The sequence below is a fragment of the Leopardus geoffroyi genome, chromosome B3 (genome assembly GCF_018350155.1).
Source record: "Leopardus geoffroyi isolate Oge1 chromosome B3, O.geoffroyi_Oge1_pat1.0, whole genome shotgun sequence".
NCBI lineage: Eukaryota > Metazoa > Chordata > Mammalia > Carnivora > Felidae > Leopardus > Leopardus geoffroyi.
In genome coordinates, this window is record NC_059337.1 from 110,767,068 (window position 1) to 110,903,620 (window position 136,553).

The 136,553-nt window shown below is 42.4% G+C and overlaps 3 protein-coding genes, 1 non-coding gene and 1 pseudogene across 10 annotated transcripts; 2 read left to right on the top strand and 3 right to left on the bottom strand.

Annotated features, from left to right (window-relative positions):
• Positions 1-5,362: 5,362 nt before the first annotated feature.
• LOC123583983 (coiled-coil domain-containing protein 170-like) lies at positions 5,363-55,687 on the bottom strand. 6 transcript variants are annotated; one of them, XM_045451221.1, is made up of 9 exons: positions 49,423-49,871; positions 46,592-46,722; positions 38,727-38,909; positions 31,297-31,553; positions 19,932-20,067; positions 16,512-16,712; positions 9,986-10,213; positions 8,480-8,695; positions 5,363-5,642 (listed from the first exon to the last, which is right to left on the bottom strand). In XM_045451221.1, exons 3-9 carry the CDS (start codon positions 38,862-38,864, stop codon positions 5,481-5,483), a joined length of 1,338 nt encoding a protein of 445 aa, XP_045307177.1. In that variant the 5' UTR covers positions 38,865-38,909; positions 46,592-46,722; positions 49,423-49,871; the 3' UTR covers positions 5,363-5,480. The 6 variants fall into 6 exon arrangements, with proteins under 6 accessions (XP_045307177.1, XP_045307174.1, XP_045307176.1 ...); XM_045451218.1 differs by lacking the exons at positions 46,592-46,722; positions 49,423-49,871 and adding an exon at positions 55,526-55,687; XM_045451220.1 differs by lacking the exon at positions 46,592-46,722.
• On the bottom strand, positions 49,953-50,159 carry LOC123584759. Its single transcript, XR_006705684.1, has one exon. It is a non-coding gene; the product is annotated as a small nucleolar RNA U3 (small nucleolar RNA).
• Positions 55,688-55,714: 27 nt separating the features above from the next.
• MTHFD1 (methylenetetrahydrofolate dehydrogenase, cyclohydrolase and formyltetrahydrofolate synthetase 1) lies at positions 55,715-118,392 on the top strand. 2 transcript variants are annotated; one of them, XM_045451209.1, is made up of 28 exons: positions 55,715-55,821; positions 71,053-71,137; positions 78,718-78,777; positions 79,461-79,514; positions 80,864-81,000; positions 81,140-81,240; positions 83,292-83,428; positions 84,274-84,385; positions 88,977-89,104; positions 89,671-89,768; positions 90,634-90,807; positions 91,444-91,580; positions 93,105-93,151; positions 93,792-93,899; positions 94,042-94,116; positions 97,374-97,476; positions 101,172-101,248; positions 101,869-102,009; positions 103,902-103,970; positions 104,244-104,355; positions 104,454-104,593; positions 107,095-107,136; positions 109,451-109,551; positions 110,627-110,804; positions 113,106-113,213; positions 114,230-114,382; positions 116,731-116,824; positions 118,139-118,392. In XM_045451209.1, the coding sequence occupies exons 1-27, from the start codon at positions 55,781-55,783 to the stop codon at positions 116,818-116,820; spliced, it is 2,808 nt and encodes a 935-aa protein (XP_045307165.1). In that variant the 5' UTR covers positions 55,715-55,780; the 3' UTR covers positions 116,821-116,824; positions 118,139-118,392. The 2 variants fall into 2 exon arrangements, with proteins under 2 accessions (XP_045307165.1, XP_045307166.1); XM_045451210.1 differs by lacking the exons at positions 55,715-55,821; positions 71,053-71,137; positions 78,718-78,777; ... (3 more) ...; positions 83,292-83,428; positions 84,274-84,385 and adding an exon at positions 88,220-88,333.
• Positions 72,667-72,832, bottom strand: LOC123584749 (annotated as a pseudogene).
• A 4,443-nt stretch (positions 118,393-122,835) lies between the features above and the next one.
• Positions 122,836-131,794, top strand: AKAP5 (A-kinase anchoring protein 5). The gene is made up of 2 exons (XM_045451230.1): positions 122,836-123,435; positions 125,918-131,794. The coding sequence occupies exon 2, from the start codon at positions 126,178-126,180 to the stop codon at positions 127,465-127,467; it is 1,290 nt and encodes a 429-aa protein (XP_045307186.1). The 5' UTR covers positions 122,836-123,435; positions 125,918-126,177; the 3' UTR covers positions 127,468-131,794.
• The last annotated feature ends 4,759 nt before the right edge of the window (positions 131,795-136,553 follow it).

The following is a 136,553-nucleotide window of genomic DNA, read 5'->3' on the forward strand; positions in this document are numbered from 1 at the left end:
GGCCGCTGCTTTCCCCACTGTTAAGAGTTTTACTGCATGCTAAGTGGAGGCCCATCAATTTACCATTTCTCCTCAAATTCATGCTGTCTTCCATTTGCCACATCCCCAGTCTTAGACCTAGAGTCACTTTCTAGTTTGGCCCCTAAGAAAATTCATCAATCCAGTTGACTCCCCCCCACCCCCCCAATCCCACAAACGAAGGAGATCTGATTGCTTAGCTAGTGGATCTGGTTGTCATCGTTAACTCTACTTTTGGTCATTTGGGCAGTTTCTAGTTTGGGGCGATTATCAACAATGCTGCCATAATCTGTAAATGTCTTTTTGTGGAATCTATTACGCATTTCTACTAGGTAGGTATATATGTAGGAGTAGAATTGCCTGTTTAAAGCCATGCATGTATTCAGTTTGGGTACATGTGAACTATGGTAGGCAGAATAATGGCTCCCCCAAAATGTCTATGTCCTGATCCCTGGAATCTGTATTTTGGGCTACCTGGCAAAAGGAAATTAAGGTTGCTCATCAGCTGACTTTAAAATAATTATTTTGGATTGTCCAGGTGTGGCCAGTGTAATCACAAGAGTACTTAAAAGGGGAGGAGGGAAACAGGACGGAGAGAACTAGAGAAATGGTAGTGTGAGGAAGGCTGGGAGGGCCTGATGTCCCTGGTTTTGAAGGTGAAAAGTGGCGGCAATGAGCCAAGAGGGTGTGCATCTTCTAGAACTTGGGGAAGGCAAGGAAATATATTTTCTCCTCTCCAGAAGTGACATGTAGCCCTGCCAACACCTGATGAGACTTCCAGAAATGTAGGATAATAAATATTGTTCCAGCCACAAAGTTTGGACAATTTGTTACAGCAGCAACAGGAAACAAATACACTGCCACAACTGCTTCCCAAAGTAGTTTTGTCAATTCGTAGACTTAGGGCTCTTTGAAAAAATATCCAGCCTTCAGCCCTATACCTCTCTAACCAAACTGGTATCTCATGATGGTCGGGGGTGGGGGTGTGGGGAGGTGGGCGGGGGCGGCGCAGTGGTAATTAAATTCATTAGATGATTCTGATACATTCTGAAGTTGAGAACTACTTATCTGAAGCCTTAAAGCTAAACCCAGTTCTCATCATTGAAGAATGTGGTAGTGATTTGACCACAGGATTGAAAGCAGTTCTCATAAAGACAGTTCCGGATGCTAGAAGGGTCCTTCTCCCTTGTCTACTCAAGAATTAGCATAGCTAGGGGCGCCTGGGTGGCGCAGTCGGTTGAGCGTCCGACTTCAGCCAGGTCACGATCTCGCGGTCCGTGAGTTCGAGCCCCGCGTCAGGCTCTGGGCTGATGGCTCAGAGCCTGGAGCCTGTTTCCGATTCTGTGTCTCCCTCTCTCTCTGCCCCTCCCCCGTTCATGCTCTGTCTCTTTCTGTCCCCAAAAAAATAAATAAACGTTGAAAAAAAAAATTAAAAGAAAAAAAAAAAAGAATTAGCATAGCTAAAAAGAAAAAAAAAAAAAAGAATTAGCATAGCCAGGGGCCACAGGGGGCCACTGGAGTCCATGGCTGATGCACAGAAGCCCAGCGGGTCTACTAAAGGGAAGCCTTTTAAGCTCCTAGGAATGTTAGATGTCAAAAACATTTCCTGTGCACAGGATCTGATTATCACCAAGTTCATTGGGATCTCTTGTGGCTGGACATTTCTTGTTAACTACTAGAATTAGAAGATCATGTGATGTTGGAGTAGGACTCATCTTCATGCCTTTCGGATGCTGGTTCCATTGTAGGTATAATTATGTAAAGCTAAGGATCCAGGAAAGAATTGCCAGAGAAGGAATTAAAAATATGATTTTTCCTGAAAGTACCCACCATGTTCCTGAAATGAAACAAACCAATGACAACAGCAGCAAGTAAGCGATGTTAAGCACAGAAAGCCCTAATGCAGCTCACTGAAGTCAGTGTGAACAAAGCTGAGGTCAACCAGGGGCATGTGGGTGGCTCAGTTGATTGTCTGACTTCATGCTCAAGGGGTGATCTCACGGTTTGTGAGTGTGAGTTCGAGCCCCACGTCAAGTTTGCTGCTGTCAGCCCAGAGTCCGCCTTGGACCCTCTGTCCCCCCCTCTCTCTGCCCCTCCTCCACTTGCTCGCTGTCTCTCTCTCAAAAATAAGTAATAAACCTTAAAAAAAAAAAAGCTGAGGTCAACTATATCAAACATCATATGTACCATATAGGCTTTCAATCAAGTATGTGTAAGTTAAAAAAAAGATTAATATAGCTAACCTTTTACACTGCTCCATGGCTGAACAATCAGTTACTACTGACACAATTCATAAAGCAGCATTAAGGCTAAGGCCTCTTTGTATTTACAGAAGATCTTTCTTTAATGTGTTTATAAAGTGGCTCTTTCAGAAACTGCCACACCTTGGCACCTTTATTTTCATGGAAATCGTGACCTTAGGCACTGGTAGTATTCACAATTCCTCAGAAAAGGGGAGCTCTGGGCAGCAGGGGATACAGTCCCCCCAGCCCTGTTTGCTGAAGCTGCAGCAGGTGCTGACCTTGGGCCATGGCCCTGGGGGGATCCTGAACAAGAAGGTGGTTCTTACAGCTTCAGCAGGTTGGGCTGCGGGTGGAAGCTCTGGACAGAGCATCCCCGCCTTTCCTGTTTTGCCAGGGCCCAAGGTAATCTTGAGAGGAAAGCTAAGTGAGCTGCTTGTATTGCAGTCAGAAGCCTGGAGTCAACTTCCCAGGCAGTGATTCCACCAACTACTGGCCCCTGCTTGGCATCAAATTTATGTGTCCTGAGAAGCCTCGGGCAGTTTCCATCACAACGATATGATATCAAAAGGAATGAAGAGTGATCCAATATTGAAACTATGAAACTACTTGGAGCTGATAGTTCAAGTATTTTCCTGGCAAATGTCATGTATCACTGTTTTCCCTTAAAATTTGAAGTATTCTGGGGTGCCTGGGTGGTTCAGTTGGTTGAGTGTCCAACTCTTTTTTTTTTTATTAACTGTTTCAAATGTTTCATTTATTTTTGAGAGAGACAGAGCATGATGGGGGGAAGGGGGGCAGAGAGAGAGGGAGACAGAATCCGAAACAGGCTCCAGGCTCTGAGCTGTCAGCACAGAGCCCGACGTGGCGCTCAAACTCGTGAACCATGAGATCATGACCTGAACTGAAGACGGACGCTTAACCGACTGAGCCACCCAGGTGCCCCTGAGTGTCCAACTCTTGATTTGGGCTCAAGTCATGATCCCAGGATCATGGGATCAAGTGGAGCCTGCTTAAGATTCTCCGTCCTTCTCTCTCTCTCTCTTCTTCTGCCCCTTCTCCTGCTTGCAGACTCTTTCTCTCTCTAAAATAAAAAAAAAAAAAATTAAAAAAACATTCTTTTTAATGTTTATTCATTTTTTGAAAGACAGAGAGAAACAGAGCACAAGCAGGGGTGGGGCGAAGAGAGAGGGGGACACAGAATCCGAAGCAGACCCCAGGCTCTGAGCTGTCAGCACAGAGCCCGATGCAGGGCTCGAACTCACGAACCCCAAGGTGATGACCAGAGCTGAAGTTGGATGCTCAGCCGAATGAGCCACCCAGGCGCCCCTTAAAAAAATTTTTTTTTAATTGAAATATGCTATGGCATGCTATGATCCCTGCAGTACACCAGAGTGTCCTGTCACACAACGTGAGAACCACAGCCATGACCATTTAGAAACTGAGCAATTCTCATTTTGTCCTGAAAGGGTGGGCCTACCAACTCCATCTTGTTCTGTGTCCTTCACCTTGACCACGCCTCCTCCCCTTGAGTAACCTCCTGCTCACCCTTTCAAACTTCCCGATCAAAACACGCCTCCCGGCGACCTGCGTAACAGGACCCCGACCCTTCCCCAGCCAATTGGCTGAGGCCACAGCCATTACCTCACCAACTGCCCCTAGGCCCCAATAAAACCTTTGTCCTTTTGAAACTCTCTCTCCGGCTTCTCACCGCTGCGTCGGTGCAGGTAGGGGATAGAGCTCGAGCTAGCTCGAATAAAGGCTCTTTTGCTTTTGCATCGGACTGGGCTCCCTAGTTGTCTTTGGGGATCACAAATTCTGGGCATAACAGTCCTTGATTGAGTATTCAAGATAATCATTTTCTCCAAAGAACAACCTCTCTAAGCTCCAGTATAACCTGACTCCTTCCACCTTGAAGATTCTTCTAAAACTAAGCTCCACAGGAGATATTTTTAGATGACCACAGCAGATACTGAGGGTCCAGATTCTGACTTGTTCCTATGGAGGACATTTTGGATAAGTCTAAAACTACCTTGGAAGAGGAACAGTTTCCTATTTTAAATGAAATAAATAATAAATTATAATAACTGTTTGTTTATTTATTTATTTTGAGAGAGAGAGAGAGAGAGAGAGGGTGTAAGTAAGCAAGGGGCAGAGACAGAGAGGGAGAGAGATTGAGATTGAGAAGCAGCCTCACCCAATTTGGGGCTCCTGCTCACCCAGTGTGGGACTCGAATTCACAAAGCATGAGATCATGACCTGAGCCAAGTCAGATGCTGAACACTGAGCCATCAAGGCACCCTCATTTTATTTCCGGGATAGCCCACACGCATGTGTGTGCATGAGCAGGGGAGGTACAGAGAGAGGAAGAGAGAGAACCCAAGCAGGCTCCATGCTCAGAGCAGAGCCCAACATGGGGCCTGATGCCATGACCCTGGGATCATGACCTGAGCTGAAATCAAGAGTTAGATATTCAACTGACTGAGCCACTCAGCACCCCAAGAAATTATAATTGTTTAAAATGTAGCCATTAACTTCAGGGTGCCTGGGTGGCTCAGTCAGTTATGTGTCTGGCTCGAATTCGATTTCGGCTCAGGTCATGATCTCAGTTTGTGACGTCAAGCTCTGCATGGGGCTCCACAGTGGCAGTGCGGAGCCTTCTTGGGATTCTCACTCTCCCTCCCTCTCTGCCCCTCCCCTACTTGATCTCTCTCTCTCTCTCTCTCTCAAAATAAATTAACTTTTTAAAAAGCCTTTAAAAAGTAAGTATTCTTAATTACTTTTTTGCCACTCAACGTTTCGTATCTGGTTTTCACACTCTCAGTTAATCAAATAGATAAGACAGATTCAAAGTATAGAACACAACTGTACCTGGATTTGTAGGCAGGTATACCCAGGAAATTGTTCACTCTAGAAATAAATAGGCTGTTAACTATAAATATAAATATTACAACTAAGAACACAAGTCCTGATTAATACCCTGCTTAAAATACAATTAATAATAAATATAATTAGATATTGTATATTGCAAGTAACAATCTAGACTAGACCATAAATAAATGTGTAGAACATGACAATGACAAAGAAAAGTTAAATGCCAAATATCAAAGGTGAGAAATTCCCAGTGCATTTTATTCATAACATAGCTGCATTCAAGATGCTACAGGAGATGCCCGTATCTACTGAGTTCTTGTCGGGAGTAATGAAAAAGACAGAACTTTTTTATTCATTATCCTGTCCAGTCTCAGAATGAGAAGCAACCTTTGATTTGTCAGATGCTTTATAATCTTGTATAATAAGCCTTAGGTGATTGATGATTTCCTTGTCTGCTGTTCTCATGTTAAATCCCAACATCTTCATAATAGTTTCTCGAAAATCAGTCAGCTACAAAAAACCACCAAAAACATCAAGTCATACCATTAGTTTCAGTCACCTACATATTATGTACAATAAAATCGGTATCAAAGGGGCGCCTGGGTGGCGCAGTCGGTTAAGCGTCCGACTTCAGCCAGGTCACGATCTCGCGGTCCGTGAGTTCGAGCCCCGCGTCGGGCTCTGGGCTGATGGCTCAGAGCCTGGAGCCTGTTTCCGACTCTGTGTCTCCCTCTCTCTGCCCCTCCCCCGTTCATGCTCTGTCTCTCTCTGTCCCAAAAATAAATAAACGTTGAAAAAAAAAAATTAAAAAAAAAAATCGGTATCAGAAATGTAGTCTTATTAAACATTTCTCTATGAAATGTAACATTCTACATTCAAATTGTATTTTTAAGATAGAAAAATGGTCTCCTTTGTAGTGCCTGGGTGGCTCAGTGCGTTAAGCGTCCAACTTTGGCACAGGTCATGATCTTATGGTTTATGAGTTCAAGCCCCACATGGGGCTCTCCCACTCTCAGCACGGAGCCCACTTTGGATCCTCTGTCTCCTTCTCTCTCTGCTCCTCTTCTGCTCTCTCTCTCTCAAAAATAAATAAAAACATTTAAAAAAGAAAGAAAGAAAAGTGGTCTCTTCTATTACAAGAACTCTTTATTTAAAATGTCCTTTTCATTTTAAGATTTTTCTTTTTAAGTCTTTTTCACCCCCAGCACAGAGCCCAACATGGGCCTTGAACTCATGACTCTGAGATCAAGAGTTGGATGCTTTACCGACTAAGCCACCCAAGCGCTCCTAAGGTTTTATTTTTACACTTTATAGACTAAACCTAATTTTATTGCTGCTTTTCATCTCTAAGGTAATTCCTTTTTTGATTTCAGACTTGTTGTATGGTAATAGCAGTCCCCGAAATCCATCTGTCTCCACCCCTCCTCCCTTATAAGGAAAGCAGCTCTAATCACCCATAAATCATGAGCCCAGGCTGAAGGATGCAGCTGGCCTCCAGGGGCGGCCCAGAAATAGGACAATGCATAAATGAGGAAATACTGAGAAGTCCAAGACCTAGTGGGTCAGAACCCTGGCAAGTGAGAGGGAAAAGAGAGGGCCTTGGAAACACATTAGCCGAAATGGGCAGTTGTAAAGGACAAGGTTTCTGAGGGGAGAAAGAGATACTTGGAAGGGTAAGGTGTTCCTTGGAGGTTTAGAGATAAAGGAAAAGAGAAAAGCAAACAGTGGGAAATGAGTGATTTCTATAAACAAGAGTGTACTGCAGAATCAGACATCACATAAACCCCCCCCCCCCACCTCAACGTAAAAGACTTGAGGTGGTAAACTTTAGAAACTGCACTTACTGTACCAACACAAGAGGGTAGTATTGAGTTAAGAAACTAAGTAAGTAAACCCTGCCCTGTAACTACGTAAAGTAGAAACACCTAAAATTGAGGGGGCAGGACAATTAAAAGGATTTTAAAGCGAATAGATAAATGGCAAATAATATCCATCCAAATTTCTTTTTGTATTGAAAAATTTTTAACGTTTATTTATTTTTGAGAGACAGAGTGCCAGTGGGGTAGGGACAGAGAGAGAGGGAAACACAGAATCTGAAGCAGGCTCCAGGCTCCAAGTTGTCAGCACAGAGCCCGATGCGGGGCTCAAACCCACGAATCCGTGAGATCATGACCTGAGCCCAAGTCGGACGCTTAACCGACTGAGCCACCCAGGTGCCCCCATCCAAATTTCCTTAAGAAGAAAATAGCCTCCTCCAAACTAGTCAGGTGAATGAAAATCTGCCCTGACAACCCCCCACCCCCCCCCCACCCCCCCCCACCCCCCCCCCGTCAAAGAACTCCCATGAAGCAAAAGAAACATGTTTGACACAATACCCGGTATGGATTAAATATCAAACAAGGATTTGCAGACATGGGGTGGGGGGGGGGGGGGGTGGGGAACCTTTGTTTTGAATCAGAAATACAGTATTCAGAATACAAATGGACAAAAAAAGATATCCAAGATGTCTCATGGATAAGATGTGAGGTCAGGTTGAAGTCAGGCAAGAACAAGACAAAGTCATCTCAGAGATAAGGAGTAAGCTACAGAGTACCCAAAGTAGAAGAGATCTGACTGAAAATATAATAAGGAACATCGAGAAGAATAAAAACAAGAATATACATAAACAGAAGTTTAAAAAGAGAAAAAGCCAAATAATATCATGATTTTGTGTTTTAAGAATTTCTTAAGGTAATCTCTAAAGTTACATGTTTTGTAAGAACTAATAATGGACAGGCGGCATATGACCTCACAATAGCCCAAAATTACCAGTTAGCCTTTAAAAAATTCTCCGAAAACATGTGCTCTGTAAATGCAGTGGAAATCTAAGCAAATTTAGAAGCACGACCCTCTTTTCCTAAAAGTGACTCAGCCCCAGACACGTGGGTTCCCCTGAACTCCCAATCTCTCACATCGTTTTCCTCCTTGTCACCGGTTAATCGGAGGATGTGTATGCAAACCTAATGTAAGATAATCATATATCCCCTCCTTTGCCACGGAGGATTTACCAGGAATAGGCATTTGATCTAAGCTGGGCTTATAAGACACTTTCTTGGGATTCTCTCTCCTGTCACAGAATCTCTAAATATCAAGCAAGCTGACATACATGGCGAAGCCAAGCAGAGATGGTGAAAAGAGCTGTATGAGGCTCCAGGCGCTGATCCTGGGGCCCTCTCAGAGGTCTGGCTGTTTAACTCACCTTTGATTCCATAAGCCAACAACGTCCTTTTTGTCTGGCTTAGAGTCTAAGTTGAGATGGGTGTTGATCACTTCCACTTAAAGAATCTTAATAAAGTAATAAAACAAACCTCTTGTTGTCCTGATACTTTATCAAGCGTGCTCTTTGCTGTGTAGCGCTCAGGACTGACGGCTTCTAACGTCTGATGGACTTTCTCTTTGTCTCCTCTTTCCTCTGTCTTGGCAGAGTCTGATGTAGTTTTCAAGTTGTCTGTTTTCATAACTGTCTTCCCTTGCATTAGTTCAGCTTTTGTTAAAGATTGCCTGAGCTTTTCAATTGTTTTGTCCTGTGAGGGTATAAGGTTGGGGGAAGGGAGATGGCTGTGATTAGATCTTTTCTAAATAATAGACAAGATGCATGGTATAACCCATGCTTCTTTTCCTTCTTCTTCTTCTTGTTTTTTTTTTTTTTTGACCTGATATACGGAAAAGAAAGAAAATTCCATAATTTATGAATTAAGAGAACATTTCTTCACCATTAAACTCATCAATAACCAACAGTCACTGAGCACCTGTATCAATTAGACACTTGGGATTTAAAGACGTTTAACGAGTATTCCATGCCTTCAAAAGTCTTACAGCCTCTGCTAGCCAAATTCAGAAATACAGACAATAACTGGCTTTGCAGTAAGATAAATATTGTGATAGAATGGGGAAAAAAAACACATTGATCCATAAGTATTTAGTGCACCTTTGGTTTAAGGAATCAAATGTATGCTTGAAATAGTACAGCAAAGCTTGGTATGGAGAAGATCCAAAGAGGAGCCCCCAAAATGAGTAAAACTTTTAACTATTACCCCAATAAGAAAGACCAAAATAAAACTTAAAAAGCAAGGGTTCTGGGGCACCTGGGTGGCTCAGTCAGTTAAGCGGCCGACTTCGGCTCAGGTCATGATCTCTCGGTCCGTGAGTTCAAGTCCCGCATCGGGCTCTGTGCTGACAGCTCAGAGCCTGGAGCCTGCTTCAGATTCTGTGTCTCCCTCTCTCTGACCCTTCCCTGTTCATGCTGTGTCTCTCCCTTTCTCAAAAATAAATAAACGTTAAAAAAATAATAATAAAAATAAATAAATAAAAAAAAAGCAAGGGTTCTAGAATCCCAACATTTAGAATACCAGTTACCTTTGAGAAGTAGGGAAGAGAATACATGATGGCTTCAGTGGAGTTGATAATGCTCTTGTTCTTTAAATTTTTTTTAATGTTTATTCATTTTTGAAAGACAGAGAGAGAGAGAGCACCAGCAGGGGTGGGCAGAGAGAGAGGGAGACACAAAATCTGAAACAGGCTCCAGGCTCTGAGCTGTCAGCACAGAGCCTGATGCAGGGCTCGAACTCACCAACCGCGAGATCATGACCTGAGCTGAAGTTGGATGCTCAACCGACTGAGCCACCCAGGCTCCCCGATAATGCTCTCGTTCTTAAGATAAATGGTAGATTTGCATGCATCTAATTTTATTATCCAATATATATTCTTATGTGTGTATATAAGAATGCTTTTTAATTCAATGAGAAACATGCAGCTAAAATAGTAACAAGACCAAAGCTTAAGTGAATCTTTGAAAGCTCACTTCCTTTACTTACCTTAAGGACGTTTACTCTTGTCAGTTGAGTTTTCATACTTTTATTTGACAATTTCAAATCACTCAGCTGTTTCTGAAGTTTCTGAATTTTCTCTTCTAATCTTTGAGTTGTAGCATTCTGCAAATTCTGCTGAATATTCAATAGTGTTTGTTGCTCATTGTCTTTCTCTAGCTGTTTGGATATCTTGCCATGTTCTGCTATCCATGAATTCTTAATCCCAGAGTTTTCCTTTGCAAAAATCAACAGTATTGAAATAAAGAAGTTGTGCTTTAAGGTGGTGTTCCACACTAGCATACCACATCTACTCTAGTCTAATAAACTGCAGACAGTAATACTTATATAAGTAAATTTTTTTCACCATAAATATGCATTATTAAAATAATCTGGAAAATAAAGTATGACAATAAAAGGGGTGGCTCAGTGCTAACAAGGGCACAGGTAAGTTGACAATTTCATAAACATCGGAGGGTAACAGAAGAGATCAGCTTTCAAGGAATGTATTATAAGGAAATATTTAGTAAAGATTCATACGCAAATATATTCTTTACATTGTTTATAACACAAAAAAGTAGTAACAGTGCAAATGCCAAAAAATTACATATTATTGATTATACATTCCCTAGAAGTCAAGCTTCAAAAATATTTACTAAAAGAAAATATTAATGTTACAACTAAATGAAGGAAGGAGGATTAAGAAAAACTCTGCCTACCAATTATGTTAACATAGGTATACAAAAATATTCTTTTTAAGTATTTATTTGTTTATTTTGAGAGAGACAGACAGAGCATGAGTGGGGAAGGGGCAGCGAGCAAGAGAGAGAGAGAGAATCCCAGGTAGGCTCCATGCTGTCAGCTCAGAACCAGACCTGGGGCTCAATCTCATGAATTGCAAGATCATGACCTGAGCCAAAACCAAGAACCAGATGCTTAACCGACTGAACCACTCAGGTGCCCCTCTATGGAAAAATATTAGAATTATACCTATATTTTAACACTTTATCTTACAGTGCTAGGATTACTGTGATTTTAATTATATTCTTTCTAATAATCTATACTTTATAAAATTAGTACCAGAAAAAAAGAGAGGATAAAAATTGAATAAAAATACCATATATTTTCACTACATATAAATCAAAAGATAATAACGTTTGTATTAAAAAAAAAAACCTGACTGTTCTTTGGAAGAATAAAATAGATGCCCCAAGCAAGCCTGGTTAAAGAGAAAAGAGAGAAAGTAAAAAATACATAATATTAGGAAGGAAAAACATACAGAATGCATAGATACAGAAAATATGAAAATAATTCTACACTTGATCTTAGCCAAAAGGCTGAGAGGCGATTATATGAAAATAATTCTAAAAGAATATTTTATAATTCAGTGGCAAAAAGTTGAAAATCTAAAAGAAATACATTATTTTCTAGAAAACAATAATATGCAATCATGACCAGAAAACAAAAAACCCTAGTAAAGGGGCACCTGGGTGGCTCAGTCAGTTAAGTATCCGACTCTTGGTTTCAACTCAGGTCATGATCTCATGGTTCATGGGTTTGAGCCCTGTGTCAGTCTCCACGTTGAAAGTGCAGAGCCTGCCTGGAATTCTCTCTCTCCCTCTCTCTGCCCCTGCCCCTCAGAATAAATAAGTAAATAAGCAAATAAATAAATAAAATGAATTATACTTGGAGAATTTGGCACACTTTTTCAGAATCAAGGAAAAAAAATCAAAGATACTGACAATTTGAACCATATGAATTATATGAGCATTAACTATCTATGGAACTTTATGTCCAACAAACAGAGAACACATTCCTTACAAGCACGCGTGGAACAGTTACCAAAATCAATCCAGTATTAAGCCATGTAAGAAGTCTCAATAAATTCTCAAGGATCAGGTACTTCCAGCATGTTGTAATAAAAGACAAAAATCTTAAATCCCATGCATCTGGAAACCTAAAAATGTATTACTATGTTTAAAATGAAAAATAAGGAAAACAGTCCATGTCAATATTTGTGGCACAAAGCTAAAGTACCTCTTGACAGGAAAATTATAGTTTAAGCACATTTATCAGGATGTTTGAAAGGTTAAACATAAAGCAGGTGCTCTTATTCCTTCTCTTCTTATTCTTCCTTTCCTTTCTTTTCCTCTCTGGACAATACAGTCCTCATGCTGGTAGATGGGCAGGACAAGGTAGGCGCCAGAATGAGAAGAGAAAAGCTGCGACCCAAGCGGGCTGACAGAAGTGGACACAGAGATGGGCTGCCCTGCAGAGGGGCTCAGAGCCTGACCAGGGTGAAAGGAGAGCCCGGGTGGAGAGGTGACCTGCCGTGGAGGGTAACAGCCCGAGCAGGGTGAGGAAGGCATGCACACGGTTTTGGAAATTAACAAGAAGAGACAGGAACCCAAATAGGCAAATGGGTGAAGGAAACATCCAGGCCAAGACTAAAAAGCCAAAAGACTAAAAAAGATAAAAGAAATGCTCCAACTCACTAATTAGAGAAATGCAAATTAAATTAACAACACTTTATACCCCCCCCCCCAAAATAGGAAAATTTAGAAAGCTGGTTAATGCCACGAAATGACAAGAATGTGGAGATTCAAGAGCCCTCGTGTATCTCTGGTGGGACTATTGTTCTGTGAAAGTCGACTGGCAGTACTTAATCAAATTAAGTGTCCATCTACCCAATGAACCACCAATTCCAATCTTGAGCAAACACCCCTAAGAAACTCTCTCACAGATCCTTAAGGCGACTTGTACAAGGACGTTGGTAGCAGTATTTGTGGTGGCAGAAAGACAGAGGTAACTGGGGTACTCATCACTGAGGAGTGGACAGGCAAATCATGGCCCATGTGCACACTGTAGAATTCCATGCAGTAGACACAAGCAATGAACTATGTGGATCTTAAAAATATAAAGCTGAGGGCACCTGGGTAGCTCAGTCATTTAAGCATCCAACTCTTGATTTCGGCTCAGGTCATGATCTCATGGTTTGTGAGATCGAGCCCTGGGTCACCCTCTGTATTGAAAGCACAGAGCCTGTTTGGGATTCTCTCTCTCTCTCTCTCTCTCTCTCTCTCTCAATATAAATATTTAAAAAAAATATATAATGCTGAGTAATAGAATGAGATTTTACCACAGTACTATTTATGCAGTTAAAATACACATATAAGGGGCACCTGGGTGGCGCAGTCGGTTAAGCGTCCGACTTCAGCCAGGTCACGATCTCGCGGCCCGTGAGTTCGAGCCCCACGTCGGGCTCTGGGCTGACGGCTCAGAGCCTGGAGTCTGTTTCCGATTCTGTGTCTCCCTCTCTCTCTGCCCCTCCCCCGTTCATGCTCTGTCTCTCTCTGTCCCAAAAATAAATAAACGTTGAAAAAAAAAAAAACTTAAAAAAAAAATACACATATAAAAGTATAATTTAATGGGAATGCAAGCTGGTGTAGCCACTCTGGAAAACAGTATGAAGGTTCCTCAAAAAACTAAAAATACAACTATCCTACGACCCAGCAATTGCACTACTAGGTATTTATCCAAGGGATACAGGTGTACTATATATATATTGGAGTATTATATATTGGAGTATATATATTGGGGTATATATATATATTGGAGAATATATATATATATATATATATATATATATATATATTGGAGTATTGGAGTATATATATATTGGAGTATTGGAGTATACAGGTATGCTATATATATATATATATATATATATATATATAGGAGTATTACTCAGCAATCAAAAAGAATGAAATCTTGCCATTTGCAACTACGTGGATGGAACTGGAGGGTATTATGCTAAGTAAAATTAGTCAGTCAGAGAAAGACAAATATCATACGACTTCACTTATATGAGGACTTTAAGAGACAAAACAGATGAACATAAGGGAAGGGAAACAAAAATAATATAAAAACAGGGAGGTGGGACAAAGCATAAGAGACTCATAAATACGGAGAACAAACAGAGGGTTACTGGAGGGGGTGTGGGAGGGGGAATGGGCTAAATGGGTAAGGGGCACTAAGGAATCTAGTCCTGAAATCATTGTTGCACTATATACTAACTAATTTGGATATAAATTTTAAAAAATAAAATTAAATAAGTAAGTAAATAAATAAATTAAACAAATAATAAAATAAAAGTTTATTTAAAAGAACATATACAGGGGCGCCTGGGTGGCGCAGTCGGTTAAGCGTCCGACTTCAGCCAGGTCACGATCTCGCGGTCCGTGAGTTCGAGCCCCGCGTCGGGCTCTGGGCTGATGGCTCAGAGCCTGGAGCCTGCTTCCGATTCTGTGTCTCCCTCTCTCTCTGCCCCTACCCCGTTCATGCTCTGTCTCTCTCTGTCCCAAAAATAAATAAACATTGGAAAAAAAAAATTTAAAAGAACATATACAAATGACCCTTGAACAACATGGGTTTGAACTGTGTGAGTCTACTTACATGCAAATTTTTTATCAACAGTACTCTCTCATGGTACGATGTATTCTCTCTTATGACTTTTTTTTAACATTTTCTTTTCTCTAGCTTACTTTATCATAAGAATACCATATACATAAATATGGCATACAAAATATGTGTTAATTGACTCTTTATGTAATCAGCAAGGCTTCTGGTCAACAGTAGGCTATTAGTAGTTAAGTTCTGAGGTAATCAAAAATTATACATGGGACCTTTCAACTACATGGGGAAGGTGTCAGCACCCCTAACCCCCACATTGTATAGACAAAAAGATACACATTAAACACATTAGATTGATCTCTTTTGGAAGAGGGAATGGGAAAATAGACTTAAAAGGAGTAAATAAATAAGAGAAAGCTCTTCCATGGCCCAAGATAGTGTGTTATGAACCATAGAGTTTGATTAACTCAACCTTCTGCATATGAGGTCCAAACTGTGAGGAGTAGGGAAGCAAAGGAATACAAGAAGCCAACAAACAAACAAACAAACAAAAAACAAGGTGCTCAGCCTTACTAGTAATCAGGTAAATGTTATAACTATACTATTTTAACCCAACTCTCTCTCTCTCAAAGAATGACATCATCCAATGCTGGTTAGGCTGTGAAGAAGAAGCAGGCACTCAGGCATTTCTATTTGGAAAGTGAAACTCTTGCTTTTTGGAAGGTAGTATTTTGGCAGTGGCTATTAAAATTTTAAATACTCATACACTGTGATCCTATAATTTCATATCTAGAACTCAATCGCCTAGGGGGAGAAAGCACCAATGTGGAAAGACATATGTATAAATATATTTATTGCTACATTATTTGTAATGGCATAAAAGGTGGAAATAATTTAGTAGTCCATCAGTAGGGAACTAATCAAATAAATAAGTTATATATACTCTGTGGAATACTATGCAGCTATTAAAGGAATGAGTTAAATCCATTCTTTTAACCTAAGGAAAAACCATGAGGTACTTACTTTTTACTGTGTAAGAACAGTATTTCACTAGCATAGTCCCAGTTTTTTTTTTTCCAGTTTATTTATTTTGAAAGAGAGAGAGGGTGCAAGCAGGGGAAGGACAGAGAGAGGGAGAGAATCCCACGTATTGTCAGCACAGAGCCCGACGCAGGGCTTGAGATGGTGACCTGAGTCGCAACCAAGAATCAGATGCTTAACCTACTGAGCCACCCAGGTGCCCCCACACAGTCCCAGTTTGATAAAAAGTACCTACATACATGTACTTGACTATTTCCATAACCATGGCAATAGTTGTAGAAGATATATATACTGCTGTTTACTGGGGTAAAATAGGCAGAAAGAAGGTTGGGGGAAATTATTATTGTTTTCTTAAAAACTTTTCACTTGGTTTCAAGAGTTATAGAAAGCATGTGTTAATTGAATATTCTTAAAATTTAATATAGCATTTTACGGGTGCCTGGGTGGCTCAGTCAGTTGAACATCTGACTCCTGATTTTGGCTCAGATCATGATCTCACAGTTTGTGTCGGGACACTGACAGTTCGTGTCTTGACATTCTGGGGAACACAGTGCCTGATGCTCCACTTGTCCCGTCATTCCTTTGAGCTCCTTTCCTTCGAATCGGCTTTTTAAAGCACATTAAGAAATACATTAACAAATGCCCTCATAATAAATACCAAATGTGTGCATCTTAGAGAAATGAGAGATATGGAAAGAGGAGAGGATTTTTTTTAATGTTTATTTATTTTTGAGAGAGAGAGAGAGAGAGAGAGGGCGCAAGCAAGAGAGGGCCAGAGAGAGAGAGGGAGACCCAGAATCTGAAGCAGGCTCCAGGCTCTGAGCTGTCAGCACAGAGCCCGACACGAGGCTGGAACCCACGAACCACAAGACCATGACCTGAACTGAAGTCAGATGCCCAATCGATTAAGCTGCCCAGGCTTTCCAAGGAGAGGATTTTTGATAAAAACAGAAGGTTTAAAGGTTTGTAGCAAATTTTCCTCCCTTTTCTACTATTATCAACAGCTTTAAACGTTAGATGATACCATAAAATACGATCATTTTCATTGTCAAAGAAGTGCTTTATATATAGAAATTCTTACTTTTTTCCTGTTCAATTCTAATCTCTCTTGAAAAAAGTCATTAATAGCAGTGTTTCCTTCCATACGTTTCAAGGGTCTTTTTTGTTCCCTCTGCCTTTCTTCCATTTGGGAGAATTCTCCAGCGGCTTCTTCAGAGTGGCCACATAGCTGCTCCAGCCGTTTGGTGAGCATCTGGATTTCCTGCTGCCGACCTGCTGTCCTCTGTAGGGAGAAAAGGGTAGACAAAGCTCCCGACGGTCTGTGACCTCTATTTCAATTCAAAACTATGTGTGAGGTCTACTGACACTGACATTGTGCTGATATTACATTACAAAATAGGTGAATGGGGAAGACTTCTAAGATTTGACATGTAGGAGCTGGTTTTATTTTTTTTTTTAATTTTTTTTTTCAACGTTTATTTATTTTTTTGGGACAGAGAGAGACAGAGCATGAACGGGGGAGGGGCAGAGAGAGAGGGAGACAGAATCAGAAACAGGCTCCAGGCTCTGAGCCATCAGCCCAGAGCCTGACGAGGGGCTCGATCTCACGGACTGCGAGATTGTGACCTGGCTGAAGTCGGACGCTTAACCGACTGCACCACCCAGGTGCCCTAGAAGCTGGTTTTAGAAAAAGAAATTGAAAGGTGTGATATACAAAATCAGACATTTTAGTTAGCATTAAGAAATAAAATTGTGTAATGAATTTTAAGCAAAAAGTAAAAGAAAAAATTGGAATTCTCCAACAAACAGACTGAGGAGATTTTATTGACACACTGAATTTAAGCAGTATCTAACTTTGAATTTTAGGGCAAAAAGGCATGAAATTTTACTAAAATCATGTGGACGTGACAAGGAGATATATAGCCACTTAAACTTGCCGGTTCAATCTTTTGATAGACTCGGCCAGTATATTCAAACAAATGACTGACTTGACAATGTATTTTACCCCATTGACTGAACTGACCAGTATTTAGTCATGATGGACACATATATATCTTCACCATACCACTATTTTTTTTTTTAATTTTTATTTATTTTTGAGAGAGAGAGAGCAGGTGAGGGGCAGAGAAAGAGGGAGACACAAAATCCGAAGCAGGCTCCAGGCTCCGAGCTGTCAGCACAGAGCCTGACACAGGGCTTGAACCCACGAACTGCGAGATCATGACCTGAGAGGAAGTGGGACATTTGACCGACTGAGCCACCCAGGCACCCCACCATACCACTATCTTTAAGCTAGCATTCATTGACCTTCCACTGAACTGTAGTAAGCATTTATCATTTATTAATCCATTTAATCCTTACCACTCTGTGAGACAGGAACTGTGCCCTCCCAGCCCCCACCCCACCCCCCTCCACCAAATTTTACAAATGAAACCGAGGTACAGAGAGGATAAGGAACCGGCCCAAGAGCACACAGCTGGCAATGGCTGAGCTGGGATTCATACTGGGGCCCTCTACTTTTCACAAATACACTATACTACCTCTGCTGTAATAATGGACATCCTCTTCCCTTTTATATTGTAGTAATAAAAATGAAATCAAAATTAAAATTCAGAGCCACGGAATTTACTAAATCGGCTAATATAAAAAAAAAAAATCCACATGTTAAAGAAACAAATCTGAAAGGGTGGCTTGTCTGTCAATACACTTAACAGACTTCCAAGATTGCTCATTTGCACCAACTTCCTGAACCCTCTCTTTCACAGCTTCCTCCGTGGCTATAGGTGTGGGGACAGCACTGTTGCTCAGAAGAGTAGCCAACCGACTGAGGAATTTCTGACAGTAACATTGCGCAGTTTTTGTTTCCCAGCCGGAAGGATACAAAGGTCTGTCCAACTCATGTTTTTGTTTTTCCTTATGGATTGAATCTTGCTGACATTTATCTCAAATTTTCTTCCCATCTTTTGGTCCTTCAGAGTGAAAAATGTTGTCTGTCTCCAAGTGCTTGGTCAGGATAGCTTCCCCTATATCCTAAACGTGCCAACACACGTGAAACTTCCCATTTGGAATTTAATATGGAGACATTGACTTCCTTTTGTTTTCTTGAAATATATATATAGTCATAAGACAAGACTTCAGGAGAAAGGTCCTCCAAAGAAATAAAGAGTTATGGAGTCATAAGACAGACGAGGGCATGCTCAAAAGAGCAAACTGGAGTATCAAGAGGTATTAAAATGACTGTACAAAGAAATTGTTTTGAGAACACACGAAATTTAGCTTAGAGAAGCAGCTAACCAAATAGCCTCAGTTATGAAGTTAAACTCTTAATAGAAAATTCTGGGGGTACCTGGGTGGCTCAGTTGGTTAAGCATCTGACTCTTGGTTTCAGCTCAGGTCATGATCTCACAGTTTGTGGGTTCGAGCCCCGCAGTGGGCTCTGTGCTGACAGCTCAGAGCCTGGAGCTGCTTCAGATTCTGTGTCTCCCTCTTTCTCTGTCCCTACCCCACTCGTGCTCTGCCTCTCTCTCTCTCAAAAATAAATAATAAACATTAAAAATGTAAAACAAAAAAAAAGAGAAAATTCTGAGCTAATAAATGTAGAAGGAATGATAGAAATTTAAAAATCAGCATTTTCTATCTAATGAAATAACTGATTCAGGCAAGGACCGTCAATGAATGCTAAGACACTTAATGAAAAGTTGGGAGGGCAACAGATATTTCTACAAAGACTTCATCATGGTTCTATAACATCACTTAGTAACAACAACTTTGACTATGTAGATGTATAGATGTATAAATGAAAGAAGTCACACCTCTTTCCCCCAACCTTTCCCTCGATCTCCTGTAATCATCCTGCTTCCATTATAAATAGTCAGGGCTAAAAAAAAAAAAAAAATGCTTGTATTTCTTCCCTGGCTCCCATCCTCCAACATTCTTCTATAAAACCTCTACTCATCCGGTGAATTGCTTTCTACTAGTGACCAGGCTCATCTCTTCCTTCTAAACCCAACTCATGCCATAATTCTAGATTTCAAGGTCAAATGTAGATGATCTGCCAGTTTAGCTTTGTGATTTCTGTGCCTCGGTTTCAATGACTTTTGCTTACACCGCCCTTCAACACACATTCAGAGCCCAAAATCCAGCTGCTGGCAGCAGCAGGAGGTAACCCACACCAGAAATGGACAACACCGACATTTCATTCTCTTATCACCACCGCTTCCTCCCAGGTCTCGCTCAGCTCCAATCCCTTTTAGGGTTCTATCACAGAGGCCTTAGATCCACCTTGTGATTACTCTCTGTACCTCGGAAAGGCTTTCGGTCAACCATACTGCACAGCTTCCTTTGATTCCCCCCCCCCCCCACATCCCCACGCCCCCCCCATTTCCCATCCCCCCAGGATCAGAAGCAGACCAACAACCTACTAAACATTTGCCAATTATCTCTCAGAGTAACACGAGGTCTTGCAAATCCTGTTTCTTGAAAAATCAATATTTATTCTCACCTTCATCATGAAACTATCCAAGGAATCTTCTTGTCCTTTCATATTCATATGATGGGCGAATCCATTAGCACCTGCTAACTTTTCCTCCAAAAGGCCTGCTTTCCGCTCTGCCTTTTCTCTTTCAAACAGATGGACTCTGTGTAAAATATTGGTGGGTAACAATATCATGAAACCAACTCAGTTTTCAAACTTCAATTAAAAATAATTAAAGTTGGGGTGCCTGGGTGGCTCAGTGGGTTAAGCATCTGACTTTGGCTCAGGTCATGATCTCATGGCTTGTAGGTTCGAGCCCCTTGTCGGGCGCTGTGCTCACAGCTCAGAGCCTGGAGCCTGCTTCAGATTCTGTGTCTCCCTCTCTCTCTCAGCCGGCCCCCATCTCAAAAATAAATAAACATTAAAAAAAAATAATGAAAGAGAGCACCTGGGTGGTTCAGTCGGTTGAGCGTCCAACTCTTGATTTCAGCTCAGGTCATGATCTTGTGGTTTGTGATTTCAAGCCCCACGTGGGATTGGGATTCTCTCTTTTTCTCCCTCTCTCTGACCCTCCCCTGCTCTCTCTCAAAATAAACTTCCAAAAAATAATAATCATTAAAGAAGCAATCCCCACTTAAAATATATTAAATATATGTATCAAGTTAGAAATGTACTTTTGCAAAGAGCTGTGCAGTTACCCAACTATTTCTAGGGAGAAACTAGAAATGGCAGAGAAATAGAGATGAAAACAATCCAGTGCTAGGTCCTCTAGTTGTTCCGCTGGGGAAGGTTAATTTTTAAACCATCTTTTTCACGGGGAAATTTGAGCATGAATATCTGCCTGCCACTATTAGTAACATTGTGATGGCCAGGAGGTTCCACAGAGATATGAGGACTCCTGTTTTAATAACATCTGATGGCTCTTCCACTGGGATTTAACGAGAGGAAAGGGAATTCGAATAATGATGCAGCAATAGAGAAGAACATATATAAAAACTTGTTTTATTATCAAATATACAAATAGCTAATTATTTGGGGTGTGTGTGTGTGTGTGTTTGTGTTTGGTTCTTCTTTTGATTACCTATCAATTGCTAGGTATTGTTAATATTTTCTACCCTGTACCCATAGCTAGGTCAAAGTTTCAGCCGATCTTCCATATTTTTTTTGTTGCTGTTTGTGCATTTTTGATCCTCTCCTGTCTAAGAATTGCAGCTTACAGAATTAGTGAATTTGAGTCAGGTTAAAAGAAATTACCTGTATTATTCAAACAGAAATTTTTAATCGAAAAGATTATATTAGAGGGGCGCCTGGGTTGCTCAGTCAGTTAAGCGTCTGACTTTGTCTCAGGCCATGATCTCATGGTTTGCAGGTTCAAGGCCCACGTTGGATTCTGTGCTGACAGCTCGGAGCCTGGAGCCTGCTTCAGAGTCTGTGTCTCTCTCTCTCTCTCTCTGCCCCTCCCTGTTCATGATCTGTTTGTCCCTCTCTCCCAAAAATAAACACATTAAAATTTTTTTAAAAAAGATTATATTAGAGACATGCAGGAGACACTCAAAAGGTCTAACACACCTATAACTGTAGGCCTAGAGTGAGAGTAGAGACAGAATGGGAAAAAACAGTATTTGAAAAAATAATTTCCAAGACTCCATACCTGATGAAAGACATAATTGATAGATTCAATAAGTTCTTTAAATCCTAAGCAGGACAGATACAAAGAAAGCCACACTAAGACACATCATAGTCAAATTGCTACCAATAAAAAGCACACCTTATTACCTCCAAAGGCACAACAATAAGACTGATAAATAACTTTTCAACAGAAACTATAGATGTCAGAAGATAACCAGATGACATCTTAGAGTGCTGAAAGAAAAAAATACTGGCAACCCCAAATTTTGTACTCAGTAACACAAACCAAAACAAAAAATGACCTTCAAAAAATGAAAATGAAATAATATAGTTTCAGAAGAAGAAGAAAAAACAGAAAGACTGTCAGAAGAAATGCTTTATAGGAAACACTAGAGGAGGTTCCAGTCCAAGATGGTGACATGGGAAGACCCTGGCTGGGCTCACCTCCTCCATGGAGGCACCAGGTCTACATCTATCTGTACAGCAATTCTGCCCTAGGGGGAGCTGAGGGCTGACTGAGCAGCTTCTGTACAACAGAGGATGGGGAGACCACATGGAGAGGCAGGACAGACAGAGTAGCCGATACCCCTGCAAGCTCCGGGTCACTGGCCCACACCAGGTCCAGATGCCCTGGGGCTTGGAGGGAAAGCTGAAGGTTGGAAAAGCAACTGGAATGTGGAGGAACTGGCCCTGGAACCTTGCCCAGTGGTGAGAGAGCTGTTGGAACTCTCTCTGGGTAGCATAGTCTGTGCTCCCCCTCCACCACGGTGGGGATGTGGATGGGAGCAGGGTTCCAAACCCCTGGTTGGCCTGCCACCCCAGCGAGCCTGGGCCCACTGGGTCCTGGGCCCATACCAGCCCCAGACACCCTGGGGCATGGAGGAGAAGCCACAGTTTAAAAGAGCAGCTAGGGTGTAAAGGAGCTAGGTCTAGAATCTCGCTAGGCAGTGAGAGAACAGGTAAAGCTTTTGCTGGGTCAGAGGGGCTGGGGAGCACCATGGTTTACCTTCCCCTTCTACCTGGATGGTGCAGATAGGACAGGGTCCAGGCTCCATGGCCAGCCTGTCATGTCAACAAGCCCCATGCCCCTGGCCCACACCAGCCTCAGACACCGTGGGGCACAGAAAAGCCACAGTTTAAAAGAGGAACCAGGGGCGCCTGGGTGGTGCAGTCAGTTGGGCGTCCGACTTCAGCCAGGTCATGATCTCGCGGTCCGTGAGTTTGAGCCCCGCGTCGGGCTCTGGGCTGATGGCTCAGAGCCTGGAGCCTGTTTCCGATTCTGTGTCTCCCTCTCTCTCTGCCCCTCCCCCGTTCATGCTCTGTCTCTCTCTGTCCCAAAAATAAATAAACGTTGAAAAAAAAAAATTAAAAATAAATAAATAAATAAATAAATAAATAAATAAATAAAAGAGGAACCAAATATAAAAGAGCCAGTCCTAGAACTCTAACAGACAGCAGGGGGACCTGCTAGAACTCTCCAGGTTGAAAGGGCTGGTGAGCACCACAGTTATGTTCCCCATCCAACTTGATAATGTGGACGGGAACAAGGTCCAGGAGCCATAGCCAGCCTACCACCTCAGTGAGCCCCGGGCCCCTAGCCTGCCAACCCCAGCTGTCACACAAAGATGGCCCCAGCATGACACACACTGGGACACCCCTCGTCCAGCAATCACTATGGCTCCAACCATCATGCCAAGGTGACACAGGCACAAAGTACCTCCTTGGAAAATTCCAGGCCCACACCACTTCAGCTCCAGATAGCTTGCTAGGGGACCCCTGACACAGAGCACTCTGGGACCTCTTAGCTAATGCCTACTTTGGCTCCAGCTGCCTTGCTAAGATGTCCTGTGCATGGAGCACCCTGGGAACCCCCAGCCCGTGTTCACTTTAGCTCCAGCTGCCCTGCCAAAACACCTCCTGCATGGAGCACCCTGAGACCCCAAGCCCACCCCTCACCTCGGCTCCAGCCACCCCACCAGGGAGCCCTCTGTACAGGATATCCTGGGACAACTAGGCCCATACCGGCCTCCATTTTAATCACCCCAATAGGGCACACCCTTCACTGAACACCTCAGGACACCCTAGCTTTCACCTACTTCTGCTTCAGGTATCCTCCCAGGCTGATTCTGCGCAGCACATGCCTCGCCTCAGTTCCAGACATCCCACTGGGACACTTCCTACATGAGGTGCCCCTGACCCCTTGGGCCATGCCCTCCTGTGGCTCCAGCTGCCCTGCCAGGGCACTCTGCGTGAAGGACCCCAGGACCCACTGGCTTGAGCTCACTTCAGCTTCAGCTGTCCTGCTGGGGCACCTTCTACACAGAGTCCTGGGACCACCCAGGCCCACACTCACTTCTGCTCCAGCCATCCCACCAGAGTAACCACAGCATGGAGTGCACTGGGACCTGAGCTCATGCAGACACAGTTCCAGCCAGCCAGCCAAAGGCACCAGCCACCTACAGTCTACACAGAAGATGACCATATACAAGACCATTCCTGCAAGTTTAGGAGAAGTAGCTGTTCCATCTAATTCATAGAAACAAACACAGACAGTCCAGCAAAATGAGGAAACAGAGGAATATGCTCTGAATGAATGAATAAGACAATACCCCAGAAAAAGAACTATATGAAATGGAGATAAGCAATATGCCTGCTACAGAGTTTAAAGTAATTATCATAAAGATGCTCACCAGACTGGAAAGAAGAGTAATCTCAGTGAGAACTTCAACAAAGAGATAGAAAACATAAAGAGAACCAATCAGATTTGAAGCATACAATAACTAAAATGAAAAATACATTAGAAGGAAATCAACAGTAGATTAGAGAATACAGAAGAATATATCAGCAATCTGGAAGATAGGGTAATGGAAATCACCCTAGCTGAACAACCAAAAGAAAAAATAATCTATTTCTATTTTTAAAGAGGATAGGGTACCTGGGCAACTCAGTCAGTTAAGCAACTGACTCTGGATTTTGGATCAGGTCATGATCTCACAGTTCATGAATTTGAGCCCCATGTCAGGCTCTGTGCTGACAGCCCGCTTGGGATCCTCTCTCTCCACCACCCCCCCCCCGCCCCTCCCCTGCTCACTCTCTCTCTCTCTCTCTCTCTCTCAAAATAAGTAAAATAAACTTAAAACAAAAAGAAGATAGGTTAAGGGATCTCTTGAATAACATCAAGCAAGCAAACATTCACATTATAGGGGTCTCAGAAGAAGAAAGGGGAAGAAAATTTATTTGAAGAAATAATAGCTAAAAAATTCCTTAACTGGAGAAAGGAAACAAACATCCAGATTCAGGAACCACAGAGAGCTCCAAACAAGATGACTTAAGGAGGTCCATATCACCAACACATAATAAAATAATTAAATGTCAAAAGTTAAAGATAAAGAGAGATTTTAAAAGCAGCAAGACAGAAGCAACTAGTTACATACAAGGGAAGCCCCATAGGCTATCAGCTGATTCTGCAACAAAAACTTTGCAGGCCAGAAAGGAGTGGCATATATTCAAAGAGCTGAAAGGAAAAAAACCTACAACCAAGAATATGCTACCTGTCAAGGTTATCATTCAGAATTGAAGGAGAGATAAAGAATTTCCTAAACAGGGGTGCCTGGGTGGCATAGTCAGTTAGTATCTGACTCCTGATTTTGGCTCAGGTCATGGTCTCATGGTTTGTGAGATCGAGCCCCACATCAGGCTCTGAGCTAACAGTGTGGAGCCTGCTTGGGATTCTCTCTCTCTCTCTCTCTCTCTCTCTCTCTCTCTTTTTCTGATCCTCCCTCCCCCCTCCTCCAAATAAATAAACTTAAAAAAAAAAAAAGAGTTACCCAGACAAACAATAGTTAAAGTTTATCACCACCAAACCAGCTTACAATAAATGTTAAAGGGGCTTTGTTAAGTAGGAAAAAAAAGGTTATAGTTAGAAGTAAGACAATTATGAATAAGAAGATATAAAATATATGACAGCATATACATAAGATGTGGAGGAGAGTAAAAAAGAAGTTCTTTTAGAATGTGTTCAAATTTCAATCAATTTACTATAAACTGCTAAAAACTTAGGGTCCTATATATGAACCTCAAGGTAACCACAAACTCAAAACCTATGATAAACACACAAAAAATAGAGAAAAAGAATTCAGGCATAACACTACAGAAAGTCATCAGTCACAGGGAAAGACAGTTTGAGAGGAAGAGAGAGAATAACTACAAAAATAATCAGAAAACAACAAAATGAAAATAAGTACATACTTATCAATAATTACTTTCAATGTAAATGGTCTAAGTTTTCAAATCCAAAGACAAAGGGTGGCAGCTAGATTTAAAAAAAAAAAAAAAAAGAGCTATCTATATGCTACCTACAAGAGACTTACAGACTTACTTCAGACTTAAAGGCTTACACAGACTGAAAGTGAAAGGATAGAGAAAGATACACCATGCAAATAGAAATGAGAGAAGATAAAAAGCCGGGATAGCAATAGTTATAACAGACAAAATAGACTTTAAAACAAAGATTGTAAGTAGAGATAAAGAAGGGCATTACATAAAGATAAAGTGGTCAATCCACCAAGAGTATATAATGACTGTAAATATCTATACACCCAAAATTGGAGCTTAAATACATAAAGAAAACATAAGCAGACATAAAGGGAGAAATTAACAGTAGTACAATAATAGTAGAGAACTTTAACACCTCACTCACATCAATGGATAGATCATCCAGGCATAAAATCAATAAGGAAACAGTGTCTTTGAATTACATATTAGACCAGATGGACTTAACAGATATACACAGAACATTCTATCCAAAACAACACTATGCATTCCTTTCAAGAGCCTATGGAACATTCTCCAGGATAGATCACACATTAGGCCAGAAGGCACGTGTCAATAAATTTAAGAAGATTGAAATCATATCATGCATCTTTTCTGACCACAATGGTATGAAATTAAAAGAATCATAAGAAGGTACTAGAAAAAAAACACAAATGGAGGCTAAACAACACGCTGCTAAACAGTCAATAGGTCAATTTAAAAAAATCAAAGAGGAAATAAAAAAAATATGTGGAGACAAATGAAAATGAAAACACTATGGTCCAAAATTTTGAGGACACAATGAAAGCAGTTTTAAGACAGAAATTTACAGCAGTACAGGTCCACCTCAAGAAACACACAAACACAAAATCTCAAATAAACAACCTAATCTTACACCTAAAGGAACTAGAAAAAGAAGAACAAAGTCCAAGTTTACTAGAAGGAAGGAAATAATAAAGATTGAAATAGAAATAAATGAAATAGAGACAAAAAAGAAAGAGAGAAAGAGAGAAAAAAGAAAGGATCAGTGAAACCGAGAACTATTACTTTGAAAAGATAAATAAAACATTGATAAACCTTTAACCGGACTCATCAAGAAAAAAAAAGAGAAGACACAAACAAATAAATCAGAAATGAAAGAGGAGAAGAAACAATAGACATGACAAAAATAAAAAGGATTATAGGAGGCTACTCAAAAAATCATATGCCAAAAAATTGGACAACCTAGAAGAAATGTATTAATTCCTAGAAACATATAATTTTCCAAAACTGAATCAGGAAGAAATAGAAAATCTGAACAGATTACTAGTAACAAAATTTAATCAGTAATAACAAAATTTTAAAAATCTCTGAATAAACAAAAGTCTAGGACCAGATAGATTCACAGGTGAATTCTACTAAACATTTAAAGAAGAGTAAATGTCTATTCTCCTCAAAATATTCCAAAAAACAGAAGAGGAAGGAAAGCTTCCAAATATGAGTCCTGATACCAAAATCAGACAAAGACACTACATAAAAAGAAAACTATAGGCTAATATCCCTGATGAACATAGATGCAAAAATTCCCCCCAAATAGGAGCAAATTGCATTCAAAAATACATTGAGGGGCGCCTGTGTGGTTCAGTTGGTTGAGCATCCAACTCTTGATTTTGGTTCAAGTCATGATCCTGATTGTGGATCATGGGTTTGTGGGATCAAGAGCTGTGTCAGGCTCCACACTGAGCAAGGAGCTTGTTTAAGATTCTCTCTTCACCTCTGTGTCCCTTGCCCATTCTCTCTCTCTCTCCCTCACTCTCTCTCATTCTCAAAAGTAAAATTAAAAAAATACATTGAGGGGCACTTAGGTGGCTCAGTCAGTTGAGCGACCGACTTCCGCTCAGGTCATGATCTCATGGTTGGTGAGTTCAAGCCCTGCATCGGGGTCTGTGCTGACAGCTCAGAGCCTGGAGCCTGCTTCTGATTCTGTGTCTCCCTCTCTCTCGGCCCCTCCCCCACTCATGCTCTGTCTCTCTGCGTCTCAGACATAAATAAACATTAAAAAAAATTAAAAAAAAAAATACATTCAAAGGGTCATCCACCATGATCAAGTGGGATTTATTCTGGGGGTGCAAGGATGGTTCACATTCATGAATCAATGTGATATACCACATCAACAAAATGAAGGATTAAAATCATATGATCATCTCAATGGATGAAAGAAAAGCATCTGATAAAATCCAATACTCATTCATGATAAAAGCTCTCAATAAAGTGGGTTTAGAGGGAACACACCTCAACATAATAAAGGCCATATAAAAAAGAAAAAAAAGAAAAAAACCACAGCTAACATCCTACTCAATGGTAAAAAAAAAAAAAAAAAAAAAAAATTTGAGCTTTTCCTCTAAGATCAGGAGCAAGACAAGGATGTCTATTCTCACCACTTTTATTCAACACAGTGCTAGAGGTTCTACCAACAGCAATCAGACAAAAGAAAGAAAGAAAAAGAAAGAAAGAAAGGAAGGAAGGAAGGAAGAAAGAGAAAGAAAGAAAAGGCATCCAAATTAGTAAGGAAAAAGTTAAACTGTCACTATTTGCAGATAACATGATACTATATATATAAAACCTTAAAGACTCCAACAATAAACTATTAGAAATAGAAAATAAAGTCAGTAAAGTTGCAGGATACAAAATTAATACACATAAGTCGATTGCATTTCTATACACTAATAAAGTAGCATATAGAGAAATTAAGAAAATAATCCCATTTATAATTATACCAAAAAGAACAAAATATCCAGGAATAAACTTAACCAAGGAGGTGAAAAATCTGTACTCTGAACACTGTAAAACATTGATGAAAAGAAATTGAAGATGACACAAATGGGATGATATTCCATGCTCATGGATTGGAAGAATTAATATTGTTAAAATGCCTATACTATCCAAAGCAATCTATACATTTAACGCAATCCCTATCAAAATACCAATGGCATTTTTCAACATTTATTTATTTTTGGGACAGAGGGAGACAGAGCATGAACGGGGGAGGGGCAGAGAGAGAGGGAGACACAGAATCGGAAGCAGGCTCCAGGCTCTGAGCCATCAGCCCAGAGCCCGACGCGGGGCTCGAACTCACGGACCGCGAGATCGTGACCTGGCTGAAGTCGGGCGCTTAACCGACTGCGCCACCCAGGCGCCCCACCAATGGCATTTTTCACAGGACTTGAGCAAATAATAGTAAAGTTTGTATGGAACCACAAAAGACCTTGAATAGTGGATCTTCACATGAAAAAGAATGAATTTGAACTCCTAACCCCTAACTCACATCATATACAAAAATTAGTCAAAAATTTTCAGAGATATAAATTTAAGTGTTAAGACTATACATCTTAAAAAGAAAATATATGCGTCAATCTTTGTGACCCTGGATTAGGCAATGGTTTCTTAGATATGACACCAAGTCTCAAGTGACAAAAAATAAACTTCCATCCAAATTAAAATACTTTGTGCTCCAAAGGACACCATTAAGAACATGAAAAGACTGAGCCAGGCTCAGAGGGACATGCGAGTCCTGATCTCAGGGTTAGGAGTTCAAGCCCCACATAGAGTATAGAGATTACTTAGAGAAAAAAAAAAACGTGAAAAGACAACCCACAGATGGGAGAAAATACCTGCCCGTCATATGTCTGATAAGGGTCCAGTGTCCAGAACACATAAAAACACACCTCAAAAATAAAAAGACAAATAACCCAATTGAAAATTGGGCAAAGGATTTGAATAGATATTTCTATAAAGAAGATACACAAATGGCCAATAAGCACCTGAAAACATGCTCAACATCTTTAGCCTTACAGAAATGCAAATTAAAATCACAGTAAGATATGACTTCCTATCCACTAGAACGGCTATCATAAAAACGACGAACAATAACAGATGTTGGTGAGGATGTGGAGTAATCGGAATCCTCAAACATTGCTGGTGGGAATGTAAAACGCGTAACTGCCTTGGAAAATAGTCTGGAAGTGCCTCAAAAGTAAACAGAGTTACTTTATGACTCAGCCATTCTACTCCCAAGGCATATACCTAACAGGAATGAAGCATACAGACATGTAAAAGCTCACACGAGAATGGTCACAGGAGCGTTATGCATAAAGTCACCCCAAAAAAGGAAACAAGCCAATGTCCATCAATGGATGAATGCATAAACAAACTGTGGTATATTCATACAATAAAATATTATTCAGCCATAAAAAAGAGTGAAGTATGCTGATTCATGGTTCAACATGGATTAACCTTAAAAACATTGTGCTAAGTGAAGTGAGACACAGGCCATATATTGTATGACTGCATTCATGGAAAATGTCCAGAAAAAGCAAGTCCATAGAGAAAGAATGTAGACTGGTGGTTGTCAGAATGAGGAGTAACTGAAAATAGGCATGGGGTTTCTTTGACGGGTGATTAAAAATGTTCTGGAATTAGTGGTAATGATCGCACAATCTTGTGAATATATTAAAAACTACTGGGGCACCTGGGTGGCTCAGTCAGTTGAGCGACCGACTTCGGCTCAGGTCATGATCTTGCAGTTTGTGGGTTCAAGCCCCACGTCGGGCTCTGTGCTGGCGGCTCAGAGCCTGGAGCCTGCCTCGGATTCTGTGTCTCCCTCTCTCTGCCCCTTCCCTGCTCATGCTCTGTCTCTCTGTCTCTCAAAAATGAATAAACATTAAAAAAAAGATTAAAAAAAAACTACTGAATTGCATACTTTAAAGGGGTGCATTTTTTTTCTTTTTTTATTGAAGTACAATTGACTAAAAGGGTGAATTTTAATGGTATGTGAATTACATCTCTATAAAAACGTCTTTTTTTTTTTAATTTTTTTTTTCAACGTTTATTCATTTATTTTTGGGACAGAGAGAGACAGAGTATGAACGGGGGAGGGGCAGAGAGAGAGGGAGACACAGAATCGGAAACAGGCTCCAGGCTCTGAGCCATCAGCCCAGAGCCCGACGCGGGGCTCGAACTCACGGACCGCGAGATCGTGACCTGGCTGAAGTCGGACGCTTAACCGACTGCGCCACCCAGGCGCCCCAAAAACGTCTTTTTTAGGGGCACCTGGGTGGCTCAGTTGGTTAAGTGTCCAACCAGGTCATGATCTCATGGTTTATGAGTTCAAGTCCTGTATCACACTCTGAGCTCAGAGCCTGGAGTTTGCTTCAGATTCTGTGTCTCCCTCTCTGTCTGCCCCTCCCCCTCTTGTGTTGTGTCTCTCTCTCTCTCTCACTCTTTCCTTCTCTCTCCCTCTCAAAAATAAATATTTTAAAAATGTCTTTTTTTAAACATAATAATTTTGAGTCAGGTATTACATGAAATTCTACTAGTTTTAAATTCTGTGATCCATCAGAAATATGGAGTTTATATACTATTTACAAACTTATGACAAATGAGATGTTTGAAAACAAACTAGAACATTTCCTACCTTAGATTGTTTTCCAGTTCTATAATTTTTTCAGTTAGATCCCAGTTGCCTCTTTCAAGATTCTGAATATTGGTGTTTTTCAAAGATTTAATCCTGGTTAGAGAAGCGATAAGTTCCTCTAGGTCCTTGATATCCTCTTTCAGGGACATTATCTGGGAAGACTGATGCACGTTATTTCGTTTGTAACTTTCTAGCTCACTCTTCATCTCTTGCAATGAAGTTTCTTTTATGAAGAGCTTGTTTTGAAGGTTTCTTAGCTATTCAGAAAGGGAAAATGTTACTTAAAATCATAATGTTGGTTTTAGAAAATTCATGACTTTAAATCATTATGGATATTTCAGTTATAACTTATTATACAATAAAATGAAGATTCTCAAATCTCCTAACAGTATATTCCAGTGTTACACTCATTTTTTTTTAAGTTTACTTATTTATTTTGAGACAGAAAGCAAGAGTTGGGGAGAGGCAGAGAGAGAGAGGGAGAGAAAGAATCCCAAGCAGGGTCTGCAGTAACAGCACAGATCCCATGAACCTGAGATCATGACCTGAGCCGAAAACAAGAGTTGGACTCTCAACTGACTGAGCCACCCAGGCGCCCCGAAGCAGTGTAATTTTTTTAAACGTTTATTTATTTATTTTGAGAGACAGAGACAGAGGGAGAGAGAGGATCCCAAGCAGTCTCTGTGCTGCTGCCAGCACAGAGCCCACGTGGGGCTCGATCCCATGAACACTGAGATCATGACCTGAGCCTTTAAATCAAGAGTCAGACCCTTAACCGACTGAGCCACCCAGGGACTCCTGAAGCAGCATAATTAAACAACAACAACAACAACCACAACAACAACAAAAACCATTAAAATGACACATAGGGTTTAGAATAAGCGATTTTATTCTCATCAACATTAAAGTTGCTCAAATCTTGTTATGAGAGTAAATCACACCAATAATGAATTCTATAATGCCTAGCAGAAAAGAAATACTTAATGCTTTGGCCATAGACGTGTTGCTTTATGTTGGTTGTGAAGGGGTGTATGTTCAGAGGCCTCTCTCCTAAAAAGCTATGTTTACACCACTTGTTTCCTGGCCTTATCTGCGCTCATCAGTGAAATGGTTGGATAGGAGAGTCAGGAGAAAGAATGAGGCTTTTATTGACTATATGTTATTTTAAAGCAAATAAAAGAAAGAAAAGATCATAGAGTTATGAAGAGAAGCAAGAGTGATGGCTTGTGAGAGAGGAAGCAACAGAAGACAGCCACAAACTGCTGAGAAAGACCAAAAAGAGATTGGAGAGGCAGAGTGCATGGCTACTGTCAGGTGACTTATTTATCTTTCGGTAGCATTAAAAACATTTTTTTTTTTTTTTATTTTAGGGGTGCCTGGGTGGCTCAGTTGGTTGAGCATCTGACTTTGGCTCAGGTCATGATCTCGCGGTTTGTGCATTTGAGCCCCGTGTCAGACCTTGTGCTGACAGCTCAGAGCCTGGAGCCTGCTTCGGATTCTCTCTCCCTCTCTCTCTGCCGCTCCCCTGCTTGCACTCTGTCTGTCTCTCCCTCTCTCTCAAAAATAAATAAACATTAAAAAAATTTTAAATAATAAAATAAAATTAAAAATTTTAAATTTTAGAATGGAGAGCAAGTGGGGGAGGAGGCAGATGGAGAGAGAGAAGGAGAGAGAGAGAATCTTAAGCAGGATCCACATTCAGGGGGAAGCCTGATGCAGGACTTGATCCCATAACCCTGAGATCAAAACTGAGAGTCAGCTGCTCAACTGACTGGTCATTCGGGTGCCCCTTGGTATCATTTTTTAAACCTCTGCTCTTCTATCTGATAAGTGAAGAAAGTTCACTAGATGGAGAAAATTGAGGTACTGCTAATATTCAGGGGTCAGTTAACTTTTTTTTTTAATGTTTATTTTAATATATAGAGAGAGAGCTCACATGAGTGGGGGGAGGGGCAGAGGGAGAGCAAGAGAGAGAAGCCCAAGCAGGCTCCTCACTGTCAGTGCTGAGCCTCACGCAGAGCTGGATCCCACCAACCGTGAGATCATGACCTGAGCTAAAATCAAGTCAGATGCTTAACTGACAGAGCCACTCAGGTGCCCCAGGGGTCAATTAACTTTTGATTTAACCTAATTTGTTCAAATTTCTTAATAGGCTGTATAAGATCCTTATGAACTAGTAAGAGAGGAGGGAAAAGGGCAAATTAGATGCAGCATTATAGGGGCGCCTGGGTGGTTCAGTCAGTTGAGCGTCCGACTTCAGCTCAGGTCATGATCTCCCAGTCCGTGAGTTCGAGCCCCGCGTCGGGCTCTGGGCTGATGGCTCAGAGCCTGGAGCCTGCTTCTGATTCTGTGTCTCCCTCTCTCTCTGTCCCTCCCCTGTTCGTGCTCTGTCTCTCTCTGTCTCAAAAATAAGTAAATGTTAAAAAAAAATTTAAAAAAAACCTGCAAATGATTCTTCAATTATCTCAATAAAATTTTCAATTTTAAAATTAATAATAATGGGTTCTGACATATTTTTCCTTAGCAGGAAAATTTACATTGCCTCCATTCACCCCCTCCAGAACTAGCTGAATCTATCAGGTTTCTCCTATTTGCCTTATCACCAAGCTAAAGGAAGAAAAGCATCTTATCTGCATGAACACAGTCATATTGCCCTCACCAATAAAAATTTCTATGAAAAATCAAACTAAAAATACTGGCAAAACACACTAAATTTATTTTAGGACACCAGGCCTTATTATACATATCAGTAACATTTTTTACAAGTTCTTTAGCTCCTGTTTATTACTACAGCAGTGTACCTGACTATGCAAGAGTTTTAGTTCAATATCACAATGCCTAAATTAGACAATACAATCACCAACTGAATACTTTAATATTCATCACTTCTATATCTGGCTTTTCTTAAATATAGCTCTTCTTGCACCTGTGTCTCCATTATTGGGCAGAAACACATGATAATGTCCCACAAAGAAATGAAGTTGATTGTAACAAAAAAATTTAAATGCATGCAGTGAAGAGAATAAACTGGCTTATCAAGACAATTGTGTTCCTGTGGAATTAAATAATAGGTTATTGGAAAAGAGAAAGATGACTCATGTTGAAGATATCTTGTTGAAATCACTGGACTCTTTTTTTTAAATAACTTTAGGGGCACCTGGGTAGCTCAGTTGGTTAAGCGTCTGACTTCGGCTCACGTTACGATCTCAAGGTTCCTCATGTGTTTGTGAGCTCAAACCCCACATATGGCTTACTGCTGTCAGCACAGAGCCCGCTTTGGATCCTCTGTCCCCCCCTCTCTCCCCCTCCCTTGCTTGTGTTCTCTCAAAAAAAAATAAATAAATAAAACATTAAAATAACTTTAACACTGGGAAACCATGCAATAACAGTCACCAATTTTTATTAAATTCAGAAAATCCCAATAAGTGATATGGAATACTTTTTAATACATATACTATCAAAAACCAAGTCAAAATGATATCTTGTAGAGCCTTTCATATGTGTTTTGATAAATAGACTAAACATACTTATAGTTACCAATGACTTATGTACATGTAGAGAATTGCTTTTAAAAAGTACTTTGAAATTCTTGAAAATAACTTACATATTTTCTTTAGAGAAGGTTTAAAACCTATGATCTTTTGTTGACAATTTGGTTTAAAAGCCTTCTTTATGAATTAGGCATAGATAAACCTTAATCTACTCCAAATCTGTATTATCAAAAATCCCAAGGGACACCTGGATGGTTCAGTTGGTTAAGCGTCCAGCTTGGGCTCAGGTCAGGATTTCGTAGCTTGTGAGATCCAGCCCTGCACCGGGCTCTGTGCTGACAGCTCAGAGCCTGGAGCCTGCTTCAGATTCTGTGTCTCCTCTCTCTGCCCCTGCCCTGCTCATGTTCTGTCCCTCTCTTAAAAATAAATAAACACTAAAGAACATTTTTTTAAATCCCTAACTTGTTAAATATTAGTAGTAAGTTATACTGCGGACAAGAACAATAATGCTACCCATACTAAAACTGCTAAGGTTTTCAGGGATTTGGCATTATATTTTTCTGTGGGAAAAAAAAAAAAAAAAAGACAAATTAAGAAATCTCTCCAGTGTCATAAAATGGATTGCATTTATATAAACTCCACCACTTAAATTTAATCTCTATTCACCTCCATATACTAAAAGAGGGAAAAATTTAGAATAAATAGAATTAAAAGAAATATATTTATCTATATATCTGTATATTTATTTAAAAATTTTTTTTACATTTATTTATTTTTGAGAGACAGGGTGAGACAAAGTGAGAGTGGGGGAGGGGCAGAGAGAGGGAGACACAGAATCTGAAACAGGTTCCAGGCTCTGAGCTGTCAGCACAGAGCCTGATGCGGGGCTTGAACCCACAAACCGTGAGATCATGACCTGAGCCGAAGTTGGACACTTAACCGACTGAGCCACCCAGGCGCCCCTGTATATTTATTTTTTTCATGTTTTTTTAAATTTTATTTTTGAGAGAGAAAGAGAGACAGAACCCCACATGGGGCTTGAACTTACCAACCATGAGATCATGACCTGAGCCAAAGTTGGTCACTTAACCAACTGATCCACCCAGGCACCCCTATGTTTATTTATTTATTTTTTAATGTTTATTTATTTTGTGAGAGAGAACGAGCGTGCATGAGTGTGAGCAGGGGAGGGACAGAGAGAGAGAGACAGAGAGAGAGAGAGACAGAATCCCAAGCAGGCTCTGCACTGTCAGCTTAGAGCCTGATTGGAGCTCAAACTCATGAACCAACCGTGAGATCATGATCTGAGCAGAAATCAAGAGTTGGACACAACCAACAGAGCCACCCGGGTGCCCCTCTTCATCTATATGTTTCAATAAAACCTGGAGTCAGACTATTGGTAGATGTGATAGCAGAAAAGAAGGCCCAAGGAATCAGGCCCCTGCTGCAGGCTGAGTTTTGTCTTCTCAAAATTTCACAAGTTGAAGTGCTAACCCTCAGTGACTCAGAATGTGACTATATTTGAGGACAGGATCTTTAAAGAGGTAATTAAGTTAAAATGAGATCTTTAGGGTAGGCCATAATCCTGTATGACTGATGTTCTTAGAAAGAAGTGAAAGTTTAGGGGCGCCTGGGTGGCTCGGTTGGTTGAGTGTCTGACTTCAGCTCAGGTCATGATCTCATAGTTTGTGAGTTTGAGCCCCACATAGGGCTCACTGCTGTCAGTACAGAGTCTGCTTCAGATCCTCTGTTCCTGCCCCAGCTCCCGCCCGGCCCTTGCCCCTCCCCCACTTGCACATGCTCTCTCTCAAAAATAAACATAAGGGGCGCCTGGGTGGCTCAGTCGGTTAAGCGTCCGACTTCGGCTCAGGTCATGATCTCGCGGTCTGTGAGTTCGAGCCCCGCGTCGGGCTCTGTGCTGACAGCTCAGAGCCTGGAGCCTGTTTCAGATTCTGTGTCTCCCTCTCTCTCTCTGACCTTCCCCCATTCATGCTCTGTCTCTCTCTGTCTCAAAAATAAATAAACGTTAAAAAAAAAAAATTAAAAAAAAATAAAATAAAATAAACATAAAAAAAAAAAAAAGAAGAGGAAATTTGGTCACAGATACAGAGGGAAAACCTCATAAAGACACAGAGAATAGATGGCTATCTATCTATAAGCCAAGAAAAGAGGCCTCAGAAGAAATGAACCTTCTCACCACATACACACACACACACACACACACACACACACACACACACACAGTCATTATGTGAGGTGACAGAGGTATTAACTAACTTTACTGTGATCATCATTTTGCAGAATATATGTACATCAAAACATCACAGGGGCACCTGGGTGGCTCAGTTGGTTAAGTGTCTGACTTCAGCTCAGGTCACGATCTCACGGTCTGTGAGTTCAAGGCCCGCATCGGGCTCTGTGCTGACAGCTCGGAGCCTGGAGCCTGCTTCGGATCCTGTGTCTCCCTCTCTCTCTGCCCCTCCCCTGTTTGTGCTCTGTCTCTGTCTCAAAAATAAACATTTAAAAAATGTATAAAAAAAACCACATCACATTGTACATCCCAAACTTACATAATGTTACATGTCAATTATGTGGCAATAAATCTGAGAGGAAGAGGAAGAGGGGGAGGAGAAGTAGCAGTTGCAGTATTGGTAGGAGAAGAAGGAGGTGGAGAAGGAGTCCTACTAATCCTGCTGATACCTTGTCTTAGACTTCCAGCCTCCAGAACTATGAGAAAAATTTTTATTATTTAAGCCATCTAGACTGTGCTCCTTTCTTACGGCAGCCCTAGCAAACTCATGCACACGCCATATATAGCTACTTACTTGAAAGGCTAGTCAGTGTCCCACAATATAAGCATTCAGAGTATTTTACTTGAAGGTAACCATAGAGACAGGGCAGGCATAAACAGCCACATCACAGTACCTTAACAATGATAGTGGCCTTTGAGATTCAATCATGGTTATCTGGGAGACTCTCTTGCAACAAATAGCCTGAGGGTGCTTGAGCTCAACTAAAGAATTCCTACACTCTTGGGGCGCCTGGGTGGCTCAGTCAGTTGAGCGCCCAACTTCAGCTCAGGTTATGATCTCACAGCTCGTGGGTTCGAGCCCTGCGTAGGGCTCTGTGCTGACAGCTCAGAGCCCGGAGCCTCCTTTGGATTCTGTGTCTCCCTCTTTCTCTGCCCCTCCCCCGCTCATGCTCTCTCTCTCTCTCTCTCTCTCTCGCTCTCTCTCTTAAAAATAAATATTAAAAAAAAAATTACTACACTCTAGTTCATCACCTGGTGTTAAGGGAAAAGTCAAGGCATTTTCTACAAATGTGGTTTCTTTCTTTTTCATCTGTTGATGTTACTCAGATGTCTCCTCAAGTATTATATAAGACTAGTGGATATTTGACATTTGGTGCTGTTTTAAATAGGAACTCAATCTTTCCATTAAAAAACGCATAATACATGTAATTTATTAGTGTTTTTACATAAATTTTGAGCATGGCAGTTCCTAGCACGATTTTAACACTACAGCATTCAGTGGTCCACTCAAAAGTATCTAACTATGTACCATCTTCAAAAGGATTTATCTGGTAAAAAAGCAAACAGATTTGGGTCTAAATTAGTGTTCCTCAGTAATAAGACAGTTCAATATTGAGAAAAAAAGCACAACTGAGTTATGAATCCATTATCAGAATGTTTCTCTCCCTGGTGCACCTGATAATCCCTTATCAGAATGTTTCTCTCCCTGGCTCAGTTGTTTAGTCTGACTCTTGATTTCTGCTCAGGTCACGATCTCATGGCTCATGAGTCTGAGCCCCACTTAGGGCTCCACACTAATAGCACGGAGCCTGCTTGGGATTCTCTCTCCCTCTCTCTCTGCCCCGCCTCCACGTGCATTCCCTTCTCTCTCTGTCTCTGAAAAAAAAAAAAAAAGTTTCTCTCCTTACTTTTACAGAGGATACATTTTCCTTTGGCACTTTATTTTCAGATAATCCATATACCTCAGCTAAAAGAGTCTTATTTTTCACCAACAAAGCAGTAAGGTCAGGACAGACTGGGTCAGCTGCTCTTTTCTTGTACATCATTGGATTCTTGGTGGGAACCGTTTTAATAGGTGGATCAAAACAAGCCTACAAAGAGAAACTGCAAATTAATTAACTGAACATGTACCCTATTGATCAAAACCAACAATGTTTGAACTCACACAAATGCAATTAAGTAGCTTTAAACAGAATACAACTTTAAAATATTTATTTTGAGGTGCTGGGATAACAAATGCAATAGGTCTCAGGAAAATAGCAAGTAGCCCATATTATTTATCTAAATAAATATAATTCCTAAGAGTATAGGAATCAAGACAACACATATGAGATATCTGGGGAAATGTTAAATCACATCCAATAAAACCTTTATAGAGACGTGAACTATTTTAGAAAGCCATGGATGAAAGAATTACCAGTATGTATTTGTTTTATTTTTGGTTACAAATCAATTCCTATGCATTTTATTATTACACAAATTGATTTTTTAAAATCTGATTTTAGGGGCGCCTGGGTGGCTCAGTCGGTTAAGTGTCCGACTTCAGCTCAGGTCACGATCTCGTGGTCCGTGAGTTCGAGCCCCGTGTCGGGCTCTGGGCTGATGGCTCAGAGCCTGGAGCCTGCTTCCGGTTCTGTGTCTCCCTCTCTCTCTGCCCCTCCCCCATTCATGCTCTGTCTCTCTCTGTCTCAAAAATAAATAAACGTTAAAAAAAAAAATTAAAAACAAAATCTGATTTTAGTAAATCAGTGTCAATTTTGTTTTTTCCACACCTATATGGAGGGTAAAACTTAGGGAGTATTTACCTGTATGACAGTATCTCCTCCTATTGTCAAAAGGGTGTGCAAAGTGTAATTGTAATTAGTACAATTTTTGTTAAGAACAAAGTTTATATGACTCAAATAAAACCAAGAAAAATGTATTAACATAAATCTCTAAAAAGCATATAAATCTATCACACGGTGCTTAATGTACTAAAGAACAAAATACATTTTTCTAAAGTTACCAGGTTTTAGAATTTTATGCTTACCAAGATACTAGGAAACAGAATTGCACAAGAGAATACAAAATAACTATGTTTAACTATTTAAAGAAATAAAAAAGGAGCATTTGGCTGGCTCAGTCGGTAAAGCGTGCATCTCTTGATCTTGGGGTTGTGGGTTTGAGCCCCAGGTTGGGTGTGGAGATTACTTCAAAACAAAACATTAATAAAAAAATAAGAGGGCTGCCTGGGTGGCTAAGTCACTTGAGCATCCAGCTCTTGATTTTGGCTCAGGTCATGGTCCTAGGGTTGTGGGACTGAGCCCCACATCGGGCACCACTCAGAGAAAAAGAAAGAAAGAAAGAAAGAAAGAAAGAAAGAAAGAAAGAAAGAAAGAAAGAAAGAAAAAAGAAAGAAAGAAAGAAAGAAAGAAAGAAAGAAAGAAAGAAGAAAGAAAGAAAGAAAGAAAGAAAGAAAGAAAGAAAGAAAGAAAGAAAGAAGGAAAAGGGAATTTAGAAAATATAAACAAGTCACAGGATCACAAAGAATAAATGTCATGGAAAAAACAACCAAATAAGATTTCTAGAAATTAAAAGTATAATAATTTTAATTTAAAAATGGAATGGACATGTTAAAAAACAGATTAGGCCTAGTTGAAGAATAAACGGATTTATAGGAAGGAACAAGAGGACAGCATACAGGAAACAATAAATGGTAAATATAAAAGAGTTCAAAGGCACAGAAACAACATGAAGTGGTCTATCATATGTCTATTTGGAGTTCAAGAAGTTTATAATTTAAAGAACAGGAAGAGGCATTATTTAAAAACATAATGTCTGAGAATTTTACAGAATTGTTGAAAGATATCAATCTAAGTGGTCTAGCAGATCCCAAGAAGAGTAAATAAAAAGAATTCCTTACCTACACACTCATAATGAAATTGCAGAACATCAAAGAAATATCTAAAAAGCAGATAATTAGAAAGGACAGGTAGTTACAAAGAAATAGCTGTTGGACTGGTGAGTGACTTCTCAACAATAATACAGAAGATTGAAAACTGCAAAATGATAGCTAAGAAAAATTTCCACCGATTCTAAGAGACACAACTTGTTAAGTCTCTGCAACTGGGATGCATCTAAAGTTGGTGCCATTTCATATAGTGGGTAGTTTAGGTGGCAACATTTTTAAACTTTATAATAGTGCGTAAAATAGTAGCAATTCTTCAAATCAAGGATATATTGTAACTGGCAGCTAGAAGTCTATACTGAATGAAATTATGTTTTAATAGGGGGGTAGAATAAAGACATTTTAGAGAAACAAAAACTGAATTTACCAATATGCCCTCATTTAAGAAAATTCTAAAGGATAGATTTCACATAGAAAATTAACTTACAAAGTCTAAAATACAAGCAAGAATAGTAAAAAATAATAGTAAATATGTGGATATATTTAAATAAGCATTAAGTAATTTTAAAAATAGGATTTAGGGGATTGAAAATAAAGAATAGAACCAATGCAGGACAAAAAAATGCATATACATGGATAGGAGAAAAATAGTTTAAAGCAGTATAAAATCTTCAGATTTCTCAGGAGTTAACAAAGATTTCAGTTAGCTTTTTTAAGTATATAATGTAATATAGTTAATATAACTACTAAAACTGTAGTCATATAACATATAACTTTTAAACTAGCAGAAAAGGATGGGGTGCCTGGGTGGCTCAGTCAGTTAAGCAACCGACTTCAGCTCAGGTCATGATCTCACACTCCATGAGTTCAAGCCCTGTGTCAGGCTCAGTGCTGACAACTCAGAGCCTGGAGCCTGCTTCGGATTCTGTGTCTCCCTCTCTCTCTCCTGCTCATGCTCTGTCTCTCTCAGTCTCAAAAATAAGTAAAAACATTAAAAAAAATTTTTTTAACTGGTAGAAAAGGAAAAAATGGAATGAAAAAATAAATACAACAAAACAAAAACATAATCAGTTTTTGGCACGAGAAGAGGAAGGAAAAGGAAACAGAAATATAATGGGACAATAGAGTATGCATAATGTGGGGTGTCTGGGTGGCTCAGTCAGTTAAGTGTCTGACTTCGGCTCAGGTCATGATCTCATAGTTCTTGAGTTCGTGCCTCATGATGTGCTCTGTGCTGACAGCTCAGAGCCTGCTTCAGCTCCTCTGCCTCTCTCTCTGCTCCTCTCTGCCTTGCACCCTCTCTCTCTCAAACATAAATAAACATTGAAAAAAATAAAAAAAGAATATGCATAATGTAATGACAGATATACATCCAAATAGTCAGTAATATCTATAAATGTAAATGAACTAATCCTTCTAGTTAAAAGCAAAGATTATCGACATTAGTTGAAGCAAAAAACTGAAAAACCATATGACAACTAAGAGTTTAATAAGTAAATAATGTGGTATATTCATACAATAAAATACTGCATAATGATGGAAATTAATTTTTCATTTATTATTTTTTTATTTTAGAGAGAGAGAGCACACACAAACAGGGGAGAGGGGTAGAGACAGAGAGAATTTTTTTTTAAAGTTTATTTATTTTTCGGGGCACCTGGGTGGCTCAGTCAGTTGAGCGTCCGACTTCGGCTCAGGTCACGATCTCGCGGTCCATGAGTTCGAGCCCCGTGTCGGGCTCTGGGCTGACAGCTCAGAGCCTGGAGCCTGCTTCCAGCTCTGTGTCTCCCTCTCTCTCTGCCCCTCCCCCGTTCATGCTCTGTCTCTCTCTGTCTCAAAAATAAATAAATAAATGTTAAAAAAAAAATTTTAAGTTTATTTATTTTGAGAGATAGAGAAAAGAGAGAGAGAGAACCAGCAGGGGAGGGGCAGAGAAAGAGGGAGACAGAGGATACAAAGTAAGTTCTGAGCTGTCGGCACAGAGCCCAACATGGGGCTTAAACTCACAAACCTTGACATCATGACCTGAGCTATAGTCTGATGTTTAACTGACTGGAGCCACCCAGGTGCCCCAAGAAAGAGAGAATCTCTTTGATGCAGGGCTGGATCCCATGACCCTGGGATCATGACCTGAGCCAAAATCAAGAGTCAGATGCTCAACTGATTGAGCCACCCAGACACCCCAAAATTATCAATAACTGTAGTAATTATTAATAACTGCATCAACACAAACTCGCAAAGCAAAAGAAGTAACAAAAGAAAGCAGTATAATTCAATTCAAATCAACATTCAAAACCGATAAAAACATAGATTAGGGATACATGTATGGGTGATTAACTAGGAAAAGAAACAAGGAATGACAGATGCAAAATTCAAAACATCTACTACTTTGAGGTTTAGGTGGGAGGAAAGGGATTTAGTTAGGAAGGGGCACACAGGAAGCGGATAAGGCAATGTTCTGTGAAACTAGGGAGTAAGTTCATAGGTATTTGTTTTGTTATCTAATCTGTGTGTATACATTTTGTAATTTTCTAAGCATGACGTATTTTTGAAAATAAATCCATACACAAAACAAAGCCACGTATTTTTAAAAGATGTGTATATATATTCAAAGGCATATATCAAATATATTAGATTGAAATGGGATACAAATGGAGATTATGGGGAAAAAAAAGCACAACCTTACACAGAAAGATGACAATATACCATGAACTAACATGAGTAACTTGACAGCATACCCGAGATCCAAAATAAGAGTAAACTGATTAAAATGTGCTAGCTATCTTATTTAGTACATTTCAATCTCCCATCCAAGTACTAACCAGGCCCGACCCTGCTTAGCTTCCGAGATCAGACGAGATCGGGCGCGTTCAGGGTGGTATGGCCGTAGACTAGTACATTTCAATCTCACTAAGATTTATTTTTTTTTTTAACAAGGAATATTTCTTTTTATTCCCTCTTTTTTTTTTTTTAGTTTTTTTTTTTTTTTTTTTAATTCTTATTTATTTTTGAGACAGAGCATGCGCAGGGAAGGGGCAGAGAGAGAGACACACAGAACCCAAGCAGGTTCCAGGCTCTGACTTGTCAGCACAGAGCCCGACGCGGGCCCAACTCACAAACCGTGAAATCATGACCTGAGCCGAAGTCAGACACTTAACCAACTGAGCTACCCAGGTGTCCCAGTCTTTTTATTCCCTTGTAAGACTAAAGCTAATATAGTTAGCTTTCAGGATTTAAGAAAGTCATGTACAAAAAATAAGCATTAGGGGCGCCTGGGTGGCTCAGTCGGTTAAGCGGCCAACTTCAGCTCAGGTCATGATCTCGTGGTCTGTTGGAGCCCCACGTGGGGCTCTGTGCTGACAGCTCAGAGCCTGGAGCCTGTTTCAGATTTTGTGTCTCCCTCTCTCTGACCCTCCCCCGTTCATGCTTTGTCTCTGTCTCAAAAATAAATAAACGTTAAAAAAAAATTTTTTTTTAAAACAAAAAAACAAAAAATAAGCATTATTTTTCCTTGCAATATCACTGAGACTTAAAACACCAATAATAAAAATAAAAATAATAACTATTATTTCCAGTTAGGCTTTTGGTTCATAAAAATAAGCAATATACAACCTACAATTTATTTTTTGTATATAGTTCTTTCAAATACAGTTTGAAAACTTTTTATTTCATAGTTTAAAAGATATGGATAAGGAGGCATGCCATAAAAGAATACACAACTGTGGCTTGTATATATACAGAAATTAAAATATATAAAAAATGTGATATATTAATTTGTAATGAAATTCTATGCAGCAGTTAACGTTCACAGACTAAACTAATGTGAATCAAAAAGAACAACTTTCAAAAACATAAGATTGATGGGGCGCTGGGTGGCTCAGTCGGTTAAGCGTCCGACTTTGGCTCAGGTCATGATCTCTCGGTCCATGAGTTCGAGCCCCGCGTCAGGCTCTGTGCTGACAGCTCAGAGCCTGGAGCCTGTTTCAGATTCTGTGTCTCCCTCTCTCTGACCCTCCCCCATTCATGGTCTGTCTCTCTCTGTCTCAAAAATAAATAAACGTTAGGGGTGCCTGGGTGGCGCAGTCGGTTAAGCGTCCGACTTCAGCCAGGTCACGATCTCGCGGTCCGTGAGTTTGAGCCCCGCGTCGGGCTCTGGACTGATGGCTCAGAGCCTGTTTCTGATTCTGTGTCTCCCTCTCTCTCTGCCCCTCCCCCGTTCATGCTCTGTCTCTCTGTCCCAAAAATAAATAAAAACGTTGAAAAAAAAAATTAAAAAAAAAATAAATAAATAAACGTTAAAAAAAAAAAACAAACAAACATAAGATTGAATGCAAATAGCATGGCAGAAAGTTATGTCTAGAATACCATTTATGTAATTTTTTAAATGCCCAAAACATTAAAAGCCTTCATATATATGCAAGAACATAAAGATTATATATACACTTAGTTCACAAGAGTTCTCTCCCAAATGAAAAAAAAAAAAAAAAAAAAAAAAGGCCCAAGATGGCCAAATAACACTTTCACAGAGGTTTGTAATAGCAGCTGCCTGGGGCACCTGAGTGGCTCTGTCGGCTGAGTGTCCAACTCTTGGTATCAGGTGAGGTCATGATCTCACATTTCCCCTAACCGGGCTCTGTGCTGACAGTGCAGAGCCTGCTTAGGCTTCTCTCTCCCTCTCGATCTCTGCTCCTCCCCCCACCTCAAAATAAATAGTTAAAAAAAAAAAAAATAGCAGCTTCCCTAACACCTCCATATCTCACCACCCCAGACCCTGGGGGTGCTCACCCCACCTCAGTCTAGTATCCAAGATACCTAATGCTCAACAGCAGAAACTCCAAGGCCTGCCCCAGTGCTAGGAATGGCAAAGATTCTTACTGGTTGATGTCTGATCTTGTTAAATTTTTTATATCATCTGTCCCGAGAGCTGGGGATGGGATCAAAAGTTACACAATGGTCGTCAACTGTTACCAGTCAAGTTTGATCTCTTTTAAAAGAAGAAGTGAAGCAAACTGGGGGGGGGGGGGGAGGGCGGGGGGTCAAATATAAATCTGTGCAATGGGTACGTGTGTATATACATGTATATGTAACATTTCTTTATCCATTCATCCACAACTTATTTTTACTGTAAAACATTTCCTCTCCTAGCAAAGCAACTAAGCTTGTGATTCTCATTTAACCCCAATATGGGGAGTAGGAAATAAACTATGCTAGTCTGCATTTTCACCCCAAGCTCAGACTTCATCCCCGAAGAGCTGTATGCTAAAGACAAGGTGGATCTTTCTAGTGATCTTAAAAACATCAATGGAAGGGACATCAACTGATACAAGAGGATATGTAACCTTCAGAAAGATTCTCATTAGGGTCTAGCCCTAATAAAACAAGGCTGTAAACCAAGGAGGTAATACGGTGCATATGGAGGTAATATGGTAAAAGGTAACAGGACTCAAGACTACTTAGTTCGGCCCCCAAATCACTGTGGCCTCTCTAGTGCTGTTTCCTAATTTGGAAAATGATAGAGTTGGATCAAATTAATTCAGAGGCCCGTTAGAGTCTATTTTTATATTGTTTTGGGATTATTGGGCCTCAGTGAAATGTCAGAACCACCAAAAAGGCAAATATAAACAAAATCTACTTTGAGGTTCCATTAGATTTAGTTGCTTCACTGTTCCTTATTCTAGAGTCAAGCCGGGAATCAAAAGAAATGAGAGTTCATTTGACCTCACATCTTAGATCAGTCACTAGCAAAGACATAAAAGGGTGCTCGCACAGGCAGGTGGGCAAACAGAACTGGACTTTCCTTTCTCCTGGCCCTCAACTGTGCAGGAGTTGTTGTACCTCTGTCTTCTAAGAACAGGGCAAAAAAATAAATGCCAACGTACAACTCACCACTGGGCTATTTTTCTGAGATGTGTGAGCTGATAGATGCTTGGCTTTTGATGCCTTAGCCTCGTGGAGCCCTTTGCTTTGGCCAGTAGCAAGGCTTCCTGGATCTGAGTGGTTTAAAAACTGGAGAGGGCCTGACATGTTGGAGATAAAAGAAGCATGAAACAGATCTAGTAATGGTGATCCGAGGTGCTTCCAAGGAGAGTCTGCATAGAGCAATCAGGAATTGCTGCTGAGGTATGCCCAGCATCAATAACAATGTCTTTAGGAAGGTTCCACTTCAGATCCACACACCTTAGCCAGACTTGAGAAGGAGATGCCTGCTGAACCTGTTGCTTGGAGACAAGGCAGATCTACCTTCTTTTTTTTTTTTTTTTTTTTAATTTTTTTTAACGTTTTATTTATTTTTGAGACAGAGAGAGACAGAGCATGAACGGGGTAGGGGCAGAGAGAGAGGGGGAGACACAGAATCGGAAGCAGGCTCCAGGCTCTGAGCCATCAGCTCAGAGCCAGACGCAGGGCTTGAACTCACGGACCGCAAGATCGTGACCTGAGCTGAAGTCGGACGCTTAACCGACTGAGCCACCCAGGCGCCCCAGATCTACCTTCTAAAGATCAAATCATGGTTTAAATTGTAACTGGTGGAAACAGCCTGCTAACGTATATATATGTACTCATATCATATTTAAATGCTACTTATGAATCATATCTATGGAAATAAGACTTGCAAATAGCCTTCATTTTCAGTTTCTCTATCTATCAGGATCCCTAACTATATCCCTCTGGATTCAGCCAAAAGATAAAAAGTCTAACATGAGTTCATAACGTAGCATCTGATAACTCAGAGTGCTCTTTTTGCCCCAGCAGAATGTAACTTTACATTATAATTTTCATAAATTCAATTTCCCAAGAACTTCAGTACTGCCTTAAATCCATATTCCCTACTCAGTTCAACTTCATATATTATCTTTCTTTTCTAACGTTAAAGTAAAGGCAAGAGTGGAAAGCCATCTTCCAAATTAATGTTCACATTTTATTAGACAATAAGAGATTTCTTTATTAAGAAAAGGAGATTTCTTTTTTAAGATCAGGGGATGTATGAGGGAAGGGCCGGAGAAAGCCACATTCAGAAAAACTGAAGGCCAGAGGGCTGCATGTAAGTGGGGTATGTGTTTCTTTGGCTGGTTGGTATCTTCCAGGAAATTAAACTTTCCTAGATTAAAGGCATTTTCACAGAGAAAAAAAAAAATTCAAGATGTGTGACTTGAATAACATGGAACAGAAAGCATGAAGGCCTGATTTTATTCACTAACCCTGAAATCCATTTTGAAATTCCTGTATTATTTCATTCTTTTGATATTTAAGGCAATTACTAAAGTACAAATATCTCTGAGGCACCTGGCTGGCTCAGTGGGTGCAGCATGTGACTTGATCTGAGAGTTGTGAGTTTAAGCCCCATGTTGGGTGTAGAGATTACTCAATAAAGTCTTTTTTTTTTTTTTTAATTTTTTTTCAACGTTTATTTATTTTTGGGACAGTGAGAGACAGAGCATGAACAGGGGAGGGGCAGAGAGAGGGAGACACAGAATCGGAAACAGGCTCCAGGCTCTGAGCCATCCGCCCAGAGCCCGACGCGGGGCTCGAACTCCCGGACCGCGAGATCGTGACCTGGCTGAAGTCGGACGCTTAATCGACTGCGCCACCCAGGCGCCCCAATAAAGTCTTAAAAAATAAATAAAGTGCAAATATCTCTAATGAGACTTTAGTGTTTTCCTCATTCTTATCATTTAATACCTACAATCATTACTACATTCCTTTTCTAAGAACCAAAGAAGAGAATTGAAAAACAACTTAAGTTTTGGTGAATGAAAAGGGAGAATAAATAGCTCCTAAATTCTGGAACAAAAATGATAGTGGAGACAAACGTCTCCGTAAGAAATCTAGGGGCACCTGGGTGGCTCAGTCGGTTGAGCATCTGACTTCGGCTCAGGTCATGATCTCACGGCTCATGAGTTCAAGCCCCATGACGGGCTCTGTGCTGACAGCTCAGAGCATGGAGCCTGCTTCAGATTCTGTTCTGTGTCTCTCTTTGCTCCTCCCCTGCTCATGCACTGTCTCTCCCTCTCTCTCTCTCTCAAATATAAATATAAAATTTTTTTTAAAGAATTCTATCCTTTACTTTTATTTCCTTACGTTTTATGAAAATTATGCTCTATTAAAAACAAAGTTACTTAATGGGTTTCATTCATATTGCTTCTAAAAACCAGGCTATATTATTATGTGGACCAAACTATACCTCCAAAAGCACGAACATATAAATTCTTCAATATCAGTTCAAATACCACCTCAGTCCCCAATTCCTGCAAGGTAAGGGTAATCTCTTTCTCTAACTCTTGTAGTGTATGATCTACACCTTCCTTTCAACTGTTAACTCATTCAATGTTGGATTATGTAAAAATATTATCTCTCCTACTACATTAAAGGTACCTAAGAGCAGGATCTATTTCTGGTTTATCTCTATCATCTCAAGAGTAGGCACAAAAAATACACATTGAACAACTAAAGAACCCAACAGAAAAAAAAAAATCCTTAATACAAAGTTAACTCATATGGGTAATAGTACTGTTTTCCCAAACTAACCTTATATAATAAAAATGTATTAGGAGACTACACAAAATAGAGCAATATGACAGAATTGTTCTGTGACGAGAGGTTCATAGATGACTATTCTGTTTTTCTATTCATTTAAAAGATGTATCAATACTTCAAACGAGAAAAGATACAGTATGCTACACTTCACTATGCTTCAGAATGTAAAAACCATACATTTTTACCATATCAAACACAAGAGAAAAGTCCGAATTTAAGTTCAATTCCCAGAAGAAACTTGAATTGTCCAAGGTGAGTGGCAGCCTGGCACGATTTGCCAGTAGAATGTTTGCACAACAAAGAAGCTGTTTCTAGGTGAACGCATCACAGAACTCCAAGGAAGGGAAAAGTCCTTCCAAAGTGATGCAGTAAGGTAGCCCATGACTATTTCCTTAATTAATGACGTGAAAGCACAAAGCGATTTTCATCAAGCACTGGTAAACCTAAGAACTCTGAAGAAAGTGATTCCCCTGAAAGTAAACCTTCCAGAAAATTTGGGGTCTTTTGTGAAATTCTTGAAGTAGGTGAAACTTTTGTCTCCAATACCTCATTTAGGGAAGAAGTACTTTGAGAGGAAAAAATGGTTTGATTCAATCTACTATTTCTAAAGCAGAAGATGATTTGTCTGCAAAACTGATATTCTAATTCTAAGCAAATACTTTTTTACACTAGAGAAAGTGTGTCCCTAATATGCTTTTTTTTTTTTTTTTAAGAAGCCACCCAGACCATGTCCCTTTCTTCTTAATCGCTCAAAGGAGGAAAAGAACCATCACCAAGGGTAAAAAGCAGCTGTAAAAGCAACACCAAAGCCAGCTTCATACTCAGGAAAGGACACTGCACCTCCTCCCTGTGGTTGTAGGTACTCTACGTGTTCAGAGAAACTTCTCTAGTAATGAACTACAGAAATGATCCCTGGGCACCTGGGTGGCTCAGGTCATGATCTCATATTTCGTGAGTTCAAGTTCCACATTCAGCTCTCCGCTGTCAGAGCGGAGCCTGCTTCAGATCCTCTGTTCCCATCTCTTTCTGCCCCTCCCCCACTTGCGTGCACACGCTCTCAAATAAACATTAAAAAAATTAAAAAAAAAAAAAAAAAAAAGAAATGCTCCCTGAAAGTATAGTCTTCCTGTTATGTATTCTAGATACCAGAATCATTGGGATTATACTTTAAATGTCATCTTCTCATCTTCTTGGTTCTCAGCTCTGCCTGCACATTAGAATCTCAATGAAAACTTTCAAAAAAATACTGATACCCTGATCCCACCCCAAATTCTGACTTAATTGGTCTACACTGGAGCCTATGCATAACTTTTTTTCCTCTAAAGCTACACAAGTAATTTTAGTGTTGCTTTAGGGTTGAGAATGACTGTTGTACTATCTTCATTTATAAATATTAAAAATGAGGCAGCACAAAGTGATATTCATTGGAATGAGAGTAATAGTTAATAACTAACCTTAGAAAGTAAGCAATATAATTTTCCCCTAAAACAAGGTTTTAAAAATTATATCCCTAAGCAGCAGGAATAGAAGCATGAACAAGACAGTAAATGTATTACAAAGCTTACATTCTGGTGGAAAAAGTGAACAAGTATATAAATAAGATTATTTTACATAGTGATAAGAGTTGTGAATAAAATAGGCTAATGTGACAGTTATGAGTTAAATGAGTAGGCAGGCAGCTTTTGATAGTATACTCAAAGAAGGCCTGTTTTACATATATTAACATAAATTAAATCACATTATACATTTTATTGAATAACCTGAGTTTATCATTTAACAAAATGTGAAAGCTATCTTACACATCTATATGCATCCATTACATATCTATTGCTCCTTTAACCACTGTATCCGTCCTGATGAAGATTTTTTTATACTGGAATCAACACTGTGAGGAACACTTTTATACATTTGTACACTTTTATACTCCAGGATAAATTCCTACAAGTGAAATTACAAGGTTAAAGAAAGCATACATTTAAGTTTCTGATAGATAGTATCAGATTGTCCTCAAAAAGGTTGGAACAAATGGAGCTTCTGCAAAAGATTGCATTTTTTTTCAAGCAACTGCCATTAAGATCATTTGAATAAAAATATTTTGTCTTTCTATTTTCTGTGAAATTATTGATTCTCAATCTTTACCTGATCTGACCAATTTGCAATATATTTGAGTTACCCCTTTTCCCATAAAACTCTTTACCTGTCTTCTAAAGCGGTATGCTTCCATGGTTTTCCTCATAACACACTGGACTCTGCTTTCTTAAAAAAATTGTGTTAATGTTTATTATTTATTTTTGAGAGAGACTCAGCATGAGCAGGCGAGGGTCAGAGAGAGAGGGAGACACAGAATCTGAAGCAGGCTCCAGGCTCTGAGCTGTCCCTACAGAGCCCAACACAGGGCTCGAAACAATGAATCATGAGATCATGACCTGAGCTGATGCTTAACAGACTGAGCCATCCAGGTGCCCCTGAACCTTGCTTTTCTATCTGCTCTCCAGGTTCTTCCTCATCTTCTTGAATTCTAAACACTGAAATGTCCTGGGGATCAGTTCTTGGTCCTTTCTCTACCTACACCCATTCCCTTCATGGGCTCTTATCTAATCTCATGGACTTAAATATCTATTTCATTTGGATGTCTAAGAAGTCTCTGAAAACATCTAAAACTGAATTAAAATTCAAAACCTGCTCCTGCCACAGAGCTATCTTATTTCAATTCAATATATGACAACTCCATCTTTCCAGTTGCTCGAACCAAATCCATTCTCTTACACCCCAATTTCTTCTTTTCAAACAGGTTTCTGCCCAAGTCAGATTCCCCAGAGAAGCCTTTCTCACCACATTTCTAAAACAGTACTTTCCTGCCTCTTAACCACCATTGCCCATCCTCTCAGCTTGTCTATTATTTTATTTTATTTTATTTTTTAATTTAATGTTTGTTTATTTTGAGAGAGAGAAAGTGCGAGCAGGGGAGGGGCAGAGAGAGAGAGGGAGACACAGAATCCAAAGCAGGCTCTAGGCTCTGAGCTGTCAGCACAGGGCCCGACGCAGGGCTCGAACTCACATGCCGTGAGATCATGACTGAATCGAAGTCAGATGCTCAAATGACTGAGCCACCCAGGTGCCTCTCAGCTTGTCTATTTTTAAAAAATGATATGTTGGGGCGCCTGGGTGGCGCAGTCGGTTAAGCGTCCGACTTCAGCCAGGTCACGATCTCGCGGTCCGGGAGTTCGAGCCCCGCGTCAGGCTCTGGGCTGATGGCTCAGAGCCTGGAGCCTGTTTCTGATTCTGTGTCTCCCTCTCTCTCTGCCCCTCCCCCGTTCATGCTCTGTCTCTCTCTGTCCCAAAAATAAATAAACATTGAAAAAAAATTTTTTTTAAATGATATGTCAACATCTAAAATTAGAGCATATATTTCTTTAATTGGTCATTGTTTTGTTACCAGAATATTAGCTGGGGACAGGAAATTCATTGTTTCACTATGGTATCTCTAGCACCCTGAGCAGTAATTTTTTTTTTTAAGTTTGTATTTATTTTTGAGAAGGAGTGAGAGAGAATCCCAAGCAGGCTCTACGCTGACAGCACGGAGCCCAACATGAGGCTCAATCCCACAAACTATGAGATCAAGACCTGAGCCGAAATCAAGAGTTGGATGCCACCCAGGCACCCCAGTATTTTTTGTTGTTAGCACAGTAGCCACTCAATAACCATTTGTTCAATGAATGAATGAATGATATAGGTCACATAAAGATATTTTTATTGAAAACCAGGTTGTTGAGGTGGAAAAGACAATATATTTAGAGACGAAGCATCAAGGTTTGGGGCCTGTCCCAGGCACAGCTATACAGCTTTGGGCAAGTTATCCTTCAAAGTCTATTTCTCCAGCTGTAAATTGGGGTTTTGCCATCTTCCTCAGCAAACAAGACAGCTGAAATAGTCAATATGTACTTGGTATTATAAGCCACAAAAGTTTCACTACCTGCAATTTACCAGGAACATTTGCTTCAATTTTCCTCTTAATTTTACTTGTTTAGGTCAAACACAATATAAGGGTATGTGTTCAGAGGTCCTCATATTAAGTTATTACATTATATCACTATATTATATATTATTTAAAACAATTTTTTTTAATGTTTATTTATTTTTGACAGAGAGAGAGAGAGACCAAGCACGAGTGGGGTAGGGGCAGAGAGGAGACAACAGAATCCCGAAGCAGGTTCCAGGCTCCAAGCTGTCAGCACAGAGCCGATGCGGGGCCCGAATTCACGAACCGTGAGATCGTGACCTGAGCCGAAGTCGGAAGCTCAACTGACTCAGCCACCCAGGCGCCCCTATTATTATTTTTTTAAGTAGGCTCCATGGTCAGCATGGAGCCCAACACGGAGCCTGAACTCACAACCCTGAGATCATGACCTGAGCTGAGGTCAAAAGTTGGACACCCAACTGACTGAGCCACCCAGGCACCCCCATATTATGTATTAAGTTGTACTTCTATTTTGTCTACTTGTGCAAACTTTAAGAATGGTAAAGTAAATGCAATTACTAGAAAAAAATTCACCAAAAAAAATTTAATTCTACTGGTGTTGGTTGTACAAGTCTGTAAATCAACCAAAAATCATTCAGTTGTACACTTAAATCAGGTGAATTTTATGGTATATAAATTATATCTCAATAAAACTGTTAATAAAACAAAAAAGAGATTCCCTGACTCTCTATATAAGGCCACTGTAAAATATCCTCGGAATTTAGGAATAAGGCCAAAGTCACCTACCAAAAGCCCAAAATTAAAAAAAAAAAAGAAAAGAAAAAAGGTCAGAAGATGAGCTCTGCCATTAGTTGAAGCATGCCACTGTAAAAGATGTTTTATAAGAAACCCAGATATTTGGTCAATCCAAAATGACCTGAACAAAATCACTATCTCAAAGAGGTATCTGCACCCTCCTGTTCATCGAAGCATTATTTACAATAGTCAATATATGGAAACAACTTATTCCCATGGAAGAATGGATAAAGAGAATGTTATACACAATCCAACCCACCTATTAAAGGAAAGACTATTAAAAAAGGAAATCCTGCCTTTTAGGATAACGTGGACCTTGAGGGCATAGGCTAAATGAAGTAAGGGACAGAAAAATACTGATACCATTTATATGTGGATCTAAAAAAGCCTACTTCATAGGAATAGAATGGTGATTGCCAGGGGGTAGGGGAAATGGGGCGATCTAAGGGTATAAATTTACAGCGATTAAGAAGAGTAAGTTCTGGGGATCCAATGTTCAGTATGGTGACTACAACCAACAACCATCAATACTGTATTATACACTTGAAAGTTAAGGGAGTAAACCTTAAATGTTATTGTCACACACAAACTACTGTCATTATGTAAGAATGGAAATGTTAACTAACCCTCTTGTGGTAATTATTTCATAACATACACGGGGATCAAATCATTATTCTACATTTTAAGCTTACATGGATTGTATGTTAATTATCTCTCAGTAAAACTGGGGGTAAAAAATAAAGGATGTGATCTGAACAACTTAACTTTACAGCTACACCGGGATGACCGCACAGTAAGAACGCAGCTAGTTTCTAGAGCTGAGCGGACAAACGCCCCATCGCGCTTCCGGAGTGGAGCCTGCGGGGAGGGAGTGTCCCCTCCGTGGGTCACTTGGCGCCTAGTTCAAGCAGCGTCTGTCCCCTCCAACCCTAGATCTTCGCGGGGGAGCTGACAAAATTTAGGCTTGCTGAGCCGACGACCCTCCTTGCTTGCACTGACCGAGCCCGAGGTTACCCCGGCCGCTTGGGGACTGGCGGCGCTTTAGCTCAGAGGGGTCTCACCCAGAGCGCTTCGACCTTGGCTGAGTAGGAGTCACCCGAGATTTCAAAACGGTTACGGGCGCTATTCGGACCCTCGGACTCAGAATAGGGGTGGAAGCTCCACACCAGTCTGACAGCGCCGGTGGGCGAGAAGAAGCCGCCCCGGGCCAGCCCTGCGCCCCACCAGGTACCCCGCGCGGAGACCGGCGGAACTCTCCCGGGGAAGCCACGCGCCTTCAGCCCCCGGGGTACACCTTCCCCAGGGAGCAATCCTGCCCCAGAGACCCGCCTCACTCCCGCGCGCGCGAAACCGTTCTCCCGCGAGATCGCCCCTCCGACTCCGCCCACTGCTCCGCCCACGGAGAGCTGGCCTGGAGGCCAGACCCCTCTTCGGACAGTTCCCCGCCCCACCCGAAGGCGCAATCTGAAACTACGCCTTCCACCAGCCAATCATTTCCTCTAGTCGCTCATCACCGAGCTCATCCATCTTTCCCGGGCTTTCGGAAGTCCAAATCCCGGCTCTTCACTACAGAAGTGCCTAGGTCCTTCCGGACTGCGCATGCGCATCGACGGGGCGGGGGTGGGGGAGGGGCGGGTGGCGCAGGCGCAGTAGCATGATCTCCGGGGGTGGTCGCTAAGCACGTGGGTTGTGCTGGCCAGCGCGCCAGTGGAGCTACTGGATCCTCAGTTTCGGTGGTGTCCATCGTGGGCAGCGGACTAATAAAGGCCATGGCACCGGCGGAAATCCTGAACGGGAAGGTGGTCTCCGCGTAAGCACCTGTCATTGTTGTTAGGGCATGTTGGGCTGCAGGCGAGGGTTCTGAGCAGAGTATGCAGGTCCCCATATTCCCATTTTTTTGCTGGAGGGACACTTGTAGCGCAAGAGTAAGGCTGGCTGGGGGCGTGGGGGAGGACGTAGTGTTGAACCCATCACACTTGAAGATCGATCCCCTGCAGTCGAAAAAATGGGGACTTGGGCACCGTCCGCGTTTCTAGAAGGGCTCCCTGATGGCTGGGCCGGCTGGCGATTGGATTTTGGACCAGTTTTCTTAACCCGCCCGACTGTGCTCCTCAAAATGCAGCTGCTGACGGCTTTCTGCCAGAAGAGAGTGGTTGGGACTGTCTGCAGCACCGTATCAGAACTCAGAAATGCAATTTCCTCACTTAAACGCTGTAATTCGGAGCCGAGGAGACAAATTAATAAGATTAACGAGTGACAAAACTTGACAAGGGTACAAGACTGATTAGTGACGGAGGGACCTCTTCCAACCATAGCTTTCCCACTACACCTGAGTCATCATTTGCGAAGTGGAACCCAATAAGCTTTTCCTTTCCCTTCAATTTCATGCTCCTCTAATACCCTTGTCTGCATCCAGGCCCTAGAGTTACTTTCAAGTTTGGCTCCTGAGTCCTGACACTATTCTGTGTAGCATTTGGCCTCTGCTTGTTCTACTTATATAGGAAATGTAAATGCTTAACTGGTGGATAGGATTGCCAGACTTACTCCCAAGAAGTACACCCTGCTGCTTTTTGTCTGGGAGGTGACTAGTGGGAAACTATGAGAGTAGAAGAGGAAAGGATACATTTTGTGTGACTCTCCGGGCTGTTGATCTTGGGGCCTTTGACTTCGCAGTTATTTAATAACTACTGTAGTTGGCAACAATAATTGTCTTGTAAACCTGCCAACTCTGTGAGTAAAAGGTTTTTGAGTGTATTAGGGAGTCACTGGTAGTGAAAACCATCCTGGGGCAAAATGATTTTTCCTGGAAGGTAGAGATGGTGGACAAAGAAGGTGAGATGTACAGTAAATGGTAATGAATCTTCTACATTGGGAAAGAGAAACTCCAGACTTTTAGACTGGAAGTCACAATACATCTGAGTGCTTTTGAACATGTGGTATGCTGAATTACATTGTTTCTGCTTGACTTTGCTTTTGGTTTGCCTTCAGTCAAACCTACTCCCTTTACCAGTGGCTTTTTCTGATAGTCTTTTTAAAAAGACTGGTTGCTTCTTGGCAGGCCACTGAAAATAGGTGCTCAATGGGTACGTTTTTGTTGAGTGGAGAGCAAGTTAAATATGTTTGTTAACTCCACAAAGGCAAATACATGCATTGTCTTGTTTATGTCTATGTCCAAAACACCTAGAAACCTTTCCTTAGTAGTTAGTTATGTGGCTGTAAGCAAATTAGTTAACCTATCTATACCAGCACTTCCTCTGATGTAAAATAAAGATAATATGTAGACCATTGAGTTGTTAGGAGAAATTAAATTAGTTCTTAGCTGAAGAACATTTAGAGTTATTCCTGACATGTAATAAGTGTTCAACACATGTTAGCTGTGTTAATGATTAGAAATTAGTTAATGTATACATGGATGATTGATTCATGATCTTTTTGACAGTGATAGGTGCTTGAGATCTATTTCAATGGTTCCCAATATTAACTCACATTGAAGTCACTGAGGAAGATTTTGTTTACTATTTCTTTTTATTTAAACATGAATACATACAGGGGTGCCCGGATGGCTCAGTCACTGAGGCTTCCAACTCTTGATTTTGGCTCAGATCATGATCTCGTGGTTTGTGAGTTTAAGCCCCTGTTGGGGTCTGTGCTGAGACCACGGAGCCTGCTTGGGATTCTTTCTTTGCCCCCCCCTCCCCCTCAAAAAAACCCAAAAACTTTAAACATTAATACATACAGTGAGTGTGCCTATCACAAGTATACAACTCAATGAATTTTTTGCAACTGAACTTACCTGAATAGCACCCAGATCAAGAAATGGCATTGACACCCAAGAAGCTCTCCCTTCCTAAACCTCCGGTCACCATCCCCAACAAAAGTCATCATTTTAAAGAAATATTTGTTTTTGAGAGGAGAGGAGGGGCAGGGAGAGAGGGATACACAGAATCTGAAGCAGGCTCTAGGTTCCGAGCTGTCAGCATAGAGCCCAATGTGGGGCTCGAACTCATGAACCTTCAGATCTCGAGCCGAAGTTGGACACTCAACCAACTGAGCCACCCAGGTGCCTCAAAGGTAGTCATTCACCTGACTTCTAACAATGTAGATTAATGTTGCCCGTTTTTGAACTTTATATAAATGGCATTGTATGGCATAAAGACTTCTGGGTCTGGCTTCTTTCAATGAACATTGTGTTTCTGAGATTATTTCATATTGCATGTAGTTGTAGTTCATTTACTCTCATTGCTGTATTGTATTCTACTATATGAATATGCTACTATTTACTCATCCAGTAACTAGGACACTTAGGTTTCTAGTTTTGGTGATTAGGAGTTTTACTGTTACGAGCATTCTTTTGCATGTCTTTTGATGGAACATGTGCATATTTCTGTTGGTTACATATTTAAGAGGATTGTAGAGTAGTAGGACAAATATGTATAATTGTATTTAGTAGAAATTGCCAGTCTTTTCCAAGATAGTTTTGCCAATGAGTCTCATAGGGTACTTTTGAAACATATCAATGCCTGTTGCCCACACCAGACTGATTTCATTTGAATTGGCTAGCAATAAGCCACTGGATTCAAATATTCTTTAAATCTTTTAAAAGCTCATTTCTATGATTCTAATGCATCTTGAAAGTGAAAACCACTTATTTAAAACCTTACATATAGATCCAGTTCTCATCATTGAAGTATGGCAACGATTTGGCTATAAGGATTGAAAGCATTCTCTGGAAAAGACTGTTCCAGGTACTGGAGGGGTCCCCTCTACCCAGCCTGCTCAGAGCTGACATAGCTAACTTTTTACATTGCCCTGTGGTAGAGCAGTCAGTTAGTTCCTAACACAGTTCTTACAGGAGCATTAAGACCAAGGTCTCCTTGTCCTTACAGAAGATCTGTCTTTCATGTGCTAATAAAATGGTTCAGAGACTGCCATACCTTGCCACCTTGACCTTCGTGGAGCTTGTAGTACTCACAGTTCCTCAGAGAGAGGGAGCCTTGGCAGGGGAAACAGCCTTCCTGGCTCATGGGGATCTTGCAATTCCCCAGCAACTTGTACTCAGGCTGCATCAGGTTTCTGACTTGGCTGCTGGCTCAGTGGGAATCTGAAGAACAAGATTCAGCTTGAGTAGGCCGGATTGCAGGCGGAGGCTCTGGGCAGGGTATCCCCACCTGTCGTCTTTTACTGGGTCAGGGACACTCTTGAGAGGAAAGGTAAGTGAACTTCTTACATTGCAACCAGGGACCCTGGAGTCCAAGGAAAGGGTCCCTCATTCCCCAAGTTTCAGATCAGCTTTCTTGGTTGCCAGCAACTGTTGGGTCTCTCTGGGGATAAATTTGCAAGCCTTCAAGGGCCCTGGGCAGTTTCTTCCCTGATACAGTGTTTGGAATGTAAAATCCCTTCCTTGGGGGGAGAAAGAGTGGAACAGGCCATGAGTTCTACAGTCAGAGTTTCTCCAAAATCCAGTCCACTCGATCCATCCCATCCTGCAGCTGAGGCAATAATGGTTGAGGCTAGAAAGTGATGCGATTTGGCCAAAGGTTAATGGCAGAGGTTCAATTGGAACCAAGTCTCCTTCACCCAGCACATGGCATTTTTCACGCTATCAGGCACTTAAAACTTTGCTGAAAGGAATTTCGTAAACTAATCTTTGTCTTACTTAACAGCAGTCTCTCATTGCTGTGCTTCCCACTGCTGAGAAGACCATCCTTGACTTTTGTTCACTTTTATTATTGTTTATTTTATTATTTATTTTATTATTTTTTTTATCATTTATTATTTTATTATTCCTTTATACCCTCCTGGAAGCCAGGACTAGACAGAGTTCATCATTTCCAGATTCCATCTCTGCCTGTTCTACCCTGTGGGAAATCTGGATCTAGTTGCCAAATTATCTCCCTTTGGGAGGAACACCCCATTTCTCCCTTAAGGGGAGTTTGAAGGTTGCAGTCCAAGTTTGACAGTTGGGAGAGATCTGAGGGTCAGAGACAAGTGTGTGTCGTTTTTGGGTATTTATTGACTTATTCAACAAATATCTCTGTGCCTCCCGTATGCAAGCACTCTTCAGGACCTAGAGATGATGGCAGTAAACAAAATAGCTCAAATCCCTGTTTCTGGAGTTTGTGTATTGATAGGTAGAGATACACAATAAAGTAGGTACAAAAATGTGAGGTGGTGAGATGTGCCAAAGGGAAAACCAGAGCAAGGAAGAGGGACAGAGATTCCTGCCACATGGGGGGACTGTAATTTTAAATATGGGAATTAAGCTCATACTATTGTAAAAGTGACTTTGGGGCAAATACTTGAAGGCTGTGGGGCCATGAGCCTACCGATGTTATGGGGAAGAGGGTTCCTGACCAAAAGCAAGCCTGTGCCATGGACCTTTGACCTCATTCTTTATTAAATGACTGCCTTAGGATCAACAGTGAGGGCCCCAGAGAAGCTGACTAAGCATAACTGGGTGAAGTACACTGTCTTTGGCGGTGACCCACCACCTTGGCTTAAAAGAGGTGTCCTTAAAGAGACAAAGGGATGGAAATTAGATGGAGGAACCGCCCTGAATTGTGTGGTGCCTAAATGGGGTATCCTCTGATCAGATGGGGGCCCTAAATGCGGGGCAACAATCAGGTGGAAGCCTGTGGGGACGAGGGAGGTGAAAGAATTCACCTGAGGCAGAACAAAGGAGGTACAAGTTTATTGAATATGCAACGAGGGAGAGGAGAGGCTGTCTGCTTGGAGGCAGTGGAAGGAGGCAGCTTTTCAGGAGGGAAAATGAGGGGTTTGGTGACATATGGAATTTTCCCTTTTTTGGTAACTGGCTGGTTGTAAGCAGCCCATTGGTCCGTTAGGGCCTCTGGGTATTTCAGGGTGGGTCGCCTGATGGGCCTGTCTGTGTTCAGCCTGGTGGTCACTGTGGCCCTTTCTGCATTCCTTTGCTCAAGCCTGCTTGCCTAAAAGTGGCCGCCACAATTTGGTTTTTAGGCTAGAAATTACAATTCTTACCTGTGTGTGCTTTTCAAAGTGAGACTTGCTGGATTTTGTGTGATTTGTTTGCTTTTCCTTCTTCTGTTTGATATACCTGAGCCCGCTCCCTCCATTGGTGGCATTTTTCTTGGTCAGGTCTTCTTTCTGCAAAGACTGGTTGTGAAGAGACAGGCAGCTTGCTACTTGTCAGGCACTGAGAGAAGGTGCTCTTAGTTTTTCTGGGTTGAGCAGAGCAAGTTGGATAAGTTTGTATGCTCCCTGTGGGCGGAATCCCCAGATCTAGACATAGCGCTGCTCCCTCTGGGGAGCACGGGTAACTTAATTTACCTCTTTGTGCCTTAGTTTCCTCATCTGCATGTTGCGGATAGTGATGGCACATAATTCATAAGGTTGTTGAAATTAAATGAGTCATTCATTACTTTGAAAGCATTTGGAGCAGTTCCTGGCCCATGGTAGGTTTTAATGAATTGGTGCTTTATAGTTAGTATCTGTTGAATAAGTAAGTGGTGTCTGTGTTTATCCAGGCTGTGTCTTTGGTAGCTGCCTTATAACCTTGAACCTTAAAATTAGAATTTGTCCTACTGATCAAATATAAAAATGGAACGGTGCTATACATTTAGCTCCAGGGCTAGAAAAATTATTTCTGTGAAAAGAATTTGCCCACCACAGAGAGGGGCTGCTAAATGTTGATAAGCTTTTCATTTTGTCCTTCCTGTAGATAAAATACCTGTAGACCTTTTGTGCTTAAAAATATTTGCCTGTGGGGCGCCTGGGTGGCGCAGTCGGTTAAGCGTCCGACTTCAGCCAGGTCACGATCTCGCGGTCCGTGAGTTCGAGCCCCGCGTCTGGCTCTGGGCTGATGGCTCAGAGCCTGGAGCCTGTTTCCGATTCTGTGTCTCCCTCTCTCTCTGCCCCTCCCCCGTTCATGCTCTGTCTCTCTCTGTCCCCAAAATAAATAAACGTTGAAAAAAAAAAAAGATTTGCCTGTAATGAGATCCAGAGTGCAGGCCTTTCAGAAGTTACACGGAACCTCGAATGCCCAAGCTGGCTTGACTCTGGGAGCCTTGCAGGGGAGTGAGATCCTCTGTGAGGTTGTAACTAGGCCACCTATCTAGGCTACTGGAGTATTGTTGTAAGCGGACCCTGGCAGAGTCTGGAGCTGGCAGCCAACTACTGTGGCCATGGCTCCAGCGAAAATCCTGAGGATGTGGCCCAAGAATAAGTGTCTGTCCTCATCCATCACGAAGGTTGGCACCAGGCAGTTTGGGATTTGGACAGTGGGGCTTTGAGTAGGGGTGTGTGGTCCCTTGTGTATCCCTCAGGAAGAAGGAATATCAGGTTAGCCTAGCATGGAGTAGGATCCCTGGAGCAGAGGGAAAAGGCACCCTCTCCTTCCATGGACCCTGGTAGGGGCTGAGCAGGGTAGAAAGACCAGGGCAAGTTAGTGAGCCTCGCTTTCCTCTCTTTTCCTCTTCTGTACTGTGGGGGTGGCCGTAGCAATCACTTATACCCTGGGGTTGCAGAGAGGATTAAAAGGGTGTGTAATGTAAGGCTCTCAGAACCACAGAGCTACTGTGGGCTACTGTGGTTACGACTGTATCCACTGAGGTCTGATCCATAGTGTTGAAAGTTCCCAGCACCCTTGCACTGTGCAGTTAGCTCCCCTTGATACTTTCCTATAAGGTATCTCCTGGCACTGTCCCTCCGTGAGCTTGAAGGAGTGGGTGGCGGATGGTGCCACAGTCAGGATTCCTCAGCCACCCTGGCCACCTCACCCTCCATTTTGCAGTTTCTGAAGCTTTGGCGAGAATGATGAACTTGACCAAGACTTACAAGGCTGGGGGGGTGGGGGGTGGGGGGAAGAGTTATAAGGCTGATGGCAGGGACTCCACAGTGTATTTTTCTTCCTAGCCAAGGGCTTGTTACTTGCTTGCCAAAAGGAATTGCAAACTTGTATCCTCCTGTTAGGAGATGAAAGGACAAATTAAATCAGTTTGGAAGGCTCCCAGACTGCTTCTCTTCAGAAAGTCATTTTCAAGGTTGGAGACAAGTCAAACCTTCTTGCTTTGTTAGCTAAGTTTTTCTTTTCACCCTTGATAAGAAGTTCTTCCCCTAGAGCCTGGGCTGGAGAGGTATCGCTTTGTGTTACTGGTGTTTGAGGAGTACCAGGAAAGAGGGAGTATTTCTGTAAAAGGTTTTGCCAGAGCCTAAAAGGAATTTATCTTCAGTGACCTAATGTGATAAATGATCTTTCGTTTTGGTTCCAAGTACTAGTCCTTGTAAGCAGCCTCCTAAAAATTTATTTATTTATTTATTTATTTACTCACTCATTCATTCATTTATAATTTACTTAAAATTGTTTATGTTTATTTATATTTGAGGGGTGGGGAGAGAGACAGAGACAGAATCTGAAGCCGACTCCAGGCTCTGAGCTCTCAGTAAGCAGAGAGCCTGATGTGGGCCTTGAACTCCTGAGCTGTGAGATCATGACCTGCGCTGAAGTCGGCCGCTCAATGGACTGAGCCACTCAGTTTCCCCAAGCAGCCTTTTAGATGTAAGCCCTTTTTACTCAAGTTTTTCCTTTAGCTTTCCATAAAAGCAGAAAGCTTAGGTCTTTGTGAGGCTTTTCTCAGAGCTCTTGGCCTGCTCTTCCTCTCCAACCAGAGGCCCCCAGTCTTCCACCTTCTTTCCACATTCTGCTTGGATGATGATCCAAAGACCTCTTGGACTTGGGCCCAAAAGCAGCTCTGATGGCCAGATGTGTGGTTAATGGGGAGACCAACTCTGCGTGTTGGGCTCTTGCTTACAGAGCCTCATACGTGGGGCCATCCTGTGATGTCTCATGACTCTTGTTACCAACTGACAGTTACAAAATGGTGGCCTAGCGGCCAGATGTAGTTATACATTTTGTTGGGCTTACAGAGTTATTTTTAAAAATTGGATTGCTTTCCAGCACATTTATGTGTATAATTATACCCCAAAATCTGGAATCCTGACTTTTTGAGAGGAAAGGGAAAGCTTAGCAATGCTGTGCTCTCTATTCTTAATGTCACCAAGTTTGTTGGATCAGAGTAGAAGCTTCCCCCTCTCCCCTGTGAGGGGGAAGGGTGGTGGGACCACATTGTTCAGGAATCCTACCACACTTGGTTGTGTCCACCTGGACTTGGCAGTGTTTTCCACTTTGTGACCTTTTTCTAATGCACCTTTTTTCTGTCTGTCTCTCTCTCTAATGCACATTTAACCCACTTTTAAAATTGTACATTTCAGGAAGCTTTTCTTGACCAGTTCAACCTGGTTTCCCACCTCCATGTGTTCTCTCTAGATCAGTGGTTCTCAAATGCAGCCAGTTTGCCCTTTTCTCCACCCCAAGGCACATTTAGGGCACATTTGGATGTGTCTGGAGACATTTTTGGTTGTCGGTTGGGGACTTGTCATCTATGCTGGTGGCATCAAGAGGTAGAAGCCAGGGATGTTCCAGAGCATCCTACAGTGTACAGAAGAGGCCCCTCCAACGAATAATTATCTGGCCCAAATATCAGTAGTGCAGAGATTGATAAACCCTGATCTAGAAACTTAAGGAAAGTAGTTATTGTATCATTGTGTATATGGATTAATGATACCTTGTACACTCACTGAGAATTAGAAGATTCACTAGAATTTTACACCATTAGCTGTTTTCACGTCCTGAATGTCAGGCACTTTACCTTCCTTAGGTCTTGGAGAGATTGGATGGAAGAATTTTACATTAGAAATTTTTATTGGAGCATGAAATGGATTCACATTAAATTTTCAAATATATATTTGAGGTATCTGTCAAGTTATTGTATATTTGCATTAATTATAATAATTCTTATATTGAATATTTTATTCTTCAACGTAATGAAGGAAAGTACTGATACTAGTTGATCTGTATACTGATACAGTATAGCTGTTGCTATTATACCATGTATCAGTGAAAACAATCAGGGGTTTTTTAAATGCTTATTTTTTTATTTTGAGAGAGAAAGAGAGAGAGAAAATCCCAAGCAGGCTCCAGAGCCTGGCACGGGGCTCAGTCTCATGACCTGAGCTGATATCAAGTTTGACAATTAACTAACTGAGCCACCCCAGGACAACCCTCCCCACCTCCCTCCCCCTTTCTTTTTTAATAATTGAAACAGTTCTAACAAGAAGGTAATTTAGACTTTTAATTTAACTTAACTAGGAATTTGAAATATATGTATTTCTTGGAACACTAGGTGGCCTCACAATCACAGTTGTATTTACAAGAAACTATACGTTTTTGTTTTTGTTTTTGTTTTTTAATTTGAAGTTTTTATTTTTAGCAGCATAACATTGTATGGACAAATGAGATAAAACAACAAATGAACAACATGAAAACAATGCAAATAAAATATGTGTGTTGTTTTGCACAGTTAAAACCTTACAACAATAATTTACTCCTTGGGAAGTTGGGCAAAAGAAATTTGTGTCCTTTAGAAAAGCCCTACATACTGAATGAAGATGAATGTCCTTCCTTTTTCTCTGATCGGTTACTAAAGGTATATTCTGTTCATCTTTGAGAATCACTTGGGAATTACTCTAAGCTTGTGTTGTATTTCAGTGTTTGTTGACTGAGGCAGCTTTATTTTCATCATGTAGATTTCTCAGCCAGGTGGTTAAATACCCTTTACTGCCTCATTTTTCTACCTATAGCTTCTGTTGAAATGGCCCTGTTGGGTTATATTTTAGCAATGCTTTTGTCTCTGTCATAAAATGTCCAAAATTTGAAAATGAGCCAACATTTTATATCATAAAGAATGAGTTGTAATTTGTACTGGGATTTTCCAGGAGTAATTGTACAACTTTGGCAAAAGAAATCTGGGTGACTATTTACGGGTATTATCTGACTGGGACTCTCTGGGGGTAATGTGATTCTATAGGGACATGCATCTTTGACTTATCGAGTAGACTCTTTAACAACTGTATGTGGTAGAAGTTAAGTTGGAGAAAATAGTAATGCACAAGACTCTTATCTATACAGATTTAAACAAATTTTGACAGGTTGAAATATAAATGATTAAAAAAAATTTTTTTTGAATGTTTATTTTTGAGAGAGACAGAGCGCGAGCAGGGGATGGACAGAGAGAGAGACACACACAGAATCCGAAGCAGGCTCCACGCTCTGAGCTGTCAGCACAGAGCCCAACACGGGGCTTGAACCCACGAACTGCGAGATCATGACTGAGGCAAAGTCAGCTGCTTAACTGACTGAGCCACCCAGGTGTCTTGAAATATAAATGATTTCTACCTTGCTTTTCACCCCTTAGACAAAAAGAAACCCCCAAACATTGCATTTTATTGGCCAATAGCAATGCTTCTCAACTTTGGGTACTATTAACATTTGGGCTAGATAATTGTTTGCATTGCATTGTAGGATATTTAGTTGCATCCCTGGCCTCTACCCACTAGATGCCAGTAGCAACTTAGTTAAAACTGCATCTGTGTCTGTATCTAATCGGCTATGATTATTTTACTAGTATCAGTTTAACAGGACCAGAGACTTTAATGGTTTACTGCCACTGTGTCCTACCACATTCACCTGCACTTTAGTACTGATTTCTCCTCCACTGAGATTGAGATGTATTTTCCCTTAGGTTTTAGAGAATGTTCATGCAGGATGGTGAGACTCTGGCATATGGAGGTCTACCATCCAGGCATCAGGGGTGTTCTCCAAGTGCCTATTTCTGCCTCACTTTTCCCTGAATCTTTATTAGCAGTGTAACTCATGGGCCATGGCTGGAAATCAAGGCATCTGCAACTCAAGAAAGTTTCTGTTGATTTAGCGGGTGTCAGTGTTTCAGAAGGTGTTCTGTGATGTGGCATTTTAGCTTTCTGGAAGTAATGAACTATGAAAACTAAAGAGTTTCCCAGCATTTAACTCCTCATAGCTCTCTGACCCTAAAATAAAGGTAGATGCAGGAGAGAGTGTTAACTTTTCTCTCCATGTCTTTTTTTTTTTTTAACGTTTTTATTTATTTTTGAGACAGAGAGAGACAGAGCATGAAGGGGGGAGGGGCAGAGAGAGAAGGAGACACAGAATCGGAAGCAGGCTCCAGGCCCTGAGCCGTCAGCCCAGAGCCCGACGCGGGGCTCGAACTCACGGACCGTGAGATCGTGACCTGAGCTGAAGTCGGATGCTTAACCGACTGTGCCACCCAGGCGCCCCTCTCCATGTCTTTTATAGTTTCTGAGCTTCAAGCATGCTTGCACTTGGCTGTTGTTATTCTGCTTTTCATTCCAGAGTTCCTCAGTTAGTGGCCAACTCCGAACCCAAGGCAGGGAAAACCTTATAAGGGACCGTGGAGACCTTATTACAACTGTCTTTTTAAATTTTTTTAAAAATAGTTTTTAATTAAAAACATTTTTAAGCATTTATTATTTAGAGAGGGGGCACAAGTGAGCGAGGGCGGTACCACAAGGGGCAGAGAGAGGGAGAGAGAGAGACAGAGAGAAAGAGAGAAATGGGGCTCACCAGAAGCCGGTCTCATGCTCACTCCATGCAGGACTTGAACTCACAAACCGTGAGACCATGACCTGAACCCAAGTCAGATGCTTAATGACTGAGCCACCGAGGCACCCAGTTTTTTTTTTTTTTTTTAATTACAACAATCTTGAGGTTTTTTTTTTTTCTCCTCGCTAAAACAGAAAAGTTTCTGCCTATTGCTTTAGTGTTTTGGGCTGTCTAATTCTTGCTGATTGTGGTTTATGTGCATTTTTAAATGTTTCATTGCTATTCTGATCATGTCTCATAAGGAGACCTAAATGTTAGCTTTTAAACAAATCTTTCTAGTTGGAAGAATAACCCTGCTAATGCAACTTCAAAAACAGTCCTGCTTCTTAGAGAAAAGCTTAAGGGAGTCACTGTAACTGATCTCAGTCTATGATCTTTTTTAGAAAAAAAAATTCCACACTTAGATCCATTTAAATTATAGCATAGAAAACACAGAACATTTTGTTCTTTGCTCTTAACCTAGTGGGCTGAGATATTTTCCACCTATACCACCTTGTATACCACCTTGTAGTACTGGGTTCTCATAGCTTGCTACCTGCTGGGTAAGGATATTACTCTTGGTTGTCCCTAGAGTCCCTTCTTCAGGCCTCAGATGGTCATTATTCTAGAATCCTTATAAGATTTGGGAAATGAATTCACAGTATCAGTATGAAATCTGCTCTGTGCCTTAAAATATTTGTAGTTGTCAATCTTCCCAGCTCTATTTTACGCCCCCTCCCCAAACCTCAAGAGTCATCGGTAGCCCCGCATTTTCTCTGTGCTTCATGTTAATATATCTAGAATCCAGCCACTTCTTGCCAGCTATGGATACCAGAGTCCAAGGCACCATCCCCTCTGGCCTGGATTTTTGCGATTTGAATAGCTTCTTGCTTGTGTCCCAGATTCTCACCATTCTCCCTTTAGTCTGTTCCCAATTCAGCAGCCAGGAGTAATTTTTCAGAAATGTTAAGTCCTGTCATGTCAGCCCTGTTCCAAGTCTTCTAACAGCTTCCTATCACATTCAGAATAAAAGACCGGCACCCCGCTTTACCCTATCCGGTTACCGCTTCTCCTGGGACCCCATTTACCCACTCAGAGCCTTTGCGCTTGCTGCTTTCAGCTAATTGGCTTTCAGAACACCACATGACTGCTTAGAGCCTGTTTCTATATCTTGAAATAGGAAGGCCTCTCCTCCCTTGGCCATCTCGTAACATTATTGAGAATTTCGGATACAGGTTTCCTCCACTATTCGACAGTACAGTATTCCTATGAAACCTTTCATAAGCCAAAGTGGCACAAAGCAAAGAAGCAGGTTTGGAAAATTTTTCGAGCATTCCAAGACCCCAAAAATAACCTCACTTAGGCTTCTCTGATACCTGAGGACACATCTTGCTAATAGATGCGCAAAATACATTGAGATAAAGCCCAGACACTCACACAGTTCAAAGCTCTCGTGGCTTCATGCTGAATTGCTGAGTTCCCCAGGAGGGAGCTGGGAGTGCCCTTCAGGAAGGGCTTGCTGCAAAACAAACACTAAATGCTGTTTTGTTTTTGTTTTTGCTTTTTTTTCCCATAAAGCAAAAATCCTCTGGATTCCTTTGGGCTAGAAAAACAGAGGTTTTTCTGAAAAGCAAAGTGGCAAACCTGAACTTTTGAAAAGCAGGGAATCCCTGCAACGAGCTGTTTCCTCTCATGGTTCCTTGTTAATGTCTTACATTGTGCCTGGCAATGGTTCCCCCCCAACTGAGCTTTGTTTGGGTTGGGAGGGCTAAAGGAGAACCTGTAGGAACCTGTGCCTAGGCCTTTGTGTTAATATAATGGTTGGAGGGAAGGGAGGGGACAGGAGAGAGTTGAGTAGCCCAGCACTACACCTAGTTGTCATGGTGGGGAGGCAGCCAAGGCTAGGACTGCTGGGGAGTTTCAGAGGCAGGGCCAGTGGAAATGCCACGTGTTTCCTGTTCTCTTGTGTTAGAGCAGAACTGTGATCTCCAGGTCAAATCTCTGATAGAAAAATCCAACAATCTGTTCATTCTTTTGAACTATATTATTGTATGGGATAATTGATACAAATGATTTTTAAAAATAAGGTCACAAGCTTGAGATGATGAGGGAATGTGGGGCAAGCCGAGGGCAAGGTGCAGGCTAACAGCAAGCCCACCCCCACCCCCGCCCCCACCAGTGGGACATGTATGATATTCCTTGGACACTCCCAGGCTACCCAAAAACATGGAAAGGACAAAAAACAAATGGTTAAACTGATAAGAGTCTCCACCAGTTTACCAGAAAAAAGGCAATCCCATTATAGCCTGAAGTCCAGGAACTCCCTAGTGTCTTAAAGTTAATGCTTTGCTAGAGGGAAAATCACCTTAGCTTGACAATAGCTAGGCCTCCAGCATGTGAAAGTCTGGAAACTCCCTCTTGACTTTATCTCTCCCGATTGCATAAAATGGTCACCCCCTACACTTGCAGTGTAACTCTTTCTGACCACGGGTCCTGTCCCCTTGCTTTAATAAAATCACCTTTTTGCTCCAAAGATGTCTTTAAGAATTCATTCTTGGTTGGGGCCCCTGGGTGGCTCAGTGGGTCAAGCGTCCAACTTCACCTCAGGTCATGATCTGGCAGTTTGTGAGTTCGAGCCCTGTGTTGGGCTCTGTGCTGACAGCTCAGAGCCTGGAGCCTGCTTTGGATTCTGTGTCTCCCCCACTCTCTGCCCCTCCTATGCTCATGCTCTGTCTCTGTCTCTCTCTCTCTCAATAATAAATAAACGTTAAAAAAAATTTTTTAAAGAATTCTTTCTTGGTTGTTGGCTCCAGACTCCATAATCTATTTCTTGTAACACCTGTGCCTATTTATGTCCGTTGTTTATAAGTGTGGAGGACTGGAGCAGGAACTAATCAAGTCAGAAAGAGGGAAGAGATGTTTGTAATGTCCATATATATTTCGTATGTCAAATGTGGTTGAGATGAAGAAAGGCAAATGATGTAATCTAATGTACTTGATGTCTTGTGTTGTCGAGAAGTTGTATGTTGGTAAATTGATTTGTCCTTTGTTTCATGAGAGGTTATACTTTTAACCTTGTGTTAAATTCTTCTGTAAGGAAAATTCTTTTGTGAATTGGAATATATTTATAAATTCATATTGACTTTGGAGTGCGATTCATTGATTGTCATTCAGCCTTATGTGGGTACCTTGTGATCATCTTAGCAGGGAAAGTTGAGCAGGTGTGAGCGCTAGTTCTTTCCTGCAAAAGTTTTTCATTTAGCACCTGGAGAGGGGGAATGCTGAAAAAGATGAAGATTAACAGCCTTCCAGAAGTGTTGGTTCAAGTTTTCATTTATTCACTCTATGATTTTGAATGCCGTCAACTGATATGTTTTCAACTAAATGTCCTCATTCTGCATGGCCCAGTCAGTGTAGTTAGGAGTTAGAATCTAAGATCCACATTTAAAAGAGAAACGGCCTCTTATTAAATGACTTACTTGAGCTTGAGACATTCAGTGTTAATTCCAACCTTTCCTTTTTCTCTAGGCAAATAAGGGAGAGACTGAAGAACCAAGTCACTCAGATGAAGGAGCAAATTCCCGGTTTTACACCAGGCCTGGCAATTTTACAGGTATTATGATAGTGTATTTGCACGAATATCCTCTTTTCCCAACTCATGAGTAGCACTTCAGACAGCAAGCACTTCACACGTCTTCCTTCCTTTCTCTTTCTCTTTCTCTTTCTCTTTCTCTTTCTCTTTCTCTTTCTCTTTCTCTTTCTCTCTCGGTTTCGTGAAACCTCCTCATACCTTTTCAGGCTCTCTCTGCAGGCCGCTCTTCTTCAGCTCAGCTTGTACATGTTGCTGTGTCCTGACGTCTGCTATTCTCTGGGGGCACCTCTTCCATAGTCCAATGTCCCTAGACCTTTGGTCTCGGGATCCCTTTACACTTAAAAAATTTTAAGACCTTAACGACTTTTTGTTTATATGGATTCACCCATTGATGTATACTGTATCAGAAGTTAAAATGTTTTTAAATATTTATACGTTTTAAAATATCAATAGTAAGTTTATTATATGTTAGAATGAGTAACATTCGTATGAAAAAAATAACTTTGAGGAAACAAAATTGAGGGGAGCTTGGGGGGCTCAGTTGGTTAAGCGTCCAACTTAGCTCAGGTCATGATCTCATGGCTTGTGAGTTTGAGACCCGCTTTGGCCTCTGTGCTGACAGCTCAGAGTCTGGAGCCTACTTGGGATTCTGTGTCTTCCTCTCTCTCTGCCCTGCCCCAGCTTATGCTTTCTCTCTCTCTCTCAAAAATAAATAAACATTTTAAAAAATTTTTAAAATAAAATAAAAAACAACATTTAGTGAGAAGAGGGGCCTTATTTTGCACTCTACTATCTGGCTTAATGAAAGACACCTGAATTCCCATCTGCTCCTGTGTTCAACCTCTTGCTACATGTTGGCTTGGTTGAAATATATGAAGAAAATCTGGACTTGTATAGATGTATAGTTGTAAAAAGGAAGAGGGTTTTTTTGTTGTTGTTTTGTGTGTGTTTGTTTTCGTAGTCTTCCCAGGTAATCGTGGATACTTTTGTTACTACAACAGGACTCAGTAAGTTTTTATAGTTTAGTTGCAATGTGGAATCTGACACTGTGCAGTGAACTCTCTCGTGCTTGGTTACATCCAAACCCACTGCTTTATGTAGCAGTTTGAATGGATATTTACCCATGCTTGGTTTGTTTTGTCTTCATTCCTCATTTAGAAAATAATGGTTCACTGAATTATGCAGATCTTCTGAATGTTAACACATTTCATTACGCAATGTAAAGAAAAGCACAATCATTAGTATCACAACAAACTTATCAGAAGAGTCTTTGATTATTGAGAAGCTTGAGGAGCTCACAGGAGTGGATAAAAAAACTTCTGATTTTCACTTGAAAGCTCAGATTTTACCTTTGGCAACAAATACTATTAAGCTATTTTCCTTCAAGTAGCAGGCTCGCTCTGTCCAGTTTTGAGAAAATATTTGCCACATATTCAAGCGTGAATAATCATTGTTTGTCAGCTGTTTTTTCAAGTAAAGATAGCGTTCCGTGTAAAACTGTGGCAGTTCAGCTGGCCAGGAGAAAAAGCACAGGGCTTTTCCTGGAGACCACCGCTTCTGTGTGGGGCACGAGTGTTTGATGAGCCCTTCCCAGTTCCCCACACAGGATATAAAAGACATGTATGCAAGGGTTGAGGTTTAATAAAATTAATCATTTTTACTGCTTCATCGAGAGCACTTCTACACTTGATCTTAGCCAAAAGGCCGAGAAGCGATCGAGAGCACTTTAAGTGAAATTGGCATCTGTTTTTACTGAGAGTGTGGCAGTGACTAGTATAGTTTGGTGCCATTGCCTTGATTTGTGCTAAGTCTCACCCACCATTGGCTTTGCAGCCTCCATACAGATGTGAAAAAGGCAAATGACATCACGGTATCATTATAAAGTAGTCTGGCACTTGAAAGGGTCTTGGGGTTCCCTCAAAAGTGGGTAAGCTGCCCCAAATCTGGCAGTTTAACCTGGCTCTTGATACCAGCTCTAGGTCAGTAACTTCTTTTTTTTTTTTTTTTTTTCCTTTTTTCTTTTTTAAAAAGTTTATTGTTGGGTTTACATCCAAGTTAGTTAGCATATAGTGCAACAGTGATTTCAGGAGTAGATTCCTTAATGCCCCTTACCCATTTAGCCCATCCCACCTCCCCCAACCCCTGCAGTAACCCTGTGTATTCTCTATATTTAAGAGTCTCTTATGTTTTGTCCCCCTCCCTGTTTTTATATTCTTTTTGCTTCCCTTCCCTTATGTTCATCTGTTCTGTGTCTTAAAGTCCTCATATGAGTAAAGTCATATGATATTTGTCTTTCTCTAATTTCGCTTAGCATAATACCCTGTAGTTCCGTCCACGTAGTTGCATATGGCAAAATTTCATTCTTTTTGATTGCCGGGTAGTATTCCATTGTACATGTATTCACCACATCTTCTTTATCCATTCATCTGTCAATGGCCATTTGGGCTCTTTCCATACTTTGGCTATTGTCGATAGTGTTGCTCTAAACATTGGGCTGCATGCACCCCTTCGAAACAGTATACCTGTATCCCTTGGATAAATGCCTAGTAGTGCAATTGCTGGGTTGTAGGGTAGTTCTGTTTTTAGTTTTTTGAGGAACCTCCATACTGTTTTCTAGAGTGGCTGCACCAGTTTGCGTTCCCATAGGTCAGTAACTTCTAAACCTGGGCTTCTTCTGAATTCTGGACTCTTGGTTTCTTGGAAAACTTTCACTTGCCTTCCTTCTCTGATCTCCTTTGCTTCCTGTTCCTTATTTTCCTGATACCTAAACCATTTGGATGCCATAGGGTACAGCCACAAAACCCCTTTTCCACCTATTCCTTCCCTCAGTGAGCTCACCTGGTTCCATGGCTACCCGGGAGAGTCCTTCCTGATTGAGGCCTCTGGCAGGGTTTCTTCCTGAGCTCCAGATTCACCCAGTAGGACGCCTTCAACAAATTGGTAGGAGGCATTCAATAAATGTTTTGTCAGATGGACACATGGACATTTGAAGGGTTGACTTGGATGACAGGAAGCCGGTAACTTTCGTTTGAAATTCCCTTCAGAGATGGCTGCTTCCTCACTTCACATTTCTGGTGTGTCTCCACATGTTACTGTTTAATCCCTTACTAAGTTTTCTGTTCCGTGTTCATCAAGAATTCCAGAGTGAATGGTTCTTAAATACTTCCCCCTGTTGCTGTTCATTATCCAGGAGGCCTTAGCCGAGAAGAAAAGCACACAGGCCTGGGTGTGTTCTCGGCTGTGGTGGGTTTTTCATTTCTTTGCAGATTAATGAGAATCAAAGTTATATGTTGTGGGCATTCACTTGGTTCGCTTGGGAGACCAGTTATTTCTTGACTTATTCTTGTGAATTGTTTAGTGTAGAAAGAGGAAATGTGGTAGGCAAGAACTCTATTTCTTTTTTTTTTTTTTTAATTTTTTTTTTTTTCAACGTTTATTTATTTTTGGGACAGAGAGAGACAGAGCATGAACGGGGGAGGGGCAGAGAGAGAGGGAGACACAGAATCGGAAACAGGCTCCAGGCTCTGAGCCATCAGCCCAGAGCCTGACGCGGGGCTCGAACTCACGGACCGCGAGATCGTGACCTGGCTGAAGTCGGACGCTTAACCGACTGCGCCACCCAGGCGCCCCAAGAACTCTATTTCTATAAACCTTTTCAGAAGATTTCAGAAAGGATTAAAAAAAAATCCCAATATTAGCAATATTGTGATTTTTCCCCTGTTTTTAAGATCAACTTCCGAACTCGTATTTCGAATTTATTGATTGCGAGACTTTTTGTTACATAAACACTTCTGCAGCTTGTCTCCTCTGTGTTGCTGCCAGTGAAACAGTGTTAGAGTATTTTCATCTTGCACTTCAGCACCAAAGTTTACAACATCTTTCCCTGATGCAAGGTTTACATATTATGTTGTAATCACGTCCCTGCTACCTTGGACCTCTTGTTTTTTTTTTCCCTCCTGGTGACTGACACCATCTTCCCACACACTCAACCAGAAACCTGCACTCTTCTCTTTAGGATTTCTCTCCCGCACTCTCTTTAGTCCCCTTAGTGAATGTCATGCTATTGATTGTGCCTCTCATCAGCTCTTTCAGTTTGTACTGCCTTCACCCTCTGGGGCCACTGCAGTCACCTGCTTACAGGTTTTAGGGTTCTAATCTGGACCCTTCCAGCCTGTCTTTAGCTGCTGCTGCAGGACCCACAATCGTCCAGCCACACCCACCCTGTCCTTTACAGGAGTGAGAGTACTGCTTATACAGAGTGTCTGCTGTAGTCCAAACGGTTTGTATATATTTCTAGTTGTTCTGAGTTGCATACTAGCCCTGTAATCGCGTTTCCTTATAGTCACAGTAACTGATGCTCAAAAGATCGTAGGTACTTGCCCCAAACCAGTCAGGACGTGCCTGCATCTGGGATGTGAACCCAGGTCTGTCTATCTCTGCACCCCATTTGCTTTTCCTTTTTGTTTTCCTAATTCCTTAGCATTGTAGTCAAGGATATTTGTGATCTGGTCCAGGTATATACACCTAAAAGTTGGATTTTTTTTTTTTTTTTTTTTAAAGAAGAATGGACTGGTAACTTCCCAAACAACTGAATACTTAAAGGAAATTAAGACTTTTCACTATGAGAGATCAAATTGAGGCTGTATTTCTATCCCTTTAGCACATAAAATATTCATTATTAATAATATAATTCATTAGTTGCTTCCTATCAGGAATTATTCAGAGTGTTTTATATATAGTAACTCATTCAGCCCTCACAAAAGATATGGACAAAACAATGAAATGAATAAACTCAACTGGTCTGAATATCTACAGAAGGTTCCTGAAGCAGAAAGAAAAATTGATAAATAGGCAAACACCCAAGATATTTTATGGCATAAAGCAGGGAATCAGTAAACTGGGGCCCCATCCAAATGCTGCCCAATTTGGAAGCCGTTAAGAGTGAAGCAGAAGAATATACGACAGAGTATGTGGCCCCCAAAAGCTAAAATATATACTGTCTGACCCTGTACAGAAATAGTTTGCAGACTGTTGGTATTAAGAAAAAAAAAGAAGTCCCTAATTTATTCTGGGATAGGACCTTTTTAGAATAATGCAATTCACCTTTTTCAGGGAGGAAATTAGCATTACTGATAAAGTGCTTCAGTGATTTTCTTGATAAACTGTGATGGGATTAAGATTTGTTCTCGGAAACCAGTCTTCCACCTACTCACTTGACTGTCAGTCAAGAATCTCCTGTTTTTCAGCTAAACATTCTTTCCGCATCTAGTCTACCAGCGATTGTGTAACCTTTTCCCCTATGACGTGTCCACACCGAGAGGCTTTAGGAGGTCTTTTCCTTTGCACTAGGCTTACCTTAAAACTTTGATACATGCTTGTAATCATAACTATTGCACTTTATTTTTAAAACTGGTGGCAGTTTTGGAATTTTTTAAAAAAAGATTTCGTCTTTTAAAAATGTGTATTTTTGAGAGAGACAGAGCAAGGGAGGGGCGGAGAGAGAAAGGGAGAGAATCTCAAGCAGGCTCTGCATCGTCAGCACAGAGCCTGACGCTGGGCAAGGACTCATGAACCATGAGGTCATGACCTGAGCCAAAATCAAGAGTCAGACGCTTACCCTCACCACCCAGCCAGGTGCCCCTAAAAGATTTCAGTTTTAAGTAATCTCTACACCCAGTCTGGGGCTCAAACTTACAACCCTGAGACCAAGAGCCAGTCGCTTACTCCACCATCTGAACCAGCCAGGTGCCCTTGGTTTTGGAGTTTTAGAAAAATTCTTTCAGAAATATGCAGACAGAAAGCAGTTACTGTAAAAGAACCACAACAAAAGACTTGAGACTTACCACTAGATGCTGAAGATAGCATTTATGAAGGAAAACTTCGTGACTCCAGATTCAGCCAGGTAAATCCTCTCGAGGGCAAACACAGCAGAAAAATATTTTCAGATACACATAGACTCAGAAAAATGCCCACATACCTTTTCTGGGAAAGTGACTTAAAGTTGCATTTCCGCTACCTGGGGGATGTATGAAGATGAACTATAGAACAGAGAAGTTGTGGTTTAAAAATGTCTGGCAGTGAATAACAAAACCATCTAATCTCAGAATTGAGTTTAAATAACTAATTATAGGGGCCCCTGGGTGGCAAATTGTGGTTGTGCGTCCAACTCTTGACTTCAGCTCAGATCATGTCCCAGGGTTGTGAGATTGAGCCCCACTTTGGGCTCTGTGCTGAGCATGGAGGTTGCCTGGAATTCTCTCCCCCTCTCTCTGCCCCTCTCCCCTAGTCATACTCGTGCACACAGCACACTCTCTCTCTCTAAAATAAAAAATAAATGTAGTTTAAATATTAATGGTAATGAGAGGAACAATACTGTTGTGTTTGGAACCACCTCCTTTCCTACTTAGATCTAAGAATCCCAGAGTATGTTTAATGTGGTAACTGAATCAGTGAGGGCTTGAATGAGAGGGGCAAGGAACACACAGAAAATGACTGAAGAAGAAACAGAGGCTCTGAAATTCTGGGGATGCCCCCACAGGAAGCAGGTAACCCATAGAAAAATCAAATTCCCGTCAAAGGATTCATCTGACTCTTGAAATTCAGATGAATGCAGGCAGAACTGAGAAGTATCTGTATAAGGGATAGCCAAAGCTAAGAGGAAGGTCAGGTTCTATGACCCTGAGGAGAGCTTCCAGGAACCCCATCAACATGACAAGGACTGGAAGCGCTCACCCTTCTTTCTGTGTGGTTGTCCTCTTAAAAGGAGTCCTGCGTCTGTTATCTGTGGTATCAGTGGACCTACCATTTTTCCCCTCTGCGGTTTTGGGAGAAACCGAACTTACTGTTGATCACGAGAACGTGGAAAAATAGTTGTAAAATAAAAATTTACAGATATATGGCCAACAGTGAAAAACTCTTAAGTATGTTCTTGATTAGAGAAGCTGAGGGAACCCAGTGAGACCGGCATGGTAGTCAGAGGGTTTGCTCCTGCACCACACTTTGCTGTCTTGAGGGCAGCGGACTGCCCTCTGCCTCACATAGCTCTTCCGAGTAAGCTAGGATTAGCTCCACCCCAGCGGGTTTCTCTTCTCTGTGTAACTGGGCAAGAGAATTTTCCACTGCCCCCGGGGGCTGGGGGGGTGGGAGAGAGGGTGCCCAATATACCTTCTGGGTTTTCCTGACTCCCACAGCTATGGTGTTTCTCTTGCCTGATGACAGTTCAGCCCTCCATGCTCTGTGGTTCTGTACGGCAGCTCCAAGGCAGATTCCCCATGTTTCAGGCAAGCCTGTGGCTCCTTTGTTTAGTTCCCATGGCAGATGCAGATGTCCCCTCCTTTATTACTTTTTTTTTTTTTTTTTTTTTTTTTTGCCTTGTGGCTTTTTCAGTGGGAATCAGGTGGGCCTTGTTTGGGGAGGGATTGGTAACACCACTGTGTTCATATCTCCGTTCTGCCCCAACATTCTCCTATTCTCCTGTGAAGTCCTCTGCAACAAGAATCTCATGATTAAACATTCCTTTTATCAAAACTAAAACTTTAGAAGCTTTTCTGTACACTTTGCCTTTCCTTGATCGTCTGATTTGCATGTATTTATTATTCTAGGTTGGCGACAGAGATGATTCTAATCTTTATATAAATGTGAAGCTGAAGGCTGCGGAAGAGGTAAAGCCCGGAAGGGCAGCGCCGTCACCCCCAGCCCACCCCCTCCCCCGTCTTGTTGGTGACCCCGTGCCCTTTGTGCGCTCCCTGTAAAAGCTTTCATTGCCCATAGCAGGTTTGAGTCAGAAATGCAGGGCTGAAGCTGCAGCCTCCGGTTTACCCTGGGATGTTTTCTAATCAGTGATGTGCCGACTTCCCAAAGAGCAGGAACAGTGGACGTGAAATTGCTTTAGTACAGTGGTGACAATGAACAAGTAAAGGATGAATGGGTCAAAGTGAGAGACTCATTCTTCAGACCATACGGGGGTGTGAGGTGCCTGGGTGGCTCAGTCGGTTAAGCAGTTAAGTGTTTGACTTTTGATTTCAGCTCAGGTCATGATCTCACGGTTCTCGAGATCGAGCCCGTGTCGGGCTCTGCCCTAGCATAGCGGAGCCTGCTTGGGATTCTCTCTCCCTTTCTCTTTGCCCCTCCCCTGCTTGTGTGTGTGTGTGTGTGTGTGTGTGTGTGTGCGTGCGCGCGCACGCATACACACACGCACACTTTCTTTCTCTCTTTAAATAAATAAAAGCAAGCATACAAGGGTGAAAGGGTGACTAAGGCCATCTGATTTGTTAGTCATATTGGTTAAAAGAAATGAGCCCATGTCTGACATTCTCTTGCCTGTTTTAAATGTTCATTTTTGCAGATTGGGATCAAAGCCACACACATTAAGTTACCAAGAACAGCCACAGAATCTGAGGTGAGCTGTGAGGAATTGACTGTTAAGAGGGACAGCTAAAGTGCTTTCATCTCTGGTCTTTGGTTTAGTGGAATTTTAGGGATTGGTACATTCACCATATGAAAGACCTCGAGGTAATTCTTTCTTTGCAGACTCTGCTTCCAGAAAATTTCTGAAACACACAGAGTAAATGGTGCCATCCTGGGGTATGGCTGTGTGTATACTCAGTGCGTGATCTCAGTGTCTTTTGCTTCAAACCCCCTGCAGTATTCACTACAAACCAATCCTGGACCTGTAGCTGTTTGCCTTTTAAAAACCAAATATGGGGGCGCCTGGGTGGCTCAGTCGGTTAAGCGGCCGACTTCGGCTCAGGTCATGATCTCACGGTCCGTGAGTTCGAGCCCCGCGTCGGGCTCTGGGCTGATGGCTCAGAGCCTGGAGCCTGCTTCTGATTCTGTGTCTCCCTCTCTCTGACCCTCCCCCGTTCATGCTCTGTCTCTCTGTGTCTCAAAAATAAATAAACGTTAAAAAAAAAAAGTTTTAAAATAAATAAAATAAATAAATAAATAAATAAAAACCAAATATGTATTCCATTTATGTGATGTTCAAGAATAGGCCAAATAGGTCATTAGTGATTAAACTCAGAAGTGTAGTTGCCTGAGGGTGCAGGGGTAACTGTGAAGGGGCAGGAGGGAGAAAGAACTTTTTTTTTTTTTTTTTTTTTTTAACGTTTATTTATTTTTGGGACAGAGAGAGACAGAGCATGAACGGGGGAGGGGCAGAGAGAGAGGGAGACACAGAATCGGAAACAGGCTCCAGGCTCTGAGCCATCAGCCCAGAGCCTGACGCGGGGCTCGAACTCACGGACCACGAGATTGTGACCTGGCTGAAGTCGGACGCTTAACCGACTGCTCCACCCAGGCGCCCCGAGAAAGAACTTTTTGAGGTCATGGAAATGTTCTACGTTCTGTGTCCAGTGGGGTAGCTACTAGCCCCCTGTGGCCGTTTAATTAGAATGAAAGAAAATGTAAAATTCAGTTCCTTGGTTGTGCTGGCCATGTTGACAAGCATTCAGTAGACATTACTGTGTGGTAAAGGGCCCATTATAGAACGTTTCTGTCGTCACAGATCTTGGTTTGGGTGAGTAACATGGCTATTGCTATTAAAGTTCTTAGCTCTTTTTCTTGATGGCGTTCTTAGCAGACACTGAAGATTACATATGGTGTTAGAATTGCTCTCAGGTTCAAGGGGAGGTACATTCTAAGAGGACTACAATTAAACTCCTGGGGGAAAATAGGGCAACCAAAAAGTGTTTCTCCACCTTTTTGGTTTCTGTGTATAACACAAATTGTGTGCGCTATTTCTTTTAGGTGTTGAGGTACGTTACATTGTTGAATGAAGACCTCACTGTACATGGTTTCATAGTGCAGCTACCTTTAGATTCAGAGAACCCCATTAACACTGAAGCAGTGGTCAATGCCATTGTACCCGAAAAGGATGTGGATGGGTGAGTGCGCCTCGGCTCTCTGTATCACGTTGCATGATTCCAATTATATTTCTGTTTCCAGAACAAACCATATGTGCTTCTGGAGAGTAAAGACATCTAATTATCTTTATTTCTCCCTTCATTGCTTTAATTGTTTTAGATTGACTAGCATCAGTGCTGGAAAACTTGCTAGAGGTGACCTCCATGACTGTTTCATCCCTTGTACACCTAAAGGATGCTTGGAGCTCATCAAAGAGACAGGTAAAAACAAATGTGAAAACAAAGCACCGTTTCTTGGGTCTGGTCTTGACCCATGGACGTAAAGGGGAGGTACACTGTGGGCCCTAAATGAATGGACTTGATTGGCACAACGACCTGTCGGCTGGGGGCTTTTCCTAAATTCTCAAACTTTTTCGACAGCTCTATGGATTAGGTACTGTTACCGTTTGACAGCTTGAGAAAACAGGCTCCGAGAGACACATAACTTGTCCCAGAGGCAGCCAAGTCAAGATGTGAGCTCAGGGTTATTTGAGTTCAACAAAATTTATTTATTTAATTATTTGTTTTTGTTTTTATTATTTTTTGTTTGTTTGTTTTCAAAGAAGTTTGCTTTTTATGGAAAAGTAACTTATAGAGTCCTAAGAATTCAGACAAAGTGAAAAGTCCCAACCCCCCACATGGGCACTGAGTTGAGTTTGAGGACTCGACAGATGGCTGGAAACAGATCTCTTGAACAGTTGGCCATATTACCCCACCACCTAGTCAACATCTTGGTATTTTAATTTCATCATGAACACTTTTTGCAGAGGTTATTTTTTACCAGGAAATGTGTCCTATTTAAAGGAAGTGGATCAGAAGTTTCAAGTGGAAAATGCTGGCCAACGTATATGAAAATTTTCTGTGGTTGGCAAGAAAAGGTTAAGCTGTAAGCCTTGGGACAGCTATTACTGTTCAGTCCTCCAACTAAATTTATATACTCTAAAGCATATTTAGCAAATGATGCATTACAGAAGCAAATCCCGTGAGCCACAGCAGCTTCTCTGCCCCAACACAGCTTCAAGTCCTTCTCTGAATCCTCGAAAGTCTATAATAAGGTACCTTTCAGACACCTCAGACTTTGAGGGCTTTACTTCTAGATGCTTATGATATTAGCATTACATAGAAGCTTATATTTTTTGAATAAAATTAATGTTATACAGGAAGCACAGTTTAAAATAAGACACCTTAAATAAGCAAGAGTCCACTCAAGCCGGGCTGCATAGAGGAGCTCAGGTGGAGTCTTTGAGGTCTTACCCCTGCTTTCTTCTTGTGGTGGCTCATTCTTGGGCTCTCCTTGGCTGCCCCAAGCATCTCCAGCCTTGTGCCTGACAGTCATACGATTAGCTCTCATTGGCCAGGGACAGAAATGTGAGTGAGGGGCGCCTGGGTGACTCAGTCGGTTAAGCGTCCAACTCTTAATTTCAGCTCAGGTCATGATCTCATGGTTTGTGACCTTGAGCTGCACATCGGGCTCTGTGCTGACTCATAGAACCTGCTTGGAATTCTCTCTCTCCCTCTCTGTCTGCCCCTCCCGTGATCGTGTGCTCGCTCTCTCTCTCCCTCTCTTTTTCTCTCAAAATAAATAAAGAAAATATTTAAAAAAGAAAAAAGAAAAGAAATGTGGGGGAGTACCCAGATCATCTCCTTTAATGAGTAGAGTGTGTCAGTCCTGGAAAGGACATTGGGATAGTGCCAGAAGAATGGATGCTGAGTCATCAAAAAAGAAAGCTTTCTGCTACATTTAAAGTTCCCCTTTATCACTTCCCTGCAAATAATCCTGTGGCTCAGGCCCTATGCCAAAAGAGAAATCTGGATGAGGAACTACATAAATAAACTTACCAGAGTTGGAAAGAATTACTGAAAGTCCTCTAATTTCCTTTGCTTCTGTCCAGCACGTCATATGTACCCTATTTGTTATAACTTTTTTCCCATGTAAGTAAATCTACTGTCTTCCATATGGCTGTTTAGCTGTATGTCAGGGTTTCTTTCTTTGAGTGTAGGTTTTCTTCCCACTCTCCTATGACTCAATGAATGGATCTTGGCTTAGTCTGCTCCCCAAAACCCACAGCGAGAAAGGCACAGTATAAGTCCCAATTTGCAGCTGAAACCCTAGAGCTGAGACTATTATTGCCAAAGAAGGGATGTTTTTAGGAAGATTTCTGTTTGATGCTCAGAACCCGTGTTTGTGCACTTGTTCTGAATTTTCCCATTTAGGTGGTGTGTGAAGAGGCGACTTCTCCCCACACTCTGACTCACCCTGGCTGTTCTTTCAGGGGTGCAGATTGCTGGAAGGCACGCCGTGGTGGTCGGGCGTAGTAAGATAGTCGGTGCGCCCATGCATGACCTGCTTCTGTGGAACCACGCCACAGTGACCACCTGCCACTCCAAGACCGCCAACCTAGGCGAGGAGGTAAGGGGACCGCAGCGGAGTGGAAGGGTTCTGTGTGTGCCTGTACGCACACGTGTGCGGTGGGCGTTCTCACCTGGTTTTCAGTGCAGAAACTGCCATGTACTTCACTCGATATCTCATTTAACCCCTACAGCAACTCCCTTAATTCTTGTCTCATTTTACATGATGAAGAAACAAATTCTACTTAAAAACTTGCCCAAGTTGTACAGATTTTGTTCTGATCGTATTCTTTCTTTACCGGTCTGTGTCGTGGGAAGGTAGGGATTCACAGTATAGAAACTGGGATGGATCACGGCAGCCAGATCACAGATGTGTGACACAGTGGGGGCCTCAGAGGTGGAGGTGCTCCTGAGGGGGGTGTGGACGGTGGTCCCCTGGACCCCTGTCACATCTTGTTCTTGACCCTGCATCAGATCCCGGAGCCTAAGAATTCTCACGTGTACCTATCCCGGCTGACAACGCACCTTCTCTTTTAATCCCCCCAAAGCAGTGGTCTGCAGGAGGTGCTGGTCCCTGTACTGCGTAGGAGAGGGGGCAGCCTCCCAACCCCTCGTAATTTAGAGCTGGGCCTGTGGCTCCAAGCCAGTGTTCCTCCCTGCCCTACGTGTTTTCATCACGTTCCCCATTTGGGAAGATTTTAGTAGCGGGGAGCATTTTGGCACATGGAGGAATGAGCCCAGCATAGGAACTGTCAGATGTGGTGTGTGGTCTGCATAAAATAGCTGATGACATCGAACAAGTTCATACAAAGCTCAGGGATGTCTGTTCCACATGTACATTTTTATTTGTTTGTTTGTTTTATGTCTCACTGTTTAATTTCTCAAATCAAAATCCTCTTTTCCTAGGTAAATAAAGGTGACATCCTGGTGGTTGCAACTGGTCAGCCCGAAATGGTAAAAGGGGAGTGGATCAAGCCTGGGGCAATAGTCATCGACTGTGGGATCAATTATATCCCGGGTGAGTGCCGCTGGAGGATGCAGGTGTTGTCTGGTGTAGGGTGGGCAGAGGAAGACATCTAGGTCATCACGTGAAGCCTACGTGAGAACCTCTTGTCCCGTGTCAGGCTCGAAGTGCTCAGGTTCAGAGCAAGTGCCCTGCCCCGGGTGCATACAGTTAGTAGATGACAGCCTGATGGCGGAGCTGCTGATTTTAGCCACCGGGCTGTGCATTTCCTGAGATGGCTTTGCCTAAGGAGAGGGTGGGGGAGGGGGCACGAGGGGGATGTCACAGCTGCCTTGCCTTCACGCAGAGGTCACCCTTTATTTTTGACAAAGGATGAGTGGATTTAAAATGCAACGTGATCTTTGCAGAATGCTCGGTGCCTCCAGGAGAGGGGCTAGCTTCGCCAAGACTCCCATAGGAGGGCTTTACTGAGAAGGCTTGGACCCAGACCCTTCCAGGCAGAGAGAGTAAAGCCAGCGCACTGTCATTCCCTCCCAATTGTTCCCTGTGTCAGATTCGTTTTTAAATATCGGAAATTTTCCCTGTCTTCTGTCTTCGGTGTCTCCAGTGAGTGTTAACCCTCGCAGGTGGACGCCCTGCTGTGCGTTGGTTACTGGTCTCCCACGGCCAGCTGACTCCCACGCACATCCATCTGCGAGTTCTTGCCGTGGTGGTGGGTCTTGACGTGGAGCTTCTTCCTCCCACGTTACCTGTCAAACTCCTCAGCCCCACCCTGGTTTCAGCCAGCTCTGTGGCCGTTTATCTCACACCACTTTGTGAACACGTGTCTTCACGTGTTGCTGAGTGGACCACATGCCCTTCTCTGCCCGCGCCTTGCTTGTCCCTGGCGGCTTCTATCCCCGCATCCTCTGTGCAGTGGGTGGTTCCCTCACGGTGACGTTTTCAAAATTTGACAGGACGATACAGTGAATAAAACTGTACACGTGCCTCACAGATTCAAGAAAGGAACAGCCTTTCATCAGACAGCTGTTTCTGTGCATCACACACCAGGGCAGGCCTTGGGCTACGTGATCGGAAAAACTCCACTTTGGTCTTCAGTTTAAGCCACTTCCTCTCTATCTCTCCTTCTCTTGAAAACCCTTCTCTCCCTCCCTCCCCTCCCACAGAACTTGGTGTCTCTTTTACTGTGTGTGGTGTCCTGTGCTGTCCTCCACCTTGGAGCCGTGGTCTCTGCAGTTCCTTGTCTAGCTTTATGCCCTCTGACTGCTGGCACTCCCACCTGTGGAATTGTTGAAGGGAGTTTCAGCAAGAGTATTGGGGCTTTTTTTTCCCCCCCTTCCCATCTCAAGTTTGAAACATAGACACTAAGCTGCCAGGAACATTAGTCACTGTCAAGCCTTCACCATTTTTAACCTCCCTCCCACTCTCCTTACCGTGCTTTTAAGACAGTAGCTCATAATTGATCACTCATTTTCTTGTAGTGTAATTATCTAATGGGTGATAAAGAAATTGCTCTCCTACAACTCCTCACTTTGAGTACTTGTGATATGACATTCAAGCCCATTCTGTTTAAAACCTTGCATCTTCTGTATCATATTTCTGCATTTTGGCATGTTGGGGGGCAGGGAGGGGGATTTGAGAGATTTGAGAAGATAGAAGAAAAAAACACCTGGAGAGGAATCTTGAGTCCCACAGGCATGAAATGTTGACTTAAACATGAAACTCCCCATCCTGTTCACATTTATTCCTCACACAGATGTTGAAATATGAGTAAGAGCAAATCAATATCGGGTCAGCTGTGTTTTTACTGATCTGGGGTATTTAGTAAATAAGTTTTGATAAGGCTGGATTTTATTGTTTCCTTCTCAAATTATCTTTAGTAAGCCAAGCAGGAAGGCTGCTTTTATGTGTTTCTCTTCTGCTCTGAACTTGAATCTTAAAAGTATTCCTTTTCTTTTTTTTTTGAAAAAAAAAAAACAAACAACTTAATTCATTCTTAATTTGGCAAATGTCTTAGGATATTATCCCTGCGTGGACCATGCAAATGACTTTTTTTCTTTAAAGTTTTTTTTGAGAGAAAAAGAGCATGAGGAGGAGGAAGGGGAGAGAGAGAGAGAGAGAGAGAGAGAGAGAGAGAGAGAGAGAATCCCAAGCAGGCTCTATCCTGTCTGTAGAGCCTGACATGGGGCCTGAGATCATGACCTGAGCCAAAATCAAGAGTCAAACCGACACCCAACTGACCAAGCCACCCAGATGCCCTGCAAATGATTTAACTAATCAAAATATAAGTCAGGATACGGCCCAATTACAGAACATGATGCCTTGAAAATGAACGTTGGCAAAGAATAGTATTTAGTTCCTCCAGTCCACCCACTGGTCTGTAACTCAGTGATTGGATTTTGTACGTGTAATTCACAATGAAAGAGAAATTCTAGGGCTCAGATAAATAACCAGAATGTTTATTGGTTAGTGAAACCATACACTTAGTTTGAGAAGTGGTCACTTTTTCTACTGACCACATCATACTTTACACAAAACACTGGACATATACCAGAGGGCACTCGGGTCAACCCTAATAGTGTTGATTCAGGAGCAAAACAGAGCTCATCTAGTGTAGCAGTTGTACAGTGATTGATATGTCTCCTATATATGGAGACACTAAAATGACTAGCATGAATAAATAGGAAGAGGTGCAGGGCATTTTAGACTAATGTCCATGTTAGACTATTGAAACCTGTACAGTAGCTCTTAGCCATAGCTCCTTGGCATTTTGAAATGACTATAGGGGCGCCTGGGTGGCCCGGTCGGTTAAGCGTCTGACTTTGGCTCAGGTCATGATCTCACGGTCCGTGAGTTTGAGCCCCGCGTCGGGCTCTGTGCTGACAGCTCAGAGTCTGGAGCCTGTTTCAGATTCTGTGTCTCCCTCTCTCTCTGTGCCTCCCCTGTTCATGCTCTGTCTCTCTCTCTCTGTCTCAAAAATAAATAAACGTTAAAAAAAAAAATTTTTTTATAATTTTTTTTTTTTTCAACGTTTATTTATTTTTGGGACAGAGAGAGACAGAGCATGAACGGGGGAGGGGCAGAGAGAGAGGGAGACACAGAATCGGAAACAGGCTCCAGGCTCTGAGCCGTCAGCCCAGAGCCCGACGCGGGGCTCGAACTCATGGACCGCGAGATCGTGACCTGGTGAAGTCGGACGCTTAACCGACTGTGCCACCCAGGCGCCCCCCCAAAAAAATTGTTTTAATAAAAAAAAAAAAAATGAAATGACTATAGGGTTCTGAGAGGAAATGTTCTGTGGTAGCTTGCTTTATAATTTAGCAACCTGAAACTATCCCAAGGAGAGATATTCTCCAGCTCCTTATAGTACATATAGAAAATATCCTATGTATCTAGGATGGGAAGAGAAACCCTTATGTTTAGAGAACGCTTTTTAAAAAAAAAATTTTTTTTTAATGTTTATTCATTCCTGGAAGAGAGAGACAGAGTGCAAACAGGGGTGGGGCAGAGAGAGAGGGAGACACAGAATCTGAAACAGGCTCCAGGCTCTGAACTGTCAGCACAGAGCCCAACACGGGGCTCAAACTCATGAACCGCGAGGTTGTGACCTGAGCCCAAGTCGGATACTAAACCAACTAAGCCACCCAGGCGCTCCTAGAGAATGCTTTTTCGATTTCAAGAATGCACACAATTTCTGACTTGATTCTCAGCGAGCTTGTGAAATAGGTAGTGTCAGTCCTTTGCAGTCTTTGGCCTTCTGGTCAGGAAGGAGCCCACAGAGGCTAAGGACTGGCAGTCAGCTGATCCTAGAACTTAGATCTCTTGAAGTCTGACTTTTGGCTACATCCTAAAGTTTGCTCTGTCGGTTGTGGTGATCTGATCAAACAGAAGGGGTGAAATGGCTAAGATCCTACCAGATCCTGCCTCGGGAGCCTTAGAGCTGCAGGGTCTAGCCCTGTCCCCCAGCCCCTCCCGGAAGTGCACTGAAGCCAAGTAGAGGAGGTACTTTGTGTGAGTGAGCAGTGATGCATCACTGGGTTTTGTTCTCTCGAATAGCTGTTCTTTGCTGGTGAGATTTGTAGTTGTTCTGATTTCCTTTTAAGGGAAGCGTAATTATATTCTTTGCCTTTTGCATACATTTAAGTAGCTGCTTGTCTCTGGAATTGGATGTTGAATTGTTCCTCCAGCTCACGCATGGAGCTTACAAAGTGCTGACAGTTGCTGTAGAAACGGTATCTGGCAGCTGTGACATAGTTGGAGCTTTGTGCACCAAAAAATTCCTTTGTAGGCCTTGGCAAATTAACATTTTAAAAGGTGCTCGTTACATACTGGGTAGTTGGTTTTAAGAATAAAAAACAGTTGGTATTTTATTTGCCACATGACTGCAAAAGGATTCTCCTGGTTCTGAAACACCACTTAGGCAACTTGTGAATTTTTGCAGGTAAAGTAAGTTTCTACCTAGAAAATAGCAAACACCTGTCATCCTATAGCTTTTTAGTAAAGTAGATGTTTGACCCTGATGGGAATACACACCCTAAACTCTAGTTATTGGTGCAAGCTGTCATACTCAATCACTTAACTTGGAAATAAACACCACGATTGCAATTGTGAGACCTTGCCTTGCTTTTTTTCCCCCCTTGACCAGATGATACAAAACCAAATGGGAGAAAAGTTGTGGGTGATGTGGCCTACAATGAGGCCAAAGAGAGGGCGGGCTTCATCACTCCTGTTCCTGGCGGTGTGGGGCCCATGACGGTGGCAATGCTAATGCAGGTGCGTGTGAATGGAAGTTTCTGCACTGGGGGTTAACAGGACTTACTGTGATTATTTTGCAGTATATACAAATACTGAATCATTGTGTTGTACAGCTGAAACTAATACTGTTGTATGCCAGAAAAAAAAAGTTTTTCTAATGGTTGTAAAAAGCTGCCAGAATTCAAGTTACTGCTTTTAAGTAAGGATGTGAATCTATTGAAGGAAAAAAAGGGACTGTTAGAACAGAGATATAGAACCAGTTCTATTAGTAGGGCAAGGTAGGGATGGCACAATGGGGATTTACTCTGGAGGATCAGAACCTCAGGAAAAGGAAAGTGCGAACCCACAGCTCTGCTAAGTGCACTTTGTCTTGCTTGCCCTTGTTGATACACACACAAGCTGAGATGGGGTGAACCCAGGGCACTTTAGCGGCTGTAGATTCTTGCCTAGGATTGAAGCATGTTTATAGGGGGGTCATAAAGCTGTTCATTTTGTGGTTGAATTGGAGTGACCGGGGATTTGGAATTGAGGTGGAAGTTAAAATAACCACTTCTTCTAAGTTCCATTTGTGACCTTTCGTTTAGAGCACAGTAGAGAGTGCAAAGCGTTTCGTGGAGAAATTTAAGCCAGGAAAGTGGACGATCCGGTATAACAGCCTTAATCTCAAGACACCTGTTCCCAGGTAAAAATAAAATTTTCCGGGTTTAAAACTTTGTGGATTATCTGTTTTTAGCTCACGGATACCATGGCTACATATGTGCCACCTCCAGAAGCGCCATCAGTGGTCGGGGTGGGTCGTTCCTAGGATGCGGTTAAATAAATTCAGTGAGTCAGGGCACCTGGGTGTCCCAGTCGGTTAAGTGTCCGACTTCAGCTCAGGTCATGACTCACGGTTTGTGAGTTCGAGCCCCGTGTCGGGCTCTGTGCTGACAGCTCTGAACCTGGAGCCTGTTTCAGATTCTGTCTCCCTCTCTCTCTGCCCCTTTGCCACTCATGCTGTCTCTCTTTCTCTCTCTCTCAAAAATCGACATTGAGGGGCGCCTGGGTGGCGCAGTCGGTTGAGCGTCCGACTTCAGCCAGGTCACGATCTCGCGGTCCGTGAGTTCGAGCCCCGCGTCGGGCTCTGGGCTGATGGCTCAGAGCCTGGAGCCTGTTTCCGATTCTGTGTCTCCCTCTCTCTCTGCCCCTCCCCCGTTCATGCTCTGTCTCTCTCTGTCCCCAAAATAAATAAACGTTGGAAAAAAAAAAAAAAAAATCGACATTGAAAAAAATTTTAAAGGGGCACCTGGGTGGCTCAGTCAGTTAAGCGTCCAACTTCAGCTCAGGTCACGATCTCATGGTTCGTGAGTTCAAGCCCTACGTCGGGCTCTGTGTGGACAGCTCAGAACCTGGAGCCTGCTTCGGACTCTGTGCCTCCCTCTCTCTGCCCCAACCCCACTCATGCTCTTTCTCTCTCAAAATTAAATAAACATTAAAAAAAAAATTAAAGTTTTTAAAAAAAGTTCAGTGAGTCAAGATTGATAGATATTTTCTCTGTTTCTTGTAAGTGACATTGACATATCACGATCTTGCAAGCCGAAGTCCATTGGCAGCCTGGCTCGGGAAATTGGTCTGCTCTCCGAAGAGGTAGAATTGTACGGTGAGACAAAGGCCAAGGTTCTGCTGTCAGCACTGGAACGCCTGAAGCACCAACCCGATGGAAAATACGTGGTGGTGACCGGGTATGGTTGTTACTCCTTTGCTCTTGGAATCGTAATCCTGATTATTGTTATCAAAGATTGCATTTCCTCTTAGCATATATATGAGAAGTTTCCTTTCATTTGGTTTTGGCATTTTCACATGTGTTTAGTCTCATTTGACTCTTAACAGCAACCCTGTGAGGTAATTAAGAGTAGATTCTAACCCTTTGGAGATGAGAAAATTTGTCAAGGTTATCCATCTAGTAGGGGAAAGAGTTGAGTTTTAAAAGCTTATCTTCAGATGGAATCACCTTTTTTTTTTTTTTTCAACCCCAGATTTTTTTATTCAGTAGATGTATTGAGCATTTATTTTTATGGTTTGGCTGAGTTATACACAATAGCTAATTTTTTAGATTACATCGAGCTATTAAAATTATAGCAGTGTCTCTATAAGATCAAATGTATTTTCTCCTCACAGTGCGAGGGGCTCAATTACAACAGTCTTTTTAAATGTAACATTTTTTTGCAACTTCAGTAAGACTCTTGGAAAAGAACCTTTTCAGGTCTTTCTTCTTCCTTACTATTCAGGTTAAAAATTATTCTCTAGGTCTGGCTTAGTGATTCACATAAATTTAATTCCTATAAATTCACTTTCCCTCTTTTGCTTTCACCTTGAAGAATAACTCCAACGCCCCTGGGAGAAGGGAAAAGCACAACTACCATTGGGCTGGTGCAAGCCCTTGGCGCCCATCTTTATCAGAATGTCTTTGCGTGTGTGCGACAGCCTTCTCAGGGACCCACCTTTGGAATAAAAGGTATTAGTAGCACTAGACCTTGGGTGGCCAGAGGCCACTGCTTCTCCTTCAGTCCTCCCTGGTCCACTTGACCCAGGAATGCTTATGGGTCTTCATATAGACACCAGGAATGTCCTCGTGGTGCAGCCCCTATTGTGATGCTTTTGGTGAAGGCTTTTCATCAGATCATCCCAGCTCTTGCTGTCACTATTTGACACTGCACAGGGGTTCCCTGGGATGGGTAATAATGTAGCGAGAGGTACTTTTCTATGACTAATAGTCAACTGTCACAGTAACAATAAAGGTAATCGTAGGTACTGATCATCATGCTGACTTTCTAGAAACAAAGACACCCTACAGCTGTCTCAGCCTGTTGGGAATAAGAAAAGCCTACTGTTACTGAGTATATGCTTTGCGCTGTGTTTTATGCTACGCAGCGTATGCATTTTCTCTTCTAATATGAGATAGTTACCGCTGCCACCAGTTGTCAGCAGCAGTGGCTGGGACTCCCAGAGTAACTTTGTCAAGTGCCAGGGTGGGTGCCATGTCAGTTTCAGACGCTTTAACAGCACTGCCCACACAGGGTTTCTTCTGATTGCACAAAAACATGACGTCACTATTCACTCTCCACCTTTCGTTTTTGGTAGCTGTGGTACTGCAAACATGCTCTTTTCATTTAAACTATTTTCATTAATCGTAAGTTCGTAGAGTTAGCGGTCTCATGTGCTTGGTGAGAGCATCACATATTCTGCTTGTTCTAGAGACTGCTGCACAGGGCACACCTTTGCTCTTCTGCCTGTAGTAATGTATTTTATAAATGTCCCGACTCAGTACACTCTGAGCTTGTCTTACCAACCGTCTTTCAACTTCAGAATGAACCGTTCCCTTGCACTGCTTATTGAACCCAGTATTCTGCTTTTCCTCTTATCACTAATTGCCCCATTTTCATCGCGTGGTCTCTGCCTCACAAAAAACCCACAAAATCTAAACCTCAAATTGACATTTGTCTCACTGATAACCAGAACATTTTGACTGGTCTTTTGTTAATAATCCAAACAGACTGGCAAAAGCTAGCAGTTAAGCTGTTTTCTAACATGTGTCTCCTATTTAGGAAGAAGTACAGTCTCTGTGTTTGTGTTTGGCGTGTATATTTTAAACATCCCTTTTTTTAAAATGCCAGCGTAGCATTTATGAGAGTAGGAAATTGAGCAGAGTTGCCTTTATGTAACTGTAGGCTGGGTCTTTTAACAAATGTTAGGAATCATGGGGAACCTGTCTCTAAAGATAATGAGTAGGTATGTATGTGTTCATGGTTTTGTCATTTAGAGTCAGATTTCAATGGAGACTATTCAGCATGAGCAAGATCAAGTGTTCTAGACTGGTAAAAGAAAATTAGAAAACACTTGGTCAAAGCTGTCCAAATGGTTGAAAAAAGTAAATAGATAATGTGCGTAGCAGCGACGAAAACCAATTTGCTTTTATTTGATTTGCAAGTGGTGGAGAAACACACTTAACCTGAGTCCTCACCCTTGGCCTGCCCTGTAGGTGGCGCTGCAGGAGGTGGCTACTCCCAGGTCATTCCCATGGAAGAGGTAAAGTGCCTGGAATTTGGTTTCATTTGGACCTTTATTTATAGTTTTTCTTCCAGAGATTAACTTTTTTTGTGCAGAGTTCTTAGTGGACAAATGACTTGTTTCTCATCAGAAAGGGGAAAACATCTTAATATGCAGGCTTGTGAGACAGCTTAGTTTTTTTCACATGACAAGGACTTCAAGGTCTGGCTTTCACTGGGAATAATAATTTTAAGCAAGAGATGAAACAAAGCATGGGAATGGGAAGGACCAACACAAGGTGTATTCAGAGCGGTAACTCCAGACACGGGAGCATGGTATGAGCATACAGGCACAGGGCTGCCCTCATGAACCCCTCGGTGCTCACAGTCTAAAGGACAGGAGTGTGCCCTCAGTATCCCGTGGTTGCTCCTGATGCTGGTGGTACGGGGTTTGTGGTTACAGGACGTGTCCCTTCAGATAAACACCAATTTCTTGTGAGGCTACACAGTCTGTAATTTATGTTTTCAAGAGCGACTTGTACCGGGTGTTTGTTTGCCAACTGTGCTGCCGTCAGGTTTCTGTTAGCTTTAACACAGGGATTGATTTGGTTGCGATACAATGATCATCGGAAAGATGTCGGAGAAGCTGAAAGACTGATGTGGCCTCTGCTCTTTTGTAGTTTAATCTCCACCTCACTGGTGACATCCATGCCATCACCGCAGCCAACAACCTTGTGGCTGCAGCCATTGATGCCCGGATGTTCCACGAACTAACCCAGACAGACAAGGTAGGCTCCTGAGGCCCACAGGCACTTTTGAAAGGGCTGACGCACCCAAACTAATGTTGTTGGTCCCCTGGGTGTTGATGATGCAGGTGGCAAGGCAGGGGGTTCCTCTCACTTCAAAGCCCTTTTCCTCCTTTTCTTTAAGGCTCTCTTTAATCGTTTGGTACCATCAGTAAATGGAGTGAGAAAGTTCTCTGATATCCAGATCCGAAGATTACGGGTGAGATTTTCCCTTGTTCATTTTTGATAATTGTATGAAGTTGGGTGATTAATAAGGAGATACCTATTTTAGATCAAGTTACATCCATAACCGTAACCTTAAGGTCATTGTATACATAACAAAGGTTGGTGGTAGAGGGTATCTCTCATCCATCTGTAAATTATAAGTGGTTAGTCCTGGAATACGTACAGCACTGACACCCCACCCTCAGTCAAGAAGACTGATACTTCCGGGGCACCCGGGTGGCTCCGTTGGTTAAACGTCCACCTCTTGATTTTGGCTCAGTTCATGATCTCACGGTTCATGAGTAAGAGGCCTGCATCAGGCTTGCGCAGAGTGTGGAGCCTGCTGAAGATTCTCGCTTCCCCTCCCCTCCCTCTCTAAAGTAAAAACAAATATATAGTCATTAAACATACATTGTACCCTGTGACCCAGAAATCCTACTCCTAGGTATTTATCCAAGACAAATGTTGTGTTCATACAGAAACACAAATGTTTTTAGCAGTTCAACTAATAACCTCGAACATTTAGAAACAACTCTAATGTCCCTTAGTGGATGAATGGATAAACAAACCTGTACGTTTATGCAATAAAAAGGAATGAACTATTGATACACACAGTTTGAATGACTCTTAGAGGCATTATGTGGAGTGAAAGAAGCCAGTCTCAAAAGGTTGCATACTGTGTGCTTCCGTGTACATGGCATTCTCAAAAAGACAAAGCTGTCGTGATGGAGAATAGATCAGTAGGTGCCAGAGGTTATAGATCTGGGGAGGGTGTGACACAAAAGGGATAGCACGAGAGGGTTTTTTAAAATAAAATTTGAAAATACATTCATCATTTTTGCATATGAAAGAAATTATATGTATATATATATATTTTAATGTTTATTTATTTTGAGAGAGATTGTGAGCAGGGAAGGGGCAGAGAGAAAGAGAATCCCAAGGAGTCTCCACACTGTCAGTGTGATCACAGACCTCATGAACCTTGAAATCATGTCCTGAGCCAAAATCAAGGGTCGGATGCTTAACCGACTGAGGCTCCCAGGTGCCCTGTACATATATATTATTTAGACAACCTGGCTTATGTAAGCTTAAGTAAATGGCACGCACTGCTTATTAGCAACAATAGTTTTATTTACTTTATTTTAATTTTTTTGCAACTTTATATTTTGATGTTGCAAGAATAGTACATGAAGCTCCCCTTTACCGAGCTACATTGTTTATGTTTTCCCCTACTTGCTTTACAATTATGTTTTATTTATTTATTTATTTATTTATATGCATTTTTTTTCTGGACTTGAGAAAAAGTGACTTTGACACACTATGATATGTCTAGCTTACTTTGTTTTCATACCCCTAAAAATCCTGTGTGTAAGGTAAGTTAATTATTGCTCTGTTTTGTAAAAGGGTCATGTTTTGAGAGGCATGTAAAGAGCAGGCAACGTCTAACCTTACCTTTGCTGATGGAACTTTCTGTCAGATGTAGGGAGGTGCTGGACTAAATGTGTAAATGATTCTTTAAAAGTCTCTAGGATTTGAAATCAAGGGACTTGCCCAAGGCCACAGTACCCTCTCACCCTCCCCCTCCCCGCCCCCCTCAGGTTTGAGCTAGAACCTCGGTCTCCTCCTGGGTCCCCAGGCCTCCTCTGTGGCAAAGTGTGCTCACGGTCTACACCCCGTGTGCCCAGTCGGAGTGGGGTGTCAGTGGCAGGTTCTCAGCCGAGTGACTGAGAGTTGGGTTAACTTCTGTAAACAATGTCATGTACTAGGTTTCTGAGTCCTGTGATGAGCCAGTGAGGGCCAGCTCTGAAAACACATCTGAGATTTTATTTTACTTATTTTATTAAAAAAATTTTTTTTTAATGTTTATATTTATTTTTCAGACAGTAAGAGACAGAGCATGAGCAGGGGAGGGGCAGAGAGAGATGGAGAGAGGGAGAGTCCCAAGCAGGCTCCACACTCTGAGCTGTCAGTACAGAGCCCGACACGGGGCTCGAACCCACAGACTGCGAGATCATGACCTGAGCCAAAGTCGGATGTTCAACCAACCAAGCCACCCAGGAGCCCCACATCTGAGATTTTAAAACAAAGTCTTCACAGTATAAAAAAAAGGAACTGTGGGAAGAACAGGGCTTGCTGGAGCCCACTCAGATCTACCACACATTAGGCAAAAAAAAAAAAAAAGGAGGGGTACCTGGGTGGCTCAGTCCATTAGGTGTCCAACTTTGGCTCAGGTCATGATCTCAGGGTTCCTGGGTTTGAGCCCCATGTCATGCTCCGTGCTGACAGCTCAGAGCCTGGAGCCTGCTTCGGATTCTGGGTCTGCCTCTCTCTCTGCCCCTCCCCTATCCGCACCATGTTTCTGTCTCTCTTTCTCTCTCTCTCTCTCAAAAATAAACATTAAAAAATAGAAAAGGAAAAAAAAGGAGAACACATTTTATTTTTGTTTTTTTAGGAGAGTACATTTTATACTCACTTTCCATTTCAGGACATGACCTGTATACATATACTCTGTAAATAAATAAAATTTCCAAGTTCTGTGAGGAAGAAGAGACAAACTTTTTTTGTGCCTTTTGGAACAGTAAGAAGGCACTAAAAAATGCAGTGCTGTGTAAAAAGCATGTGAAGGTGATTAACACAGAGTTTTACTGATTAATAACTTATTTTTACCCTTCCTAATTTTTCATGTGAATTGGGGTTCTCAACTGTCTGCTTGAGAAAGCTTTTGTACCTTGTGTTTCCTTTCATACACTTGGGCTTGGTGAATTAGGTACAGCACTTTTTGGTCATTGTGCTTTTGTGTTTTTAAAAAAAATTTTTTTAATGTTTACTTTTTGAGAGAGAGAGAGAGAGAGAACACAGCAGAGGGGCAGAGAGAGAGGGAGACACAGAATCCGAAGCAGACTCCAGGGTCTGAGCTGTCAGCGCAGAGCCTGACATGGGCCACGAACCCATGAACTGTAAGGTCATGACCTGAGCTGAAGTCGGAAGCTTAACCAGGTGCCCCTATGCTTATTTAGGGCTAGGTTTAGGGAAATGCCTCTGAGGCCCAGTTATAGGGATAAACATGTTAACAACACCTGTGTGTGAGAAAGCGTAAGAAATAAAGGTTTGGCCTAAGGATTCTAATTTTCCTTTCTGAATATCATGTGGTTTATATTTCCTAGAGGGCACTCCCTCCGGAGATAAATTTTTAAAAAATTTATCATGCTTGTGTTTTGTCTTACTGATGTTTTAATTTTCCTGCCTCTTCAGAGACTGGGCATTGAAAAGACTGACCCTAACACACTGACCGATGAAGAGATAAACAGATTTGCAAGATTGGACATTGACCCAGAAACCATAACTTGGCAAAGAGGTACCAGTTCAGTGTCCGCGCCCCGTCGGCTTTCATTGTGCTGCACGTCCCTCCCTGCCTGTGGGAGTTATTCGAGTGTAAGGTCCAGAAGCTTGTGTGTTGGTGTTTTCGTGGTTAAGGCATGACCAAGATGGTGCCTGACCTGTTTTTCTGGCCACCTCCATCAGTCTCTCTCCTTATGAGCTGTAATCAATCCTCCTTTCGTCGAGTTAGTTGGACATTTTGCTGGCTTTTCAGTGTTGATTGCAGTGAGGGTAGTTATAAGGAAGTTCATGCATAAACTGGAAATAACATTCTGCAAGTTTCTTTTTATGCAAAAAGTTTGGGTTTCATGAAGTAGAGAAATTATGTTTAATCACTTCTTGAATCATGCCGTTCTTTACTCCCAGAACTCTTGTCTGGCACACGTGATGTACTTTTTCTTGTCACTCTCTAGGTTGCCTACTCATTTTTACCTCATTTTATTAAACTCTTGTAACAAAGTAGGTAGGTTTCAAGGTTTAAACAGTTGGCGGTAGGTTGCTTTTCTCTGTGCACAACTGGTGTAGCTTAGAATTTTATTTGGTACCAAATTTACCAACATAAATTTTATTTATGTGGTGCATCTACATATTCTGTGTCATTGCTAAGAAGAAATTTTTATCCAGTCATGCAGAATGCAGCTAGTGGCAAGTTTATTCACTGTTTTTGTGATTTTCATTGGCTTAGTAACTATTGCTAGCTAATGGCATTTTTAAAAATTTTGTCTTTCGGGGCACCTGGGTGGCTCAGTTGGTTGAGCGTCCGACTTCGGCTCAGGTCATGATCTCACGGTCTGTGGGATCAAGCCCCACATCAGGCTCTGTGCTGACAGCTCAGAGCCTGGAGCCCGCTTCAGATTCTGTGTCTCCTTCCCTCTCTGCCCCTCCCCTGCTCATGCTTTGTCTCACTCTGTTTCTCAAAAATAAATAGATGTTAAAAAAAAATTTTTTTTAGATTTTGTTTTTAATGTTTATTTATTTTTGAGAGAGAGAGAGACAGAGTGTGGGGAGGGAAGGGGCAGAGAGAGAGGGAGACACAGAATCCAAAGCAGGCTCCAGGCTCTGAACTGTCAGCACAGATGCAGAGGCTCGAACTCATGGACCGCGAGATCATGACCTGAGCTGATGTTAGACACTTAACCGACTGAGCCGCCCAGGTACTCCTTTTTAAAAATCTTTTAAATTTCTTTTTTTAATGTTTATTTGAAAGCTTATTTATTTATTTTGAGAGAGAGAGAGAGCCAGAGAGAGTGAGCAGGGAGGGGCAGAGAGAGGGAGCCAGTAAATCCCAAACAGACTCCATGCTGTCAGCATAGAGACTGATGCAGGGCCTGACTCACGGACTGTGAGATCATGACCTGAGCCGAAATCAAGAGTCAAACGCCCAACCAACTGAGCAACCCAGGTGCTCTGGGTTAATGGCATTTTAAAGATGACTTCTTTAGTATCTAAAATCACATTGGTATACCTTTTCCTTTGCTTTCATTGACAGATGGTATAATATTTTATGAGGAATAAGGTAAAGATCCATTTTGAAAATTTAGTATCTCATTCCCTTTTCCTTTGCTTTATGTCTAATTCATGCTTCCTAAGAAAGTAGAAGCAGACAAGGAAAAAAATGGATCATACCTATTGACTGGCTATTTTATAGAGAGAAATCAAATACAAAGAACTTGACATAGTTTTTGAAAATAAGAGTAGGCTCCAACAGCCCATTACATCCTTCACTTACCAAGTGGTGTGTGTGTGTGTGTGTGTGTGTGTGTGTACATGCATTGTTATGCATTGTGCAAGACCCTGCTTTTTGGGTTTACATTTAAAAAAAAAATTTTTTTTTAATGTTTATTTTTGAGAAAGAGAAACAGAGCGTGAGGGGGAGAGGGGGCAGAGAGAGAGGTAGACACAGACTCTGAAGCAGGCTGCAGGCCCCAAGCTGTCAGCACAGAGCTGGTTGCGGGGCTTGAACTCACAAATCGCACGATCATGACCTTAGCCAAAGACGGACACTTAACCGACTTAGCTGCCCAGGCACCCTGGGGGTTTAAATTATTACAGTGTTTATGGAAAATAATTTCACATGTAATCAAGGGCCTTAAAAATGTCTCTCCTGTTTGACCCGTTTAGAGTATGAACTGGTTTGTTGTTCATTGTGTGTTTCATTATTGTTTGGCACGTCATACAAAAAACAAAATTGGTAATACACCAAAATGTTAACAGTAATTAGTCCTGGAAGGTGGAATTAAGATTAGTTAGCTAGTTGATCTTTGCCATGTTTTCCAGGGGTATACAATTAGATACGTATTCTGTCATCAGAATGGAAATTATTTTTTCTAAGTGTGCTAAAGGAAAGAGTAAGCCTGTACCTAGCATGCTGCAGAAAGCATTTGCCTTGCCCTGCATTAATGGCTCTTGTGTGTCAGGATGGTGTAAGGTCAGTGACACCCCACAGAACAATAACCTTGGCCTTTTAAAAAACTGGCCGGCTCTGGTTTTCTTTTTACGTGTAATGGGCTTTAAAATAGATGCCAGATTTGTAGTTAATTGTTTGACTTCTCTAGACAGAATAAAACCAAGTCACTCTGTTTCTTTAAAAATATCCTTCTTTGGGGCACCTAGGTGGCTCAGTTTGTTGAATGTCCGACTCTTGATTTCAGCTCAGTCATGGTCTCGTGGTTTGCGGGTTCGAGCCCTGCATCTGACAGCCTAGAGCCTGCTTGGGAGTTACTGTCTCCCTCTCTCTGTGTACTGGCCCCCTCAAAAATAAATGAATAAACTTTAAAAATGTATATCCTTCTTTAGGAGTGCCTTGGCCAGCTTCGTCGGTTGAGCATATGACTCTTGACCTGGGGTTGTGAGTTCAAGTCCCAAATTGGGGGCAGAGATTACTTAAAAATGAAGTCTCTTAGGGGTGCATGGGTGGTTCATTTGGTTGAGCATCTGAGTCTTGATTTTGGCTCAGGTCACCATCCCAGGCTGGTGGGATCAAGTCCTGCATCGGGCTCCACACTGAGTGTGTAACCTGCTTGAGATTTTCTCTCTCTCTCTCCCTGCCCCCCTCTTCCCCTGCTTGCATTGTCTCTCTCTAAAATTAAAAATATACATATTTAAAAAAATAAAATAAGGGGCACCTGGGTGGCTCAGTTGGATAAGCATCTGGCTTCGGCTCAGGTCATGGGTTGGAGCCCCGTGTCGGGCTCTGCACTGTCAGCTTCAGATCCTCTGTCTCCCCCTCTCTCTGCCCCTCCCCTGCTTGCCTGCTCTCTCTCAAAAATTAACATTTAAAAAAAAATTTTTTTTTTTAAACATTTATTTATTTTTGAGACAGGGAGAGACAGAGCATGAACAGGGGAGGGTCAGAGAGAGAGGGAGACACAGAATCCAGAGCAGGCTCCAGGCTCTGAGCTGTCAGCACAGAATTGCAAGATTATGACCTGAGCTGAAGTTGGACGCTCAACCGACTGAGTCACCCAGGCGCCCCTCCTTCTTTTAAAATAATTCCCTGTTTGTTTATAGTTTGAGAGCATCATTTCTGAATTTCGACCCATATTCTAGCTTCGCCATCAGCTTTGAAGTCAAATTTTGGTAGACTGTCGTTGAGTTGGACTTGTAAGGCTGTCGGGTTAACTTACTGTGCTTGTACTGAAGGCTGTTCTGTATCTTCTCTTTCTACTGTAGTATTGGACACCAATGACAGATTCCTGAGGAAGATCACAATTGGACAGTCTCCAACAGAGAAAGGGCACACACGGACGGTAGCTATTTGTTCATTTCTCAGTAAATGCGTTCTTGTGAACCAGATCCTTGCTGCTTCTGTCCTCCTCCGTCCTCTCCCCTACGATTGATCCTGCCAGGTGTTGTTCTGCCTTCTCCTTTTTAAAATGGAAGTGAGTAGGTGTGTGGTAACGAGCACTCCTGACGGCTTTCGCAATAAATCCCATGTGTCACCTGCGTGTTTTCCCCCCAGTATTTTTTCCTGGAGGTGGAAGCCCCCAGTGAATATCCTCGTACGTGATTTATTCAAACTGCCTCTTTTTTGTGGCCATTTATGATGTTTCTTCGATGTAAGAGCTTCTGTGTCGTTTCCTTGTGGGTTAGGGAAACCATCACCACTTGAAGGCTGCCTTCAACGGAGCTTATTTTTTTCCTACTGGAGCATTTGTTTTTAAAAATTAACTACTCAAGGTCTTGGAATAATTGATTACACATTTTTGCTCTTGGAGAATTATTTTCATTAAGTTCTTTGTGCACTACTCTGTCATTGTGTCCTTTTAAGGTATTTGTTTAAGGCTTGGATGCAAACAGGGATTGCTTTCGCGATCCAGTCTTCTGGTTGGATGCAGTGTTGTGTGTCGTGTCTTTTCCCTGCCGACAGGCCCAGTTTGATATCTCTGTGGCCAGTGAAATCATGGCTGTCCTGGCTCTCACCAGTTCACTAGAAGACATGAGGGAGAGACTGAGCAAAATGGTGGTGGCATCCAGCAAGAAGGGGGAGCCCATCAGTACCGAAGATCTGGTGGGTACCCGGCTGCTGCAAGCTCAGTGACACACCTGTGTCTGTTAGCGTATCTCAGCAGTTACTGATGAATTCACTGCGATTTTCCTGCTTGTAAGAGAATTCGAAATTTATAAACAGTACTTCGTAGCGAGTAACGGGTGGTATGTTCCAGTAATAGACCACAGGTTTCCGATGGTTTGAGCAACACCTTGAACCTGTGAGTATTCCTAAAAGCGGATGTATAATTTCAGTTTTCAGAGAACAGCCAGTGTCCCAGTGAGGTCCTTAGTAGCTGAGCTTGGAGCCACACCTGGCCTCTCCCTGCAGAGAGGCCTCTTGTCACGAGGCTCGCTGACCGCCATGTCCACGCTAATAAGCACATTGGGAACAACTCATTAGCGGTTTATCTGATGGTCGCCCTAGGCTACTTCTGCACTTCAGGGTTATTTCTGAACTGTGTGGTAATAAGAGGTTTGAAATGAGAGAATCTTACAGATTAATTTTTTGAAAGCCTGTTTGTGTTCACATACACCAAAATGTTCGGCCTGTGATTAGCAGTCTGTCAGTTGAATTCAGAAAAGGGGAAATACTAAGTTCCTGTTTCCACAGCCAATATGTGTAAGAAAAGAAATCATTTTAAAGTTTACACCCAGAGGTGTCTGGGTGGCTCAGTCGGTTAAGAGTCCGACTTCGGTTCCCGTCATGATCTCACAGTTCGTGAGTTCGAGCCCAGTATCGGGCTCCGTGCTGACAGCTCAGAGCCTGGAGCCTGCTTCAGGTTCTGTGTCTCCCTCTCTTTCTGCCCCCCAACCCCCGCCCCTGCTCATACTGTCTCTCTCAAAAATAAACGTTAAAAAATTTTTTTTTAATTTTTTTTTTAAATTTTTTTTAATGTTTATTTTTGAGACAGAGAGAGACAGAGCATGAATGCAGGAGGGGCAGAGAGAGAGGGAGACACAGAATCGGAAGCAGGCTCCAGGCTCTGAGCCATCAGCCCAGAGCCCGACGCGGGGCTCAAACTCATGGACCGCAAAATCGTGACCTGAGCTGAAGTCGGACGCTTAACCGACTGAGCCACCCAGGCCCCCCTTAATGTTTTTTTTTAATGTTTATTTATTACTTTTGAGAGAGAGGGAGAGAGAGAATGGAAGGGACAGAGAGAGAGGAAAACACAGAATCCGAAGCAGGCTCCAGGCTCTGTGCTGTTAGCACAGAACCTGATACGGGGCTTGAACTCAGAAACCATGAGATCATGACCTGAGCGGAAGTCAGATGCTTAACCGACTGAGCCACCCAGGCGCCCTCCCAGAAATTTTTTTAATAAAGTTTTACACCCAAACCAGAAACTTGGAAACTCCCAAAAATTGAACATGGGTGGGATCCATAGCTCTTTCTTACTTCTTTACCAGTTCGTTCAACTATGGTTGGATGGTTTCAAAGAGAGACCAGATTTTAAGAGTTTGTATTGAACTCCTGGGTAAATTTTCAGTTTCAGCTTTGGGAAACACACACTGAATTTGGTTTTTAGCCATTTCTGCCCAGACATCAAAGTTACAAATAACTCAGTTCTCTAAGAGCTAGCATTTCTGTGCTATAAACCAGTATAAAATGGACTCCCCTCATCAGTCAGCAACAGAGCTTGATTGAGATGCTTGTTTCCAGAGTTCCATGTTTTGCACAAATTCCATGTGAATGTCATTTTCATTCTGTGTGTTATCTCTGCTTAAAATAAGTGGTAACTTCATAGTAGATCCAGAAAAAAATAAGTAAATGGATGGTATAGCTCGGGTGAAAGTATGGATTGGTGCACAGTGGCTAAAAAAGGAAGACCTGAGAATGTTGAGTTTTGGTTTGAAAAGATTGGGGTTTCTTGCGGGTCGGAAGCAATGCTCCATGCCTTTGTTTTGTAGGGGGTGAGTGGTGCATTGACAGTGCTTATGAAGGATGCAATCAAGCCCAATCTCATGCAGACGTTAGAGGTGAGCAGAGTGACCACCACCTTCCCAGACCAGTCTTCCGTGTCAGAGCAGAGTGGTTCTAAATCACACTTCTCTTGGGGAGTCAGGGAGTTCTGTACCTGCCCGTGTCTCTCTTCCCATTCTTCCTCACTGTTGTGATCGGGATGCTGCTGAAATAGAAAAGAGGGGGCTTTGTATTTTTCTTCTGGGAAGTCTTTATCTTTCGGATTCCAACTGACTTTCGTCCCCTTGACCACGTTGGCGGCACTGCTCACGATGTCTTGATTTCCATAGGGCACTCCAGTATTTGTTCATGCTGGACCGTTTGCCAACATTGCACATGGGAATTCCTCCATCATTGCAGACCGGATCGCACTCAAGCTTGTTGGCCCTGAAGGGTTTGTGGGTGAGTATTTTTGCAAAATCGGTGGATCAACTGTTTTCCTTTTAATATCAAAGGAGTCGGGATGGCCTTTTTACAGTTGCTTTTCTCCTTACTTACAGTGACTGAAGCAGGATTTGGAGCCGACATTGGAATGGAAAAATTTTTTAACATCAAATGCCGGTATTCTGGTCTCCGCCCTCACGTGGTGGTGCTTGTTGCCACTGTCAGGGCTCTTAAAATGCACGGGGGCGGCCCGACGGTGAGGACCAAGAGTTGGAAGGATCTGATTGTCAGGAATGTTCTGAAGGCTAGGAGGAACTTGGGATGACCTGTGCCTGTTTCTTCATGAAGCTGCTCATATTCTCATGACTAAGAGGTGCCCAAAGCAAGAGGTGTTCAGACGGCTCTCGTACTGGCCGCCTTATCACTCACAGGCACTGGCGGCTCTTGGCATTTACAGATGGTGGAAATGGGCTTCGCGGCCTGTCTTCTGAGGAAGCCATCTGATAATATCTAAGCCCCTCCAAGGACATGGGCTTGGCTATATCCACAAAAAGCCCCTTTATGTTTAGACTGTTTTTAAACGAGTCCCATTTTCCCTCTAAATAGTGACGCTGGCAGCCAGCCAAGCAAACCATTAAGCCGAGACAGGTCAGGGCCTTCTTGAAAGGCACATGCTGGGTGGGACTAGCACGGAGTAGGAGAGAAGGGGAGGAGAAAGGTAGGTCTGCCCTGGACTGCCTCCGGGTAACAGAGAGAAACTAGATTAGGACTAGCTTATCTTCAACTCCAACCTGAACTTTGTGTGTTCCTGAATTCCTACTGGTTAGAAATTACACTTTTTATCCTACTATTTTAATACCTTTTCTTTAGCACACGTACATGAAGACAGTGTGCTAGTTTTCAGAAATTACTTGAAGAAGTATTAAATTCCTAGCCTTCTTAAATTCTAGAAGCTGGTCTTACAACTTGAGAAATAAGAGCCCCCTCTCTTAAAATCGGAGTTTCTTTTCTTTGTTTGTTTGTTTGTTTAAATGTTTATTCCTTTTGAGAGAGACAGAGTGTGGGTGGGGGAGAGGCAGAGAGAGGGCGACACAGAATCCGTAGCAGGCTCCAGGATGTCAGCACAGAGCCTGCCGCGGGGCTCAAATCCACGAACTGGGAGATCATGACCTGAGCTGAAGTCAGACGCTTAACTGACTGAGCGCCGCGCCCCCCCTCCCCCCCGGGCGCCCCTAAAATCAGTGTTCTACGTGTAGCTATCATACAGCAGTTCTCAAGCATTTTAGTCTCAGAACTTCTTTACGCTTAAAATTCTTGAGGCGCTGAAAGAACTTTTGTTTCGGTAGTTATATCGGAATTGACTATATTGGGAATTGAAGATGAGTTACATTTTAACAAAAACAATTTTTTTTTCATGAAAAGTTCTTACATTTCCCCAAACAAAATGTAAGCATTGTACAGTTTTCAGGTCTCTTCAGTATCTGGCCTAATTGAAAACTACTGGATTTTCATGTTCTGCACGGAATCAGTTGTGTTAGCACATGTCACGTATTCTTTGCAAAAGTCCATTGTACACTCAGTGAGAGAATGAGTGTGAAAAGGGCCGTGATATTTTAGAGTTACTATGGAAATAGTCGTGATCTCATGGCCCTGTGAAAGGATTCGGTCCCCGGACCACTCTGTGAGAACCACTGCCATAACGCAACCCCAGGACACCTCTCCAGTGTCACTGGTCCCCCAGGTACCAAAAGCACTCCTAGCCCATGAATGCAGGTTGGATTCCTTTTATCTTCCCAGTTATAACCAACATGTTTTCCTCTTGCACCCCTCACACTGTTGCACCTTCTTTCCTCCTGCCCTCATGGTCTGAAACATAATGCCAGACACTTAACTCAGGCAGCAGTGAGAGGAGAGCCTCGTATGTAGCCTCACTTCTGTCAAGGAGCCAGACATGCTGCTCACAGTCCCTCATGGAGCTACATGTCAGCCCCAGAACACGGCTCAGGTCCCTGCTTGCCGCCCCGCCTCTCTGGCCCCCTTTGGAGACAGAGGAATGGGAGTGGACCACGCTGGGTGGCTGAAGCCTTGTAAGGCACGCCCATTGTCCACAGTGGAGTCCCTGGAATGAGCACCTTTACCTCAGTGCTCGTCCCTGTGGATGCGGCAGAAGCCAAGCCACTGGCCACCTCCATAACAATGAACTCACCACTTAAGTATTCTGACACCTTGAAATATATTCTGATGGAGGGAGAAAATCCTGGACTGTGTCCCTCCTGTTTTATTGCTCATGCTCCCTAGTTCAGCCCCACAAACTTGCGTGTTGGCTCCGTGGACCAGGTCAGGAGCCCATTGCAGGGCCTGTCACAGACTCCTCTGGGGGACATTCAGGGTGGCCTTTCTGACCACTGCCTTTTTCCATACGTGCACCTTTACTTCCGCCCCCACTGCTGTGTGCTTTGCTCACTGAGGTTATGGCCCTTGCCTAGAACACATCCCTTTCCCCACCGCCTTCACAGATCTGCCCTCACGTCCCTCATTCAGGCCATAGATGTTTCCCACAATGCTCAAACCAGACATTTTTGTCGTTGGTCATATGCCCTAAATCCCTTGGACAGGAAACAACCTTATCCTGCTGTAAACCACCCCTCCCCCGCCAGTATGCAGCTTCTGGCCTTTTACACATGGCAAGGCATCATTTTAAGCTAAAACCGGATTGTAAGTAGAAAATGCCTCTGACTTTGCCTGCTTTCCTTCCAGGTTACTGCTGGACTGCCTCTTCCCAAGGCTTACATAGAGGAGGTAACTTCAGTCATTTCTAACCACTTGTCCTAGAGAATACGCAGAATCAGTGTCTCTCAGCCTGTTTGGAGATGAGGGGGGTGGGTATGGCTCCTGTGGACAGGGGCACTAAGAGGCCTGCTGTGTGCTGAAGAATCTTATCGAATAAAGTAGGGAAGAAGTGCTTCTAGTGAAACCAGTGGTTGGTTCTCCATCCGGAGCAGTTTTGCCCCCCGGGGGACATTTGGCAATGTCTAGAGACCTATTTTTGGTTGTTTCCACTTCAGGTAGAAAGTGCTGCTGGCACTGAGTAAAGGCCAAGGCTGCCTCTAAACACCATGTGGTGCACAGGTCAGCCCCACGGCGAAGAATCATTTGGCCCCAAATGTCAGAGGTGGTGAGGTGGAGAAACCCTGCCCTGTAGACTAATGACGTTTCTTTCCACAGCCTTAGCGCATCGGCTGCTTCCTTACCAAATGCCATCTGAGTCTGGAACAAGTAGGGACTTTTTGTGAAATGTCTCTTCCTCTGCGTATTTAAATCCACCTTAAAGGGGCACTATGCAGTCAGGATCCTGGTTATATTTTTCTAGGTAAAGTTTCCCTAAGCTGATTTGGTCTCTAGCTGTCAAGGAGGAGCTCAAAGAACAACTGTGACCTTGAGCCTTTTCCTCTTTATATCATTTACTACCCAAATCCCTGGAGGCTGTTGGGGTGGTTCTGTGAGACACAGACCCTCGCATGAGACGGGAAGGTCAGCCGCTGCCACTGTGAATTCAATTCTTCTGCCTTTTTTGGAGGCTTTTGAAGTTGTCAAGCAATCGAGTGCCACTGTTCAAGCCCTAAATGAAGTATTTCAGAAGCAGCTAGAAGAGAATTGTTAGTGCCTTGAGTCTGCCTGTCTTCTGAGTTATGATTTGCCTTTTATGGTCATTTGTCTGATTCACGCGTAGGAGGGGAATTCACAGTTCTGGCCCTCCTGCCACCCCACAGCCTTTCCTGTGTCTAATTAGAGTGACTGCCCCTCACTGGCCCAGCTGGTGTCTTCATTTACGAAATTCTACTTTTCAAAAACTGTTCTCAATCGGTCTTACATATTAATTGGTTTCCATGTGACTAGAGGTAAAGAATTAGCAGTGCTCTTTAGAATATCAACTCAATCCTAATTTTAGTTTCCAACTATTAAAGGAGAAAAAAGCCTAAGTCATGTTTATAACTGTAATTGTTTTCTACCTTTGTCTTGCCCCCTTTTTCTGCTTTCATTGAATCCACAAACCAAGGGCTGTTACTGCTGGGTTTGCTCATGAGCCAGTGTATGTATTTTTACGTAAAACTATTACATTTTTATCTTAGAGATATCTAATGTATTTTAAGCTTATAATGGTAGCATCCTTTTTGTAAGAGAAAGTTAAGCAATGTAAGGATATAATACACAAATATGAGTCCCTTGAACAGTTTGGTATATATTTTTCAACATTTAAAACATTTCATGAGTATATACACGCATTTTTGTATTTGTCCAAAAGTGGAATTAATGAAGTTGTCCATAGTTTTATAACTTTGGCACACTTTAGTACGTCTTTGACAGTTTCCATGTTAATGCAGATTATCTCACTTTTCATGGCATCTGCATGATATTTAATAGAGGGTGTATGTCATAACTCACTGGCGCAGTCCCCCATCGAAGGAGGTTTGTGTTTGCAGTTTTCCAAGGCTGCAAGCAGAGCTGCCATTAACATTTAACATATTTAAAGGTATGTTTCCTTAATTACTTTCCTTTAAACGTCATAGTATTTGGTTATTAAAGGTGGCATCTATCTTCTTTGTCCCGAGTGAAGGTACATGGTTGAGCTCATTAGAACCTTTGAAAGCCTCACCGATCACTTCGTGTTTTCTGACGGCACGTGCGGTGGCTGTGTAATGAACCCCAGGCACTGTGCTGGGCTCTGTCTCCTGTGCAAGATGCTGAGTAGAGTTTGTACCATTGTACCACATGAGTACATGACATCTATAAACACAAGGCTATAAATATAATTTACTTAAGAGCAACTGATTCTCTGCAAACAGCAAATATGCTATTAAGATGTGGTGTGATGACAGCAGCTATGCCCACTCTCATGCTTTCAAGAGAGCCAGGAGACGAGCCTGACGCCATTTCAGTGTTACAGGCTGGCCCAGGGTTATGGCTCCCTAGCGCCCCCTCACCACGGTGTGCGAAATGCATCAGCAGATCTGCCCTTGGCTTGTTCTGACTAAGTGGCTGGCTGCTGGTTCAAGGAGTTCTTTTAAGAAGAACCTGCAGCTGACCTCATGGACCTTTCCTGTTGTTTTTACAGAACCTGGAGCTGGTTGAAAAAGGCTTCAGTAACTTAAAGAAACAAATTGAAAATGCCAGAATGTTTGGAGTTCCAGTGGTAGTGGCTGTGAATGCATTCAAGTGAGTACAAAGAGTAGGAGTCAACGGGACTGTGGAAAATGGTCAGAAAACATCTCCTGGAGCTGACTGTATAGCACTGCTTTTAGCTTTGTTTTGTTCTCCAGCTACTGGTATTGGTTATTAAGCCTGTGTTCTAGCAGCCAATAATGAGAGCCTGTGGTGTGAGCTACACCACAGACGCCACAGCAAACTTGTCACTCCTGCCACTGAAGGTCCGGGGTCAGATTTGGCTCCCATGGGTCCCCTTCTCTACTGGGTGAAGTGGGTGACACACAGACCTGAAGTTAAATGTTCTTTGTGCTCTCTAGAGGCCTTTTGTGCTAACAGAAGGTCATAGCCCTACAGAGTTCTATTATTTTAGGAGGTCTGGTGGGACATTATCTTGACAAAGAGTCAACCGTATTGAGCTAGAAGTGTTCGTGCAAGAGGCAACTTGTGTAGGCTGTGTAGGTATTGTAGTGCTAGCTTTGGTCTTGTTATAATGGCCTAACCACAACAGAATGGGAGGAAACGTTTTTAAAAAGCTAGTATTTATTTTTTATTTTTTTTATTTTTTTTTCAACGTTTATTTATTTATTTTTGGGACAGAGAGAGACAGAGCATGAACGGGGGAGGGACAGAGAGAGAGGGAGACACAGAATCGGAAACAGGCTCCAGGCTCTGAGCCATCAGCCCAGAGCCCGACGCGGGGCTCGAACTCACGGATCGCAAGATCGTGACCTGGCTGAAGTCGGACGCTTAACCGACTGCGCCACCCAGGCGCCCCTAAAAAGCTAGTATTTATTGATTCCTGTGATGTGCCTGGAATGTTCTAAGTATTTTGCATGTGTTTGTCAACTAAGCCTGATGACATCCCAATGAAATAAGTGCTATGATTAGTCCCATTGTACCACATGGAAACCAAAGCACATAAGGATTAAATAACTAGCCAGGAGTCCACCCAGATGGTAACTGATGGAGCCGGGATTCAAACCCAGTCAGTATTACTTGATTAGTTTCCATTTATCGGTGAGTAGCTCAAAAGAGTTTGTCCTAACTGTCATCAGTGCTTTAACACGAAGCGCTGCCTTTACAGGACAGATACGGAAGCTGAGCTGGACCTCGTCAGCCACCTCGCCAAAGAACACGGGGCTTTCGATGCTGTGAAATGCACTCACTGGGCAGAAGGGGGCAAGGGCGCCTTAGCCCTAGCTCAGGCTGTCCAGAGAGCAGCTCAGGCACCCAGCAGCTTCCAGCTCCTCTATGACCTCAAGGTGGGTTACTTGCTATAAGACAAAACAAAAACAAAAAGAAAAAAAAAGCACAGTGAGGTTTCTGTGTGGCTGCCTCTCTTTAGAGCCCGTGTTTAGCGTCTTTAGCCTTGTGAGTTTGATTCCCACGTAGGTGAGTTACACAACCACAGCCTGGGCTTTCAATCCTAGACAGCTTTCTTACCAGTGCATGTTTCTGCTTATTTACAGAGGAGCAGGTCCAGGCAAGAACACTCTGGGAGGTTGGCTCCCGGCCTAACTTTTGGGAAGGCTCATGGTACCTTCTCTCTGCTGGCAGGAGAAAGGGTTAAATGTAGAACCAGTAGTGTAATTCACTACAGCCTTTAACCCAAGGCACCAGCCATGTTGTTGCAGATCAGCAGGGAGCTCCATCATGCTCAGAAAAGCTTTTTGACCACTTCCCAGTACCGGGGAAAGCTGCGTACTCCCAAGCTCACCTCCTGGTTTGGGGCTGCCTCACGTGCAGAGAAGCTCTAGTGCAAAGCCAAAGCATCCCGGCAGGCTTTACTATTCTTTTCATCACTGAGTAACTGCTTATTCTGTGATGCGATAAAGTGAGTTCAGAGAAACGTTGTTCTTATAGTAGGGTTGTACTTTGTTTTCAGCTTTCTGTCCATGTATTTCAGGATGTGATTAGACATTAAGCAGCATGCTCACGACACCTGGAAACTTTGTTAGGAACATGGGATGGATGTGGTAGTTAATTCTGTTTGTATTTTCCAGGCTGGTTCTGGCTTGGTTTTTAAAATACAGTCATAGACTTTCAAAAATAGCCATAAAAAGGTAGAGGGAAGAAACCCAAGTATTCTTGAGTTCTTAACATTCTCTTGTTTCTGTTTGCCCTTTGCAGATAAAATACACTGACATTTCATTGACATTGTCCTATTGACATTGACATTTTCCCATTAGGCTTCAGTTTTATAGACTGGTTTGAAAATCTGTTCAACCAATCATATTTTCAGGAAATGCCGTAAATGCCAATCTGTACACACATGCAAAGAAAGCATTTATAGGGCCTGTCTCTAAGCTCCATCCTCAGTGCCTGAGTTAGGAACCCCCAGTCCTCGAAGACCAGCAGGAAGCCCAGAAGAAGTTGAGTGATAAAGACTTTATCATTCGTTTCTACTTGGAATTTTCTCTGTTCTGATAAACTGGAGTCTGCCGCTTTTTGTCTTATTTAGCATCTGTTAGCCTTCAGTCACCCCTCAACGAAAGTACTTTCACTTCAGAAGCTCTGAATGTGCCTCAGCATTTATAAAGCTCCAATGATAAGACACATGGGAAAGCGATCTCTGTCGCGTCTGTATACAACCGTGATTGAATAGTCCCCTTATTTTTGTCCATTATATAAAGCCTCTCCTTAAATTGGCACTGTGTAGCTCCAAAGGAAATTTTTATCTTTATAGATTATTGCTCCTTTCAGAAAACAACATTCGCCCAGTGTGTCCTGTTAGCCTTAGTTGCCAGGGAGCCTAGTCAGGTTATTGCCTAATTTTAGTACTTTGCTCATCCAGGGAGCTTTCCTTCCCATTTCCTCTAGGCAGTCTCTCCTTAACGCAGTTTGCATTTCATTCCCCAGCGGAGCAGCCCCGTGGAGGGGGAGGCTCTCACTGGGTGAGAGACCACTGGCCTCCATGCCTGGCACTGTTTGTTTCAGGTGCCACACAAGTCATGGCCTTCTGCAGCACACCCGGTGCATGTTGTCGTGTAAGTCACTGGGGTGTTTTTTTAATACGTAGGTGATTTTGTTTTTATGGCTATTTCTAAGCAACAGTGGTTTGCAGTCACTGTCTTATGTTAAAAATAGTATCTGCCTCTCACATAACAAACCGGGAGTTGTTGGATGGATGCTGGTTGTCTTTCGTCAGTAGTATCCCAGGTCTGGTTTGACATGAGTCTGATCTCCAATACTAGAACACTACTTTGTATTTATGAAGAAATAATTATTCTTGGGTAGTCAGCAGTATTGTTTATGACATACCTAGGGAGGTCCTGAATACACATGCACACGTGCGCACGCGCGCGCACACACACACACACACACACACACACACACACACAGTAACTTTACCTCTGTGGGACGTTTTCCACGTATAAAATCTGGAGCTTGGTATTAAAAGAAAATGTTTGTAACCCACATGCACCTCAAACTATCTGTGTATCTGTATGTGTATGTGAAAGCATCTTCTCGCCTTTGTGGGAACTCGGACCTAGACTGTGGCCCGGTTCAGCATCATCATGTGTGTCCAGTCATGGCATCTCCCCCTCTTTCCTGTGCATTAGCTTCCAGTTGAGGATAAAATCAGGATCATTGCGCAGAAGATCTATGGGGCCGATGACATTGAATTGCTCCCCGAAGCTCAACACAAAGCTGACGTTTACACAAAACAGGTGGGTGTTTGGTTGGTTGGTTCTTTTAACTCTTTACAGAGCAGCCTGGGTGTCAGAGCCCCTGAGTTCTCCCCACCCTGCTGGGCACCCACTGCCTCACTTCTCTGGGTGACAGTCTTCTCCCCTCTGGATACTGAGCTTGGATTAGGTGGTCCAGTTCTTTATCTACCCAGAGGTGGTATATGAACGTGTAGAAAAGCCATGGAGAAATAGGAAGTGTCTTCCTCAAATACTGAGAGCCTGCCTTCAGTTGTGTCCTCACATCTGCTCCAAACTATCATTTTTAATAGATTGTATGGATGAAAATAAAATACTCACTTTTGGAATATGGTTGTGGGTGCTTACCTCCCTCACCCAACAGTGATTCTTTTTTGGGGGGGTGTGGGGGGGATCTAGAATACAGAGCTTGAGGTCAGTGAGGTAGAGGTGTATGTAAAGGAAATTAGATGTTTTATTGTTTTTTATTTTTTTAATATTTATTTTTGAGAGAGAGAGACAGAGTACGAGCAGGGGAGGGACAGAAAGAGAGGGAGACAGAATTTGAGGCAGGCTTCAGGCACTGGGCTGTGAGCACAGAGCCCCACATGAGGCTTGAACTCATGAACCACGAGAATATGGCCTGAGCTGAAGTCTGAGGCTTAATCGACTAAACCACCCAGGTGCCCCAGGAATTAGATGTTTTAAGTAAATTGAAGAATCCGTATCAGGGGCGCCTGGGTGGCGCAGTCGGTTAAGCGTCCGACTTCAGCCAGGTCACGATCTCGCGGTCCGTGAGTTCGAGCCCCGTGTCGGGCTCTGGGCTGATGGCTCAGAGCCTGGAGCCTGTTTCCAATTCTGTGTCTCCCTCTCTCTGCCCCTCCCCCGTTCATGCTCTGTCTCTCTCTGTCCCAAAAATAAATAAACGTTGGAAAAAAAAAAAAATTAAAAAAAAAAAAAAGAATCCGTATCATCATGATGCCCAGATGTGCTTTGTTGTCAACTTTCATTTGTCCTGCTTTGTTCCTTTCTCTCCCCAGGGCTTTGGGAACCTGCCCATCTGCATGGCCAAAACACACTTGTCCTTGTCTCACAACCCAGAGCAGAAGGGCGTGCCCACGGGCTTCGTCCTGCCCATCCGTGACATCCGCGCCAGCGTCGGGGCTGGTTTTCTGTACCCCTTGGTGGGGACGGTAAGTGAGTGCTGCAGGCAGAGTGGGGGGTGGTTCATCTGTGCTTCTCGTCTGAAATTGATCACTGAAGCTATCAAGCACGTGCCAGCTGAGCAGAGTCCATGGCTGATGAGCAAGCTGGCGTCGGGCCTGTTAGGATTAATCCTCTTGCTGTGGATCATCCTGGTGTCCTTTCAAGGGTGAAGCCATGACTACTTGTGATGAGTAACAGTTCTGTTTCCCAGGGGCAGTATGACCTTGACTGAATCCAGGACAGGCCTAATCGATAGTCTGTGATAGTGCTAATGTATCATCACAACTGACATTCATTGGGTACCTTTCACAGATTAACTCAGTCCGGCCAACAGTAGGGGGGTAGGGGGTAGGGACAGAGGCTCCAACCTTCCCTGATCATCTTGACAGGCCTGCAGCTTATGCCTGAAACTCAAGGGAATTGGTTGTTTCTGAGTAAAGAACTCCCCCCTTAAAATGCGATTGAACCCTTTAGACTTGGAAAATGAGGTTGCTTATTTCTGCTTCAAGATGAATTATCAAATGCTTCCTTATGACTTCGTGCATATTAAAGAAGGAGCTTTGCTGACAAGGGAGGGAGAGTGCTGAAGGGCACACTCACAGTTTGCACTGACCTTCCCAGGTTAATGCTGATCCTGTGCCTGGGTTTCCCCCTTTGATCCGCCCAGTGTCCTATACCTGCAGCTAGTCCTTAACTGCAGTACAGGATCGAGATAGTAAACTGAGCCAATTCATAATGGAAAAGAAACCAACAGATCTCCTGCTGGAGCTGGGTTACTCTTTCAGGATAGAAAGAAAGTGGTAAGAGGTGGCATTGTAAGTCTGAAGTGTGTAACTTTAAAGCCACATCCAGTTTTCACTGCTGGTTTTGGCCTTGGGCAAGTTATTAAAGATGTGTGCCCTGCTCCACTCAGCTCTCAGCGTGGGGCAAGCTGGTGCCCCTTCAGCCACTGCAGAGAGCAGGAGGTTCAGCTTTGTGATGACGTTCTTCAGTCCTGGGGATTTAGAGAAGTTACCTTTCGATAGGAATGTTAAACCATTGGCCTGGCATCTTGACTGTCACAGAAACGGGTGTTATTCTCTCTGGAGACACTGTCAGCAGCCGCCAGCTGGAATAGGAGGAGCTGCACTGGGCACTCGCTTTTGATGTGCGTGCAGGGGGTTGGCCATCGAGGGGAAGGCAAAACTGACAGGTCCGGCCTGAGTTTGCCAGTAGCATGTCTGCATCAATGGGCACAAGCCCGTCATCTTCACCGTCACCTCCAGGCTTTTCTGCTAGGTCTGAGGACCAATCCCTTCCCTCCCCCGTCTTGTCCATACACCCATCAGTTGCTTACAGAGTTCCAGAATGGAGACTGATAGGTCCCTAGAGAATGTTCTGGGAAGTTATCGTTAAGTTGTGGAAGTTCAGCTTAAACTCTTTTCCTGTCTGGATCTGATTTGGAACTTGTACATATTCATTATACAAGATACTGTTACAGGTGAAAGTTTACTTACAAGCCTTAAGGATTTGTCGCTAGGTAGATTTTTGTCAAAGCCAGGTCTTTAGAAAAGAAGGAAGTACAAATATAATCCATAGGCATTACAAGCTCAGTTTTAGAAGGCCAAACTGGACCCCTAAGAACAGTGATTGTAAAACTATTTAGATTTTGTACAGAAATGTCTTGGCCCAAGTTAACGGATACTAATTCCTAATGTGCTGCTGAAGCAGAATGATATGGGCATCAACACAAGACCTTTTTTTTTTTTTTTTTAATGTTTATATTTATTTTTGAGACAGAGACAGAGCATGAGCAGGGGAGGGGCAGAGAGAGAGGGAGACACAGAATCCGAAGCAGGCTCCAGGCTTCAAGCTGTCAGCACAGAGCCTGATATGGGGCTCGAACCCATGAACCGCGAGTTCATGACCTGAGCCAAAGTCGGATGCTCCACCGACCAAGCCACCCAGGCACCCCAACCCCAGACTTATTAAAACAAATTAAAACAAAATTAAAAGGCAAGCAAACCCAGTCCTATGAGGGCTGAGGAGGGGGGAGGAGACTCCTCAGCATCCCCACACCTGCCTTAGAGAATGTAGGTGGAAGGCCTTCCTTGCTACTTCTTGTTGCAGTGGTCAATGTGGAAGATGGTAGTGAAGCCCAGCGTTGGCTTGCTGAAGACTCGCTGGTCTCTCTGTGAGGCCATAACAGGATCGGTGACTTGGTGTGTAACAAGAAGAGTGCCCCTTTATTGACAACTGTAAAATAATATTCTGTTTTTGTGCCTTGGGCTTTTTATCTGAAGGGAAGGTGGAAACGAAGATCACTTTATTTTTACTGCTATTTCACATCTCCTAGATGAGCACAATGCCTGGACTCCCCACCCGGCCCTGTTTCTATGATATTGATTTGGACCCTGAAACTGAACAGGTGAATGGGTTGTTCTAAACAGGTAAGTTGTTAACTGTGAGAGTTTTGCTTTTTTTTCCTTACAAGGCACAGTTATGAATTATGGGACTCAAGCTAACGCTCTGAAAATGCCAGTTGTGATACTTTCAGAACTTCTCTTTCCAAACATCACTGAGGGGAGAGTTGCAGTGACCAATGAAGGAAATATCTCAACACATTTTTGGAAGAAGAGCGTGGCTTGTTCAGGGGCAGTGTAGGGGAGAAAGCCACCGTCTCGTGAACTCTGGAGGGACTGGCGCGGAGGCTGCGTTCTGAGTTGTTGGCACCCTGGAAGGCAGGTGCTACTAGGGGTCTGTGTACTCTGAGTAGATGGTGGGCAGGAGTTGAGTAAATGTTCCAGAATGTAGAAAAGAAGAGGAAAGAGTCTAGGACTTCATGGGGTCTTAAGTGAAAGGCTCCCAAGTACTCGTCACAATGAATGAGCCTTCCCTAGATACATCTAGTTGAAATTTCAAAAACATCAAAGATGTAATCCTAAAAAGCCTTTTCCAGAAAAGAAAAAATGGTTTGTCTATGAGAAAATAGGAATCAGACTGAAGACTTGTCTTCTTATCAGCAGTAAGGGACTTTTCGACAATGGAAGAATAGACTCCCAAGTTCACGGGGAAAGCTGACTCCCCACCTGTGCTTAACACCCCACCAAATGTATCCAGATGTTTTCAGACACGTCCAGCTGTGCCACCCCACCTCCCTTCCTAGGAAGGTGTTTAGCAGTGTCCTCCAGCAAAACGGGGAATAAACTAAGAAAAGGGAAGACCTGGTTTTCAGGAAACCGAGTCCTGATCTGCGCAGTTACAAAGGGGAATCCTGACAGCTGCAAGTGACCTGGAGTTACAAGTCTAGGAATTAAGCAACACTAACTAGAAGGAGCCATTGAAGACAAGGGTGTCAGAGGGTAATAATGCAGAACGAAAACTCTCAGGTTGTTTAAGAAAGTAAAGGTCCGGCTGATGGCAAAGTATAGTCCTCTTCCCAGCAGCCGCAAGGATGGGTGCTTACACAAGTCCCTGCAGAGGGAGCAGAGACGGTGTGCTCCATGCCTGGGGGACTTATGTGACACTGGAGGTGTCCCCCTGGCTCACTCCCAGCCCGAACAGTGTTCACATAGCCATAGTGGAAGAGTGGCGCGCATTGTGTTCAGGTCCGTGGGCAAACCCTGCCCTCCTGGAGTTGGTTGTGGGAAGGATGGAAACGTTAACAGCTATGGCAGAGCAAAAGGAGGATGCTGCAGGGTGGGGGTGGGGGTGTGTTTCAGCTCATAGAGGAACGTTTACTTCTCATGTCCTTTTCCTTCTAGATTTCCCCTCTTCGAGAAGCCGCTCTGAACATTTGGCCAGTGTCTATTCGGGCCGACTGTTGGTTAGGAAGTGTGGGGAAGGTGGAGAGGAGTCAGCCCCTGCCCTGAAGATCTTCTGAAAGAAAGAGCAGAAGTTTCCCCAGGAGCCTTTCTTCAGTCTTAATTCCCACCACCATGTATAAATTAACATAAATCATGCACAAGTCAGCTTACTTGATTGAAGTTCCACAGAATAAAAGGAAATGATTTTGCAATCTGGATGTTTAAATATAAATTCTAGCCTTAACAGACTGTGCTGCAGTATCACTGCCGTCCTGCGGGAGCCCCTTTGCCAGCAGGCACCCGGGACTGAAGAAGCAAGTTGCAAGACCTTCTTTATTGACACTGTTGTGTTCAAAGGGGTAAAATGGCACATGCACGCAGAGTTCTTGGGGGGGACACAATCGGGATCCCTCCTGAGAGGGTTGAGGGGGAAGTAGGGTATAGAGAATGTGCCTTTTTAATCACGTACCTTTCTATATTGTTCCTTTAAAACAGACCTGAGAAAGTCACACTTATCCAGGTTTTTGTGCTGAACTTCCTTGGAGGTCCCATTTCTGGCACAGCTTTAGCACCATTTATTTTTTTAAGTCATCAGGAAGGACGGTCATGAAGCACTAACTACAGGTCCATCCTGTCTGCTCTGTTGGTTCAGCAAATGTTGATTGGGCTTGTACCATGTGCCCTGGGCTCTACCCCTCCCTCCGGAATGTTTTTTTCCCTGAAATGTTTTCCCTCCTCTTCTTGTTTATCTTCTCTGTTCTTCCTCTCCTGTTTTTTCCTCCCTCTTCTCCCTTATCTTCCTGCGTTGGATCCTTCCAGGAGATGTTACATCACCATTGATGCTGATGTAAACACTGCTGGCATTGGCGGAGCAATATTTGTCCTGGTGTCCTTGGTTTTATTACATTTAATTCCCTGGATTCACGTCGGTGTTGTCATGCAGTCAGTTTTGCCATCCAAAGAATTGATGGCAGTGCTTCGGAGGCATATGGTAAAGGGATCGTGAGTGCGGAGCCCAAGCTTCACCATGCTTTGTATAGTGCCTGGCACATTGTTCACAACGATGGTGTCAGTTCCTGTTCCAAAGCATCATTTGGGCCCCGTCTGCACAGAGTTCACTGTTTTTGATGGTTTTTTTTTTTTTAATGTCCTATGAGACGTCATCTGGAATGGGACTTGCCGGGGATTCATCTTGTAAATAAGAAAGGCTATTGTTAGACGTGGTGACTCAAAGATCATCTTAAAGGATTTAGGCTTCCTCATCACCAAAAGCCAGGTGGGTTTATATCCTTAATATTGATAGGAATAGTGAACACGATTGGTGGGAGAAGGTGAGTGGAGGGTGTATAAGCCAAAGATAGTAAACAAACCCCTAATATAATAAGTAGTCCAAACTGTTTTTTGCCAGATACTGCTTAGAATGAATGGACTATCACGAATGCAAGAATTTTCCTAAGGAGGAGTAAAATGTCTTCAGTAAAAATTCAAATGGTACCACTTGCTTTTTCCACCTGGCAGTATATCTTGGAGATCTTCCTATGTCAGCAGCTGGAGACACACCTTGTTTTTTACAGCTGTGTAGTATTTCAGCAGTCCCCTATCGATGGACACTTTCCATCGTTTCATGGTTATTGCTGTTACAAATGAGAGCAGCGAATATTCTCTCACGCATCTGTGCAGTCTGTAGAAGCACGTGTTGGGTGAATTGTTAGTAATGGAATTGCTCAAAAGTGACCTCTAGCTTCAAAATGGGAGCTGACCTTTGGCTAGAAATGTGTCAAGAGAAATGATAACAGAACAAATTTGTAAATTAGGTTTGTATCTCCGTTTTGCAGGAAGGCAGACTTCAAAATTGCACTACTTGCTGCCTGCCAGATGGACTTCTTAAGTCCTCTGACGCCAAAGCCTCTGCTCCTAACTGTTATTCTGCCCATCAGAGCTGTTCCCGGAAGGCAGCCCCTGCCACGTGGTACAGAAGCAGACTTCCCATTTGTGACCGGTGGAAAGCTGTGTCCATTTCACTTCCCTCTTGAAGGAAGGGAGAGTGAAAGGCGGAAGAAGCAGAGGGAAGAAATAAAGAGGTTGGGAAGGCTGCGGAGCAATTAATAGCATGGGTTTTGTGAAACTGATTCTTCGATCTGTGGTTAAGAAGTGTGATGAAGAGGGGCACTTGGCTGGTTCGGTTAGTGGAGCATGTGACTCTTGGTCTCAGGGCCGTGAGTTTGAGCCCCACGCTGGGAGTAGAGATTACTTAAAAAGTTTTTTTAAGGGTAAAGAGCACTGAGGCTAAAAAAAAAAAAAACAAAAACTGCAGGCTAATTGAAGACCTAAATTCAAGACCTGCAGAAGCATTAGTGCTCGGAGTACATATTATATGTTGCCAGACAAAGTCCAGTGTCCTTACCTTGGGGCAAGGAGCCCTTCCAGATCACTGGCCTCCCCTGTTCTTAACCCATTTCCGGGCCACTGATGCTTTCCCTCCCCCTATTTGTAATGTTACTGATGAACAGAGCGGACCTTCTCTATTCTGTACTTCAGAGGCTGTCGCCATGCACTGAAGATGTTCGTAGTAACACTCCATTCAGGAGAGGCAGCACGCATGTACTGTCAAGTAAAGCAGATTATGACAGAACTCCCGTTGAGTTTGTGTTCACTGGTACAACCGGACGGTGCCTTGAAACAGATAAAAGTATACCAGAGAACACGAGCCACAAGTTCATTTAATGGTGTACCAGGGAAGAGGGTGGTGGGCTGATTCCCAGAAGGTCTCTCAGATGTGTGTAAGAATTACTGCTAAGGAGTTCTAAGCCATTTTTGGTAGCTACAGGCCCAGGCCTGGGGGATGAGGGCCAGAATGGGAGAAACAGTAGGACCAGTTGAGATCAGGTAAAGAGGAGTTCAGATAAACAAGCAAACTATGCTATTGGCACGCTATGGCTGGTGATATTGACAAGATAAGCTGTAGGAAGGATAATTTCTCATCAGATTGGAGAAATCTATTTATAGCCTGTTTCTCATTATATAATGAAAAGCTACTAATGGAGTAGCAGACAACGATATGGGTAATAGCTTACTAACTGTCACTTAAGTGAGCTCAGGGATGACGGGTTTCTTTCATGCATGAAGTACTGAATACATTTCTTAAAATTCAGATATGGCATCAGTTTGTAGTCATATCCTAAAGAAAAATCATAGTGCAGTATTTTATTTATAGTACTATATTCTTTGTGAGAGTGTGTGTGTGTGTGTGTGTGTGTATGCACATGTGGTACAGGTTGGGGATGAGTTATTTGAAATATACCTTAAAGAAATCTTCCCTTCAAATACAAAATCAATTTACCTCAACCTTTTACCAGTTCCCTTCTACTAGTCTTTTTTTTTTTTCCAAGAAAAGTAAGTGATAAAAGATCTACAAGTCATTAAAGTGGATTTTGTTGTTTTTAACCTGTCCCTTATTTTATTTCCAACTCCTGCCTAATAAGACAGCTCTCCTACCTGTCTTCATCTGGATAAGCTCATCTTATTTTTGCCTGAAATTGTTGTAAATGCCTATGTCTAGTAGATTTGGGGAAACTTGGATCTCAATGAGTAATAGCATCTCAGTTGTTTATGAGTGCCATGGATTTCTTTTGGCTTGTTTAAAGTTCAAAAGTGTCAGCAAGGTTAGCAACCCATCTGGGAATATAAACGGCATTTTCACAGGCTGGTGTTGGCTGTCTGCACAAAGATAAACTGAATTCTTAATTACCACTAAAGTAGATGCTAATGGATTTTCCTGTTTTACAGCTTTCGTCTCTAACTTTACCTGTAAGTTTAAGACCCCGACAACTTAGATTCGGCTTTGCTGTTGGGTCCTCGTGTTTCTTTCTTAAGTCTCAGTGAGAGCTACAGAGTCTCACAAAGGTAAAACGTATTTCTGGAAGAACATCCAAAAGCAGATGCCAGATTTATTTCCGTGAAGATCGGAATCCTGTCAAAGAATGGAGGTAGTAAGTACAAGCGCTGTTTGGTAATTCTTTGCTCCGCCTGAGCAGGTTCTTCATCTGGACGGTGTCCCGGGGAGGGCCCCTGAGGAGCCCAGAACTGTAACCCCGGGAGGACCTCACTGCTGGAACTCCCAGGAATGCCCGGGTAGGTACTGGTAATCCTGAAGCCCTCACACCTAAGCCCTCACAGCAACACCTCATTGGTTAATGAAACGATGCGCTAAGTGTACAAATAAATGCTTGCGGTGTGTTTCACTACGCTAGTAACCGGTTTAGACGAAGACCCAGAAAACGTATGAAAATACACAACCTAGCCATCCAGTCAGGAAGGAGGGTAGATGTTGCCTGTGCCCTTTGCTCTGATTGGGACTGGAATCGTGAGGAAAGCAATCTCCTGATCCCCACTCCCGCTTAATCGAGAGGGACAAGATTAAGCAGACATTGTGAATACGTAAGGTATAAAAGATGGATGGGGCTGGGTCCCTGTGCCCTGACCTCCTCCGCACACAGATTGTATCACCTCCACCTGGCCCCCTAGACTAGGGAGATTAGGGTCTGTCTAGGTCTTGGGCCTCAGAGTCCGTTTGGCAATGAACCATAATAACACCGTTGCACCCAAAGCCACTCCTAGGATAGCTGGTTTGTGTGTGTGTGTGTGTGTGTGTGTGTGTGTTTCGTTCTGTTTTTTTTTTGTTTTTTTTTTTTTTTTTGGTCTCATTTCATATACGTAATTTTCTCTCCAAACGAGCTCTCACCGTGCACAGTTTTGAATCCTTTCAAAATGTATCTGCTGTGTCTTTAAATATTTGGTGTGTCGAGGGGGCTTCGATGGCAGTGCCCATAATTTAAAACCAGATTTTGCTACTTTGCATCTCAGGAGGTGCGGGGCTCACTCCCCCTGTCCCCACCCCATCTGCGGGTGGTCCCCCGCCCCGGGCCGGACGGGGTCGCGCGGCGGGAACTCGCGCTGGGGCTCGAAGCGCGTGGTGCGCTCCCACGCGGCGGGGGGGGGGTGAGCCTCTCGCAGGCCGCGCCCCCGCCCCCGCCCGCTCTGGCCCCGCCCCGCGCCCGCCCGCCCTCCCGGCGCGCATTGGAGCCGCGGGCTGTCGCTCCCCGCTCTCTGGGGAGGGGGCGCCGCGGGCTGCGGTCCCACTGCAGAGGGTTGTGCACTGCGGGTACGACCGAGGCTTCCCGGCCTCCTGGGTGCCCGGCCCCGCGAGCCGCCCCCTGACCTCGGCAGCAGGGTCGCCGGGGACCCCCGCGCCCTCGGTAAGTGAGGGACGGCGAGGGGGTGGCAGGGAAGGGGGTCTGGGCCAGGGTCAGGTCCTCTGGCCGCCCGCGCGGCGGGGTGGGCGCCCACAACCGGGGCCCCCGAGGTGGCCGGGGTAAGAACCGGGAGGGTCGTCCGTCCGCCCGCATCTCCAGCCAGCGGCCACCCTGGTCAGCTGTGCCCACCCGCCCTCTCCGCGTTACAGCTCGTCCTGGCAGCAGGGGTTGCGGGGACCGCTTGCCCTTCCTTACCCTCATTTGAGAGGAACGTGATTTGGGGCCCCTGGCCATTCTGTTTGTGCAGACAGCCTGAAGCTGGGCTATCTGTTCCACGCCCCCGGCACTTTCCTTTTTGAGTTCTTTATCGTGCGCTCCAGCACCTGCCACCAGGCGCGTCCAGCCGAACGAGCCGCCTTCCTCCGGAGGCAGCTTGGTGGTCCGCATCCGGCCCTGGGAGAGAGATTCGCAGCTTTCCTCGCAGGGGCTTGCTCTTTTCCTCCGGGCTTCTCTGCTCAAGGGGGAAAGGGGCGTTAGACATGAGACTCGGTCAGGAAATGACAACAGGGACTTTAAGATTGCTGTGGCGGCAAGAGTACCCTGCTGGCTAAGGAGGAATCATCTGCAGACTAACACTCTTCAAAGTTTTAAGGTCTTCCGATTGTATTTTCCCCATTTCGGTTAGGTTTTTGGGGAATTTATTTCTATTGTGATATCCATTCAAGTGAGCTTCTCAGGCAGTTGTCTTTGGGCAATCCAGGGCAATTTCAAACCCTTCAGTCTTAAACATGGTCTAATTTCAATATTTCTATTAGTTACACATTCTCTGGCTGGTAAACACTCAGGTGCTGAGAACTGCGAGACAGGAGAAGACTTAAAGATAGAGCTATAATCAGCTGTGATTCTGGAGCGTATGGAAGCATCATTTGAGAAGGGACACCTACAATGTTCATATTTTAGTTCCCGCGCTGTTCTGGGATGATCTTGTCCTTCCATCAGGGGCATCCAGTATGGAACTCCAACCTAAGGAAATACTTAGATCATAAACTGATTTGCAGAGTTCCAGTTCCTCTTCTGGTTCATAGAATCAAGAGCTGCCCAAATAAACCTACAATGCTGAAGGATTTACATAAAAATAGTACAAGGAAAGAGTCCCTTTGCTTATTTTAGGACTTCGATCAACAAAAATTGGTACAACTCTTGTTGAGATCATCCCCTCACATCTTTGTTCATTGGTCACGCTATTCTGTGGATTAATTTTATATTTATATGTAACCAATCAGTTTGCCAATCACATAGCTTAGCGATTATCTTTGGCTCCTTAATTAGTTCCAGAACCAAGAAAACAAAATATAAGGAATTTCAGAAGCTTGATTTTAAAATAACACGAACCCAGTCTAGTCTTGGTTCAATTATGAGTTCATGGGCTGTGTTATGGTTAAATAACCATAAGTTAAATTTAAGCAATGAAAACATTTTTGACTAGTGAATCTAGTGCAGATTAGTATCTCCAAATAATTCATTTTCCTGATAAAACTCTATTGCGCACTTTCAGAGCTTGGATTCAACCAAAGATTACCTACTAGCTGTGGAATCTCGGGCAAGTTGCTTAACTCTGTGCCTCAGTTTCTTCCTCTGCAGATAGTGATACCAGCACCTACTCACTTCATAATGTTGTGGGGAAGATTAGAGATGTATGTAAACGTGCTTAGCCTTTCCTAAGGCACAAATGCTGCTCAATAAATGTTAGTGCTTATTGTCATTCACTCTTACTGACCTTTGGCTATGTGCTCATTATGGAAAACTTTTGAACAGTAGATACTTAGGGAAAAAAATGTCAAAATCATACAACTACATTTAAGAGTGGTGAATGACAGTGATGTTAAACTTCCTGAAAGTATGTATGAAAAGTAGCACCTCCCTGACAGAACATACATTTTTAGAACAGAAACCTTACGGTAGAATGGAAAGAACATTGGAGAGGCAAAGTCTTCAGTTCTAACTCTGGCTATGACCTTGTCTAACTGTATGGCTTTCAGCAGTCCAACCACCCACTCTGGAGCTCGATTTCTTCATCTGGCTGGGCTTGAAAAATCTCTAAGATCCTTTGCAGCTGCAGAATTCTTTACTGCATGTAATAAAAATTACCCTAGCTTGCTTATCACCTTGCCTTTCATTGTTTTGTTAATGTTTGTTTTGTTAACTTGGAATTGAGTCATAAACATTCGTAAAGACAGCGCAATGAAAGAATTGGTATCAGATTTGCAAATAATCCAAGATGAAGTTTTAAGAAAGAGAGTAGAGGAAAATAGATTCACATGGAAATCTTTTTGATATTTTAATTCTCCAGTTATATCAGTAAGTTATTCTGTGGGAAACGTGCCTGGTAGAATCATATACGTTCGACGGAAATCTAGGAAATTGTTTTCCTAGAAAGCAATAGGCTGATGGTGAAATAAAATGCCACTCTCTTTTCTCTCATCAGGTTGATCCTTAAATAAAATAAAAATCTATCCCGTAAAGGGCTTTCATGAAGAAATTAAAGAGAGGAAATTACAAGTAATAGAGAAACTAGGAGTTGTACACTGGAGAAGCCACCTAAAATAACTGGAATAAGACAAAAAGAGTGAATGCATCTGGAAGAAATTTTACTTAGTATGGTATTTTTGCCCACTTTTTGGTCATAAAGGCCGCTAAGGAAGAAAGAATATAGTTTTCTAGAGAAAGAACGAGTGTAATGTAAAAATGGAAGCCACAGTTTCTGAAATTCAAGTCGAAAGCAAGGATGAGAAGAGACCAGCAGAAGTCAGTCCTCAAGACGAGCGGCAGGAGGAAAAAGCATCAGTGCTTTGCTTCAAGAGAAGAAAGAAAGCAGCCAAAGAGATGAAGCCCAAAGCTAGCTCTAAAGCTGCTGGTGCAGCAAGAACGGGTCCCCCAGAGGCGGGAGCTTCTGATCAGCCCCAGGCCCCAGTGGGGGCCTGGGCGTCGATCAAACGTCTTGTAACACACAGGAAAAGGTCAGAAGCTTCAAAGCAGCAAAAGCCCTTTGAGGCTAAAGTGCAACCTGAAATCAGTGCTGAGGATGCTGATCTTTCTAGGAAAAAGGCAAAATCCAGACTCAAGATTCCCTGCATAAAATTCTCCAAAGGAGAGAAAAGAAGTAATCATTCCAAAATTATAGAAGACTCCGACTGCAGCCTCAGAGTCCAGGGAGAGGCTGAACGTTTGGATACGGAAGCTCCAACCCAATCCGATGAGCAGGCAACCACGCCCAAGTTGCCCCAGGATGTGAGTAAAGCTGTCTCACAGAAAGGAGGCGATGAGGTCTGTGAGCCAAATGGGAGCCACAGCACAACGGCACCTGGGGAAAAAGTGATTGCAGTAGAACTTGGGTTAGACACGGGGCATTCTGCCATTCACACAGGAACTCTAGTCATTGAACGAGATACTGAAACAACTGAGGAAAAACAAAGCGTTCAACCCCAGCAAGCAAGCCCCCTTGAACCTTCAGAAACACAACAGCAACCCCCTTTGGTTTCTGATGTCCCTCCCTCACCTGCAGTCCCAGATCAGCAAATTGTGGAAGAAGCCAAAAGCAATATCCTAGAAAGTGGACCAAATTGGAAACAGCACGAAAGTGGAGAGATTGTTGCTGAAGAGAGTGAGCCAAAAGATACTGAACTGAGCCAGGAATCAGAGCTTAGAGGAAATGAGGTCACTGCAGAGAAACCAAAACCAGAAGAAAGCAAAAGAATGGAGCCAATTGCTATTATTATTACAGACACTGAAATCAGTGAATTTGATGTTAAGAAATCTAAAAATGTCCCTAAGCAATTCTTAATTTCAATTGAAAACGAGCAAATAGGGGTTTTTGCTAATGATAGTGGTTTTGAGGGTAGAACTTCAGAACAATACGAAACACTCTTAAAAGAAACGGCTTCTTCTCTTGTCAAGAATGCTATTCAGTTGTCTATAGAACAGCTGATTAATGAAATGGCCTCTGATGATAATAAAATAAACAATCTTCTGCAGTGACTTAATTTCCAAATCATGGGAGGAAAAGAAAAAAAGCTTAATGCTGAATTATTTTACATACTTGCGGCATTTCTTTTTCAGTAACAAATGAGGGATTTATCATCTGTGGAATTTAAAGGTACAGTTCCAATCCAGAAGTGCTAAAGAATTACGTTTATAAAACCCTTTCTCCCCCTGAGATGTAGTCACTTCTGGATCAGAGGAAGCCCATACAGATTGCAATGCACGGTGACATACAGGGAGGTGTGAAAATGACATGTGGAGATTGGGGTACTTGGGGGAAGGAAGCTGTATTAATTGAGCACTTATGGGATGACATAAACTCTTTACTGTTCTCTGATGTCACAAAGCCTGGTTTCCCTTTGATAGTTCGATCCTGTGTATAGGTTAACATCACATTCGATTTTCAAAACTTCCCCCCCCCCCCCCGCCACAGTGCACTTTTATGTTTAAAGTGGTGAAGAAGGTGAGCTATTTTTGTCAATGTGTGATTTATAGTTGTTACACTCATAGGCAGTAGTCTTACCTCAAAAAAATATTGCCTTTTCTTAGTTTCAGCAGAATGTGCATATTTGAATTAAACATGAGTGTTTTTCTAGTCCTGCTTAAATACTGTCCACAAGCCATTCACAATTTACTGCAGACAGACAAATAATTATCAAGTGCAAAGGTGTAGAAACAGGCAGGGCATCTTCGCTCTCCATCTTCTGCCTCCAGCAGACCTGTATAAATCCATTTCTGCATGGGGTCGTCTACTGAAAAGCTTAAAAACAAAACCTGAAAAGCTAAGCAACAGCAACAGCAGCAACAAAAAGTGAGATCATTGTTTTCCATCCAGGGGAAGGCAAACTGCCCGAGTAACAAATGATCACAGATAACATAGGATTCATCTTGCAGGATTGCTTCTCTAGAGCCCGTATTCATCAACCTCTCCTCAAAGAGGGAACGTGAATTCAAAGCCTGCCTGGCAGTGAAAGTACTAGGAAATCATAATAATAATAACCTGGTGAAAATATTGTCCATTCTTGACCAAGAAGGAGCCAAGTACATAGTTGAATAGAAAAAGTAAAAAGTTACTGCTAAAGCACATTGTATTTTAAATGTCAGTATTCTCTCATTGTGCCTCTGTGTCGAGATACCAGTAACAAACATTTTACATGGATTTTGAAAAATAACTTTTTCATCAGTATTTCCAGTCCAGCTAATCCCTTACAGAAAAAAAAATGAACTTAATGTAACCATAAGGGCTTATTTGCATTTTATTCGGTTATTTAAATCATCGATCTCATTAATAATTACCATATTTTTTGAAAAAGTCATTACATTTCAATCTTTCCTTGTGTGAAATGGCCATAATACTACAATACACTTCCCTACCTCACAGGTAAAGGTTCAAACTGTAGAGTCCCCCACTGTCGAAGTGGCGGCATTACTCTGGAAGTGGATGAAGTATGAAGAGCTCTCCATTTGAGTTGTAAGGTATTTGTTAAAGAATACTTGTACATTCTTGGGGAAAAGAGTGTACATTGGATGACTGGAAATGATCTAGGTGACTTCCAGCATTATTACGTATAGAAAGTATGTGCTAATTTGTCCTATAGAACCTTCTTTGTTTCTTGCTGTGAGTGCATCTTGAGACCTCTGGCAGAAAAACCTAATCTGACTTTGGAACTGAACCAAATAATGGATATTATTAGCAAGATTCTTTCCTGAGGTGCAAAATTATCCCCCCAGACTTTCCTACCTTCATGCCTATAACCTTGGGACCAGAAACCCACAAAAATCCTTCAATTTAGCAATGTGAGCGTGGATTTTCAAAACACATGACCCAAGAAATGAATTTCTTTTAGTGTACAATTTTTAAACATTTAAAAAAGACTGCTAAGTCATTCTCCCTAAAACTACTCTTTTTCATTCACTCTCTGTGGTGCTAATGGACTTGGATGGCTACCAGCAAATATCAGATCATATTTAAAAGTGAACAGTTGTTAAAAACCTGATCAAAGTTGGTGCATTTTAACTGTTTTGAAGAATCCTGTCTTCATTTACTGCCAGGATGGCTCAAGCCAATATACTTGCATTGTAAACTTTTTAGTAATCTCTCATGAATGAGCACACAGCACAGCACTTACCAGTGATTGAAAATATTTTGGAAGGCTTAGGCATATTTGTTTGGGAGTTTTAAAAACAGATACAAGATAAATATGTGTAATTATTTTTGTTAAAATAGCACTTTCTCTAGTCCTAGGTTTCTACCTTTTTTTTCCCCCACTATGGTTTGATATATATTTTTGGTTAGAATGTATTATAATGGATTGTTTCTGTGGTAAGATGTGTAACTCCACTTGCATTCATCTGAATTGGTTTTTCCTTAATCTTTCCTACTGAGAATATCTGGGGAGTTAAATAAATAGGATTCCAGTTTGAAAAAGGAATCCAGAAATTAATTGGTCTCCATCTAAATATACCTGCCACATGGCCAAATCCTATTAAAAGGAATTCTAAGGTGATCCAAACTGTATTGTTGTAGACACAAGCAGGAGTCACATAACTTGGAAGTCTCTTATAAAATATGTTTCATTTCAATAGTGTTTATTTTAAGCAATTCGACCTTATATGCGAGACATTAAGTGAATTTAAGTAGGTTCCTATTCAATTCATATCCATTTGACATGATTAAAATGATCATTTAAAAGGCAATTCAATGACACTACATTAATTTTCACTTAAATGTGCTGTGGTATAAATGCTGCTTTTAATGAACACTTATTAATTAGTTGGGATTCAGTTTGTCTTTGAGTTTAGGATTTTACAAGGTGGGTTGGTTTATTGGATGCTTGTTAATTTTTTCGGCACATTATCTTCCCCCTTCTAAGAGTCCAGTATTATTCACTTCACTTTACAACCCAGTGAATATGAAAACCCTCTTCTATTTTCTCTAGCACTATTCACTTAACATTTTCTCAAAGTACTTTATAGGGTATAAAAATAGTACTGGGTAATATCTAAGTGAAGGTAGCAGAAAACAAAAGAACTTTCAAACAGAAATTATGTTCCCTGCCTCCTCCTCCACCTCAAAGAATAATAAGCATGTGGCACAAATGGAGTTCTTCAGAAAAGCTGTCTGCATAATTTTCTTTCAAGGCAATTTCAAGGCATTTGACAGCACGAAGTTTGTGATGATCTTAATTGGTCTACTATTTAGTGGAGTCTGAGAAACTCTGATTTATTTCTGAGAGATTATCTTATTTCACGAGTATCTGTGAAAAGCCTTACTGCTAAAGGCCATTAGTCATGGGAGGGCACCAGTCAAATCTGGCTTTTGCATGCAATCCAGAGTTAACTTCATAAATGTTTAACTTCAAGTTGCCTTATTTTTTATAGTTATGAGTTCATTTGTGGGGGTGGGGGGTTTCCAGCAGAATTTTTAAAATAATTGTTAGGCTTTAGAACCCCATTGTTTGGAAAGATCCTTTTAATCTCAACTTTATTCAGATATGTAAAGTCTTTCTAATTTCATCTGATACTCAATACATCAGGGGTTGACTTTTCTGCCTGCCATTTCTGAAAAAAAAATTTTTTTTAAGTCCTCATTTATGGTTTCAGGTTCTTTAGGTTCAAATTCCTATGATGTTTCATCCTGTAACATAAAGTTTCTTATTATGCAGAATTCAGTCAATAGTACATTTTATGATACATTTTTGAAAAAAAGTTCTTGCAATCCTTATTTAGTTACAAAAATTAAACAGAAGGAAGCTCCATGAAATTTAGATGTCCTGATTAAATTCAGTTTGGTTCAACATGTGTTGGGTATAACATATGCCCAACACTGTTTGGTGAAGAAGACGGGCTCCCAGCCCTCCAAGAGCTCAAGCCAGGCAACAGCAACCACAGGAACTGGGGCAGGGATTAGGGCAAAGAGCCACAGGCAATGCAGCACCATGAGTGCCATAGAGGGGAGAATAAAAAGACACTGGTTAATTTGCCCAGTGTGGGGAGGTGGTCATCTAAATACAGGGACAGTTTGAAAGCATTCAGTTTCTAAATAGTTACACAGTTATATTCATTATGATTTGTGAACAGGTGCAGAAAAAAGCCTGCATAATGTTACATATTTATAGTAGTTCTTTGTCTGTAAAAATGTTAAGTGGATGAGCTATTATGAAAGTAAAATTTCCATTTTGTATTTCTCATTAAAATTAGTACTATAGGACTGTGGATCAGATGCTAATATTAAAGAAATACTCTGTAGAAAAAAGGTTTTAACCTGAATTAATATATGTACTGACTATTAATATAGAATAAATGTTATATTGGCTCATGTTTATTTTATTTACCTAAATATTTTAAGAAAAATGTGGTATATTATATTTATTTCCTAAAAGTATAAAGATCACACTGATGAAAACTATTGAGTTAACATTACCAAGAGTTCTACTTTGCTAGTTGGGTGTCGGACAGATTTTACAATGATCCGCCCAAAAGAGCTCACCTGCAGGGGCTCCTTGGTGGCTCACAGTTGGTTAAGCGGTTAAGCGTCTGACTCTTGGTTTCAGCTCAGGTCATGATCTCACAGTTCATGTGTTCGAGCCCTGTATCAGGCTCCGTGCTGATAGTGTGGAACCTGCTTGGGATTTTCTCTCTCTCTCTGACCCTTCCCTGCTCATATGTTCTATAAATACAGAAACGATCAAACAAACTTAAAAAAGATTCCACCTACAGCAAAGAAAAACACAAACACCTCAAACTTGAATTCAATATCAGCGAACTATCCATCTAAAGGGCATTTCTGACTTTGATGCGATCCATAAATTTGGCAAAAAAGTCCACTTGTTTTCACCATCTCCTGCTATACTCATTAGTTGTTTTTCTACATTATATTAACCTAATAATTATTAGTAATCTTTATGGTTTTCCAAATAATTAAGCAATCTTGATATGAAAATGCTTAAATTATGCAGATGTTGCTGCTAAAGCTGGGTGTTTCACAAGTTCTGTGTTTACAGGCACTGATTTTATTTCCCTAACATTGACAACCCTGTTTTTTCTTAAGCACAGCACAATGGTAATTATTGGACTTCTATTACAGATTGTCTTTTCTAAATCTCGGGACCAGTTTAAAGTCGATTGTGTCTGGGGCACCTGGCTGGCTCAGTCAGTAGAGCATGTGACTCTTGATCTCAGGGCTGTGAGTTTGAGTCCCACGTTGGGTGTAGAGGTTACTTAAAAAAGAAAATAGAGTGGATAGCGTCCTAAAACCAAAACGTGTGCCGAAGTAAAATGTCTTACTAGTGAACAGACCCCGTATATAGGGTATTTCTGCAGGATTTAAAAATTCTTATTAAATCACAATTCTGTTGTAAAAGAAAGATACACCACCTTTTGCAAGACTTGTTTTCACAGGCAATCCCGTGAATCGTTTTTTAGACCCACCATTACTGCTGAAGTCTGGAGTGAGTTCCTACTTTCCCCACCCTCCCCCCGAGAAGCTTGAGATCATGAGGGGTTGAGTTTCTGAGAGTGAGTACAGACAGTCCCCAACTTAGGTTGTTCAACTAATGATTTTTTTACTTCATTGGGACAGTGAGGGCCAAGGGCTTTTTTCTTTTTTTTTAAGTAGGCTTCACACCCGACATGGAGCCCAACACGGGGCTTTGAACTCATGATCCTGCAGTCAAGAGTTGGACGCTTGGCCAATTGAGCCACCCAGGTGCCCTGACTTTTTGACTTCATGATCGTGTGAAAGCATTCAGTAGAAACCATGCTTGGAAGTTTGCATTTCGATCTTTCCTAGACTAACACTAGTGTGATACTCTGGCAGCAGCCACAATTCACATTCAACCATGTGATCATGAGGGTCAATAACTGATACACTCAAACCATTCTGTTCCCATACAACCATTGTTTTTCACCTTCAGTACAGTATTCAATACATTACATGAAGTATTCAGTACTTTATTATAAAATAGGCTTTCTGTTAGATGATTTTTCCAAAGTAGGCTAATGTAAGAGTTCTGAGCTATGTTTAAGGTAGCCAGGCTAAGCTCTGCTGTTCAGTGGGTTAAGTGTATTAAAATGCATTTTCAACTTACGATGTTTTCAATTTACAATGGGTTTATTAGGACATAACCCCACCATAGACTGAGGAAGATTATATGCATTTGTACATGAGCACACTACACATCCTCAGAAAAATCCTCAGCAAAGCTGGGCACAGGTGCCACGAATAATTAAAGACAACCTAGGTAAGTGGAGAATGGTGTGGTGGCTCCTAGCCTAGAAAAGTCCCACACTGAAACTCGTCTCTGTAGGGGCACCTGGGTGGCTCAGTCGGTTGAGCGGCCAGCTCTTGGTTTTGGCTCAGGTCATGATCTCAGGGTTGTGGGATCAACCCCTGTGTTGAGCTCCACACCAACAGTGCAGAACCTGCTTGGGATTCCCTCTCTCCCTCTCTGCCCTTCCCCCACTTATGCGCTCATGTACTCTCTCAAAATAAACTTAAAAAAAAAAAATTGTCTCTGTAAATTCCAGCTCATAACAGCAACGGTGGTGGTGTTCAGCAGTTTCTGCACATTAGCAAGACAAGATGCACTTTCCCTGTTGACTCATTTTGTGGCTAAACTCAGGACTTTCAGCCTTGATTTTTTTTATTGCAGTGCAATTATGGGACAAGGATTCAGCTTTTCACAGCTCTACTTGTGGCCGTGAAACCCAGACCTTCCACTTCTGCACTCGGGGAGATGGGGAACACAGGGTGTGACACAAAAAGCAGATGGAGTCATTTGTATGCTTGCACTCGAATCCTTTATTCCCAAATCCCTCCTGTGACATCCATACCTTCAGGGCACAGGAAGTTCTAGTCAGTATGCCTCCGAGTGGGTCTCCGGGCCACATCTGTGATGATCGGTCAGTCACAACTACTGCAGCTACAGCCATGCACGCTCAGATCAATCAGCCTCATACACAAATTACAATGCACAGCTTCCATGTGGAACAGCCATTTATGGCATAAAAACGTAGAATATTGACTATTTAAAGACATCATCCCAAACCGTAGTATTTCCATCCTCCTGATCAGAACTAGTTAGAACTTATCCTTGTATTCTGGGTAAGGCTGAGATGTACAGAATGCCAAAACAATAGGTCACCACTCAATTCCAGTGAAAAAAGTCACTAGGCTAAGCTAGGACCTTCGATGGGTTAGGTGTATTAAATGTATTTTATAATCTTCTAACCAGATATGCCACAAACAGCCTTATCGGCAGTTTCACTGATTTCATAGTGAATTTGCTTAGAATTATCGTTTTAGTTTTATGGGTTTCTTCTATACCCTGAATGTCTGGCTGATGTGTTTTTTCTGATCTGTGGAGGTTTAATAGTGAATAATAATCATTAGATACAGTAAAACCCACTCTGCACATTCTACAGATTTTGACAAGCATATAGTTGTGTCACCTAGGGAGTCTTTTTTTTCTTATTCTGATTTCATTATTTTTTTTATACCACATGTGTATTTTAGTTTAATTTCCTGACTGCATAAGTGGAAACTGCTACTTGCTGCAGAAACTCAAAATAAGGGCTTCTTAAACCCTATGTTTAAACCAGGAAGGAAAAGCAAGGCTGTCATGCACGGCTGTGCAAACTGCACAGCTCAGCTGCAGTCACGGCAGGGAGTGGCGCCCCCTAGCGTCTATTGTGCATGATCATGGCCATACGTGGTGGCTCTGAATATAGCCACCAGTTTGAGAGATCTGCAAAACTGTGATGGTGTTAACAGTGAAACAGGAGATGTTTAAAATAAAAAAGGAGGCTTCCATTTATATGCCTTTCCTCCCACATTTTAAAAGATTGTGATGGAAAGAGAAGACGAGAACCACTGAGCTCATAGCACCAGACTTTGCACATATGTGTAAGGGCGATGTTGCAAAATGAGAACTAGTCCGGTTAAAAAAAAACAAAAAACAAAAAACTTGGAGACTGCTGGATTCTCTGGTCTGCATTTTAAAACCTTTTCTCTTACCTTTTTAAATGTTATGTCCTTCTTCTAAAGAACCACCATAGATTCTTTGGATGTTTCTCCCTACAAGGCACTTAGAACAACAAAAAAATTTCCTTAATTAGATATTTACCTACATATGGTTTGGACTAAGTACCATATGGCTCCCACTACAGAAAAATGTGGCAAAGCTAAACTCACAAGACCTCATTCTTCCAGGGCCTATTTGGTCCACAGGAATCTAAATGGACCTTCCAGAAATTCAGACAGACCAAACAAGGAGTAACAGCTACAGCTGACAGCGGCATCCTTCTTAGGCCCTCTTCCCACACAAGCCCCTCCCACAGTTCCCAGGAGAGCAAGGACCAGTTCAGGTGTGCAGACAACCCTCCCCAAGGTCCTGCTATTCCTTCAGATTTCTGGCATGAAAGGACACCATAGTTTTCTAATAGTTTAGAGGAAGATACTTCATTATTTTGATACAATATCACCAAGTTGTTTCAATGAAAAAAGTTTCAACACCGTCTAAACGATGAAAGATAGTTTATCTGAGAGGAGGGGGGTTCATTCTCCAAATTGGCTACTCAGCTGTAAAATGAATTTAAGAGAAGCATTTAGTGATTAGATACAAAGTTCTAGGGTAATAATAACAACACTGCAAGCTGAAATGATGGAGGGAAAAAGAGGGCACACTGCGTTCACTCAGCATTGGAAGGCAAAAAGAGTTGAAGGCAAAAGAACTCTATTAAAGAAGGTCTCAGTTTACTCAGAAAATGGAACTGGTTGGAAGGAAGGGAGGGAAGAAAGGTAATAAACACCCGCTTAGGGGTGCCTGGCTGGCTCTGTCGGAAGAGATGTGACTTGATCTGGTGGTCATGAGTTCCAGCCTCACGCTGGGTGTAGAGATTACTTAAAATAAACAAAACAAAAAACCCCACCAACTTAGAAAATCAGTTGTTGAACCATAGTTAAAAAGGAAATTCCAGGGGTGCCTGGGTGGTGGCTCAGGCGGTTGAGCGTCTAACTTTGGCTCAGGTCATGATCTCACAGTTCATGGGTTCCAGCCCCAGGTCAGGCTCTGTGCTGACAG

Bases quoted from the DNA above. Each gene is read 5' to 3' on its own strand.
- LOC123583983 (XM_045451218.1), bottom strand. From the start codon at position 55,618: ATGCGCATGCGCAGTCCGGAAGGACCTAGGCACTTCTGTAGTGAAGAG. The intron at 38,910-55,525 runs GTGATGAGCGAC...TTCTCTTTGTAG, and splicing joins GGGAAAGATGGATGAGCTCG to GCTTGTTTTGATCCACCTAT. The intron at 16,713-19,931 runs GTGAGAATAAAT...TTCTCCCTACAG, and splicing joins TGGATAGTTTCATGATGAAG to AGGACAGCAGGTCGGCAGCA.
- MTHFD1 (XM_045451209.1), top strand. From the start codon at position 55,781: ATGGCACCGGCGGAAATCCTGAACGGGAAGGTGGTCTCCGC. The intron at 94,117-97,373 runs GTGAGATTTTCC...CTGCCTCTTCAG, and splicing joins TCCAGATCCGAAGATTACGG to AGACTGGGCATTGAAAAGAC. The intron at 104,356-104,453 runs GTGAGTATTTTT...CCTTACTTACAG, and splicing joins TGGCCCTGAAGGGTTTGTGG to TGACTGAAGCAGGATTTGGA.
- AKAP5 (XM_045451230.1), top strand. From the start codon at position 126,178: ATGGAAGCCACAGTTTCTGAAATTCAAGTCGAAAGCAAGGATGAGAAG.